Raw genomic sequence first — 144179 nt, 5'->3', positions numbered from 1 at the left:
AACATTACAAAAAAGGTCAATGTTAGGTTCAACGTTATTACTTTATCTTACCTTATACAATGCCCTCCAGAATTTCTGGCACCCTTCATGAAAATGAGCAAAAATTACTATTATTTAAAAACATTTTCGGACTCAAACTTACAGGAACGTTGAATAGTATTTAAGTATTAGCTATTTTTTCAACCCCAAAATGTTTTTTTAAGGAGTGAAAACCTCCATCTGACTCATGAAAGTTTGTTTTCCCCCCATGCTAATGGAAATAAAATAATAAATCTAATTATTTTTTGCTTTGTACATCTGTGTCAATATTTTGGCACATACAGTATATTTATTTGAGAAAATACTATTATTAAAAGTGGTTATATTGATGATTTTCCTGTTTTCTGTCAAAAATATATATTTTATCATACTGAATGGAAATTGTGAATTAATGTATGCAAAGTTTATTTTATCATTATACTCATTGTTTATGAAGGGTGCCAATAATTCTGAAGGCCACTATAACATGCATCCAATGAAGTCTAACAATACTGGCTTTACTCCAATCAATTTGTATGATTTCTTAATAAGAAAAGGTCCATTAATTTATGAAGAGGAAGAAGGACTAGAAAGAACAAAGAACAAAGTATATTATCTAAGCACCCAAGTGCATTATAATTATTCGTAACCCCCTCAGCACTCTCCATTCTGTACACAGGATCTGATGCACTGTATATCCAAGAAAGGGTTGAGTCAAATGCCCCAGCTCGCCTTACTGCTTTTAGAAATACATTATTGACAGGAATTCTATTTTGGTAGTGAGATGAAAATAGCTTGTTAAAAATAACATCCTGAGTAATTAACCTGCCCATGCCTCCCAGCTACTACTACATCCGAGTGCTATATTTAGTAATTTAATAAAGATTTATTTGTGGAGGCAGCTGTATATCACTGTTATTTTAAATCCAAGCCACATTCTTTTCCTTCTTTTTTATTATTATTATTATTATTATTATTATTATTATTATTAATTAATTAATTAATTATTATTATTTTTTTTCCAGATGCTTCATTCAATATTATTTTAAGATATGAATAGAGAAACAATCAAAATGCTATATCTGAATGTGATATAAATGCAGACTTCCATTTGACACTAAGGATTTTTTTAGGCCTCCTAGAATTTGTTTTTGGCATTTATTCAGGTATTTTTCAATTCTCTTTGTACCTCTTTCTTCCATTAAAATTTTTTTTACTAAATATACTTTTAACCTTTGGTAATGGTATATTTTAGTACCCTCCTCTAGCTTAAAAAAAAAAAAATATATATTTTTTTGTCTTTTGATGGTTGCTTTACAGACCTTAAAACCCTTTGACGTCTCACAGTAAATTACATGAGAGTAGGCGTGTTCGACCTTAACTTCATAACTTAAATAAGACTTTAGGCATTAGATACCCCAACAAATCTCATGCAGATAACATAACTATAGAAAGTCAAAGGGTGTACAAACTTTTGAGCTTGCTAATAAAATAACTGCTGTCTCAAACTAAATTGCTGTAATATTAAGGAATCCTATATTGTAGATAAACGTTAAAATAGAGGGAGAGCTTTTCATTTTTTCACTCATAAACCAAGGGGGTGCAAACATTTGCACTCAACTGTAGACAATTTTATGATTTGTATATTTTTTCATCTTCACACTACAGTATATCCTGTTGATAGTAGTCTTCATTCCCGAAAGAAAAAACACATTTTAACCCAAACCATGCATCATTTAACATGGGGAAACTGTAATAACATTTTATTTGTAATATCTCTAAACACGTACATCATTATATAATCCCACAGTGAATCTAATAAACACTTTCCCACAGTTGTCAAGGCATTCCCTGCCATGGTAACATCTTTTAAAATGTTCTGTTTGGGGATGAAACTGTACAAAAGTAGAATAGGCCAGCAGAGAGAGTGTGTGTGTGTGTGCGCATGCTGATGCCTCACTCCTACCCAAGCCTCCAGACACACACAGACACAACTCCACTGGCAAGAAACCGCAGCTCAACAGTCTTTCTCCTCAGTTCTTCCTCCTCTTGCCATACCAACAACTTTCAATGCTAAGAGTGAACTCATTAACACCAAGTCCATTGCTGCAAAATCATATCTTTGATACATCAGTAATTCTATACTGCGTACAATTTAGAAATCTTTAGTCCTTGATCTTTTCCTCTTTGCAAGAAGAGAACAACTGCCCAGTTTTGATGCATCCGGAGCAATGCATAACAAATACTGATACTTTAAGGCCTGTGACATACACACATTGAATACTTTATCGTACTACCCTACCCTTCTAATACTGGGTAGGACCTCACTTTGCTTTCAAAACAGCCTCAATTATTCATGGCATAGATTCCACAAGATTATGGAAACATAACTTTGAGATTCTGGTTCATGTTGATGTGATCACATCATGCAATTCCTGCATCTACTGGATTCAGATCCAGTGACTGGGAAGGCCACTGAAGAACGTTGAACTCATTGTCATATTCATGAAACCAGTTTGAGATGACCTTTGCTTTGTGACATGGTGCATTATCATACTGGAAGTAGCCATTAGATGACGGGTAAATTGTGGCCATGAAGGGATGTACATGTTCAGCAACAATACTCAAATAGGCTGTGGCATTCAATTGATGATTGATTGGTATTAACAGGCCCAACATGTGCCAAGAAAACATTCCCCTCACCATTACAACACCTCCACCAGTCTGGACTGTTCACACAACACAGGTTAGGTTCATGGATTCATGCGGTTGGTGCCAAATTCTGGCCCTACCATCTGTGAGTCTCAGCAGAAATCAAGATTCATTGGACCAAGCTATATTTTTTCCAGTCCTCAACTGTCCAGTTTAGGTGCGCACGTGCCCACTACAGCCTCAGTTTTCTGTTCTTGGCTGAGAGAAGTGGAACCCGACGTGGTCTTCTGCTGTTGTAGCTGATCCGCATCAACATGTTGTGCATTCTGAGATGCTTTTCTGTTCACCACAGTTGTACAGAGTGGTTATCTGAGTTACTGTAGCCTTTCTGTCGGCTCAAACCAGTCTTGACCTCTCTCATCAACAAGCTATATAAGATTATATATACACTATTCTGAGCAAACTCTAGAGAATCCCAGGAGATTAGCAGTTATAGAAATACCCAAACCAGCCTGTCTTGCACTGACAAATCATGCCACAGTACAAATCACTGAGATCCCATTTTTCCCCCCCATTATGATGGTCGTCATGAACTGAAGCTGCTGTCTCGTATCTCGTAAGTTCAGGCTCTGCGTTTTCTGAGATGCTCTCAATAAGGGCTTCTTTCTTGCAACACTTTCAAACAGCTTGCAATCGTGAAAGTTTCATTTACCAGATAAGTTTTAAACTTGACAACTACTAGTATAAACTACACTACAGCTCCACACTAATAGGCTTTCCAAGCATTTCTGCAAGGGCTCAGCAAATGGACTTAGCCAGGGTGTTAGGAAAAACTAAAGTAGGCTGTACTGAACCTGTTGCATGCACACAAGTACACACACACACACACACACACACATACACACACACACAGACAGAGCAGCTGTAAACATTCCCACACTGCAAAAGCCGCTTTACTTGGTATAAGCGCAGTTTTTCATGGGTGCATGGAGATGGAAAGAACACCCAGTATCTTCCATTTTCATTTAAGTGACAATCAGCATTTTAACCACTATAACAGAACGAGCAAAACAGCCAACCTCCACATATAATGTCTACAATAATAGATTTATTTTCATTTTTAGAATTTAAAAAATATAATTTTATTTACAAAATATTTAACACTGAAAAGGAGAATTAAAAATATAATAACTTTAAAAAAACATGAACACTACAATTTTATAGATTAAGTACGTTAGCATCAAATCGGCTGCTTTAGATTGTAATTAAAAGGTATGCAAAAAAGAAAGAAAGAAAGAAATAATATTTTAAATATGAAAAGATATCACGATATTTCAGAAGTGTATGTTTTCAGCATGATATAATTTATTTTGATAAGCATAATTTATCACAATATTAATATTATAGTCACACTGTCCAGCCTAGGTGCTGTTAAAGTGATGAAAACGCACTTACAAGAGGTTTCAGTATAAAACATGAGGTTTATATTTCTATTGGGATTTATTGAGGGTAAATAATTTAAAAACAATAGGCTACTGTAATCTAGCTGTAATTTTAATAAAACTAGACACTGTTAAAGTGATTTATTAACAAACAAACACCACAACTACTACCACTACTACCACTACTAATTATTATTATTATCATTATCATCATCATCATAATAATAAAAATAAAAACTGGAAAGGATCCCAGTCAAATATTCCAGTATACTTTACACCAAACCTTTTGTTAGGTTGTGCCTTTTTAGATTTTAATCCTACAACTATTTCCACTGGTTTCTCCTCATTTGATGGAAACTTTGAGAACTTCAGTGTCTCACTTGTGAGTAGTTTGAACTAAAATGACCTTGTATAAAGGAAATTGAGCACTTACCCTCAAGCGAAGTCCGAGTTAGGAGTTAGGACACGAGTTATAAACTTTGTTTTTCCAAGAAAGTGTAGAGGATTATGAAAAGGTGTCGGTGGTTGTATGAACAACCGGCTATAAAGATAAAAACGGGCCAGACAACAGCTTTCACACGCGTTCACATTTAAATCCGCGTCTAGAGAAACCCTCACCATCTGACAACTTCTGACATCACCGCGTGGCCATCTGCCACACACACACACACACACACACACACACACACACACACACACACACACACACACACACACACACACACACACAGGCCAAGTTCCACAGAGATTTCCAAGCTCAAGTCCAGTCATGCCATGTAGCTCATGTTTGTTCTTTTTTGGATTTAACGGGATTTGGCAACCCCATACCTAAACCCCAAACTGCGTTGCCAGATTTCCCGAACTCTTAAGACACAGTTTTAATTAAATTGTATTAGAAAAGTTTCCTTTCCCTGATAATTTGGGATATTATTGGTACTTACTAATGGATTTAATAAATTTGGAAAAGTTACATTTTCCCGTACTTTATAGTGAATCCATTTTTCAACCGCGATTGTGTATTAATGGCGTTAATTAATGTAAACCTGGCAACCCTGTATGACAGTTATTTGCATGAAGGCGTCTAATTTCCATATGAATTAAGCATCACATGGTAACAACGGTCTTGTTTATTTTTGAATATAGACAGACAGACATACAGACAGACAGACACTCATCTTTCCTTTACTTTCCTGCTAAATCCTCTCTTCATTTTGCCTAATTCCAGACTGCTATAGCAACAGATGTTTATGTTGAATAATATGGACTGTGTGTGTGTGTGTGTGTGTGAGAGAGAGAGAGAGAGAGAGAGAATGCTGTGCTACAGATAGATAAACATGAATAGATAACCCTCCTGAAAAAATAAGCACATTCGAAAAGGTGATTTGCAAACATTCACAAAATATAAAGTGCGATACATAAATATTCTGGATATGAAGCTGGATCACGAACAGTTGGTACTGAATCATGCTTGAGAATAAATTTTTCAGCAAATTGTACTGACCCTCGTTCACAAAGCAGTCTGGTGTAAAATGATTTGCACAAACATATACGAATTTAGCTATATTTTGGGGTACATTTTGTTCAAAAATAAAACTACTCCACTGCGTCTTCAGTGGCTCTGATACCTGGAGTACATGAGACTCTTATGTTCATTCTTCCAGCCAACAACGGGACACTTATAAAGCTTACGAAGTTGAGACATTCTTCTTATCACTATAGTTGCTCCAGCGGGGAGAACATGGCCGACCGTGTGCAGCTCACTCAGGGGAGGATCTATGCTAATAGGGCAGAGTCCGACCAGTCATGGGCGGGGCCTGCTCCAATGTGACATCACAATAGAGAGAAAATGCCAACGACTCATTTTGAGACACTGTTTATGATTTATAGGGAATATAAAAAAAGGACTGGGTGGATTTTTACCATTATAGGGTGGTTGTGTACGCACACTGCCGACACACATTTATGTTCGGACAGCATGTAAAAGTGAATTTTGCATAATAGGTCCCCTTTCAATCAAAATACATATCATGGTTGTGTGGGGTTTTTATTGTAGTGCCACAGATAACCAGCAGGTGTCCTTCCACTGTTACACAAACTGACTGTAAGAACTGCAAGATTTAAATATCTTGTTATGTATCTTGTATTCTTATTAACCATAGCGTTCATCATCATATTTTGGACAACACATGCATTTATTTCAAATTGCACCTTAGAAATATATGTTTGTCCAAAACCTTTTGCTGCCTTCTTCAACTTTTATTTCTAGAACACATAGTTTAGTGTGGTGTGGCCATGAATGAATATATTAAGGCTATGAGTTAATGCTCTTACGACCAAGTTAAATTTCTTGAATCTATTTTCTGGCCAATACCAAACTTGTGATAATGAATTGTATTTTAAAATGTTTGAGAAACAGAGAAATCAGCTGAATTACACTGTGGCCACAGGAACCTAATTATGGACCTGATTGATAATATTACACATTACTTCAGTCTTTACCATTGGGCTACTCATCGGAGGGTTGTTCAACACCCAGCACAGCCAAGCCATGGTTAGGTCCTTTAGCAAAATTCTTAACCCTCAAATGCTCAGTTGTATGCTATCTCAGTTGTAAGTCAGTTTACATAAAAGCTTCAGGCAAATAAGCAAACACAAAAGTAAGCAATTAGACATTTTTTTTCCACCACCTGCTCTAAGCAAACAATCCACATATTAAGCAAGGGTGGAAAATGTACAGTATGTACAGTACAAAGAAACTGTACTTAAGGTAAAGCACAGATAAAGTGCCAAAATCTTTTGCTCAATTCAAATTAGAAATATGAACCCAAAATCCAGCAATCCAGACATGAATGATGTGTTTTCTTGTTTGTTCATTCATTATACTAACTTAGACAAACCTGCTAATGTTTAATACATGTTTAATAATGTTTAAAGTTTAAAAACAAAAAGTGAAAACCCAACTGACTTGCACAGCAGCTGGGCACGAGAAATATCGAAGAAAAATCTCATCTCATTTCTGATATTAAACAAGTATTTTGAATGTAAGGAGAAAAAAGTTTGTTTTCTCTTGTAAATGTAGTTGAGTAAAGTATGAATATTTCAAAATAATACTTAAATACAGTAATGAAGAGTTACTCATATTTTCCACCCCTGATATTAAGTTTGATGTTCCCACAACATGTCATACTGTTACACAATTCCTAGGCCCAACTTTGGTATCTTGTGCCCGCAACATAAAATTAGTGACCACAAGACTAATTTGTGGCCTTTGAATAATAACTAGTGGCCTCAATTGATTAACTCATGGCCTCAATATATTCATTCATGGCCTTGCCTTATTAAATAAGTCACCATGAAAGCTCAGAGGCTCTATAGATGACTTGCCTACAAGGGTACATTAACAATTAAGCAATATCACACAAGCAAGAGTGTGGTTATACTGAATATCTGCATGGCTGTGGTTTGGTGTAGGCATGAAGCTGCAGGCTGAGTTCTGTAGGTAATCACAGCCATGCCGATATTCAGTATCATCACACAATTGCGAGTGTAATATTACTTTTATATAACAGTTCTAGAAACATGAGGAACTGATATTTTGGACACAATATGGACAAATGCTTTGTTTGCTTTTGTTCTGCTAGTGGAAATAGATCCCGAAGAAGCTACACTCACGTTATAGCCGGTCGGCTACTGGCTAGCTAGAGCACATTGATTTGTATTTTCCCATTAAAGGTGCTTCTGGTGAAATTGACTTCCATTCTTCCTTTTTACTTTCATCTGAAGAGCTTTTATAGTTTAAGTCGGAAGTTATTTTCATGAAAAATATCGTTTGCCATGTTAGCTGATTATGCCACTAAGTGTAGTAACCGTTTGGAACTAGGAAGTGCAGTTATACTAAATATCAGCACTCTTGGAACACTGCTGATCCAATTAGCTGTTGAGGGTATTTATCTATAAATGTATCTATAAACATTTAGATAATAGATTACACTAGCTTACATTCTGCCTTTATGTCAAAATGGTATTATCAAAGCCGAAAACCTGTAGTATTGATATTCATCATAGAGATACTTTTTATTTGTGTAATTTGCAGTTATTATGCATAGATTACTGAGCTAATGGTTTGACCCACAAACATCCAATGTGTAATATGATTGTTGTGTTTGTCACAATGAGAGAGTCTGCATGAACTGAAACTAATGAGCTTCCTGATTACAGGATGCAATTACATAACTCCTTAGCACAGTGAACAACTTTGCATGGTTTATTTTTGAGCAATAATATAAGAGTTAGAAGGAGACAGAAAGAGAGATTTTAATATGATTTTTTTTCTACATCCATTCATTCATCAGAGAAACGAGGCACTGATGAGAATTAGTCCACAAAGGAATCTTGTAGAATAGCACAAAATTTAAATCTCACTGGCACATTTACATCATTTAGCATTAATTCATCATTTCTCAAGTTTATTTCTCATTCATACAAAGAGGAAGAAAGAACAAACCGATTCGAGGCACAGTGACCTCAATGCTTTTAATCCAAAGGCAGAACACTAATATCATATAAGCAAGGCAAAGTGGAGTGGGTTTTGAAAAGACTGCGACTGATGCTCAGGAAGACTCTGAAGCTTTGTTAGGAGTGGAACACACGAAAGGACAGCCAGTGTAAACCAAGCTGTCTAGAGCCGACCAAAGAGATCGAATTAGTCTTCATTTTAGGCTAAAGGTTGCATAAGCATAATGGAGGATGCGAGGGCATGGATACAACCGTATCAAAGCAAAACCATTAAGATCTATTCAGTCTGTCGCTCCCTCTTGGGCATTCTTAGTAAAAAGATATGAGGGTTAATGCCAGTGCCCTAGAGGCTGTTTTGTGTTCTAAGGAAGCTCTTTCTGTGATCTGTAATGTAGAACACATGAAATACAATAAAACATTATCATTCACCTTATTATAATAGATGCTTTTAAATATTCTTGATGGATAGAAAATTATTCAATGAAGTTAACTGGGGCTTGCAGCCTTCTCGGTGTCCAATGACTGTGATCATGTTTTTAAAGATTCTCCTACTACTATTACCATCAAACCAACCACTATTACAGCTACGGCTAAATCATCAACATAGACCTGATTAAGGGATATTGGTTAAATAAAATCATCTTCAGTATCCACCTATTGATCAGGGTTCTGGTGGATTCAGAACTTTAAGTAAATATGTTGGTAGGGATGGTAGCAGGGATGGTTACAATATCTGAAAGCAAAACTTACCTGTAATGTGCATGCGTGAATTTACTCTCTGCTTTCTGCTGCCATAGCCTGTGGTTCTATCCATTTCCATTTTCCATAATGTTGACCCTCGCAGGGGGCCTGGAGTCTACCCCAGGGGACGGGACACCCTGGACGGTGTGCCAGCCCATCGCAGGGGACAATCACACACACGTTCACACACCCATTCATACACTATGGACAATTTGGAAATGCCAATCAACCAACGCATGTCTTTGGACTGAGGGAGTAAACTCGAGTACCTAGAGGATAGCCCTTAAGCATGGGGAGAACATGCAAACGCCTGTGGTTCAACTACATCCCCAAACACAAGGCTTGGCTTACACGTGCTTTCTATGAGACATGTGAAGCCAGCCAACTGCATATTACTGAACTGCTTATTCTGCATCATAGGGCAGCATAACACCCTCAGATGAAAATCTATCTGCCTTATGCTGTATACGTGAACTCACAGACATTCACGATTGTCTAGTGTCACTATGATTGACAGAGAAGAGCATATGCCATCTCTCCCACCCAGACAGCATGGCTAATGTTGCTATCTTGGCTCCGAGCCAGGATTTGAACTTGTAATTTCCTGAGTATAGGGTGAACACTTTTCTGTTTACCTGAAATTTCCTTAGAACGTTTGTCCAAGACTCCATTCTGCCATATTGCTGGGGTATAGATGAACACAGATTTAGTTTGCTTCAGCTGTCATAGATTAAAATCCTTATTATTTGGATATGCTTCTGAGCACAGAAGTGACAGTGAGGCAGTAGTGGTCTGATGATGTTTGTGTTGCTGGCATACATGTATCTTTTGGAGTAGGAGTAACATTGCTGGGATTTTTAAACACCTCAGCATCATTGATGAATTCTGGACAACCTGCGAAACAAACATATCCAGGCACAGCAGTGTTGCTATGGATTTTAAACACTTTAAATGTCTCTGCTCGGCTGAGAATAATCCAACACACTAATAACATATGGTAACCGGTGGTCTTATATTGATTACTTTCCCTTGCATAGTTGCATAGTTGATTTAATCAATTTAATATTGAGTGCAATCATAGTCAGTGCATTATTATTATTATTATTATTATTATTATGAAAGTAGGTAACTTAGTGGACCAATGCCCTATTGCTCAATCCTCTCTAACAAAGGTTAGGCTATCTAAGTTTATTATTTCCCCCTGGAGCAGCAGAAATTGATCAGATTCCACAGTGAATCCATGACGACCCCACTGTGGAATTTGATTAGGCACCACACACACAGATGGTAAACACATGACTGACTCTGTATTTCACTATGCCTCCGTATTCATTAATCATAGTTTAAGTCATGCCTCCGGTCTTCCATTTGAAGCAAGCTCTCTCAATAGACTGGTTCCAGTGTATGATATATTTTTGGCCCACTTACATTTCACATGTGAAATTTTCAGACAAGAGCTTTTCCCCCATCTGTGTGAGAGGTGCAAAAGTGTCAGAAGAGCTTTATAGCCAAATATGTGAAAATCTTGATTTGATATGATTTCTCTTTTTTTTTCAATGACTTATGGGACACGATTCAGGCTGAAAGGATAAGACAGAAAAGAGAGGAGTCTGGCATAAAATAAAGAAACAATAAAGCAGTATTATTATGCCTCGTTTGTTTGGAAGGCATTAAGACTACATATATAGAAACCCTTCTTAAACCCTGAGTCTTCATTCTCTCGTCTTGTATGTTAGGCAGGTTGTCTGGAGTTAGAAGATAACTCAAACATTACAGAGATCAGTGAGAGAGAGCAGATTGCCTGTGACAGGTGATGGATTTCTTATCAAGGCCATGGTCTGTCAGTGAATTTCTTTAATGTGGAAAATGCTGTCCAAAATATCGTCCAAATTGATGTTCAAACTGACCTGTCATGTGGCATTAAGTCTAAACTACTGATCTCTCGCTCTCTCTCTCTCTTTCTCTCTCTCTCTCTCACTGTCTTTTTCTTGTAAATCCATTGTCAACTTTTAGACACAAAACTTTAAAGTCCAGAAATTACTGATGTAAAACTTCACCAACTCTGCTCCTCAGTAGGTAAACAGTCTTGTGTTGCAGCGCTTGTATTGGCATATGGGTGCTAGCTAAAATCCTATAGGTCTACCTAACTACAGGATATGCTGCTTTTAAATTGGGTGGTGTTTACTGTTTATGAGAAGATCCATACGACCCACTCATTTGCTATTCTTGGCTTTAGAAGTTAAAATTTCTTGACAGTATAGCCCTCATGATTTGACATTTCCAAAGATGGCAGCATGCACTAATGTTTGGTGTGTGTTTGATGCTAAGTAAATTACAGTGTAATTATAATCCTATGAAGTCTTTCTTTGTTAATTTACCAACACGTCTGAGGAAATCGTTAATAACAATGATGGTTCTGACTTGTTTCCACTGTCACTACGCATTTGCGTTTTCCATAAGATAGACTTAATTGCTATGTGCTAGCTAGCTAAATAGGGCGACCAGATCAATTTGCAGCACATTTTGTTTAACCTGCTATAAATCAGTGGCAACATACATGAAATGGTAATTACAGTATTGTGTTTATGAGAGAAGGTAATAGGTTATATAAGGTTATATACAAGCTGTAAACGAGATCCTGAAATCCCATGAAATCCAATGCCATTAGAGGACTCTTGACTGTCACTGATACCACAATTGTTGGGTTAGGAATGTGTGCATCCCCAAAGTCATGCAAATAGCCCCATTAAAATGACCGCATACAAAAGGTGTAATCCGGGACTCAAGCCAGACCTGGCAGGTGTACAAGTGTAAAGGGATGAATTGGTTATTAAGAGTCTGGATTCAGACAGTGAAACCAGATGCCTCTTTCCTGTACCTGTGCTGGGAGATGGCTACGTAGACCTGCTGAACAACCCACAGGACCATGGCTGGTGTGCTGGTTACACATGCCAGAAGAGACTGTGTTTCTCAACAGCATTGTAATCAACTATTAAAAAACAACTGGCCAGAGTTTAGGAACTCTAGTTTTTTAACCATAAACCATCACAGCTTCTGTTACAGGGGTAGATTCTGTTACACTCCTCTGTTGTGGCCAATCACATGAATTTATGTAAATGATTTACCTGAAGGCATCAAGAAAGGAAAGGCTTTCATAGATTTTTTATTTACCATCTCTGGTCTGATTAGGGGCTAAGCACATTTGCCTCACACCTCCAGAGTTGGGGGTTCGAATCCTGCCTACAATCTTTGTGCATGTGCAGAGTTCATGTTCTCTCCGTGCTTTGGGGGTTTCCTCCCCCAGTCCAAAGACATGTGTTGTAGGATGACTGGCATTTCCAAATTGTCTGTGGTGTGTGAATGTGTGTGCGATTTGCCCTGCTATGGGTTGGCTAGGGTGTCCCCTGCCTTGTGCCCTGATTTCCCTGGGATAGGCACCAGGCTCCCCATGACCTGGTGTAGGATAAGTGGTATGGAAAATGGATGGATGGTCTGATTAGTTAAATGAGACACAGCTATATCAAAAAACAAATGGAAATAAGACAACTGGACAGAGATGTATGTGTTTATTCTTCAGTTCAAAACAGATATCTCATCTGTTGTGATGCCACTACAAAACAAAACACTACTCCTTCAAATAGCTATGAGCTATAAATTATAAGCTATAAGTTATAGGTTTCTTATCCAGTTTTAAGCAAGGAATTTTATGTGGATGGACTTTCGTGAAGTTTAGCTGAATACCCCTGGTCTAGAGAATTACATAGTGAATATGAATCCGCTTGTAATTCTCCTTTTGTATGACAACAGAGTAACTCTAATCATACTGTCTGAAAAAGGTATTAGTAACTCCTACACTTGTTACATATGACCTTATTGTCACTGTCAAGTTGATTTGAGGTCACACATGCCTCTGGCCTGCCTTGCAGCAGAGGCAATCCTGTCATGCAGCCTGTGGCCTTCAGGGACTTGGATGGTAACAGGATGACTTCTCTGGTGTTATTTGTGTGTGACATATATCTCATCTGGCAGGTCAGGGATGAGTGGTCTCACCAGCAACAAAGAGAGAAGTGAAAATTGTACACTGTAAATAATGAAGCTGTGAAAATCGATCTAATAGCAGATCCCAAAGCTGCTGGCTAAGAGGAAATGTTTCACCCCCTATAACCTGCAATGACACAATGTTCATATTTCATTTGGCCCAATTTTCCTCATATCAGCATAAAAAGCTGTCAGTGATCTGATAGAGTATCAGGGTTAGCCTCTGATTGCTGATCTGAGACCAGTTTTTTTGTTTTCATCTCTGAAAGTGGTATTGGATCAGCACTATATCAGAGAAACTACTGTAGCTTATGTGAAATGTATACATCCTATAATTTATGTAAACCTAATGGTTCTTTGGTTATGTTTTTGGGAGAATACAGATTTATAGAACTGAGGGTTTCCCTCTCAGACAGGGCTCCAAATAGAACCATTTTACAAAGCTAAGCCTCCTTGACTTTCAAATGAATCACTGAAGAAAGCCTTTTTTCTAATAGTGTACAAGGTTATGAAATCGGAGGGTGTAATAATTCTTTTATCAAGTCCTTGAGCTGATTAGAATTTATTCCAAATCAAGAACAAATATGCAATCTCTTCAGTTGAAATACGATTTAATAATGACTGAATAAAAATATTCTTCCACCATTCAAGACTGTATAAAGGAAATAATATGCCTTTCCAATAACAAATGATTAGATTTTGCCTACAAAAACATATGCTGCCTGCTCTCTGATGCAAAGTAGATGACTTTCTTCAACATACCTATACGTAGTGAAGTAGTGTGCTTCTGAAAATACAGCAAGAATTGATTTGTAGTATAGCACGGATGACTAAAACAGACACTCACAGAAAGAAGGAAACCGCAAGACAAATACCCAAGATGTCAGACCTAATAGCAGAGCACTACTGACTGCACCATGCTGCATGCTAATGAGGCTCTGAAAACAATCTTGCTCTGAACAGTGCCAAATGTCTGGTTTAAGCCCCATATATCAACTTAGCCACTGTGGCATAATATGGAATCTATCCTGCTGCAAAAGAAGGATAATGCTATATGAATGATACCACTAATCATTGGAAAAATACTATTGTCTGAAACGTCCTTTTATAATGGATCGTTTTTTTTTATTTTTATTTTTTTATTTTTATTTCAGTTCAAACAAACAATCTCGAGTTTAATTTCTACCGAACATTTCTACTGAACATTTCTGCTGAACATTTCTTCTGAACATTTCTACTGAACATTTCTACTGAACATTTCTAGTGAACATTTCTAGTGAACATTTCTGTTGAACATTTCTGTTGAACATTTCTACTGAACATTTCTACTGAACATTTCTGTTGAACATTTCTACTGAACATTTCTGCTGAACATTTCTGTTGAACATTTCTACTGAACATTTCTAGTGAACATTTCTGTTGAACATTTCTACTGAACATTTCTAGTGAACATTTCTAGTGAACATTTCTGTTGAACATTTCTACTGAACATTTCTACTGAACATTTCTGTTGAACATTTCTACTGAACATGTCTGCTGAACATTTCTACTGAACATTTCTAGTGAACATTTCTGTTGAACATTTCTGCTGAACATTTCTCTTTTTTTCTACCCCAAATATTTTATTGAGAAGAAAAACAAACCGACTAACACACAGCAACAATCATTTACAGTTTTTTTCTTTTCATACTAACAAAGGAAAACAAAATTAAAAAGTACAAACACAGAAAACATCACGCCCTTTAGCCACTGGGAGATAGATGAATATTTAGCAGACTTCCAATGCAACAGTAGGGAACGTCTTGCTATAAGGGATGTGAAAGCGATAACATCCTTTTGTATCGAGCTCAATGGAACTGAGGCATCAGGAATCCCAAATACAGCAATCAGTGGGCAAGGTTTTAAATCTACCCTGAGAATGGTGGACATGATGGTAATAAAAACAGACCAAAAACCATGGAGATCAGGGCAGAAGAAAAACATATGGCCAAGATGACAGGGAGAGCCATGGCATTTATCACACTTGTCCTCTACGTCCGGATATATTACAGAAAGGTAACTTTTAACTTGAAACGTACTTTTAACACATTTAGTACTTGCCTGTATAATTTAAGGAAGTAACCGAATACAAATATCTTATTCGGATTGAACAGATAATATATACTAAACAAATACAAATACAGATATGAATAGTAGGTGGACTATTCAACAAAGCTGTGCGGGAGGGTTTTACTTTCATCTAATGTGGGCTCAAGCATGTTTGAGCAAGATGCTTTCAAAGATAATGTTTATTAGAATAAACACTGTATGGCCAAAAGTATGTGGACACCTGAACATCACACCCATAATTGGGCCTTCCCCAAACTGTTGTCACAAAGGTGAAAGCACACTATAATCTAGATTGTCTTTGTATACTGTAGCTTTAAGATTTCCCTTCACTGGAACTAAAGGGCCTAAAACTTTACAGTGTATACTGTAGCTCAAAGGCAGAGTTTCCAGATTTCAGCAAAATTCCCAACCCCAACTACAACTCAAAAACTTTACAAAAAGATTTGAAACTAGCCCATAAAAGTTTGGCATTGGACAAGGTAGATGCATTTTCTTCTTTTGCTCAGTATTTGCATGAGAAACAAAGTAACAGTGGCATGCATGTACTTCTGATTTCTTCATATAGCCCATGCAGACTATATGCTGTGCACAGGCATATCTCTACAAAAAAAATTAATCATTTAATTAATTAAAAAAATTATTAACTTGTATGTTCATTGCATGTATTTTTTTTTGTCTTTCTCAACTAATCACTCTCCATGGTTATAGAACTAAAATCTTACTGAAAAAAATCATACAGGCATTATGAAATGCAGCGAATCCATTTTGACTAACAGCAGCACTGTCTTTTTTTTGTTTTGTTTTGTTAGCATGCCAGTTTGTTTGGAGATTATTTTTAGGTGTTTCTCTGGCATAGTGGTAGTGGTAGAGTCTGTATAGACATTGAGCAGTCTCTGGACTCTCACCCAGAAGATGATGGGTTCTCTTGTCTGGTTCCTCTCAAGGTTTCTTCCTCGTGTTATTTCAGGGAGTTTTACTTTCCCACTGTTTCATCTGTCTTGCTCATTAGGGATCTATAGTTGCCTATGGATTTCTGTCAAGCTGCATTGTAACAATATCTATTGTTAAAAATGTCATTGCTAACTACTAATACCTGTAATACATGAGTGTAACAATCTAATTATTTGCATGTGGTGGAAAAAAAGAGCATATTTATCACAACTAACAGTGGTTTATGTTCACCACTTCAAAGACTGTTCAATGATTTCTCAAGGTTTTTAGTCAGTCCTCATTACATGCACTCTGAAATTGCCCTGGTCATTGCTTTAAATAATTCTTCAAGAGCAAGTATTTGAAATTCATGTGTTCCAACCAACTCTATTTATATAGATATCTAATTCCCCTGGCCAATCTGTGCACAGATTTCTGTGGGCCATGCTTTTATCATGTGATTCACACACTCCATCTTCAGGCTCTCTGTCCTCTGAAATGCTCCACACTCATCAGCATGGCTGCTCTAATGCGCTCAATCAAAGTGCTAATAGGCAGAGTCAATGATAGGGAGCTGATTTTTAAAAAAGCAAAATATTACTTTTCACTCATAGTAGGTTCCAACTCTTTTCCTATCCTGATATGTAAAGATATAAGGTTTAAAATCTGCAATTAGGTACATTTATTAATATTTTTGAGTATGAACTAGTATGAATATTTTCAGAAATGAACACAGGACTCGCTAACCTTCAGTTTTCAAATTAATAAAACAGCAACTAGAGAATGTGAAAGAATGTGACACCCCCCCACGCCCTCTCTTTCTCAGTACAAACATTAACTGTGGTTTCTTTTATTTTGCAATTTTAACATAAAACACAACGCAATCAAGCAAAAAAAAAAAAAAAGTACTGCATGAAACCCATTAAATCATTCATAGCAGGCTGTACATGCAGTGTGAGCCTTAGGGCCTGAAGTTAGTGGAACATTTTAATATTACCATTGTACTTTATTGAATTCAACAGGAAGTAATAAAAATAAAATGATTCTTCAGGATGCTTTTTGGCTTCCTTATTTTCCATAATGGTGAAACTTTCTTGAAAACCATTTAAAAAGAACAAATCTCTGAGGAACCTATAATAGTCTATAGTTTCTATACAGAACACTCTATGCAGCATAGTCTGGGTCCTTCAATGAAATGCTTCCATCATTCTACCACTAATGCTACAACTGCTACTTTTACTACAACTTGCAGGAAGACAAAATGAGTATTTAGCTGGCATGGTTCATAAATAAAATTGAAAAAGTGATTATATTGAGATAGTCATTCAGTAGTTAGTGATGTTGGTGCTTATGTGTTTGTTGGTGCTGTATTTAAGTTAAATCTATGAGAATTTAATGGCTGTGTGCCATTAAAAGAATGGAAGACATCTAGCTACAGCTAGCACAGTTACAATGGCATTTAATAGGAGAGAAAATACAACCCCAAATATAACTGATAACAGGTTTTGCTGTTAGCTTCTAAAACAAAAGAACAAGAGCTTTTTTTAGCGATTGATCGAAATTGATTTTTTATAACCGATACCGATTATTTGTATGTTTACGTGCCCGATAACTGACATACAGATCCAATATTTATTTACTGTTTTATTTCTGTTTTTGACACAATGATAACAACACCACTGAACCTAACAAACTGTTTTATTTATAACAATTTTGTCAATTTCACTTCCTCCTTGCACACAAAACAAAACAACTCTTATTTATACACCAATTAATAAATGGGTCTGAAAGAGTGCAAAAAATGAAAAGATAAAGTGCACTGTTACTAAAGTGTCTTTAAAAAAAGCTTTGATGAGGTAAACAGATTACGTGACTCCGTGAGTTTGTCTCTGTTTCTCAGTGCCAAGCTGCTTAAACTAGCCTACATATAAAGCTTTTATGTAACACATCTAATTTGTGCATTAATGGCTGTTATGTTAAATAAAGTTTATTAATTAAAGCAAGGCAAGTATACTTTACCTGTTCACACTGTTGTTGACTCGTCTCTCCTCAGATTCAGTGCTGCAATTGCGGGGTCCTGCGCGCAATTCTCAAAACGCCCACAAGGTGGCTCCAGATATGTCTGGAAAAATATCGATAAAACCAATTATCGTTCGATCTCTAGCTTTTTTTTCCCCCTCACATCTCACATTGATCAAAATTCTATGTCATATTAATGAGAAATCCAACATAGAAATAGTGGAGACAGCAAACATTGTCCCAGACTAAAAGTTCCAGAATGCAATGCAGCTACTGACAAGATGATAAGCACAACGACATTAATGATGGTCTTAGAATGAAAGTTGATGCTTTGGAAGCTGATCTGTCTGAGAAGAGTGTACAGATGAGGTGGTAAGAAAGCTGCTGCTTTATTGGTCTCTTAAGACCACTATCAGTGGTCGAACACCATTGTCTTAAGAACCCTACTGGATATTTGAGGCATATTTATTTTCAACATGGTGTCACACTTGCAAACTCATAAGAATTTGCACAACTCAATTAGTATAAAAAGTTAGGGATGTGGTGGGGATCCATTTCTTGTTCTTTACTTTTCATAGTATAGACAGTATTAGAAAACGACAGTGAAATGTTAATTAAGAGCCCTCGGACACAGAGGTTGGTGAGTAATCCCACTAGTTTCCCCTACAGGAAATGAATAGGCTTTAATTAATTCCAAGAATGATTGATATATTCTAAACATTCTGTATATGATTACACAAGGTAGCATTTAACCACAGACAACATGCTAATCATTTTATTAGCAAATATTTTCTTTTGGCAAAATAATCAGAAATGCCTTAGTACCTGCAAACCCAGGTACAGAGATCCAGTGCTTCCGATTCTGACTGATATAATGTGAGCCCTGTAACACACGGGTTTTGCAGGTCAAGTAAGATTCTGTGAAGTAAAATTCTGCCTGAGAAAAATATTGTGCATCATAATCACAATTATCTATATAATCTAGGCATTACAAGCAGCTGCAATCTGTGGGAAATTAAAGACAATTTTGAAGTCTAGACATCCATGTTCTAGAAAGGGGTTCTTAGAAAAGTTCCTGAAAAAAAATATCAGAATACAATTACAAGCAGTTAGTTGTTATGGAAGGCTCTGATAGTAAAGGACCAGACTAATCAGCTTTAATAGCTGCTGATGGCATGACTTACAGCATGTGGAGAGACTCATACATATACATATGGAATATGAGTGGAGGATCACAGATTTACAGAGAAAATTTTTATTTTGCTATACATTGTGAATAAATCCATGCTGCAGTATATCCTCATAAATGTTAAATATTAATGCATAATCTTTCGCCTGCAAGCATTTGAAATTATTAATGTCAAGTAGGTAAAACTGTAAAAAGCTCTGGATTCTGTGTTGTCATTGTGTGATAATATATATTGAGGAAGGCTGAATACTTTTGCAGAAGGCAGAGAAGATCAATGCTTCTCCAGCAAGAGTAAGAGAAGAGCAATCAATTCCACTGTGCATGAAAATCAATTAGGCTGCCCAAGTGCAAAGCTGAAGCAAATGACACACTTTGTGGGAGTCTTCAACTAGCAGTTAAACAGACTGTGTAACTAACGACAGTGAAAATCACCATGAGGAATTTTCTATAATATAATCACTGTCACTTTCCCTTTTGACCTGAAATTAAATCCTTAATGCTTATAGTGTGGTCTAAATACCACAAATGGATTTCAATTAAATGAAATGTTTTAGTTTTGTGTGTATACCCCCCTCGGTCCCCCTGGGACCAATTTATTAACTCGAATGTTGTAGCTGAGGCTGAGAAATGGTTAAAAGCAAAATTCACAGATTATGCTGACAGTATTGGCATTAAGGGGGGCACAGTAGCTTACTGGTTAGCACATTTCGCTCGCACCTCCGGGGTTTAGGGTTTGAATCCTGCCTCTGCCCTGTGTGTGTGGAGTTTGTATGTGTTCCCCGTGCTTCAGGGGGCTCCTCCTTGTACTCTAGTTTCATCCCTTTGTCCAAAGACATGCATTGTAGGCTGTTTGACATTTCCAAATTGTCCATAGTGTGTGAATGTGTGTGAGATTGTTCCCTGTGATGATTTGGCACCCCATCCAGGGTCCCACCACCAGTTCCTTGGGATAGGCTCCAGACAGTGTATTCCAGTGTTTCCATATTTACTTAAAAACACAACCACCAAAACAAACAAAACAACAAGAAAACAAAATAACCTACTGATTTAGGTCGCACCCATTTCAGGTTTAAATATGAATACAAAAATGGAAATTTGGAGATCTAAACAGTTAGAGATAGTGTCATTATGTTCATTCACGCATAATGTGTAATAGAAAACCACCTGGAATCCACAGTGATATGAAAGTAATTTTGACTTAACCGCCCGCCCCCAAACTTAGTCACCAAAAGTTGATTTTTAATGAAAAATAATGATTCAAGGCTATCTTTTTAAAGTTGCAGTCATATTTCATTTCTCAATACAATTAAAAAAGCCACACACAAAAATCCCATTTTTCTCCAGTTGATCTATTTTTACATTGTTGATACTGTTTACTTGCTAAAGGTTCACGTCTTTGCCAGCAGAGGCTGACTGATCCGGAAATAAAATGAAGGACATTCCTGTAAGACACATAGCGGTTACTTCACTGACCGAACACCTAGTTGATTTCTTTCTTTTGTCCACTGAAGGCTCACTCTGTGTTTACATTGTGGGTGGAAATGGCAAAAAACAGTCGAAAATGCACTTTTTTTTATTGCAGCATCTCAATCATAGGAACAAAGCCATCATGGCTTGCTGTGAGAAATGAGAATTCTGTATTCAATATCAGCAAACTCACTGTACTTCATCATATTGAACACCTCGGAAAATTATACAGCTCTTGCCAGTAATTGCAATACACTGTTGTGATAGCGATAGGATTTTCTTTTCAGATGTTTCTTTAATGTATTGTGTGCTTGCTTCTATTGTCTAATTTGCTGTGCTTTGACTTCGATCAGCTCCAGTCAAAATGCTGAACTATAACTGGGAATATTTTGACTGCTTCTTTAATTGCTGCCATCAGTTGCTAAGCCTCAAGAAGGCCTATTGTTTTAAAGCTGTTTCAACATAATGTGGTACAATAGCTGAATTAATTATTACTGCTGACATGGTGCGAGCACATGGCAATTTTCTGGCTGGCCAGAATCTGGGAATATCTTCTTTATCAAAGCAGACATGCAGTTCATGGATCTGTAACTACAGTCATCTATAATTGTGCATGTCAAAAAAAACAAAAAAAAACTCCCTCAGCTGCAGATACAGCGTACCCCATTTCTCACAAAATAGTCTGTAATTTTCCTGATAAAATTCCTTTATAACTGCAGTGCTTTTTGCTATGCAGAGTGAGCGTAAGATTCCCTAGTGCACACATTTAGATTGGTGTTTCAAAAACTAAGTAATGCCCCCAGCTGCATCAGTATTTAGTAATATAGTGCTCCATAATTGGTTTTGAATAGAGATGTGTGGGGAACTGTTTTTTAATCCAATTTACACAGTAATTATTTTGTTCTACCTGCCAAGAATATATATATTTTTTAAATTCCCAAAGCATAAACAAACTAGAAAGATAATTTAACCCACCATGACCCTGACCAGGCAGATACTAAGGATGAATGAATGAACTCTGTACATTAATGAACATGGTCTTTTTGTCCCATGATTTTCATATCTGAGACCTCACTTGCCTGAATAGTAGCAAAACCCTTCCTCTCATGCAACTTTTTGTTGCAGCTCATTGTTGCATCCCATCCTGATGCACATGTCTAGGCTCAACTATTTGCTCCGAGGGTTTTTATGGCAAGCTTTCTAAATATATATATATATATATATATATATATATATATATATATATATATACAGTATCTCACAAAAGTGAGTACACCCCTCACATTTTTGTAAATATTTGATCATATCTTTTCATGTGACAACACTGAAGAAATGACACTTTGCTACAACATAAAGTAGTGAGTGTACAGCTTGTATAACAGTGTAAATTTGCTGTCCCCTCAAAATAACTCAACACACAGCCATTAATGCCTAAACTGCTGGCAACAAAAGTGAGTACACCCCTAAGAGAAAATGTCCAAATTGGGCCCAATTAGCCATTTTCCCTCCCTGGTGTCATGTGACTTGTTAGTGTTACAAGGTCTCAGGTGTGAATGCGGAGCAGGTGTGTTAAATTTGGTGTCAGTACTCTCACACTCCCTCATTCTGGTCACTGGAAGTTCAACATGGCACCTCATGGCAAAGAACTCTCTGAGGATCTGAAAAAAAGAATTGTTGCTCTACATAAAGATGGCCTAGGCTATAAGAAGATTGCCAAGAACTTGACACTGAGCTGCAGCATGGTGGCCAAGACCATACAGCAGTTTAACAGGACAGATTCCACTCAGAACAGGCCTCACCATGGTCGACCAAAGAAGTTGAGTGCACATGCTCAGCGTCATATCCAGAGGTTGTCTTTGGGAAATAGACGTATGAGTGCTGCCAGCATTGCTGCAGAGGTTGAAGGGGTGGGGGGTCAGCCTGTCAGTGCTCAGACCATACGCCGCACACTGCATCAAACTGGTCTGCATGGCTGTCGTCCCAGAAGGATGATGATGCACAAGAAAGCCAGCAAACAGTTTGCTGAAGACAAGCAGACTAAGGACATGGATTACTGGAACCATGTCCTGTGGTCTGATGAGACCAAGATAAACTTACTTGGTTCAGATGGTGTCAAGCGTGTGTGGCGGCAACCAGGTGAGGAGTACAAAGACAAGTGTGTCTTGCCTACAGTCAAGCATGGTGGTGGAAGTGTCATGGTCTGGGGCTGCATACGTGCTGCAGGCATTGGGGAGCTACAGTTCATTGAGGGAACCATGAATGCCACCATGTACTGTGACATACTAAAGCAGAGCATGATCCCAGCATGTATTCCAGCATGACCCCAAACACACCTCCAAGATGACCACTACCTTGCTAAAGAAGCTGAGGGTGAAGGTGATGGACTGGCCAAGCATGACTCCAGACCTAAATCCTATTGAACATCTGTGGGGCATCCTCAAACTGAAGGTGGAGGAGCACAAGGTCTCTAACATCCACCAGCTCCGTGATGTCGTCATGGAGGTGTGGAAGAGGACTCCAGTGGCAACCTGTGAAGCGCTGGTGTACTCCATGCCCAAGTGGGTTAAGGGGTGTACTCACTTTTGTTGCCAGCAGTTTAGACATTAATGGCTGTGTGTAGAGTCATTTTGAGGGGACAGCAAATTTACACTCTTATACAAGCTGTACACTCACTACTTTACATTGTAGCAAAGTGTCATTTCTTCAGTTGTGCCACATGAAAAGATATGATCAAATATTTACAAAAATGTGAGGGGTGCACTCACTTTTGTGAGATACTGTATATATATATATATATATGTATGTATATATTGTTGTCATTCTGTGCTTATTGACTTTGTTGTTCAATTACAAGCTAATGCCAACTGCATCAAACTGTCCAGCTGAAAAAAATAAAAAACAGATTTTTTTCTGTGATGTGCAAAGGTCAAAACATCTATCACTAGTGCATGAATTGAGCAAAAAATAAGCTGTCTGCATCTGTGTAACTATGGAAGTTACAATGGTAGCACAGTGATGATCAGAAGGTTGTGAGTTTAAATCCCAGCACTGCCAAGCTGCCATTGCTGGGCCTTAACCCTCAATTGCTCAGTTGTATAAAAAATTAGATAATTGTAAGTCGCTCTGGATAAGGGCGTCTGCCAAATGCCATAAATGCAGTAAATGTAAAAGTAACGAGAAAAACAAAATCCAGGAAATTTTTATATAGTACCCTGCACAAGTAGTCAGCCTCACTGAACTTTATCCATGTTAAGCCCATTACAATTCCAGATTGTAATACTACAAAACGTGGAAAAGTTCAAAGGGGTGAATACTTGCAAGGCAATGCAAGGCACTGTACATCCCAGCCAGGCCAATATTTTAGGCCTTAAAATGACAGCATGTCTGAGAAATAAGAGGGCACCTCGTCACCTGACTAACACATCAAGTAACTGCTCTGTTTATTTGATATAGATCTCCACTGGTTTTGGAAGTGAGCTACGTGATGTTGATATTATCAGCTTATCAGGGTTTTAAGAAAATTTTGCTCTGATAGGAAAGTTTTTGATTAAGGAGAAGAAACGATTCGGGGAGTGAAGATATCATTGCAATCCCCCTGCTCTGATGGTTAGATCCTTACCCTGGACTGTTTTTGATTTTGTTTGTAAGCAAGGAACAGGATTTGAAATCTAATGCAGGCAGCTATGAGAAGCCAGTGGAGTGATGCTGAACTCATTTTGTAGATTAGGTTGTCGGAAAGAGTCAGGCCCATCTGACAGAAGTCTTCTTCCTAATGATATCTGGTGGTCCAAGGTTACGCAAAAAAATTCTTATAGTTAAATCCAGGGTGATCAGATAGTTCTAGAAGAAGACAGCATTATCAAAATGTGGGCTTGCATTTACAGGAAAATATAGCATTTCAATCTTATTAGGATTCAGCTCCAGGTAATGTGCTGCCATATATGATAAGATGTTTGCTTGATATTCCTACTGTAGATACGAGTCACAACTATCTGATGGTGGGAGAGGAAGTATCTGCAATGCACATATCCTGTTCTGTTTGTACTGTATAGTAGATATATGGTGCATTGTAGCAAATGTAAATTGCACACTGAGAAATTGTACAACAAAATGGCTGCAATCCACAATATAGTGTACTATGTTGTGAGCAGGGAATGAATTCAGACATAGTTGAAAGAGCACTCATTCATGTGCTAACTGTTAAATTTAGGAAGACTTCTGTGTTGTCAGAAGGGCCTGACTCCTTCCGACAATCTAATCTATAAAATGAATTCAGCATCACTCCACTGGCTTCTCATAGCTGCCTGCATTAGATTTCAAATCCTGTTCCTTGCTTACAAAATCAAAAGCAGTCTGGGGTAAGAATCTGTTCTTCAGACACATAATAAATCACTTCTGTAAGTCGCTTAACTTAAAGGAGTGTTTGCCAAAATGCATGTATCAATGTTTTGTTAGTATATTGGTGAAGGTCAAGGAAGCCCAGGAAACATTCAAATGTGCCTAGAACCACTGGCATCATTAAATCAGCTTCATTTTAGGTACTCGATTAGTTGAGTTTTCATAGCCTCTTTGAAGAAAGTTGAAAATGTTTGAAAACAGCTGTACACTGAAAACAACTGGGAGAAACACTGGCTGAGCACAGTAGGCCTTAAATGGTCAGGACTGGCAGCTTTCTTCTTTTTTCCCTTTTAGAAGACACATTTAATCTCTTCTTCTGAGATGAGGACAGAGGGTGACAGAGGGGAAGTCGGAAGCCATGGGGCTAATGATGAATTTAAATTATTAAAGCTTTCATAGAGCTCGTTAAGTTTAGTACTTATCAGCAGGATAAAACCCCTGAAACAGAGCACAGTATTTCTTCTAACATTTATGTTTTCTTTTCTCCTAATTGGCAGGTACCAATCTTTTTATTTCCAGCTGTTTTTCGAATCCGATTCATTTCCTTCCTCTCTATGGCTGTTCTCAATGAAACCATGTGAAAAGCCTTAGTTTAGAACACAGTATACACAGTAACTCTTCTCAGGCTCATCAGCCCTAATTCAAGAGCACGCACATAGATTTTAATATTAATAATTAACCTCTCAACAAGCTCCGTTCTCAATTTTCCTGTTTTTTTTTTTTGTAGTCAAGTTTCTTTGTATCACTGACTAATTCTACTTTATATCCTCCTCAGAAAAGAGGAGGACTTGTTCAGCTTGTTTATTAGCATCACAATGGTAGGATAATGGGGGAGCTAAAAGAGGCTGTTGCTACGAGACGGCTGACGGGGACTGTCACCGGGGCGGAGGTTTATTTCGCGTTCAACGGCCAAGGCGCGGGTGGAGAAGGACTTTCTGGCCTTTTCCAATTGGACATGAGGGAGGCACTTGGGCTATTAGTCACTGAGGACCACTACTACTCTCCTGAACCTATTTACACACAGCAGGGTGCTGAAAAGAGATACTCGAGCACATACTGAAGCCTTTCTTTCATATATGACAGTATAATAAATATACTCTTATACACTATTGAGTCCTGTACCTCCATGAACTGCATCTACAAGAACAAAGGAATGACACATATATGCAAAACTGCTACAGCACTGCTACATAGACATATATATAAAATGAGAGTCACATAATGATTATTCAGTCAAATTAAAATGGAATATAAGTTGTTATGTATGTCAATAACATCTAATGAAACAATATGTCTAAGTAGAAAAAATAGAAAGCAGTCAAGTCGTTCTTTATGTCACATCCTTAATGTGAATCTGATCTCATACAAAATGCACGGGTGAATGAAGACAAAATTATGACCACGGGCCCTGACCCTAACCTTATTCTTATTCATATTCAGTATCTAGTATATGAATTATTTATTAGCTATAGTGAAAATAATTGGAATGATAAGTAGTTACAAGAGTGAATAAAGAAAGAGTATGAAAGGGGTTAATGTTGAGGTTGAGCACATGTAGTAGACAAGTTTACTTTACAGAAGTGTGCTTTAGGGTTTTGCCAAGTATCCAGTCTTTTGCTTCAGGCATGTCTGGACCAGGTCTCTCCGTGGTGCCTGATGCTGGACAGATGTAATCTGCATTCCTATTTTTCCCCAGGTATGTTTGAGACAGACAGACAGGCAGACATTTTTACCATTTTATTACCTGTTCATTGTACCATAAATGACTCGTGCATTGTGTGTATGTGCATTAATAGTTTCAGAGGAACTGTTATTCTAGCAATATTTTTCCTAAGTTCTCTACAATATGAACACCACAATCAGAGATGACAGCATATGTCTTGTGCTGACTTTTACACTGAATGATCAGTTTTGCCATTGCTCATTAGAAGTTCACTTGTTTTATGTCCATCAGCTAACAACATAAACACAATCCAGAGATCACAGAGATTTAGTCTGATAAATAAGGAATAAAACACATGCGCATGCTGGTATAGGAAAATAATCAACAACAGTGATGGTGGTGTGATGCAGCCAGATGTGAAGCACAATTTTTACTATCCCAATATTAATTTTTTTATTCACTAACACTTGCCTATATCCTGAAGTGTTTTATTCCTCTTATACCACAGCATTTACATTTACATTTATTCATTTAGCAGACGCTTTTATCCAAAGCACCTTACAAATGAGAAAATACAAGCAAAGCGATATATCAGCAATTTGCCAATGATGACAATTTTTAATTTATTGATGGACCACACATTGTAGCACCGTTCTATCACCAGTCTCTCTTTATTCTCTATTTTAAAATGAATGCCATGTTACCAAGAACCCAGAAAGTACTCTGTCCTCAAGACTTTCTAGTGGTAGAAAATTTTGTAACTGACTGTTACACAGCACTGACACTAGAGACTCCTTCCATAAATGCTATCATAAATATCTTGTTACTATAGAATTGTTTAGAACAAGTGCATTAATATAAACCTGTGATTTGAATTACAACAGGCACTACTGTCCAAGCTGCTGTTTGCTGTTGGTATTTTTTTAACCAACACTTTCTGAGGAATCAGATTCAAGAATTGAACAGTGCTGTTGTATAAGAAAATATAGTGAAACAGCAAGGAATAGATAGAACATAGAAGGCTTGAAACATCTTATAGACCTGATAGAAAATGATGTTTGGTCCTTATCAACAGGTTATTCTTGTACTTAACAGAACATTAACAGTAGAGAATCTTCAAAAATCAATATGCCTTTACAGGCAAGTTTGCGCTGTACATCATAAGTGTATAGAGACCCATACTAATCAATACAGACCACAGTGTAAATAAGGAAAAAAAAGGACATTTAACATAAATGTGTCATAAATGCATTGACCTTAATATAAGTTCAGTAAGTATCTGGCTGTGAATGTATGCCTACTTTTATGCTCATGGTCTCAGGTGTGTCATCTGAGTCATCTGTTTATCTGCATTATGGGAACTGATAGCATGAAGTGTGTTAACACAAAGAGATAGTTGATAGGATAGATATAGAGATTGCAGCAATTGCAGCAATAGACATGCGGACACACACTGAGCTCCACACTGATTCCTGGTAACACATCACATTTGCTATTTTAATACATTTTGTCAATCCTGCTTTTTTTTCCCGCTTGAAGATAGGAGAAGCGAAGAACTGGAGCAGCCACGAGCACTGTAGTGTACGCCTAAACCATGGAGCAGTTTTTTAAGCCCACTCATATGGAATACATGGAAGTAGAGCAGTTGGTGATCTTTCAGAAAGACAGAAATGAGAACAAAACAATACTGGGCCAATGGTCTATAACAATACATGATATTGATGTTGGATCTTGATTGACAAGGAGTTTGGAAAGTGTATAGACCTAATATGGTCAATATGTAAGGAATAAAACAATGTGGGGTGTGTTGTAATAGAGAAATAAGCAACAGCAGGATTGTTGGATAGAGCCCAACACAAAGCGAAGTTACTGTTACCACCCTCAGATGGATTATTTTCTTACAACATCACATCCCAATGTGCTTTATTCCTCTTATATCATTTGCTAACAATTGCAATTTGTAATTTTGTAATGAATGAAATGTCATACTTCTGCCATTTATAGTTACGTTTAATGTTGTGGAGCATGGTAAATGCTCTGCACTTATATAGCGGTTTTTTAAACTTAGCATTAAAAAATAGTTGAGACCTGAACCTTAACTGGTTCTCATTCACCCATTCACACACGCACACTCCCACACCAATGGTAGCAGAGCTGCCATGCAAGGCGCTAGCTTGCCATCAGGAGCAACATGGGGTTCAGTGTCTTGCCCAAGGACACTTCATCATGTGGAGTCATGTGGGCCGGGAATCGAACCACCAACCCTTAGCATCTCCAAGACAAGTTAGTTCCTGTTATTGCTCACATTATAGCAGCATTTGCTCCCTCACCCGTGACCCCCCCCCCCCCCCCCCGCCACCCTTGAAGTTAATAAGACATAAAATAAATAAATCACCTTCTCATATTACTCAGAAACCAAAAATCAGAAATTTAAATAGTTTTGAAGAATTTCCTGCTGAGGAAAACTCACTAACTGTTACAAAGCGATAACACTGGAGACTCTATAAACTTCCAATACTTTTATAAATTTGTTTATTTTTAACCTTAGATTATGTGGAGCATCTGCTATACAAATCCTTCTGAATGAGCTGTTACTATAGAAATGATGACATATTAAAACTCGCATTAATGTAAAGTAATCATATGATTTATAGCTGGTACTATTTTCTGAGCAATGCTGTTACAGAATATTACTCAATTCCTTCTAAACAATCAGATTTGAGGATTCAACAGTGCTGCGGTATAAAAACAACAATAGTAATACAGTCATAACATAATACGGTAATAAGTTGTGTTCTCCTATGCCAATGACTATTGTGCACAGATAGACTAGTGATGTTCTTGTGCCTCAAAAGAAAGGCACTAAAATAGGACACAAGATAAATATTTAATCAAAAGCACACAGACACAGTACATGTATGTGACAACTTCCAACTGGATTGAAGTGTCTGTTGTACTGAAGCCTATATCATGTGTAGATCATAACAGCACAGTATTATAGCTACACATAGTACTCGGAAACCTAAATGTAAATTCAATGAAACTTTAATTTATAGCATCAGATCATTTTTTAGGTATGTGCTGACATATGTACACTCATGACGACAAATCCACAGGTGTTTTGTTATTTGTGACTATCTGCTTGTTCTTTTTAATATTTGTACATGTCTTTCTTTTAAAGGAATGTCACCAAAAGAAAACCCATCCATCCATCCATTCATTCATCTTCTATATCACTTATCCTACACAGGGTCACATGAAGACTGGAGCCTATCCCAGGGGACGTGGTGCCAACCCATCGCAGGGCACAATTGCATACACTCATTCACACACTACAGACATTTTGGAAATGACAATCAGCCTACAGCGCATGTATTTGGCCTGGTGGAGTACCCAGAGAAAACCCCCGAAGCACAGGGAGACCATGCGAACAACGTGCTCGTAGGCTGAACGTACTAACCACTAAGCCACCGTGCCCCTAAAAAGAAAACCATTTTAGCATTTATTTTATATACCAAAACTATATGATCTTATATCATATAGTTTATATGATATCTTATATCTTATATCTTATATTTATATGACATTATTGAATGTATGAATAGCATAATATTATGGAAAATATAGAAATGCTGTTAATTGTGTCTATACATTTTGCTATATTTCAGCCTACATACTTAAATATGCTACAGACTGAAACTTTTTCTTCCAAATAAATAAACAATAAATTGGAACGGATACTTAATTATAAGCATTCCTTTAACCTAAGTATTCAAGTAGCTGCAAAAGTTCACTGTATTCCTTCCTTCCTTCCAAATTATTGGGTTGTAGCTACTTTCCTGTCACTCATTAGCAACTACTTGTGAAACATTTCCAGAATTGAGGTAAGCAATATTGGTATTTCTGCTGGCTCTCTTGTATTGGCATCAACCATGCTTGGCAAAGAAAAGAAGACCTGATATGAAAGTCTGCCAACAAACACGTAGGAAAACGAACAGGGGTCACTTATGCTTCAGAGCATTTCCTGTCAACATGTTCTAACTTGTCTGAGACTATGAAAGAATTTGCAACATACTTTGCTTATAGAGAATAATTTGCATTGATTGTGATGAAAGTGATCAATAATTCCATTTGAGGTGCTCCATTTGTATTGCTTTGTTAGCTGGTTAAACTTCATATTTAACTACCTTTAGAAATATAATAAATCAAAGCCAAAATGACACACTGCCATAGTACCAAAACACATATCAGTGTACTGATGAACCAACATTTACAGTGCATTTAGTAGACTATTTTGTTAAGTAACCTATGTAGATTGAGTGCCTGCTTGAGTGTTATTGAAGTGGTGAGTCTTCAGTCTTTGTTTGAAGACAGCCTGTAACTCAGTTGTTTAGACAGCCTGGGGAAGTTAATTTCATCACCTGGATGCCAGCACAGAGAAGAGTCTTAATGAATGTCTCTCTTGGGTCTTGAGGGATGGTGGGTTGATTCGAGCTGTGCTTGTGACTCTAAGGAAATGTGGTACGAAGTGGGGATTGATGAGCGATTGCAGGTAGGTGGGAGCTGGATGACATGAGACTGCACAAACACTTAAGTAGCTTTTGGGGAGAGGAATGGTCAGATCCTCTAGAGTTTATAAAGGAGAAATCTGCATGGCCAAGTCATGGTATCAACGTGAGTGGAGAATTATACCTGGCTGTCATTTGTGGTATTTATCAGACGTCCTCCTCCAGAGCAAAAAACAGAAGCGTTTTATAGTAGCTTTCAAAAACACATTATTTATACCCTGAGAGATGGTGGATCCAGTCGAGCACTGATAAAGGTTTGGAGGGCATGTCATGCATAGTGGGGTGTGATAAATGCTTTATGGTAGGTGGCACTGGTCCATGGCTTTACATCTAGTTGTTTAAGTCAAGTTGCGCAGCAGCATTCTGGATTAGTTAAAGAGCTTGGATGACGCCCAGAGGCAGACCTGCCAAGAGTGAGTGCAGTAGTCCACTGTCGAAAGGACAAGGGACTGAACAGAACCTGAGTGGGCTCTGTGGATAGAAATGCCAGAATGGTGTTGTAATGAAGATACACGATTCTGTCATGAAGTTGTGTGAAAAGATATCACAATTAATTTTAGAGGGCATGTTAGACTTTGTACCATCTTACAACTTCATTTGTATAAAATCAAGCAAAATTGAATCCAACTGTCATCTATCATTCAAACTGGTCTAAATATCTATAGCATTTCAGCACTGAAAAGAACTGCAGAGATTCAGCCTTGGCCATTGAGAGTTAAATTCTGGGTAGTCTGGCTAATCAATGCCAACCTAGCCGCTATGATCATCAACCCTAATCATGACAAGCATTCCCACCATGCAGTTTGTGGTTTTGTTCCCAGCCTAGTAAAAGAAAAACAGATCAGCTGTTTCAGCCCAGCTGAAGGACTCTCCATCAACAAACAGCCACAGTGAGGTTCCTCTTCACTAAACCCTTAGCATTGGCACTGTCCCTGTTCTTCATATGCGAACACTACTGGACACACTGTGAAAAAACAAGCCAATGCATATTAATGAGAGATGGTTTGGCACACTTGTACAGCACTTCAAAAACTCTCTCCACACTCTGCACAACAGCATGATGTAAAGGGCTGTTAGTCTGAGTCTGACACACAGTGCTGCTCTCCCATACCTTAATTAGCATGCTGCCTTCTTTATATCTGTGAATTTAGCAGGGATACAGGAGTTTAACGATAATTATCTTAGGTTAGAGCAAGGTTTATGTGAAGTTATCTTTCTTAGATTGAACTTCAATGAAGAACTCAAGTGTTTTGAAAATATAAGTAAAAATCTAGTCTGAAAAATCAGTTCAGTTAAGTGCATGTAGCAATAATAGCATTAGTAATACAATGTAAGGAGATTTGACAGGTGTAATTGACAGTTATTGCTTGTTACATTTTTAAAAACCCACATTATTCTTTACATTTTCACTGATGATTTCTTAGAACTCATTACGAATCTCAACTTTACTTGAACAAAAATTTATAAACCATAAATGCCTTGTCTCGTGAAAAAAAAAAAAAGTTGAATAAGGCCACAAAAAAAAAAAAAAAACAGAGAAAAACCTAACCTTATCCCCACCACTAACCTTATGCTTTGTAATTTTAAAGACCATGCGCGGGGGGGTGGGGGGAGGGGGGAGGGGGTGAAATAAAATCATTCCTGATTTCTAGTTTCAGTTGTGGGGATCTATTCCCATGCAGAATCAAGCACAATTTGCTGAATAACCTTGTCGTGTATCTGTCTGAATAGGAAACAAATAATTTTTTTGTGATGTTATGTTTGCGGTCATAAATAATTGTGCTGCATTCAATTAGTTGGAGTGGTGCAACAGGGTGTGTGACATTCAAAATCTGCCCACACAGTTGGATTTTCAAACATATTTTGGTCCAAATATGAGCATGCACTAGGCTACCACTTCCCAAGAATCCCCCTCCACAGATGTCGTGATAAACCAGAATTTTCCTAACCTCAAGTTCTATAAAATGTTTGTCCCATTTCTTACAATTAACTATTCATTATTTATGCCACCCATCTCTAATGTAAATAGGCAACTCAAATAGTAGCTAAATGCAGCAGACTTAATTCACACGGTGCTATAATTAAATAACATCACTCTCTTAAATCAACCAATTTATGATCACTGAAATATCCAGTAACTCTATATACTCCTAGGCATATATAGATATATAGAGAAAACTGCTGAAGCTGAACAAACAAACAAACTCAAATGAAGAGAAAGATTGTATTTTGCAGAGAAACTGATCTTTACATGTGCGGTTGTGTCTGTCTGGCTCTATGTGTTTCTGGTATTTTATCATATAGGAAGTTACTGTACATATGTCCAAATAACTTAAATTAAACCATTTTACTGCAGCAGTTGATCAACTTTTTTTTTTCTTTCTGTGAGGCACATGCAGGAAAAGACTATATAAAGCAAGCACGCACACACAAATGGGGAAAAAAATATGGACTGAGCAGCATGAAATGAATCACTGAAATAAGGAAAGTGAAAAAAGAGATCTCGGTTAACTTTATTCTTTTTTTATTATGTTGATTTTGCCGGGCAGCCATTTTTAATTCATGTGGTCAATAAACTGTATGCCCATATGTGCTGGGACTCTGGCCAACTCAAGTGAAAAATGCACAGTGATTACGGAGGTGAGGCCCCAGAATCGATGCGCCCTGCTCTTATCAATCTCTCATGCCATAGATGGATGGACACAGCCCTCAGAGGAGATTAGGCCTGAGGTTTGACATTTAGCTGCTCTGGTGGATCACAGAGATGTGAGAGGGGGCAGAAATATACAAAGACTTTCTTGAGTGGAGTGTATAGTAGTCATGGCAAAAAGGTGAATGTTAAATGCCATGCTGATTCTTATCGTTTTTGCCTACCCTTTAGGTCATGGTAGTCATTCAGGTGGACACGGTAGTAATGTGTGTTGCTGATGCTGTAGTCAACACTGATTGGCAGCAGCAGTTTGATGGGTTTACAGAGGGAGAGAAAGGGATCACATGGGATTTAATCCATACAAGAAACATCTGTGTCCCACGTATTCCCCAAGTGTCTCTCTCTCTCTCTCTCTCTCTCTCTCTCACACACACACACATCAGAGAGATTCTGTTTGTTTGCTACTGCCATGCAACGTTCAGATATTTGAATGTCCTCTTTGGGTTGGTCAGTTTTATTAAACCGACACTTAAGATTCAGAGACTTAACATAGAATTGAAATGATATTTAACTGAGTTTCAAGCACTGTGAGTGCTAGAACGAGGTCAGGATTTTATAGGTTTTATTAGTTTAATAAATCAATTAAAGCTGAACAAGTGTGGCGGCCAGTCCCTACCACCGAATGACGCATAAAGTCACAAGTGTGAACAGAAAACATAAAAGTGAGTGTGTTGGGGGGGGGGGGGGTCGGGGGATGACGTGGTCTGCTACTTTAGGAAAATAATCAATGCCAAGTTGGCTTGAACCTAGTTACTGGTTACTCAAACCGTCCTGAAGTTCATTATTATCCTACAACAGCACATCCTGAAGTATTTTATTCTTCTTATACCACAACAGTTTGCCAAGGATTACAATTTCTAATTTATTAATGAAAAACTCATCACAGATTTAAGTGTTTATAGTTACCTTTAATGTTGTGCAATATCTTTGAGACAAGTTAGTTCCTGTTATCACGTACATTAAACAGTTATAAAAGTCATTTCCTCCCCAGCCTTCCTTTTTTCTCACTCTTAAAGTTAATAAGACAAAACAAACAAACAAAAAAAAAAAACAAAAAAAAAACAGCTTGTCATGCTACTGAGAAACCAGAAAGCACAAAATCCTCTGTCCTGAAGACTCCTGTGGTGGAAAAATAACTGTTTTCTATTGTTTTTTTTGTTTGTTTTTTTTTTTTCTGTAAAAGCTCTGACACTCATTCTGAGACTCATTCTATAAACGTTAAATGAATACCTCCTTACAGAAATCATGACCATATAATTGATTATATGTTTTTCTTTGCTAATTAACAGCTTAATCCATAACATATCAGAACAAGTACATTAATAGAAACCTATAGCCATCATAATTGTCAGAGCCATTGTTCTAGAAAAATAGTCATCACCTTCTGACCAATCAGATTTGAGAATTCAACAGTGCTGGACCGAAATACGAATATAAGGAAGCGTCAACAGAGTAGACGATGCAAACAGTATATGTTGTTACAGACGGATGCTACGCAAGGTCCTTGTTTGCATGTTTGCTTAAGCACCAGTAAATGTCATTTTCCAATCTGGCTTGTGTTTGCACAGGTTTCTGTCTAGGCAAGAGGCCAGACCTCTCCATGGCCAAAAATACGGTTACAAAGGTTCCAGTATCACTATAGCCTAATCAGCCTGAAAACTGTGCTTCTCTATTAAAGACAAACTTAGATTACAACAGAGGCAAAAGCAATGATATATGAAGCATATAGCATTTTAAGTACTTCATCCTTTCCACCTCAATTCATATTTGTCAGCTGCGGTCCTGTGGGATCATAATTTCCCTACTCTAACATCTGGTTTAACTAATAAAGGCTTCATAATTAGTTGCTGAGCTGAATCAGATGTCTAGAGGAAAGAAACATAACACATGGTGTATGATAGCTTAGACAGGACTGCATGAATTATTACATCTACATCAAAAATGTTTAATGGATTTTTATTACTTGAATTAGCTCAATTTAATTAATTCAAATTAATTTTGCAAATGGTTTTTTAGGGGGTTAGTTGGTAAATATGCAATGGTGGAAAGTATCATATAGTCAAAAATAACACAAAATGTATGAGATAACATTTCCAATTACTGCATTTTCCAGACTATAAGTTGCAGAGTTTTTTGACACTAGTAAGCATGTAAAAGTTATCTTCTAGAAAGGAATTACAGTTATAAAAAGCATGTGGATTTACTCAAACAAAATGCAAACATGTTCCAAACGTGTATTGAGTGAAGTATCTTTTCAATTCACTCTCTTGAATTCTTAATTCTTAATTCTTTATTTTGAAACATAAAAATGAGAAGATAATGTGCAATTGCAAAATGTCTGAAATGACAACAGTTTTTCTTACTTTGAATGTGGAAACAATTAGAAGCCTAGTGTCTTCTTTGCTATGTAGGCCGTTTCTATTCATAAATGCACATGCCACAGTTTCATTATCACATGTTGTTGCCATATGGCAACACTGATATTTTACGATTTAATAGAATACTCAAAATATATAAATTAATTAATTACAAAAAATAAATGCTAACTTATCTCAGATAGCGTTTCAGTTTCTTCCTTTAAGTACTTTTGCAGAAATATTGAAACATTAAACAAAATTTTAAAGCCCTATGAGGATGATTTTCACCATGCCATGCAATTGCAGAAAAGGAAGTGCAAATAGCACTTCCTGATCATCTGACATGTCATTTTTTTGTTATGTCAAAGTTAACATTGAAGTTACACAGTTATCTTTAGTAACTACATAATCCTGGTCAGTGTCGAGGTAGATCCAAATCTTATCCTGGGAACACTGTGCTTGAAGTTGGAATACACCTGCGATGGGACACCAGTTCATTTTCTAGTGTCCTGGAAACAAATTACAACCATAAACCTTCATCAAAATATTACATTTTAAATTTTAAACCAAAATATTAAAATACATCTTATAGTATATATAAAATCAACAAATAATCTACAGTCTCCTCTGTAAGTATTGGAACAGCAAGGCCATTGTTTTCGCTATACATCGAAGACATTTGGGTTTGAGATCAAAAGATAAATATGATTGATAGATGATAGATCAGAACTTCAGATTTAATTTCCTGATATTTATACTAGATGTGTTAAACAAATTGAAACATGGCACCTTTGGTGGCAGATCACCCAATTTTTCAAGTGATCAAAAATATTGGAACATAATGGTGTTGCTTGCTGCCTAGATGTGCCCTGTTAGATTTATTGTTTGTGAAGTGAAGACTGTGAAGACTGCATTTCTTGTTAAAAAGGATAAACCAACATGCAAATCAGAGAGCTGTCTATGGGGAAAAAGCAAGCCATTTTGAAGCTCAGAAAAGAGAAAAGAGCTGCTTTTGATCTCAAACCCAAATGTCTTTAATGTATAGCAAAAACAATAAAATTGGCCTTGCTGTTTCAATACTTCCGGAGGGGACTGTGCACATTTGAGTGGTAGTTTATGAGTAATCGCTTCAGATTCCAAACAATAAATGTATGCTTTTCCACTATACTTTCTACAAACTTGCAACTAGTGGGGTAATATGGATTTTTAAGAGCACTTAAGCCTATGCATAATAGCTGTGTAGAATACACACAGATCTGTACTCAAAAACAACATGCAGCCAAAAGAGCTCTTGAGGCTTTTTAGCATCTTCATAGGAAATGCAAACACTTTGAATTGTCAGTAGAGAGAACCTGAAGGAGTACTTGGGGACTGGGGACGCATACAAGGTGTTTGTTTCACAGGAAATTACTTCAAGCTGTGTTTACATTTCTCCACCTTCTCCTCTCTCTCATTCGATCTGTCCCATTCTGACCGTCTTGTTTTCTCTTCTCCTAGCTGGCAGACTTACAAATTCTGCATCTGCCTCTCTGCACTTATTATATTCAAAACATATATCTGATGAGGAGCATGATCATCAATATTCATCCAGCGGCTATTGAGGCATTAATATTCATGGTGGTCGTGCTTCTTCGCAGATTCACCCAGCAACTAGAATTACTGTAGGAGGGAGAGCGGGTCATGCACGGGCATTCAGACCACTCTTCATTGGAGGTCCTGCGCAGGCGTGTATAAGCGAGCGAAATCTCCTGCAGTGGCAACCAGTATTTACTCTGTACTACTATTCTGACAGATGTACATAGAGAAACAAACAAAAGGAGAAACAGCAAGTGGTTAGGGTTGTTGAAAAAGGGATAACACTTCAAGCAAACACTAATTGTGTGGTTATATAAAGGTTATATAAAGATGGATATGATAAGGAGCTTATGAAGTGCGTGCAAGCATTTCTATATAGATCTTCACTCCTTATTCACTGCTATGGGCACTGCTGGCATTATGATTTCTGTTGTGGGAAATTAAATCCTTTTTTCATTTCAGTTTTTACTCACACAAGATCTGCTACATAATACACACTTATAAATAAGAGCTGTATATTTTTAACTACATATTAATTAGAGCTAATCGCAACAAAGCCCTAACATTTTCTGCTCAAGGGCAACTGTGTGGGTGAGGTAATGATGGCTGGTCATGATGGCTGGTCAACTGCTTGACAATTGAGCAATGCATTGTATGAAGGGGTTTCATTGATGGCATAAAAAGAATGATGTGAGGCAAACAATTACATGCACACACAAGGTAGATAGGCAGTTGCATTCATTATTTCTTTTTTATTTTCTTCAAGTCTGTAATGCCATACTGGTTTCCTCTGCATACCAATATGGAATGCAGAACTTGTAATGCTTTCATTTAAACCAAAACTCTAGACTACGAGTTCTGTCATCTGTCCTTTTGCATAAGTTGCTTTGATTGGACAAAGTCTTTCTGATTTTAGTTTCTCCTCCAAATGCATTGTGGGCATGAATGGATGATAGGGTAAATAATAATTTGGGTTCAAGTTCTCTGACTGTATTTCACATCCTCCTTTTCAATAACTGCTCATAATGTGTTACAGATGTTTCAACACAACAGGCTGAAAAATAGCCCTAATTGAGATGAAATGTAAGTGGTGCTTCACTCTCTGTAATCACCTGACATGACTGTCACTGATAGACTACATTAATCTACAATCTGAGCTAGAAAGAAATCAGCCTTCTTTATTATTATTAGTATTATTGGGCTGTTGTTGTTGTTGTTGTTTTTTTTTGCTGTTGCACTTGCTTCCATAAAAATCCAAAATAATCCATATTTATCCATAATAATTTGTTAACAACAAACAAAATGTTTGTTAACAGCGAACAGGGGGTTAGCTGTACTAGCACATTTATGTACAGGTGCATCTAAAAAAATGATTATCATGTAAATGTTCCTTGGTTCCATAATTTAATTAAAAAAGTGGAACATTTTAAATTATTTATTCTAATATTTTGAGATACTGGATTTTTGATTTCCATGAGCTGTAAGCCATACTCATCAAGATTAAAACAAACAAACAAACAAAAAGGCTTGAAATATTTCACTTTATTTGTAATGAATCAAGAATATATGAATTTTTTTTAGATGCACATGTATATAAGAAATCCCTGGTGTAATGTTCCCAGCAGTGTAAAAAAAAAAAGATAAAAAAGAAAGATATATGAGCTGGGCTGAGTGGTACGTATACCGGTCAGCAGCAAATGAGGTAGGATTGTTAGTTTGACCACCTACACTGATTACAATAGAACTGTATTGCAAGCTGGGCCGCAATAGAGCACAAGTGGCACATTTTATGTGACTGGCATGAAATCAGATTTACTCTGCTCCCATTTAACAGCCTATTATTTTACTGATGGGTCCACTGTGGCTATAGGCAAATTAACCAGAACTAGCACTTTTACAGTATTAGGGGTAGATGACAGTGGTTGTTACACAAGATTATTATCTTGTTGCAGTCCAGTTTCTCTGCTGATTCCTATTCATTTTCTGACTTAAAAAAAAAATCATCTTAGGAACAACAGTACTTGCTATGACAAGGTGTAAACTCCTACACTAAAAACCAAATGTTAATAAGTGCTGCTAGATAGAGTTTCAATCACAGCCACTGAAACACAAAGAGCTGAGTGAGCAGAAAAAGGTGGCTGACGATGTCATTTGTCTAATTATAAAGGTGTTTTCACACTTGGCCCAATTGTTCGTGTTCATATAAAATCTTTGTGGGAGGGTGTCATTATTGCATGCTCAGATAAAACCTTCAAACTGAATCTGCTTGCTTATAGAATGTCTTCCCACACTGGACCTTACAAGCAATAATTTGATTCGCTGCCCAGTCTTGCAGGTGGATTTTTTTCACACACACCTGAGTTCATCACCATGTTCAGGTAGAGCAGAGAGCTGCTCCTGATAGCAAGCACAGCTTTCAGAATTGGTGTCAAATGTAAATGTGTGAAAACATCTTAATTTGATTTAAAAAAAAAAAAAAAAAAAAAAAAAAAAAAGCAGAAACTATGGCTTACAGTGTAGTGCAAAAGTGAATCAAAACAAGTTGACATGGACATCAAATATCCATTTTTCACTAATCTGTAGTGAGCAAAAATATAGACACAGTCAGTGCTATGAGCAGGACTGTCATTACAACCCCAATTCCAAAAAAGTTGGGACACTGGGTAAAATGTAAATAAAAATAGAATGCAATGATTTGCAAATCTCATAAACCCTTATGTTATTCACAGAACAGAACATAGAAAATACATCAAATGTTTAAATTGAGGAAATGTACCATTTTAAGAAAAAAAAAAAAAGGTAATTTTGAATTTGATGGCCGCAACACATTTCAGAAAAATCAGCGCTCAGTTCAAAAGCCTGCGTCTCTGATGGTATGGGGGTGCCTTAGTGCCTATGGAATGGGCAGCTTGCACATCTGGAAAGGCACCATCAATGCTGAAAGTTATATACAGGTTTTAGAGCAACATATGCTTCCATCCAGATTCCATCCCATCTTTAATTCTGAGAGACACTGCCTCACAAAGATACAATTTTTATATCCAATCATTGTACTGACCTGTTACCAGTTAACCTAAATAGTTTTAGAATGTTTCTCCAGCTGTTTCTCTTTAGTAACACTTACTTTTCCAGCCTTTTGTTGCGCCGTTCCAACTTTCTTGAGACATGTTGCTGGCATCAGATTCAGAATTACCTTATTATTTTCTTAAAATGATACATTTCCTCAGTTTAAACATGTGATATGTTTTCTATGTTCTATTGTGAATAACACATGGGTTTGTGACATTTGCAAATCATTGCATTCTGTTTTCATTTACATTTTGCATAGCGTCCCAACTTTTTTGGAATCGGGGTTATATTTTGCAGAAAAAAAACAAAACAATTTGTTAGAGTGATTGTGGGCTTGAATAAAATCAATAATCTTCATCAAACTGTCCTATATAATATTGCTCTTATCTGACCACTTTACCCTACAATTATGATTGAGTACACAGAGATGGGCAACACAAGCTTGTCATAGATTATATGCAATTTCTGTCTCATATATCAGCTGTATATAGCTCTTTACTATGTGTGATAAGCTGTCAGCTATGACCGCCAGGAGGTATACTTCTGTACAGTGTATTACCTCCTGTGTTCTCTGATAACAACCTGGAATGTCAATAAAGTATCTGCACAGCATCCTTTTCAAGTGACTCACACATTGAAACACACAAAATAGCATATACGTAATACATTCATAAAAAAATGGACACATGAATTAGAGTCTCTATATTATATGTAATATTCGTGTTTCATGTTATGGCGTCTTTGGCTTTTCACAGATCGTTTACTTCAGTAGGAGTATCATACGACTCTAATGAGGAAATTCATCACCCTTTAAATAGACCTTTAAAAAGCCTCAGTGCTGGCAAATGTAGTAGGTCCCTTTTCAAAATGTACTTTAATCTTTCATTTGTAAATGTAGTAAAGTGGCAAATCTACATTTTTAGCCTCAGTAGAACTGACAAAATAAATGAATATTACAACAAAGCACATGCATGCTGAAATCTTCCAACAACAGTATTTGCAATAAATAGCATCATCATACAACCATCTTTCTTTAGAACTTCTTGCCAAGCCAGTGCAGATTCCAAAGAACGTTGTTGGCATACATTATCTAAGTGTTTTAAACTGCCCTGGTAGTTTTCTAGGGTTCATAGCACCAGTTACATATACAGCATTCTGTTTTTGCCCTATGTAAAGGGCTAGTGTGGAACACAAGGATAATGTAAGACAATAATAGCATTAGGAACAGCACTCACCATAGGACTACCTTGAAAGGTTCTCAGAGATGGCTGCTTCTCTTACACTATTGGGAGAGGCAATGTTAACCTTGTAGAATCTGGAGATAGTGCAAAATGATGCTAGCAATTAGTTGCTAAATAATGTCTAGACATAGCTAATACATCAAGGTCAAGGTAATGATGTCCACTAGTCAGTAGGACAGTCTCTGATCCTACTGGGTACTCCTTTTGTCTGTCCTCCAAAGCTCATGAATAATTGTTCTCGGGATTGGTTGGTGGCTGTGTCTAAAATTTATTTATTTTTTCAAAGTGGGGTCCGAGGAGACATAGTATCCTCTTGCTCTTCTAATAAACTCGTTGAAATATGGCTGGCCATTGAACAGAGGGCTGTGGAAAAATACAAGCCTCTAGGGCCTATAGTCTTAGCTCCTAAATCACTGGTATCAGCTGAGCCATGTCTGCCACAAAGTCATTGATTCATCTACAGGGTATCTCAGACTGTTTTCTGGGCTTCTCATGCTTATTGATTGTTGCCAGGCCTGGGCATTTGAAACGAGCAGACTGGGTTGAGAAGCTTGGGCCAGATTCATCTCTATGCCAGGGTCTAAATCTATCAGCCAAGGATGCCATGCTGACATCGTCTACACAGTCAGTGTGGTGGATGTCCAAGTCAGAAACAATATCTTTGAGATGGACAATATACAGAGGCAGTAAGCACACCTGACTCCCAACATATCTTTGGGTTCCAACAGATTCAGTGACCAGAGTTTCAGAGATTCATTGACCACATGTCTTGTAGAATGGTTATTTCTGACTATCCACTGTTCCACTCAGTACCCACTTGAAAATGATTAGAATATAGTAGAAAAGAAGTAATTAGCAAACTGACGCTATGTATGTTTTATAGTTCTTAATGAATAATAATCAGTTTGAATGGAGGCCTAATTCACACACCAACTCTAGACCTAAAAGTATTATCATTTAAGCTATTCAAATTTGTTACAGAGCAAAACAAACAAACAAACAAACAAACAAACAAACAAGAACTGAAAGCCTTCTCCAATGAATACAGCAAGTACATGTAAAGGACAGAAAGAGCAAAAAACTTTTTGCATAAAGGAACTTGAATACCCATGTTAAAGAGCAGTTTCTATAAGAAATTTAAATAATGTACGACTAAAAATGACCAATAACCCTCTTATAATAAAATATGTTTTAAAAGAATCTGAGTGTGCAGCAGAGTTTTATGTTCAGTAAAAAGACCTACTCTGAAGAATTCATGAATGCAAAATGCTCAGTGCAAAGTTATTTCCACAAAAAAACAAGCCTGAATTGCATAATTATTTGCATAATCATTTGTGGCCAATCGTCATACAGTAGGGGCTTTTCAGTTATGTGGATAATAGAATATATAACTGTGGACGTTTCTGAGTTGTAGCCTTTGCACAATTTTGTATCCTTTTGTAAAAGCAAGTGACATTGCAGATAATATTAAAGACTATGGTTCCTGTTTATAGGATTCCTGAAGAAAAAAAAAAAACAACTTAATCCAACTCTTTTATTTTAGTTGTATTCATTTATATTCTTTTGTCAGCATCTTGCATTTGTCCTGGTCAGTTGATCAGTCATTTGGATCAGACATTTAAGTTCATTTAAGCCATTAAAGTACCAGGGTGTTATTTAGATATTCTTCTTAAACCATTTTATTCTGTAATTACAGTGAAACTAATAGGAAAGATATTTTATGTAGTTATTAAAGGAAAGAACGTAAGTCTGGACCAGCTAATGAATCGTAATATCCTGCCCATAAATATCCTGCCAAATAAATACTGCTACTGTTTCTGATTTGTCTTTGTTTTTGTTTTTTCACTGATTAAAGCTATCCACACAAAATTGTCAAAAAGCTTTTATTCAATTTATACTTTCCATCAAATGAAAAGACACCAATAAAATAAACAAGACTAGAACATGACATTTCACAATTCATGTAAGATTTTAGGCTGTAACATAAACAACCTACTGTAGGCTGTAACAAAAATCAATGTCCATTAATTTTTAGCAGAAAGTGTATAAGTGTATAATGGACACATTTTTTCATCATTATTCCCATTTCATTAATCCTTGTACTTCTCTTTGTGCAAAAAATGTTCCGTCCTAATAGACTGTAAGTAAGATCGTTTAGAGTCTTTCTATCAAAAGCAGATAGATGTTTGAGTACAACCCCAATTCCAAAAAAGTTGGGACGCTGTGTAAAATGTAAATAAACACACAATGCAATGATTTGCAAATCTCATAAACCCATATGTCATTCACAATAAAACATAGAAAACATATCAAATGTTTAAACTGAGAAAATGTACCATTTTAGGAAAAAATAATAAGGTGATTTTGTATTTGATGGCCGCAACACGTCTCAGAAAAGTTGGGATGGGGGCAACAAAAGGCTGGAAAAGTAAGTGTTACTAAAAAGTAACAGTTGGAAGAACATTTTGCAACTAATTAGGCTGATTGGCAACAGGTCAGTAACATGACTCGGTATAAAAAGAGTATCTTTTTGATGGGATTGATGGTGCCTTTCCAGATGTGAAAGCTGCCCATTCCATAGGCACTAATGCACACCCATACTATCAGAGATGCAGGCTTTTGAACTGAGCACTGATAATAAAAAAAAAAAAGGATCCTCTTTAGTCCTGTTTAGTTTAGAGGACATGGCATCCATTGTTTCCAAAAAGAATTGTGAATAACATATGAGTTTATGAGATTTGCAAATCTTTGCATTCTGTTTTTATTTACATTTTACACAATGTCCCGACTTTTTTGGAATTGGGGTTGTACAACCACTTGGTTACCTGGCTTATAGGACTCATTAGGCCTTTTAGTCCATGCAAAGACATTTTGGTGCCTCTATTTCAGAGATAAACAATCAATTTTCTTGCTGCACGCAACATTTCTTTTGTCATGTCACTAATATGTGCATCCTAAAATCCATGCATCCGTAGGGCATATTATTTATAATTATGAATAGTAATTGAAAATTCAGTTCAAAATGGTAATTAAGGAAAATCAGAAAAATGCTGAACTAGGTAAGAATGAAGCATTCAATATCAACCACTTAGCATTGTTAAATTGCTATTGAAACGTGTCCATTTGAAATTTTGTGAAGATATAAAATACATCACATCACAAAATAATATTCATGCAACATAACTTGCCACATACTCATTTTGTTTATATTGCACAATGCAGACTGAGATATTTAATTTCACATGAATACACTTAGACATTATTAAAGAAAACAGCAAGTCCATATTGAATAGATTGTGTTCAATACACAATCTGTCCAAAGTGTCCCAAGTACCGAATGTACAAAATTGATGATCCAAAAGTTTTTTTTAATTAAAATAAAACTGCAAATAGGATTTTGGATGTCTTCTGCTAATAGCTTTCCTGTTCTCGTTAGCTCTGTTTACAACAATTACATTCTGAATGCCATGTTACATTTGTGAAATTAGGCAAGGATTTGCTATTAGATGAAAATATTGCATCAGATCACCTAATGGTCTGGGAATTTTAATGCAACCGCAAAGTAAAAGTGCCATTGATTAATATTATTATGAGCTTTGTCTTCTTTGTCAATATGATTGTGAATCTGAAAAAAGTTTTTGCTATTGGTCAGATAAACTAATCTGACAATATAATTCTCTGACTGGCACTGATACTAGACGTTTCACAGACAGTTTGTTAGCTCCTAAGCAATTCATAATGACAAAAAGTTCATAGTCATAAATAAAAACACATTTTCAATATAAATACTACATTATTTACACCCAGTTTGCAATTGTTACACAACTGATGAGAATCTGAACAATACCAAATAATGGGAAAGTATTATTTTGTGATTTCCACAGAACCTACATATAATATATACAGACAGCACAGAGAAACTGCACTTAAGTAAAAGTATGGGTATTGTCTTAAAATCGGGGAAAAAAAAACATTTAGCAATGAATGCCAGGGCATATTAGCAATAAAAAACTTAGCTATCTAGCTCATTTAAGGCCAATTTACAAAACCTAACTACCTAGCTAATTTAACAACCTAAATTACAAAACATTGCTAGCTAGCTAATTTAACTAGCTAAATTACAAATATTAACTCTCTAAATTAACTACATTAAAGTTATTTTAACATACTTATTTGGCTTTAATGGTGAATTTTAAAGGCTGATGTTTTTAAATGAGACACCTTATTCTGTACGAGTAAATTATTCCAGCAAAAGAAAACACCTTACCAAGAAAAAAAGGAAAATACAGTTACTCAAGTATTTTGTACTGCTGTCAGGTACAACATTATAAATGCTTCGTCATGGTTATGTGGTTATTTTCTATTTTCTTACAGCTAATTTTCATGTTGGCTTTTTTTTTCTTAAGGTCACAAGCATGAATTACTTCATTTCAAGCTGTGCAGTCTCTTTTCACCAGTTTGAGAGCATCAGCTTATGATGATCCCATGCTGATTTTTCCTCTGTGCACTCAGGTGGAAGCTAATTTAATACAGCCAGAACAAACAGTGCAGATCAGCATAGCTCAGAACAGCAGGTGGCTTTTTTGTTGTTGGTGTTTGTTTGTTTGTTTGTTTGTTGAGCGCAGGGTTAGGACGTTCGCCCCACACCTCCAGGGATGGGGGTTCGACTCCTGCCTGTGTTTGCGGAATTTGTGTGCGGAATTTGTGTGCTGTGGGGGTTTCCTCCGAGTGCTCCGGTTTCCTCCCCCGGTCCAAAGACATGCATGGTAGGCTGATTGGCATCTCCAAAGTGTCCGTAATCTATGAATGGGTGTATGAATGGGTGTGAATATGTATGAGATTGTGCCCTCCGATGTATTGGGACCCCATCCAGGGTGTATCCTGCCTTGCGCCCCATGCTCCCTGGGATAGGCTCCAGGTTCCCTGTGACTCAGTAGGATAAGCGGCATAGAAAATGGATGGAGGCTTGTTTGTTTGTTTTAAATGTGTACTCAGCAATTTGTAAGAAAAGGCTTAATATCGTAGAACCATTTTACATTGTTCATTTTACTTAAATGGGAATTTCAGCTTGAAAATTGCATTCAGTGTATGATCTGTCAAATTGCATAGAAATCTCTAGCTTTTTGCAGATTTCATATCTTTATTTTGTTTATGTTAGGCAATGTTCTGTCACTGCAATACCCAGCATTCATTTTGCAAACACACTGTACCATTATTGAAAATCCTCAGTGCAGGCAACAAATCCTATATCAGTTAGCATTAATGCTATCACTTTATAGTTCTGACCTTAAACTGAAGAAGTATAGAAATATTGTTAGTGGCCAACTGAAAGCATGCATATGTATGCAGTAAGTGTATATAGGTATTCATAGATGAGTTGTTGTTGGATGCTAAAGACTAAGGGGCAATTGAAGTTCCATATTTCATCCACACTAACAGATGCCACCTAAAGAAGTTTAACTGAGGTAAATTTGCTAGTAAATGTGGTATCTAGTGTCTAATTTGCTAGATTTAGCTTCTGCTTTTTGTCACATTGGTAGACTTTTTTCCCAAGTAGGTTTATTTGTGTAACATATTAATTTTCCTTCATGGCTAGTTATCATTTTCCTTTTTAAATGAAAGGCCAATTGGACATTGTTCATAGTGGAATAAGCAAATGGACTGAAAAAATGAGACAGCTTTCTTAAACATATAAATACTGTATGGATGCCTTCAGCAACTCCCATGCATGCACGTGTCACGCATGCATCTTAGTTTAATCAGACAGTCAGACAGCAAAAGAGCTCTTCCTAGCTGGCAAACAGCCTACTTAACAATGTCTACCTTTAAAATACTTGTCAACTTAAAATGTTTTCTGGCACCTTCAAGAAGCTTGCATACAGCCAATTTTTAACTGTGACCTTTAATGTTTTGTTCCAATTTCCAAATAAATATTTGGACTAGTGAGATGCTGAAATATCAAACATTTCATTAAATCCCCATAATGAATGCCATAACAACCTCAACTGCTGATTTGCAGAAAAACTAAATGTCTTTTCTCAGCTTTATTCAAGCAATGCTAAACATCCCCGGAGTAGTCGCTCTTCCAGTCTGGGTGGGAAAGTTCACCCTCTTGGCAGAGACACTATATGTGCTAACATCCTCCTGCTCTGTCTCGTATTCAGGACTTGAGGAGTCTTTGATGACACTGTAGTAGACTGGGGCATTGAGCTTAGATGCCTTCTCCTTACTGGTGGGGCCCTTGCAGTGGCAGAGCTTCTTAAAAGCTGTGCGGAATTTTTGCGACATGGCGTTGTATATGATGGGGTTGATGGCACTGTTGGTGTAGATGCTCATGCGGCAGAAGAGCAGAAACCAAGTGTTGAGATATGGAGGATCCATGAGTGAGTTCACCACCACCAGAGTGCGATAAGGCATCCAGAGCAGCGCAAACAATACCACGACCACCGCCAGCATCTTAGTTACCTACAATAAGAAAGGACAGGAACGTAACACCACCATAATATATGTGTAATACATGAAGAACTCCTGTATCGATGGCTAGCAATTATAATTGTACTTGAGACTAGAAATAAAACAGTTCTTTGTTTTGTATCTTATCTTAACCACTAAATGAGTCATTCAGGATAAGTTTTCAAAGAACAAAATCTTTCACACTTTTCTCATTTTTCATTTATTCATCTTCACTAACAGCTTTACCCTGGTCAGTTTAGTGGTGGATCTAGAGCCTATCCTAGGAATACTTGCTGTGAGACAGGAATATACCCTGGATGTGATGCCAGTGCAGTGTGTGATGAGACGAGGCACCATGCGCACACACATTCACACCTAAGGGAAATTTAAAGTTGCTTGTCTACCTACTGGCATGCTTTTGGGAGATGAAAGCAAACTATCAAACCCAGAGGAAACACACAGCCAGTAAACTGAGCTCAGGATCAAACCAGGAGCTGTGAAGTGGCAATGTTACCTGCTGTGCCACCATGCTGCACAAGGTTCAATTCCATCCATCCATTCATTTTCTGTATTGTTTATCTTACACAGAGTCGCAGGGAGCCTGGAGCCCATCACAGGGACTGAGGGCAAAAGGCAGGGGATACCCTGTGGGGGGTGGGGGGGGGTTGCAACTCATCACAGGCACATTCGAACGCACACTCACACACCCATTCACACACTATACACAATTTAGAGATGCCTTACCAGCCTACAACGCATGTCTTTGGACTCAGGGAGGTCACCGGAGTACCCAGAGGAAACCCAAGGTTCAATTAGTCCAATAAAAAGGGAAATGCCTCAGTATGTTTCATAGTACTTTAAATAAAGATATAGTTTATCTTTCAGTTTTCTATTTAATGGGATCTGATGGATGTTCACCGCACATCAATTTTTTTTGGCATTTGAAGAATATAATTTTGTAGTGCTTAAGCTAATAAAAAGTCATTATCTCCTTATGAATTTCATACCATGATGCATTTCTTTCACTCTGCCAAGCAAATCATCTGTTATTTCAGGGCAATCAATGAAGTTCATAGGTGGGTGAATCCTACAATGCATTGTAGCCTGCATAATGCCTCAGGGTGTACTGATTGAATTACTGAAAAATATCCACAATTATAAAGCCTTTGGCAGGAATATTTTGGTAGTCTATCATTAAGCAAAGTAGAAGTGTGCTGTTTGATGCAGTATAATTTTAGAGAGTGTCAGACAGTAAGCCTTTAAATCTCTTGCTAGAATGAGTGTTTCATGGTCACTTTGCAAGTGTATTATGGGTACTCCTTTAATTGGCAACAAAATGAGATCATACTTGAGATCATACTTGTCTCACACTTGCAGCTCTTGACAGAATATTGTATAATTTTTGTCCTTGCTTCTCAGCCTGCCCTGATTTCCTTCTCAGAAAATTCTGCTTTGGCTGCATTCATTAGATACAGTATTATTACAAAGAAGCAGTGGCTTTATTGTAATTCTGTATACAGCACTTGTCTTGAAATCAATATTTTTGACAGTGTATGCATTAGGCAAATATGAGATGGCACTAAAATTTCAATTGGATAATATGTGACAGGTGGATAATAATGTAAATTTAAAATTTTTCTTCACAGAAAGAAACAAAATTATTTGTGCATGTTTGTCTACTTAAGGAAATCTCAACACCTTAAAGCTATTCACGTGACAGCTGCCCATTAAGAGAGTTTGTCAATCATACCAGCTTTGTGACATTTAATGCTATAGGCTATTAGGTTCTCACTACTCATATAAAATAACAGCGCACCTGTTTTCTGGAGGACACTGCACCCTTATTTCGCTTGCAGGAGACCTTCACCGTGCTGTTCGTCCGTCCCTGGTGGACTGAGTCATTTCCTCTTTCTGACAAGTTTGCAGGCAAAGGGTTCATGAACAATATTCTAGCAATTAACCCGTAAAGCACTGTAGCTACGACCAGCGGAATTACATAAAACAGCGTGAAGTCCAAAAAGTAAATTGGCATGTAGAGGTTCCTTGACACCCGATAACCACATCTCACAACAACACCATTGGCGTAAACCATCTCGTGTATATCGACGAGGAAAAACCACATGATGCAGTAGAGTGAGGTAAAAATCCAAACACAGGCGATGATCTTTTTGGCTCTGGATACAGTACATATGAACTGTGCCTTGATGGAGTGGCATATCGCGATGTAGCGCTCAACAGTGAAAGCTGTGATGGAGCAAGAGGAAACATTGATGCCCAGATACTGCAGGTAAGTGATACACAAGCAGCCAGCATAGCCATAGATCCAAGAAGAAACCACCTCAGAAATGTTGGGCAGTCCAGCCGCTAAGAGGACGATGAGGTCTGCAATGGCCAAGCTGACCAGATAACAGTTAGTTGGAGTCATCATGTGTTTGGTCCGGAGAACCACCAGCACGACCATGATGTTGCCAGCTATTCCCACCCCACAAATGAGCAGGGACAGGAATATGGTGATGACCTGGACTTCCACTGAGTTCTCTGGCATGTTGCTCAGAGGTTCAGTATTGGTGAAGTTAGTCATAGCACTAGGAGTCACATTCTCCATTGTAATGTGACTATGTCTCCTACACGTTTGGGTTCTCTGGATAGATCGGAATAATCGCTTGGATTTATTTTTTTTTCAGTATCAGTTGACACAATAGATATCCTGTAAATCATACACAACCAGAGGGAAGAAAATCATCTTATTCAAAAGTCTTGTAGTAATTTTTATAAACTTCCAAATATTCTCATGTGTCTAGATAGTTATATGAAGACAATAAAAAAATCTGTAATTTCCTACATGCATTTTCTATCAAAGTGGTAAGGAAGGACAAAAAAGAGATAACTTACCATGATTACATTTTGATTCATATAACTGGATTTCCTCTGGTCTTGTAAAACAGAGTAGTGTGTGTATGTATATGTGTGCATGCAGATATTTATTTCAAAACAGTGTTCCTCAGCATATAAAAAGGTGGCAGCCCGCTGCAGAGTGCCAGCACTCTCGATCAGCTTCCCTTTTTCCTTCCTCCCTCCTTCTCGCGCTATCTCTCGCACAGTCCATTGGCCAGCCCCCCTATTTTACCCCATCTCTCTTGTTCATCACCCTCACACTCCCACTCTTTTTCCTCCTGTCACCACCCTTTTTCCTTCCTCTGACTCCCTTTTTAATAGCTGCACTCATTTTTTTTTTTTTTGCCTTATTAGAACCTCAGTATCACAAGCATATTAACTGCTCTCTGCCTATAGACACATATACCTACAGTATATTTCTAACATTATTATCGTATTCTGCTCTATTTTTGTTCCTAAATAGAAGGTGTTTGGACTGAAAGGAGTGACAAATTAAGATAATTCAGGTAATGCATTTGACTTTGGCTCCAGCTTTAGTCTCCATTGAGCCAAGTCTGTGACGATATGCTCATCAGTCCCCAGAAAAGAACAGAAAATGCTCCCCTTGGACTGATTTGTGAGGCAAAGACCTTCAGTTCATTACTTTTTAGATAGCAAAGATGTATTACATATATTCTGTTGGTAGTAAATCCATTCCTTTGTACTCACTCTTTGTAATCACAGTTATTACTCATAATAAGCAGGTATGAATGATCCAAAATCTAGTTGCACATTTGAAACCTCGTAAATGAGAATCTGTTTATTTTGGCAAATGATGAACCAATTAGTCTGTCAGTAGTTACAGCTCCATCATCTCCACTTCTTCTTCTTCTTCCTCTCTCTCTCTCTCTCTCTCTCTCTCTCTCTCTCTCTCACACACACACACATCATCATCATCATCATCCTCATCATCCTCTTTCTCTTACTCTTCACTGTCTCTGTCTGTCTTTCTATTTTACTGTAATTTCTGGGTTCCCGTGCCACCAGCCACCACTTTTGCTTGCATTTTGTGTAAGCTGATAGTGATAAGACATGACAAAAGCCCTTCAATTGTTCTGCTGGAGGAATTTGAAAAGGTCTCCCTAGCCGATTCCATTTACCGTGTGTTATCTTTTCCCTTGTCAATTACTCTGAAACGCCACACAAATCTACTTATCTCAGATGAGAATAAGAGGGGCAGAAAATGTCAGTCCATTGTTTACAAACAATTCAAATATAAAGTCAGAGAAAAAAGCCTCTTTGTGCAATTGACTGCTGGTTTATTGCACTCAGTGCTCAGAAATCTACAATCTGCAACCGAGAGTGCTCTGTAAATTACAGCAACGAATCAGATCTGAGTGAAACAGACACCTAGAAATTAGAGGGAAACCAAGAGAGATCCGGGCAGACACACAATATGAAAGACTTTGAGAGAAAGGCAATTTGTGTCAGAGAGAGAAAAACAAGGTGATAGAGAGGAATGTTAGGTGGAATAGTTTTTCCTCTGCCAAACATCGAATGTGAACAAGCACTTTTTTTTTTTTTTTTTTTTACCAGTCTCTTTTTTCAACATTATGGAAAATTTGGTGATAGAGTTTCTCTTAGGAAGATCACACTTTATCCATTATAAAGTTATCCAATATAGTAGATACCTTAAATCTAGTACTTATATATTGACAACTTATGTAAGGTAGATTCGATGACAGTATGCCTTAAGTCTAGTTTTGTCCCATATTGATCTGCAAAACATATGCCATGTTAGGGGGCCAAATCTAACACCATAGAAATAATTTTAATGACTGAAAGAGTTTAACAACAGCAGGGCTTGGGGTGGGTTGGTGGAGCACAACTTTCTCAAAAAACTGGGAAGTGGACCATATACGAAAAATGTTTTAATACTTCTGCCAAGGATAAAAAGTTGACAAAGAAAAGGGGTAATGTTAGGTAAAGCTAGCACGAAAATAGTGACCATATTAAACCATGCTATCATCATCACTTTATGAGTAACTTAGTATCAGAGAAAATTTGAGATGGTTGTTTATACTGAATTAATGTAATTGCTTCATGTGCCTCTGAAGAAGCATATGTTTGTTCTCACAATCTCAGCTGTCATGTAACGGGGAGATTTAGCTAGCGGGTACATCCAAAAAAAAAAAATCTTGCCACTGAGAAATAGAATATATTTTGGAGCAAGATTAGAGAACTTTGTAATACTACTAGTACTGTAACCCTAAGTAAAAGTTATTCTTAGGAAGTAACTACATAAATCTATGTCTGAGAGAGGGAAATGAAACCTGGAAATAGTACCTGACAGTAACTTCTGAATTTAAGTGTTATGAGTTTTTAAATCCAATTAAATGTTGTGTGATAATGTGTACTGCTTATAAAAGAGTTTACCTAGATTTATACAAGAAATTATTGTAAATAATACAACAGTAAATCAGTTAGTCTATTGTGGCATTTAACATTTAATCAATGACAGGAGGCATACAGTCATTTGAGACTTAAGCTATGACTAATAGAGTTTGAACATGATATAATATGAGTATTTGAATAATATTACTACATATCTAATACTTGTTATAAAGAAAAGTGCATTTTATTTTTAAAATTCAGTGTACTTTGTGTTGTTGTCCTATCAACACATGTTGTTAGTAATTAAAAAGGTTTGCAAATTTGTTAATCCTGTATATGTTACGAAATGAGTCTATAAACAGAAGCAAGCACAGATCAAAGTCTTTATTCTCAAACAGAAGTCAATAAACATGAAACGCGGTCTAGACTGGAAGAGATAATCGAGGTTTAAACATGAAACTAGATTCAAGGCATGGAACAAGAACAGGACACGAAAAGACGACCTCTTGGCATACTTAAACATATTCACCTATACATTAATTCAATACTGCACAAAGTGCACAGCAACACGAGGGCTTTAAATAACAAACATAATCACGCTTGAATACAGACAGCTGGGACCAATAATGACACACCCTCGAACATCAACCAATACCTGAACAGGAAGAGAACCAAAACCAAATCAAAGGCACGTGTCCATAGGAAAGTCGTCCTTACATAATCTCATGCATGTGCACGCTCTCCAGCTGTCTGTGCACGTCACAACCTCAGCACCATCTGCCGGCGAGAGCGTGACAGAATATTTGAAACAAGATGTTTAGGGTGTATGGCTTGCTAGAAGAACATGGTTCATCTTATAAATTCTTTTATATATATTTTATATTACATTTTTATATTAAGTTAAGGTACAGTAATCAGGTTTCTGAGGGGAAAAAATCCCAAATTAGTTGCGTGGACAAATAAACATCTCTATGAAGCAAAATTCACACGGCTAATCTTAGAGACTTGCCCTTGATACTCATATTTATCAAGCAGGCATTATTATTCACGTTCTGAAACCAAATCATTTGACTGCATTTTATAAAAAAAGGATTTCAAAGGATGGCAAGAGTGTGGACTAAACTAGCAAACCCCTGAAAGATGAATGCACATATATTATGTATTTTTGGACAATAAAATGCTTTGATCTCAAAAGGGTTTTTGAGCTCTATCCAGAAGATACCGCAGTGCTTCAGTGCCATCAGAAAAACGTGAGATAAGAAAAACACACTAGAGGCTTTTAGTAGATCTTTACAAAAGCGGAAGTGTATAGAGCTGAGAGATGTTTTGATCAATTTGAAAGAAGGGGCAATGCCCATGATATACAAGTACTGATGAAGGTTAAACAAGGAATAAAAAAATATTTTAAAAAATGAATAACTTTTTAGTCAGTTTCAAAATTTTAAAACATATATCTTGTATGTTGAATCCAACCATTCAACTAAACAAATCTGAACAAAATGTAACATATAAATAATACTTTGTTATTCCAAATTAAACCATTACTTACCAGGAAAAAGAAATATCTAGCATGTGACTGCTGTATAGAAAGGGCTCATAATTGAAACCATTTTCCCAGTTACCTGAATAATCAGTTAAAAGGCATGGCTATCTTTTCATTAATATCCTGTTTTCTCATATCCTTTTATTCTGCAGCATGTGAACAGGTAAAGTACTTTGCATAAGGCCTGAATCTCTTTCACTATTTCACAATGACAGTAATCAGCAGTCTGAGACTTAATTTGTAAAACATGACTAACAATAAGGTACAGGTCTGTGTTAAATAACACAGAGATGGTGTATTACTGAGAAATTGAAAAGTATGTTTGTGCAACGCATTTAATCAAAGCAGCATTGCTGATATCTGGTCAATCAGCCACACACCAATATCTATATGGTTAAATACTGAAAAAGTAGATTTTCATTATTGTTCAATAACAACAAGCATTTTATCTCTTGTTGATCTTAATAGACTTCTATGCAGGCTAACACTTCAGACCTCTGCAGGTCTTCCACACACATGCACAAATGTATGCATATTTAAATGTATGTAGTATATACACATGCATACATACAAACACACACACAAATCTGTCACTTTAAGTCCTAGACACCATTATTCATGCACAGCCAAGCGGATTTAAATCTGTTAGGCTACTGACATCAAGTGGACATTTAGAGACATATCATCCTTTCCTTGTTCTACAGAGATGTGGGAATCATAGAGTATACAGTATTATGTGTTACAATTCTTAATAAAAACAATATTTGTAATAAATATTATTTAATAGTAATAAAACAACAATAAAATGTAAGGAATATAAATATGAATATTTATAATATTATGATTGGATCAAATTACAAGGTTTTAATGTAATAAAATTGATTCGTGCTAAGCATAAATGTGTTCTTTTCTTTTCTTTTAGTTTCTTTTCTTTTCTTTTCAAAAGCTACACTGGGCATGAGGAAGTAATACACTCTGGATACGACACCAATCCATTGCAAGGCACCATGCACACATACTTTCACATATTAATTCACACCTAAGGGCAATCTAGAGTAACCAATACACCTACCAGCACCTTTTAGGGAGGTGGGAGGAAACTGGAGAACCTGGAGCAACCCACACAGACACAGAGAGAACATTGCACAGAAAGTAACCCGAGTTGAAGAATGTGGAGCTGTGAACCAGCAATGTTACCCTCTGCATCACTGTACTGCCTGTTCCATAATTAAGTCTACATAAAATATTTTGCAGTATTAATTAATATTAATGGAGCCATCTTGTCAGTTTCAACCAGTACAGTCAGGGATCTGGCTCCTGGTTATCATCAGTATGCTTGACCGCATTGTCTTTTCTTGCAGGAAAACATGCATATAATCTAGCAAGAGGTAAAAACTTTAATAGTCTCTTATCATTTCCCTGCATCCTGCTCTCAGTACTTTTAAGTTCTGCTTGTTTGGCTTGCTTTCTCTTCTTCTTGGTCACAATTTGATCGATAAGAAATGTGATTCTTTTCTCCTCCTGCAGCTGGTAGAAAGAAGAGGCCACTTTCCTGCGAAGGCGTCGAGCGTAGACCTCTAGGAAAGTGAGACAATAACTGAGGAAGTAGAGCAGGAGCAGTGCGAGTATCACACCTGCATTCAGCTTGCTTGGCCTGGTCTTGCATTGAGTCACATCAGAACTAATGGTGGCATTGTACTTTCTGACGAAGTTCACCAATTCTGAGGGTTTGCAGCCAAATATCTCACAGGCGTTATGCTTATAATAAACCTATTAGGATTGGATGGATAGCAAGCAAAAAAAGAATGTTAAGATGGGAAAGATAAAAGATATGGAAAATGACAGTTTTTACAATAACTTCAAGGGTTAATGGTAGTTCTTGCTCAGTAAAACAAAAAAAAAAAGGTTCATAACGTCATGGTTCATGTGAAAATGTTACTTAATTTTATGTCATGACAAGACTTGTAGCCATTAATGTAACTAGAATCAAGTCAGAAATAGGCACATCATAAGAAATGTTGCAACACTTACCTTAAAATGGATGTCCATGGAAATGTCAGTAGGGGGAATGTCCAAAAGCCAAGGCCCGCCTGTTACCACAGCATAATGCACTATATGGTCAAGTACTAGAAGCATGATCGTCATCAGCAGATACAATGTGATCATGAGAATGGGAAGTAAACACTTAAGGAGTTCTTGTTTTGACATTCTGAAGCTGGTGACGTTCACTCCATTTTTCACATCTTTTGCCTCCACTTGGATTCCTCTATTGTCTGCATTTTTTTTTAGCAGCCCTGTGATGTAGACATTATCAAATATCACAGATGTCAGGTATGACTTCAGGTAAATGGATGAATCCATAAAAAGGTAGATCACCAAACCAGCAGCAAGTATTCTGCTTGAAAGGAGCTTCAGTTCCTCTAGTTGATGTATCGCCTTGGAAAAATCCTGCCCGACAAGTTTGCTTAAATTTTTCAGATTTTCTCTTAGACCAGTCACGTCAATGTCTGTGCGGTGGTTAAAACTACTTAACTGCTCCACAAACGTCCCAATACCTGAATCCTGAATATTTTTAACTTTAGAAACCAGATCACTCTTTATGATGTTGCCTAATGCTGATGAATTTAGGACACTGTGAGCGACGTTCTCTGATGTGCACTTCATGAGGTGTGTAAGTGCAGCTATGTTAGTGGCAATGTTTGGCAGAACATAAATCAGCACAATCAGCACGCACAAATAGAGAACGATTTTGCGTCCCTGTTGGGTGCCCAGCGTTGGAAACATCAGTGTGAATGCACAACGAAAAGGATGTATAAGAAATGAGAAGATTAAGATGGCTACTGTGTAGATGCCTGTGGCAATGCCCGCAGTCTGTGGGTGATACCTTAAGAGCCCACTTAGCCAGTGGAAGAGTAGCGCACCAGTGCTTGTGGAGATAAACAAACAGAGGAGAAGGAGGGTGAATATTTGTTTGACACTCTGTGGAGTTGGAGTAGAGTAGGAGGACCAGATGAACCCCAGGGCATTCCTCAATGACATTCTGGAAGGCAAAATTTTGAGGTTAGGAGATGCAAGGAGTGGGATTGTAAACCAGTGTTACTCTTGACTGTAGAGCTGCCCCCTTCACAAAAAATCTAACAAACTGTTAGGGCAAATACCAGTAAAAACCAATAAAGCTAATTACACTTCAGTTTCCTGAATTGCTGCCTACACACTACACCAGGAAACATGTCAGGGTTATGCCAGAGTTTCCCAATTGTGGCAGTCCAGTACATACAGTTATATTGAGATTGATGCTGTGCTTCCCATTTTTAATGAGACCATGAGACAAGTTAGGTATATTAGGAGCAGCATAAATATTAAAATGTGCGTTGCATGGAGACTGCGAAACACTGACCTACTAGATGATGCTGATTGAGTTGCAATTCCCAATTAGACCACCAGTAGAGAATGTGAAGTTACATCAGGATGTATAGTATGTTGGGGCAACATACCCATTTTGTATGGAATACTGTATTTGTTGTTATTGTGAGCTTAGTATTATAAGGTTCTATTCAGGTGACATTTTGAGATAGGGGGCATCAATAATTTGATATTTGATCTATCAAAACTTGAATGTACTCTAATCTACATGCAAAACTCAAGTTTACAACAAGCTTCCGAGACACTTTGAAAGTGGATTTTTGAACAGGCACCAAATACAGATAGAACCATATTATTCAGTAAAATGGAATATTGTTTGTACAAGGTTCCGTCTGCCTGTTAGTTATTAAATAATCATTTATCTTACTGAATAACTAATAATTGACAGAAATTCGGTAGAGGTTGACCATTTTAAGCCAAGATTGAATTACAATAATAAACATTTCTCCAAGTATAATTATTCTAAGATCTGAACTTTTCTGTAAACAAAACTTTTCACCTGATTATTAAAATGTATTATTATTTTAAAACATTTAACAATATAGGCAGGTTAAAATACAATCAAGTGTGTATAATTCTGTCAAACCTCACACAAATTCTATTAGCTGAGCTTCAGTCCCAGTTACACTGGAACATTCCATTTTGTATGCCTATTGCATGTAGCTAGCTAACATCTGTAATATTTAACATTAATGTTATTTGATATTAATTACATATTAGCTTCCACTGCATTGAATGTGCAAGAATGTTTACACACTATAAGATCAACAAGTACTGTACAGTAGACCAAAGATTTATAAACTTTATATATTTGCATGCATTATATTAAACTCATCACACAAACAAAACATTGAGAACTAAAAAATGTCTTTCTCTTCCAGCTCACAATACTGAAGCTTCAAGTCTCTTCTATCAGCGTGTAAGTAAACTATAGATATTAATTGGCTATCTCTGCTTATATTGGGTGTTCAGCCTGGATGATGATTGCCTATCAGATAGAATTTTATAATACCAAGATTTTCTGTGAAATTGAAAGTAGAATTAGGCTTAACTTTTTTTATTTTTATTTTATTTATTTATTTATTTATTTATTTATTTATTTTTAAATAAATATACTACCAAAATGCCATAGGAAAGTAATCAGTGAAGTTTATGTGGTTAAGTCAATTTTGACCAAAGTAAAAAACATAATCCTGTGGTCAGTGGCATAGGGGAGGGGCATGCAAGGCTCACACCAAGTCTACTACAAACAACATGAGTCAAAAACATTTTTATGCACTCCCCCAACACCCCACCCCCAAGAATTTTGCATTACACCCCTGACTGAGGTCAAGTTATATTAATTAAAAAAAGGAAGGTTCATACCAATTTTTAGCTATCTCTATAGGCTCCAATTGATTTTTAAAATTTACACCTATACATAATATGGGATCATTTACTATGAATAGTTATGTGTGGGGATATAGCACAGCATAACTTAAATTTAGCAATCATTTTAACCCCTGCATAAACCACACCATGAAACATTTTGTGGTAGAATACAATTTAATTGAAATAATTGAAGTTAACTAAATTAAGATCAGTTTGTAACTTTAATATTGTGGTAATGGAGGACAGTGGAGTCATCACCACTCACCACTCCCATCAAGTTGAAAAACAAAAATGGCATGAGGAAACAAGTTACCAACTGTGTATAAATAAATGTACTGTAGTGGAGGAACAGAGGTAAACTTCTGTTTTTAAAGAAGACTTTTTTTGTCATATGACTTATTATTTTAAATATCATTTAACTTTCATAACTATCTAAAGTAGACACAAAATATGTTCAAATGTCATGAATGGTTGTAGTCAGGGTGACATTTACTGAAATACATGGACTTTTACTGTTTAAAAATTGTAAAACTTTGTAAGATTTTGACAAGCCACATACTGTATAGCCTTTTGAGACTGATCATTTCTGTACTTAAAATATTTACAAACTTACATACATTAACCAGCATGATACATGTATCCTTACTGTCCTTACCAGAATGTTCTATTAGAAAAGTTCTAATAACATCATAAAGTCAAAAATGCTTCAAAGGTAGTATCTTATTCTATATTATTTTTACTAGTAACATTATATTTGACCTACATTGATAAAAACAATACTAATTTTTTAAAAAAGTTAAATGACAAACCTGAATGCGTGGCAGTTACTCTTTAGGAAGATTTTGCTGTGTGTAGTAAATACACAGCTAGATAGTGAAGTAAATAGAAAGATGGACTGAAGGACAAGGATCAAGATGGTAAAATAAGAACAGTACAGTTTGTCAACATCATATGGAAGTGGAAACTGTCCACACAAACACACACACAGTGTGTTTAAATGCACAAAGCATTGAGTCATCATGTTGCTCAAATTCACATGATAAGCATTCAACATAAGCAGACATTGTGGCTAGTGTAATGAAACAGAATATATCATTCTCACTCCATGGACTTGTCATGAAAATAATAAAAGATATAGTTGCTGTAATGATGCTCGTTAGTATGAGAGGTTTATATGAACAATAATGAATGAATACAGAAAACAAACTAAAAGACACTAAATAAAAAGACAAATAAACTAAATGAGAATAAAATGTTTTTTGATTACAGAACCACACACCCCTTGTATGTATGTATGTATGTATGTATGTATATATACACACACACACACACACACACACACACTTTTATACTTTTATTAAAAATTATTTATTTTTTATTATTTATTTATTTATTTATTTCATATAGCCTTTAAGAACGCCTTTGACAAAAGAAAAATGTATTGAAATCATTCTCATGGCTGGATCGGGATGCTGTCAAAAGGTTGCAAAGGACTTGAACAGGAAACATGGCAAGCACATCACACTGCTGCCAAACTTATTAACAAATTCAAAAAGAGTGGAAGGGTTGCAGACCAACTGAGAAGTGGACATCCACCAACATCCACTGACGAAAGCACAACCAACATGGTGCTGGTATACGTTGTCCCCTTATGTATGGAGACTTTTGGGACACCCTGTATATTATAATAATATAATATAATATGATATGATATGATATGATATGATATGATATGATATGGGTGTGTGAATGTGTATGTGAGTGTGCCCTGTGATGGATTGGCACCGTGTCCAGCGTGTACCCCGCCTTGTGCCCGATGTTTCCTGGGATAGGCTCCAGGTTCCCCGTGACCCTAAAAAGGTTAAGCGGTATAGAAAATGGATGGATGAATGGATAATATAATATAGGGCACACTGTGTCTTAGTGGTTAGCACATTCACCTCACTTCCTGCCACGGCCCTGTGTGCGCAGAGTTTGCATGTTCTCCCCGTGCTGCAGGGGTTTCCTCCGGGTACTCCGGTTTCCTCCCTCAGTCCAAAGACATGCATGGTAGGCTGACTGGCATGTCCAAAGTGTCTGTGGTGTGTGAATATGTATGTGAGTGTGCCCTGTGATGGATTGGCACCCCATGCAGGGTGTACCCTACCTTGTGCCCTATGCACCCTGGGATAGGCTCCAGGTTCCCTGTGACTCTGCAGGATAAGCAGTATAGAAAATGGAGGGATGGATAATATAATAATGTGTTATTATTATTACTATTATTATTATTATTATTTAAAATAGCTCACACAAGACCCAGATATTCTTGCATTATCTCACCCCTTTACAACTTTCTATATATTGTTAATTTATCATGAATGAGTCAACAACAGCAAGTGAGTTACACAACAGTTTAGCATATCAGAAAAGGGAACTATGACACATAAATGCTGCTTAAAATATTTTCCTTCTCAAATCAAAACTGGAGAGTGTTGTGCTACATAATTCTGTGACGCAGTATTATTATGGTAATATAAGGTTAGCGAATAATAGTGGTAATGATAAATAAGAGGCATGTGTACACTTCTGTTTATACAGGTGATCAATGTCTCATGTTTTTTTTGTTGTTTTTTTTTTAGGAAAGTTTATGTACAATTTTACGAATGAGTAATTTGTTGTGTTTTGAGAGACAAAAAAAACGCAACCAAACAAAGGCCCCATGATACATTTTATTCAATTCACAGTATAGATTGGTCTTTCTATAAATCTGATCGGCACATTCCATTTTCCAGTGATTAACCAGACGTGTAAACATTCACTCCATCTTTAAAAAGTAATAACGGGGTCTTTTGCATGGTATGTCAGAGGAAATAGTGTTTATTCTGGCACTAAATAATTGCCTGTTCTCAGCTCATACTACCATTATACTACCATTTTCTGAATGCTTCATTTTAAGAAAATGTATAATATAGTGTGTTATAAGTATACTATATGTAACCACTGGTCCTCTATTACCATATGTATACCTTCCTCCATCAGTTTTAACAATACAGCTGAATTCTGACAGTTAAAACTGAATCCAGTGCCAACAATACACAATTTGACCATTATGTTATTGCACAAATCATGATTTACAGGTTGCAATTGCAGTTAACCCAGGGTACCTACAAAACACAAGGATAATCATATACATTCCATTACATTTACAATCAAACAATACCTAAAAAAAAAAAAAAAGAAAGAAAGAAAATCTTATGTGATCATGTTAAGCCTATAGTACAAATTGTCAATTCCCCATAAACTAAAATATATTTCATTTTTAAAAAGTTCCTGGACATAGATGTGTTATATATTTCTATATATACAGCTCTATACAGGTTTTACATACAGTTTGCATTCCTTGTGTGTAAAAAAGAATGTTGCACTTGTTAAAGAAGCACATCTTAAAAATTCTTCAGATTCCATTAACATATATAGGTATATAAATCAAAATAAATTATAATTATTGCTTAAGGATTGTGTTGTACATAGAGTTTAAAGAGCCTCTGTATGTGTGTGTGTGTGTGTGTGTGTGTGAGAGAGAGAGAAAGAGAGAGAGAGAGAGAGAGAGAGAGAGATTGAATTCAGTAATCAGTGGTCAGTGGCTCACTGACAGGTAGATTTTGGTATACACAGTGCTTTTACTGTTGAATAGAGGATGCTATACACTATACTACTAACAATTATGCATCCATTCCCACACAGTCCAATGACTTTACTCATGTATTACTCAAAACAGTAAATTCCTGAATCAGCTGCTGTCACCCCCTCATTTATGCCGACTCTACAAAATATTGTTGAGGAGTCTGCATGTTGAGAAAGAGATTGCATGTAAAGGAAGTAAAACATGGAACCATATACAAGATGACCAATTTGTAAAAAAAAAAAGGAACATGGAATCGTTTCGGTTTTAAAGTCCGATCGGCTAATTCACGTTCAAAGATGTGGTAAAAGTCTTGATATACAAACACCTATAATTAATTCTGTATTAATGTTCCAGATTTTAAACCAATAAACCAGTTACACTTAAATCATTGTTCTGTCCATGGAATACTCTAATATTTGGCTGTTATATTTCTTGGCACCAAAGCTTTCTGTTAACGGACTACATTGTGTGGTGGAAGAATTGTTTATTATTATTAATAATAAATTGCATTATTTACTGAACACTGAATTTTAGTATTCTGTTTTTGCTGCCGTTAGGAATAACATAACATAACATAAGTAAGGAATAACACAGGACAAACCATGCTCTTATATGGAAATAATGTACATTGGACTGCCACTACCCCCCTTTTTTCTAGACACTAACATTTTAAAAATCATAGAATCTCTCATTTTTTATAGCTTAACATGGGATTTACATTTATATAATTTATAACAATTTGTATGAATGATTGTTCTTCTGGTTCATTTTGGGTTTATTCACTAGGGGGCACCATTCTTTTTAAAGTTTGGGATTCAAGGCTCCCCAATCATGTAGTGTGACCGGAGAATATAAAGCTAAACACTTGTTTAACTCATAATCATACTATATTACAAATATAAGACAACGGGCTGTGCAATATATCATTTGTAAATTATTACAATAGTTGACATTGGAAATACTGATCACAAAGAAGGTGGCTATATGCAAATTAGCACTCTAATACATTCATAAATATCTTCTTGTGTGCTTTGTGCAAACTGACTACCCTTGGATGTTCCAGATGTACATTTTTGTGTGGGGTTTGATAATTCATAGCATTCGCATAATCCAAGCAATGAATATTAACTACTGTAAAACCAAACTTTTTCTGTAACATCAAGAGTTTATCTCTGTTTTATATTGCAATATATTCAAACAGTGATGAACTCTTGATATAACAGAGATAAATAACACAATTTTAATATGATGGGAATAATCAAGTTTTATCCATACTGTACTGTTCCTACATTTATGGAAGTTGACATACATTCTGTTTCAAGTCTGTCAAGGTTTCTGGGTTTTCAGAATTTTTAATTTTACTATTATTATTATTATTTTTAAATTTTATATTAGAAAGTGTTCAGACAATGTCCCTGCAGCATTTTAGTAAATACGGATGTATCTATATTGTTATTTTTGTCTAACAAGGAACATTATTGCCATAAATGTTTTGATAACATTGCAGAAATCTTCCCGGAAGCTTACTGAAAGTTCTAATAATGTTCTGTGTTAGCTGGGAGAATACTGATCCAGTGAAATTGCTGATAAAAATCTAAAAGTCATTTGCAGTTATGCCTTCATTTTGACCTTCTTCGTTAATAGTGATAGTTGTTGCTATGGCAGTAACATAGATAGGAAACAACAAGAAAGAGCTCTTCTACACTCTGGACATGAAAACAATGAACACTTTTCCAACATCTCATCTCACCTCAGATATTTAAATATTGTGTGTATATATATATATATATATATATATATATATATATATATATATATATATATATGGTATATTACAGAACCCATTTTGGCAGCTATAAATTTGTCCCACTTTGTGGGTATATGAGTGTTTGTTGTGTGTTTATGAGTGTTTGGTGTGTGTATGTGTCTATCCAGTAATGTTAAGTGCTGATACTGTAAGTTCTGTTGAGTTTAGTGGTTTGGCCCAGTCCGGGTAGGTGTCTAAGTTGAACATTTGCAGTCCCCACGTGTTCATAGCCAGGGATACACACATAATCCCCAGAATGTTCATCATAACTCCTGTTTTTGCCTGTAAAAAGAGCAATATAAAAAGATTGATTTCTAAAGCAGCAATGACTTTCCAAAGAATAGGAAAACAGGCAGAGAAACTCTGGCAAATATGATTTCTGGATTTCTCCAAAGCTGCTTTAAAAACATTTTTATTTATTTCACCTACAATGCATGACAAAAGCTCTAGTGTTAGGTTTGCAATTTTTTTATGAGAATCCTATGAAAATGGTTGTTTTTGTTATAATTATGAAGCTTACAATATGCATGCAAGTTCATTGAAATGTAATTTCACAGTATTAAAACCAATTCTTGAGATGTTTTTTTTTACTGTGCTTTGTCAAGTTTTGAACTTCAATGCTGTTTTGAAGTTTTAGTGCTTTAGAGTGCTTTGTTAAGCTGTTCCAAGACCAATTTGGATATGTGTCATTTAATGACTTGGATAAGAAGTTGTGTAGGAGAACTTGTTCTTACATTTGACTAATTTTACCCAGAAGAAAAACTCAACAGAACTCCAGAGGGGTTTGTTGCTATAATGGAAGCTTGAGAACTTTAGAAATCATTAAGGTCTTGCAGTTTGGAGTTCGTTTAGATACACTATAAGAGTATGATATTTCTGCATGACCAATTGAAACATGATGCCAAAATGCCACTGGTTATTTGTGAATCTAATTTTCTCAATGAGTCTTTTGTTGCATTGCTCACCATGTCTTTGACCATGAGGTGTCCAGAGGCAAATGCGATGGAATTGGGTGGAGTAGAAACAGGAAGCATGAAGGCATAAGAGCAACCTACAGTTGCTGGAATCATAAAGTACAGAGGGTTCACCTTCACATGGATGGCCTGTGAACAACAAATATCAGGTGAAAGACCGCTGCTTCTATTACAAGTGCCACAAAAAGGGCTGGATATCAAGCTGGATATAAATGAATTTATTTGGAAATCATTCATAAGAGCATTCACACAAGAAATATAGGGTATGAAAGGTATTAACTTCACACACAAATTAACTTCAGATCATGTAATAAGCATGTGTTTTTGCAGTTCTAATGTACGGATTACATTCACAAGTTTAAAATGGCTTATTTATTTCAATTACACATGCATTTTGTGAAAATGTTGTTAAAATAAATATGTAATTTCATATGAGTTACTTAGCAATCCGTAAAAGAAGACAAATAAGACTAGACTAGCTATTCAATGGCTGAGCTGCATTACTGGAAAAAATTATGGCACTCCACACTGATAGGAGGCTCTCTTAAAACGTTCAGTCATCATTTTGGCAATTATAGCTGTCTGTAAGATTTGCTTATGTCACAGGTGATTGGCATTTTTAATGTAGGTACAAGGAAAAATAAGTTTCATTGAAAATGTTGTAAATCTGGTGGGAATTTTTTGTTTGGTGTTGGCTATGAAAATGTTTACAGGTAATTTTACTAAAAAGGTTATTGTTGGAATTGTATCATTCAAACACAATTGTCACTTCCAGCTCTGAAGTACGCTGAAGTGAACTTGTTAATTGCTGTAGGTTTTAGGCAATGATGCAGTCACTCACCAGTTCAGCAATGACCGGAAGGAAGATGATGATGGTGGCGGTGTTACTGGCAAACTCCGTGAAGCAAGCAATGAAGGCTGTGATGAGCATCACAGCTACCGGAGGAGGAACCTTAACTAACGGCTGCAAATGTCCTCCGATCCACACGGCCAGACCAGATTCCTGTCAAAGAACAAACGGAAACAAACAGAACTGAGCTTGCATCAGTGAACTGGAAATGAAAAATAGATAGACTACCAGTCAAAAAAAACTTGACTGAAATGTTTCTAATGATCATAAAAACCTTTTTGATCTGAAGGGTTATGATTAAATGTTTGAAATCAGTGTTGTAGACAAAAATATAATTGTGCCAACATTTTAATTTCTTTCATTATAATACTAACATTTTAGTTACAAAAAAATATATATATTTTATTAAATGGATGACTTGGAGCAAACTATTCCGAAAAGCAGCCAATAAGAGTCCAGCGTAGGTGGGAACTCCTTTAATATTGTTTAAAACGCATCTCAGGGAAATTCCTCAAGAAATCGGCTGAAAAAATGCCAAGAATACATTTCTGGAAATTCTAGGCAAAAAGGGTGTCTAAATTATTTTGATTCATTTTGGATTTTTTATCACAACATAATTCCTATAGTTCCATTTGTGGTTTTCCAGAGTTTTGATGACTTTATTATTATTTTAAAATGTGGAAAAAATAATGATAAAAATAAAGAATGAGTGTGTCTAAACTTTTGACGGTAGTGTACATGACCTGACATGAATGCACTCATTGAATGCACTCACCTGCATGTTCTTATAGGTCTAAATAATTTTCTGTTCATTACTAAGTAAGCAATGTCCTGTGTTGTTTTGATTTTATAAAATTAAAAAAAAAAAAATGTTTTATTTTTTCATTTTTTTTTTAAGCCAAGTTGTTTGAAAAATCTTTTATGGACTAAACATTTTAAATTGGCCATTTGTAGCTGAAACAAAAAGTGCTTGAGAACAGAAAACATGTCACTACTTAGTAAGTCAGTGTGACAGAATGAGAGCAGGAAAGACAGGTAAATATACCTCACAGCCTTTAGCCATTGCAAAGCCTCCACCCAGCAGAAGGATAATGTTCCATGGTACACATTCTTGAACTCTTTTCCAAGACAACAGAGGCACATAAGGAGTGTTCGAGGCTGTAAACAAAAGTGGTGGGGGAAAGGATTCAGATAAAAAATCAAAATGCTGGAATAGTTTAGCTATTTTTTTATGGCACTTTTCTAAATGCCATCATTTTTATGGGCACTTTTCCAAACAATTTGGTTTGGCAGTGAAGCACACTACATCCGCTGATTATTTCATACTAAACATACTCACATTCTTCAAAAGAAATGGACTTTGCATTTTGCTTTGTCACAATAGTTACAATTTAAACCATACATGTTAATCTCAAAACTTTCAATGAGTAAAGAAAATAACAACAGTCACATGTTTAGTTCAGTGGTAGCTCAGTGGTTAATATGTTGGACTCATGAGTTCAAATCCCAGCCCTGCCAAGCTGCCACTGCTGGGCCCTTGAGCAAGGCCCTTAACCCTCAACTGCTCAGTTGTATAAATTAGATAAATGGATCTCGCTCTGTATAAGGGTGTCTGCCAAATGCCATGAATGTAAATGTAATTCTCAAACTGCTGCACAAAAGGTACATTTACTTTAATGTTTTAAAATTCAAAGCTAACTCAGCATAAAGGTGGAAAATGGTCGAGTTTAAAGTATACCAAACTGGAAGAGTATTATGAAATGTATAAAGAAGTGGGCCACCTTTGTGTGAGATTACTGTAATCTGTTAGGAACAGTGGCATTACAGTGTGAGACCTTGGCAGGACATGATAAGCTAACTCATTAACATTCCACATCTTATTTACTGTGGCTCCCAATGCTGCTCTCAAACTAGACCTCTGGAAGAACATCGAAAAACCTCGAAACTTAAATCTACTGTGCTAGATTGTCAGTTAGCATTCCACTGAGGCAAGAACAAAGCTGTGAAAGTATTGTAGCAAACCCAAATTTATTCATTCAGAAATCTGCATTAGTATAGCACTGTGATTTGTACTAAAACGCACACTCCTGTCAGAATTGTGCAGTTATAGAACAAAAATCACCTTCTGGCCAGTTAGATGAGAAAATTCACTTAACTATTTATATACCACAGTACTGTTCAATTTGTGAATCTATGGGAGGACCATCAGTGTCAGAGACTGTTTATAACAGTGAGTGATAGCAAGAATTACCTTGTCTTGAGGACATTCCCTAAAAGGTGAAAGGGTTAAGATGATCTTAACTTTACAATGCTTTTAGGAAACAAGCCTGTTTTACTCAAGCTATGGCTAAGGTTACTTGGAGCTTGTCTGGCTCATGTTCTGACCTCTAGTGTTCAGCCACCAACGCAGCGATGGACACTTGGAAGGGAAAAAGAAAAGGATGGAGATGATGATGACTCCGGTAACAGCATCCGACACATAGCTTTAACCATAAGAGAAAGAGAGAGAGAGAGAGAGAGAGAGAGAGAGAGAGAGAAAGAGAAGGGTAAAAAACAATTTACATAATGTTATTTTCGAGATATATATATATATATATATATATATATATATATATATATATATATATATATATATTTATTTATTTATCTCTTCAGCACACAGGCTGTTTCATAAGCACCGCACATTAATGGAAACCTGACCTGTTTGGGTCCATCTTGATTATTAAATCACCTGAAACACTTTTGGTGCCATTTCTTCTACCCTTTTCCCTCTATCTTCCTGAAGAATAGATGATGAGGCTGGTCTTTGTTTAAGGTTACAGATTTAGTAACTCACATTAGGTGCTGAAATGGTCAAAATACCCAAGATTAGCTGAAAGGATCGTAATCATCAGAGTGTGCTTTTGTCCTGAATCTTTTTCTTCTAGCTAACCTCAGTATACATGCTGCGCTCCAGTGTTAATGCAGCTGATGTTCCTGTGGAGACACTTTTGTTCCCTTCCCTCACTATCATCATTCATGTCTGTGATTTTCCACATTTTTGGCTATTTATTTACAATTAAAATGCACTGGTTTCATTCATGCTGGGTTTAAATAACAACATGCCCATTTTCATAAAAATATGTCTTTATACCTATGTTCTCAGACAAAAAAAGACGATACTCTACATTGTTGCTTATCACCTTAGTCTACTTGAGTCGTGCTTCTTTTATACTTCTCATTTGGATCTTTACTTGTTAATGTGTTTTTCAGAACTAATTAGAATACAAATTGTTAGAAGTGCTGTAGTACACATTTTATATTATTCAAATCAAATATATAGACTTGATCTTTTGTCATAGTAGCATATATCAGTGCATATCAAAGTTAACCATTTACACTACTATTTTGTTTCCTTTTTAAGTAATAAAGCACAAGGCATGCTGTTACAGGAAAATATTCAATGATGAGGTGTTGCAAAGGTGATTATTTTCCTATAACAATATGCCCCATTGTGTTTAATTCCTCTTATACTACAGCAATTTGCCAACAATTAAAATTTTTGAAGGGCAGCAAATCATATTTGTAATCCATTCTTGTGGAATGTCCACAGATCAAGTTCCTATTATCACTCACACTATAAACAAAAATTCCTTCTTGTTCTCTTGAAGTAAATAAGACAGAACATTTGTACTTCTTTTGCATTTTTAGTATGTATCATGACTTGGAATAGTGAATGTAATAAATCTTTAAAACTAATTAAGGTACATTTATGGTCACTGGGTCACAGTATATACTGTATATACAGTATACACACTCACCAATGGCAGCAGAGCTACCATGTAAGGCGCTAACTTGCCATCGGGAGCAACTTCAGTGTCTTGCCAAAGGACCCTTCGGCATGTGGAGACATGTGGGCCAGGAATCAACCCTATGGTTAGTGGACAATCCGCTCTAACAACTGAGCCACAACCACATTCTTTGTGACAAATACAAGAGCAAATATAAAAGGCCTGTAAAAACATGAACGTCTAGCAATGAGGAAGTCTAGAGATGGTGTTTGCGAACATGAAAATAAATTCAAAGCCTTTGCATTATAAACTGTAACTAATATAATAGCTTTTATGTTGTGTTATATATGTAATGGATCTACACAATAAACCCATGATATTGCAGTCCGGAAATCAATATAGTTTACAAAATTATTTACAAATAAAAAAAGTACAATTTGTGATTGCATATTGTATTCACCCCCACTGCTATGAAACCCCTAAATTTGTTATGGTGCAATCATATGCCACATAATTAGTAGAATGGAGTGAGCCTGTGTGCAATTACAGTGTCATGTGATCTCAATATAAATACACCTGTACCTGGAAGACCCCCAAGTTTGTTAGCACCACAAAACCCAAGGAGCAATGAAAACAAGTTCAGGATTCTAATTTAAGGGTTTCATACCAAGGGTGTTTAATACTTATGCAAATACAACTTTTACTTTTCTTATTTGTGAATAATTTTATAGATTGATCTGTAAAATTAATATTATGGCCTATTTTGTATAGATTTTTGGCTAATATTCCCAACTAGTCCATTTCAGTTCTAGGTTTTTACACTACAAAATATTTATTCAAGGCAATGTATATAGTGAAGAGCCTGAAACTTTCTCATTTTTGTTTTCTTCTCTTTGTCTCTGCCCTGAGTCTTCTCTTATGGTAAATCAGGCAAAGTGAGTGTGGACCGACACCCTGCTGTCAGAGAAAGGCCAGTTTATTGGAAACTATATGAGAGCTGGACCCCTGCACCTCCCTGTCTCTGTTCATTAGTGTGTTGGGGAGAAGAGAAAGTAAGGCGATGAGGTGATAGGTGATTGACACACTCTGTGAACTATTCTCAGATCCTTTCTCCATGATATCGAAATGTGGTCAATTTCCAGTCATCTTGCTACATGAAGTTTCAGCTGATTTTCCCAGGTTTAGTCATAGCAAGTTCCCAAAACAGAAGAACCATGAACTGCCTCTAATCTATCATAGGTGATGTTTTTTCTTATTACAGCATGTTCACTCATTATCTCTTTTATATAAAATGTACCATAATAATTATAATAATTATAATTCTAAAAATCTTTCAATCTTTCTAATATGTTAATCAAAACAGCTCTGGGTAACATTAAATGTGAACTTGCGACTGGAAATACAATGATTTTAAAAAGTGGAAGCGCACCATAATATGCCATAATAAAAAAAGTCATTTTGCCACTTAAAAGACATAACACATCTAAAAGATGGATAAGTTAAAAGAAGGAAATGATTTAAATACAAAATAATTTATGGAAAATAAAATATTGCTGAGTTTTTCATGTGTTGCTTGTGACCTTTATCAATGACTATGGATATTGAAATTCACTGTGTGAGATTTGAACTTTCATATCAAATAGCTAATTATATAGTTAATATGTTTGCAAAATAGACTTCTATTTTCAGCCCTAGCATTTAGATTCTGTCTTACTCTTTACTGAAGAATACGGACCAGCCTCTGACAAATTTCGGGTCTCTGGTGAACAGGAGGATAGCAAATAGGATGAAGAAGAAGGAGATGGATTTCTCTGCAAAACTGGGGAGGAAAGAAAGATATATCAAATCCAAAAAATGATGGGCTTGTTCTACAGCAACATCACTAAGCAACATGTAATACAATGAATGATATGATGGTATGACATTTGCACAACCACAAATAGAAATACAGGGGTCTATTCCAGAAAGAGGGCTTGAAAAAAATCTAACCTCATCTTGAGCTAATTTACCCAAATTACAGCCTACAGAGTTTATGGTTTCAAATAAGAAATTATAATTAGCTAACTTAATCCAGTATAGTTTGCATCAGGTTCATACATGTTCATGGACAATTTTGAAAACAGCCAATAACATTGAAAATGTGAAAATCTATAGATTGAAAGTGGCAAAAGAAAATATGATGAGAAGACAAAACAAGTCAATATGTAAAATTTCACATTTGCGTAGTCTAGTTAGCATTTAATTTGAGTCAAAGTGAGGTCATATAAACTCATGGGTGCGATGATGAATACATATTGTATTTTTGATTAAATTGGCAAAATATTCAAGTGAATTACAATACAAAAAAACACATCATAGAGGTACAGTAACTATTTATTTGCATATTAGAGATTAAAAAGGATTTCTCAGTTTTACTTTGCAGCAACTGTAAGTAGCAATGCGTTCCCACCACCATCTTTCAGCCTGAAGAGCTGGCTGTGATCCAGACATAGGCTGTTTATTTAAAACAAACTGACATGCTATTGATGTGTGAAGCTCTACATTATTAGAAAAAAAAGGTCATACCTACCTTTGTTTACCCTCAGTGGCAGTGGTGTAATGCCTCTCTCTGAATCTGAATCTTTAGTGCTCCAAATATCCGTATCTGTATTCAGATATAAACCCATGGGCATGGCCTAAAGCAGAAGGTTTTTGTTTTGTTTTTATAATATGAACCCTAACACTATGTCCCTGGAAATAATTAAAAACACTTTTTTACAAAAAGTAGAAATGCCAGCACTGGTGGCATGGTCTGTGAATTCTGACTTTGAGGTTGTTCCTCAACCTCACTTTCATCACTAATACATATTTGTATACTAGTACATAATTGGTCTCAACTAAAGATGTATGAGGGACTGTTATATATACATACATATATAAATGGTAAATGGTGCACTTATATAGCGCTTTTATCCAAAGCGCTTTACACTGTGTCTCATTCACACACACACTCACACACCAATGGTAGCAGAGCTGCCAAATATATATACATACATATGTGTGTGTGTATATATATATATAAATCTTGCTTGCAATGTTGTTATTTTGTTTGTGATATAACAAAGTTAGTTAGCTTTAATTCCCAAAATATAATCTCCCGATCCTGACCGTGCAGTTACTAAGGGTCTTGTAACTGCATTGCACATTCATGTAAAAAAACACAGTCTTTTTTTGTCCTGTGAGCTTTTTTTTTTTTTTACTTTTGCATGAAACTAAAGACCTCCCACTCTTGTGAATTTTATGCTGTGTTGCAAACCTTTGAACCTTTCTGGCAAGCTTTATAAATAAATAAATAAACAACAACAAAAAAAGGAGCCTACTATTGATATCTGTAATTGTATCCATTTACAACACATTATCTGTTCATTCCAAATAATGTATTTGTATTCAGTTATATGGGGAACCTGCAACAATGTTTCTCTATCACTTTCAGGACACTAACAATGGTTAATTATACAAATAGTATAAGTACCTTTACAAATGCTTATATTAATGACATCTTTTTATGTCCCAGAGGAACAAAGAAAAATAAAGCTGCCACTAACAAAAAAAACACAACATAAGATGTTCAATGAAAGGAACCATGATCGGATCTTTTTCGCCTTTTAAATTGCAGACATGGCTGGGTTCAACTCAATCTAACCTGCCATTTCTCAGGCTAGTTTCAACTGTCTAGGTAAATGAACTGGACTTCATCTAATCCTTGCATCTGCAACAGAAAAATCTGCATTGTCAAGAATTTCCAGCTACTTGATTTGGTTAACTCACAAATCCTGTTTTCAGAAACAGACCACAGAAGATTACAATACAGATAAAGCTGGTGGTATGTTCAAAAAGAATGCACTGTCCCAAAGACACCACAGTCCACCTTGTTTTCTATTGACTCAAAGGTCAAAGTTCACATAGATAAAGTCAGCACAAAGGAACCACTACCAGAAGCAAATGCATTTCATGTCCTTTCTGTTTCAGTGAAATGGCATTTGTGCTGAAGGTATTTTTTATGTATTTGGTGTAACCACTACTTTGTTTGAAAAAGCAGAAAAAGCCTAGTTTTCAGGTGACTGCCATATCGTTGTAACAAGGGGTCAAAAAAAATTAATTACACAACTAAACCAAAAATATTGGCACCTCTAAATATTTAGGTCAATTGCAGGGGATGGTCTCAGAACAAGAGATGCTGTGTTTGGGAGTTCTATTTGGAAGCTTGTTCACAATGTGGTGTATGAACTTACTCAAAAGATGTCTTTTTGAGTCTAAACCTTTTTTTTTTTTAATTGTTTGAAGTATACTGCCAGCTTGAGGTACCAGTTGCTTGATATTAAAGCACTTTATAGTGTAATACAGAGTAATAACTACACTAGAGGCCAAACACTGGAAAGCAACTCCAAAAATATAATTTCAGCAAGTAATGGACTTAATTTTAATGTTGGCAGCAACATCATACAACGGATTCTTTGTTTTTTCCTTTTATATTCAGCTCAGAAGGTGTAATTAACTGATCAGGGTGTGTATGAATGAATAGCTAAATAGGCAAATATTTTACAATTACTGTTAGCTTCCATATTTTTGGCCTATAGTGTATCCCTAAGCCAAAAAAAAAAAAAAAAAAATCAACAGTGTCTGAATCTATTTAGAATATCCCAGCATGCATTCTTACGTCATAGGTCCCAGCTTTTTGTAGTCTTCATCAATGACCGCATTGGCCTTGGCTTCAGCAGCTGCACGGTCATTGCGTTTGTTTATACACAATCTAAATACATAAACATGCGCATGCATGCATGCACACACACACACATACACACACACATACACACACACACACACACACACACAGAGTGACACAATAAATATATAATAAATAATAAATGGAATACATTATTGCATTCAGCTCAGACAAACACAGAATGAGCATTCATGAATTTGTGTGTGGTCATTTGGGGTTGATTGTACCTTGTGGTAATTCCTCCATACAAGAAGGCAATCCAGATCCATGAGACGAGAAGGAAGATGAACATTAGTGGGAAAGCGAAGATGAACCATGAGCCAAAGTTGATCAAGTCACACTCTGGGAAATAACTGCAAAATGGTTCGGTTTCATTTATTGACAAATAATTCACATTAAATCGCTTACTGACTCAATTTTAAGCTGGAAAGTATTAGAATTTATGATTCTTAAAATTTAGGAATACTATCTTAAACATCAGATGTATAATGTAGAATATTAATCTAAACTGTGTACTGTGATTTAAATGAAGGTTTCATTCTATCTTTCAGCTTTGTTTAGCTTATTTTCACTAAAACAGAATATACGCTTAATCATTTTGCTTCGACGTTTATGTGGTTACTTGATAACCCTAGATTAAGTGAATACGTAAAATATAATAAAATTAATCTAAATTTAAATGCAATAAAATTAAATATAATAAATAGAGAAACTGTTATAAGCAAAGACAATTTCATTTGTGTTTTTTACGTCTCTTCCTCATCCTTTTCCATTGCTGTACAATACTGAACTGTTCCCACGCAGTTCCATTGTAAATTATGGAAGTGCAAATTCGCTAGTTTGCAATTTTGCCTTTGCAATTTTGCCTTGATTGTGCAAGCAGTTGAGAAAAACGAAAACTGTCTGCATGTACATGTGATAACTTTGTACTATGTTCCAAACATGTTTTTCTTAAAAGAAAATATATAAATAATTGGCTAGCAGATTCTAAATGGGGTGCAACATGCTGCCATAATCCGAAGGGTCTGGGCCACCATCTGCATTATCATTTTTCAGGGAAAAAAAAAAAAAATCATAAAACATTTATCGATTTATGTTTTCTACCTCACCCACAGTATAATTTATTTTCAATATTTATACTTTTTCTTTTTAGAATAACTGCCAATTTAATTTTCTCATGCATAATAAAAAAAATGCATAAAAACATGGGTTTGGGAATGACACCTTTGAAATGGGCAGCTAACATTTCATTCTAAAACGCCAACATGAACTGGTTTAATTTCTGCACAGATAGGGAAAACAGTAAGCCAAGTTATTTATTGTTGGATATAAAAAAGCATGTTGATCATGTCAGCGCGTCCATGATTACTCACCAAAGAGGTGCTAAGGTTAATAATCTCTAGGGATAGCTTAAGAAGTTATTCAGTCTTCTTGAGCTTTTTCCAACATTGTTACTCAAGAACAAGGTAAAAGTTCTCTCTGGACTTTGTCATTTCGATAGGTGGCACTGTGAGTCAATTACAATTTCGTAAAAAGCCAGCTAAATAACAGTATGAATGCTGAAATAGAACTACTCACCATTTGCTTAATGAACAATTAGAGATGTCTTTCTTCCTCACAGTATTTAACATCATTTTAAACCATATATTTGTAAACCTAATATCACTAACATTAGCTAACATAGCTAGCAGACTAGATGATTGTACTTGCCAAAGGTCAGCTTGAGTGGGATTTCTGTATCTGAACCTTGATTTGCATTGTCCTGTTCTCACTGGTTTGTTTATTACAAACGGACACCATAGCAATTAAAGTGTTATTGTTCATCATGAAAATAAGCTGAATTAGCTACCTAGCCTAGCACACAGGTAAGAAATTAGGTTTTGCGTCATCCTCTAATCTTGTGACTGGTTCAAAACCATATGTGGAGAATATTTCATAACCTGTCTAACTTTGCATATTATGTAATGCTTCCTGCTTAAGTATTACTGGAAAAGTATGCCTTTCCCCTTGACCTTGCTGAGCTTCTGATTTGTAAATAAATTTGACCCAAACACATCTATATATTCAGAATCATCTGATCAAGATGAATCAACTGTCTCAAACTGAGTTCATAAAAAAGGTCATTCAGTAGATTGACTCAGAATTGCCTAATAAAGGGTTGATAACTGAATGAGGTGTTGTTAAATTAAAGTGTTCAGTGTTAGGGACTCACATGAAGGCTTTTCCATTATAGTATTTTATATTGCAATGACTGATTCTGATTATATGATTGGTGTTCTGTTCAATTTTGGAAAAATCCTCTTTGTTGGACAGTAAATGTGGACAGTAAATGTTGTTGGGCAATAAGTGTGTTTTGTTGTATTGGTTGTTGTGTTGATGCTGCAGTCCAGTATAAGTCTTCTCACACTAACCTCTTCAGCTGTCCGATGAAAATGAGGTTGGGTGCGGTTCCAGTGAGAGTGGCCGTTCCCCCGATGCTGGCTGCATAGGGGATACAGATGAGAAATCCTTTCCACACTTTCAACTGGTATTCTGCCTCTTTCCTGGCCTCCTCCTGACTCTTCTGCTCTATCTTCTCTATTCCGTCAGCCCTATGATGTTAGCATAGAGTTAGCACAGACAGATTCGTCCCCGTCCCCGTCCCACCACCCATTTTTCTCTCAAGGTTGGTCACCTGCCAGTTCCCACCCACTCACCAAATCTCCCCTATCATACAACAACTACCAACCGGTAAGAGCGTTATCCACACTCTTCCGCAAACATGACCTCTCAGACGTCCGCTATTGTATATTGTCTCTGTAATTGATAGAGGACTGACAGTATATCATCCCTTCACCCAGAGACATGAACAATTTTGCTCCTTTGGCTCCTGGCCACAGATGGTTGTAGGACAGACTGATTCTTGATGTCTCATGATCAGATTTGTGTCAGAAGTGAATGAGATTTTCTAAGGCAAGGATCAAATCACTCACTAGTGACTTTTGCAACCAAGTTACACTTTAGCCACAATTACTGATTACATTTCATGACTTAACATTTAGTGATGATTTGCCATCTTCATGCAAATACATCTTGACATCTTAGTCATCAATTTTTATATTATTATCTAGTCATCCTGACTTGTCTAGACTTCATGGTATTAGACTGATGAAGCTCAACTCTCAATGAGTAAACCCATCTGTTAGATTAAAGCAGGTAAACTGTTTAATATCTGTCGCAGGTTTGCAGCACTATTCTTTAGTCCTTCACCTGTCAACTGCAGTCAGAGTGTGTTTTTCAGGTAGCAGTACATGCAGCTTCACCTCAGACTGGGCTGCAGAGGAAGAAAACAGTTGTTACTATCAGAGTCATATCTGAAACACTTCAACAGCATTCAGAAAATAACTTCTGTATCCTTGTACATTCTCAAATGTGGTTTAGTTTTTTCTCAATGTTGTGTGCTTAAAGAGTGACGTTATGCTGCTTGACGTAAGTCAGTGATCTTTTTGGGCAGAGACGAGACACAATTTAAAAATTATATGACCATTTAGCTTAGGACTGCAGTGTGTTGAGTGTTAAGAGTGTCATTATGTGTATTTGTGTAAGAATGTGTATGATTAACTTTTTTTTAATATGAAACAGTGCACCTGGAAACATTATTTTAACAGTCATTACATGTTACAGTTACAATGAGATAATTATAGCTTAGCGTGGGAAGAATATTGAACGGGAGAGCCTAAGTGTTTATATACTTTATAACGTTTATATACTGTATAACATACAGCAAAAAACAAGTCTATTAAATCTGCTGTCGTCATCATCTTTATGTCAAAGTGAGTACATCCTTTGAAAAGACTTGGTTGGATTTTCAGGGTAATTACATAATGGACTGACACATCAAACTAGAATCTTTTAGCAAGGAATAAAACAGCTGTTAGGCAAAAATAATCCTCAACAATGGTGTGGTGTGATATGACCGAATGTAAAGCCAATAATAGCATGTCCTGATGTGTATTATTCTCTTATACTACAGCAATATGTCAACGATTACAATGGTTTATCAAATAAGAAATATCATCCAATGACATTTTATCCATTTATAGTTACTTTTAATGTTCTGGAACAATGAGTTAGCTCTTGCTATCACTTACAGCAGTTCCCTTGACAGCCTCTCTCTTTTATTCTCTCTCTTAAAGTTCTAGGTTTGGTGAGGTGGTTGTGTTTACTTTCTCTCATATTAAAACTAAGACTAAGCTAATACTGAAGAACTTCAAACCTTCAGATATTTTAATACGTCAATATTTTTGTCCTAACTTGTTAGTTAAGTTATTATAGGTGATTTGTGGCAACTGATATTTGTACAAATAATTAATGATAATTAATTATTTACTCTCTTGCATACCCTCAGGGTCATCTGTGATCTTGCACCTCTCCTTAAGTGATTCCAGGTCTCCAAACAGGCTTTCCAGAATGGCATTAGCAATGGGCAGCATCATGGCTGTTGTAGCAGAGTTACTTAACCACATGGACAGGGAAGAGGACGTGATCATCATCCCCAAAATCAACCTGAAGAAAAAGACACACCTGTTTACTGGTGATTTGGCAGGGGAGGCCAACACAGCTGCACAATCTAATAGAGTTACACTGCTGACTCACTGATCAAAGATAAATCAAAGAACAAAGTTGCTGGATGCCACCTCCATAGTGACATGGACTGTTAGTAAGGTGGGATAAAAAAAAAAAAGTCTTTCTACAAAACAACCCACAAAATGTAATTTTTTGGGTATGAGCACCATCAGCATGTTTGGTGACAAAACTGGCTACATAGAAGAGAAATCACTTGATATCATGGTGGTGGCTAGTAGTTGTGGGGCTCTTATAAAGATGGAATTATGAACGCTGGAATATTGCATGACAAAACCTAGTTGCCTAGGGTTAACAGGAGGTTCAGACTTGGTCATAGATAGGACTTTCAACAAGATGCTGAGATAAACACACTCTTAAATCGACACAAAAATGTTTTACAATGATGCTCTTTGAATATGAACCCTACTTAAAAACCTGTAGTCTAAACTGAAGAAGGAAGTCTATATGTTAAACCTCAGGATATAAAGCTACTTCTGCTTGATCATATGAGGCTAAAATCAAATTTTTGGGGCAGGCATACCATTAAAATTGGTGACAAATGACAACTATATGCAAGGACCCCCCCCAAAAAAAAAAAAAAAAAAGAAAGAAAAATCTTGTGGTGGATCATTGATATGTTAGAGGTGTTTTGTACCAGGGTATTAGAGTACCAGGGTATTAGACATGACAAGTTCATCTTTAGCAATTAGTACCTGAACCTTTCCTTTGGGAAATGGATGACCTTCAAAAATGCTATACAAATATACAAATCACTACAATGCTATTCAAAATGATTTTACTGCAAACGTCACCATGCACAATTATCACAATTAATACAGAGACCATCAAGGACAGCCAGGAAGTCTCAGTAAAAAGAAGTTCAGTGTAAAAAGAATGTTCAATGTAATGCTAATGCTACTGTTTATTTTTGTGCTGTGGGGCCCAGATTAGTAACAGAGAACATGGTCAATATACAAATTGCACATTAAATTCTTGGGGGTTTTTTTTGTTTGTATTTTTTGAAGACTTTGCTGTTATACTCCTCATAATTGACTAAATAGTTCCAGATAAACAAAAGTTTTCTGTGATAACCATAAGCCATCTCACTGTATTTTACAGAAATCTGACTGAAAAGTGACACTCCTGGTTCACACTGAATGGATTCACTGTCTGTGCATGTACACAGAAATATAACGTCTAACTGTGTGCAGTGGTAATAACATGTGAGTTGGAGGTTTTTTGTAAATGTTACATTACACAACCAGGCCACATGACTGCAAACTAGATGCAGTTCCTCTATGTTGGACTTGCATCCTGTGGGACTTTTCACATGTTGTGCTGACATTACAGCCACAATGGAACTTCCACTATAACAGCACCTCAAGCCATTAGCATAACTTGTTCACTCCACCTTGGCAGTGTTTAGACACTGAATGCTGGAGGGACTTCATCTCGCACTGGAGTATTAGCTGTCGTTTAATATCAGCAAGAAAACAAAAACAATGGAAGACTTCCAATGTGAGACACAGGGCCAGAAATCACAGAGAATGTGTAGTTCCACAGGTACATGTTCTGTAGATTCATATAAACAGTACAAGAAAGACCACTGCCAGCTCTTTTGCATAGGCTCGAGTCATTCTACAGATGGGTAACAAATTAAAAGAAAAACCAATATAAAGTGTTTTAGTAAGGCACTGGGCCTCCACATGCTGCCAGCTTCAATGCACCTTGGCATTGAAGTGATGCAAGCTTTGAAATCTCCCATAGGTGGTGGGCTGAGATCTGGTGACTATGAAGGTCATATCATTTGATTTACATAATTTTCATCCTCATCAGACCATTCAGTGAGCCTTTATATCCTGTGGATTGGGGTGAGGTCATCCTGGAATGAGCCCACTCCCATCAGGATAGAAAAGTCTCATCATAGGATAAGGGTGATATGTCAGAAGTGCTTTGTACTTATTCTCAAGTAGAACATTCAAACCATTCCAGAAAATCCTGCCATAGCATAACAGAGCCACAGTTTTTGCCTTTAATTTGACATACAAATGAGCTTAACATGGATGATTGCAGACTTGCCTACTGGTTATCATCCACCCACATCTAACAAGAAGTCTGATGAATAAAACACATGTCCTAGTCATGTAAGATCCCATAAACATCCAGAAACATCATGACCAAATATTACAGTCTTTGCAAGATGTTGGAAAGAAATGAGTCACAGTATGTGTTCACTTGATAATTTACCACATGATGCTACATGATCTGTCTGCTTCAGGTGGGCATTTCAATACCCCTTTCAGTGGATTAACATGGATTTGTTTATGGCGAATTCAAGTCTTGTTCTTTGTGAGGCACTCGTCTGACTGGCAAAATGCACTCATTTGCATAAAGCTGACCTTCGCTGAACACGTAGCTCCAGTCACCAGATCGCTAGATCTCCATTTCCCCTAACTGGTCAAGGAATTTGAAAGTTGCTACATTGTTCATGAACTGTTTACAATCAGAATGTGCCACCTTTGATAAATATTCTGTGCTGCAGATAAGTTTGTTCCCTAAAATCGACCAAAATCACAATGGGCCTGTAGGCTTCTGTTTAAACGTGTAACACTGATATATGGGGACATCACAAGTCTACAGATTCTTCTTGAAATATTGCCATTTCAAATGCATCAAATATATCACGGCTTTGAATAACGCCACCACCGGCACATGTCGAAGGTCAATATATCTTTACATCCTAAGGTGTCCTAAGACTGATATAGAAGCTCGAGTGGCCACCAAATGCCAGAACAGAAATTGTTCAATAGTTGTGAACAGAAATCAAACATCTAAAAATTCCAAATAATAAATGGTCAGTGGTTATAATGTTTAAATATATTCACAGATAATAACTGAATTGGCAAACATTCCACATACTGTAAGGAGATCCTTCTTGTACTAGCAATATAAAGGGGGAAAAAAATTCTCACTTTGTCAGTGGATCTAAAAATAAATGTTTCCTGATATTTTAAGAGTTAATGAACTATGAACTACATCATTTAGGATGGTTTTATTATGTTGGAATTTCTTCAGTGTATGCTGACCACGGTTCATTATGACCTGTTCTGCTCTCCTGCTACAGTAATGCCAAATAATCTCTGGTCATAGTGTTTCTTATATAACCATGTTAAGCGCCAGCAAATTGACCCCTTGCTTGCTTTTCACTTGACATATTCTTGTACTGTTCCTGTCCTGTGTGACTTACTGAAGCTATATACATAGCCTGAATGTAGAATTACACTATACAGAAAATTGTATATGACTAAAGTGAGAGAATATAAAATGCTTATATATACCACTTATTAGTAAATGACTATTATGTGTGATTATATTTTATTATTAGACTGTAATTCTTACCAGGCTGGTTTCACTCCAACAATCTTGAGCACTCTGAGGGCGATACGTCTGTGCAAGCCACACTCCTCGATTGCAGTTGCCATTACTAGGCCGCTCAGGAAGAGGAAGTTTGTCTCTAGGAAGTATTGAGGACAGACCTTCTTGGAGGGTAGAATACCCATGGTGGGGAAGAGGCAGATTGGTAGCAGGGCAGTAACAGCAAGTGGGAGAGCTTCTGTACACCAGTATACTGCCATCAAGAGCACCACATATAGACATTTACCCTCCTGCAGGGAAGAGAAAAGAGGGTCAGACAATAAGAATTTGGTCGATAAATAGTTAAATATGGATGGGTGGATGGATGGATAGAGTCAATTGATATGCTGGGTGGATGCATGAATGGGTAGATGATAGATGGATATTTGCTGTGTAGATAAGATAAAACTTTTAAAAAAAATTTAGGTTGCATAACTAAATTATTTTGATAACTTGTAATGTATGATTGTAAATTGAAACAATAGTTTTTGTTAAACCTCTCTCTCTCTCATTCTCTCTCTTTCCCTCTCTCTATCTAACTCTAAGTTAATAAAGCTTGTTATGTTACAGAGAAACTACAAAGCCCTCCAGCATGAAGATTTAACATGTCAGAAAACTTAAAGTTACATCTTTCACTATGTTACAAAGCACTAACAGTAGACATTCCTTCCAGATCTGAAAAATACACATCCCCATGGAAAACTTCACCATATGAACAACTACACAGTTTTTGTCTTTCTATAATGATGTCTACCTTACAAGTCCCTCTGTAATTCATTACTATTGAAAGGATTAAATATCAGAACAAGCACATGAATATAAACCTTGCAGCTGGAACTACTGTCCAATAGAAGCTGTTATGTAAGGCAGTGGTTTTCAAAGTGGGGGCCGCGGCCCCCTTGGGGGCCGCCAGGGGGCGCCCGGGGGGCCTCAACAATTTGGTGTGAAAAATAGATAAATACATGATTTTCTCTTTCTCACTCTCAGACAACCACACACACACACACACACACACACACACACACACAATCAATTCCTAATGTAATGTAATGTAAAGATGTAAGATGCAATTATTAATAATAAAAAAAGGGGGATATATTCAGAAGTCTGTATTTTTAATGTGTTTTAAAGACATCTTGCAAAAGGGGGGCCTCGGTTAAATGTTAATGCCATTTGGGGGGCCTTGCCCTGGAAAAGTTTGTGAATCCCTGATGTAAGGAATAATACACAACAGTGTATGCTGTTATAAGAAATTAATCAATGCTGCGGTGGTGTGATTCATTTCTAATAAAATCACATCTCAACGTGTTTTATTTCACATAGCACTGTTAGTGACACATCCATATTTTAACTTTTTCTTGTTAGAGTTTATTTCATGTCATGGGACATCCATAAAACAAGCTGGTTTCTTCAGGACCTTTCAAGGTACAATATATGCTTTCTCAGACACACCAAGAAAAATGATAAAATTTTAAGTTCACTCACTCGACATTTAACAGTGTTAGATGACATGAAATACAGCTAAGATGAACAATTCTATTTGTTCAAACCTTGTGCATTCCACTTGGGCTCATGTAGGGTCAAACTCACACTGAGTTCAATAATTCACCTCTAAACCTCCTGGACTCACATTACAGTTTTTTTTTTCGATTGCTTAAGCACGATTTTGAAAACAGCGCCTATTTTGTCAAAAAACTACACACAATTCATACAAACACACACACAAGTAGCAGAACACCTCAGATTTTCAAAACACTTAATTCAAAACTATATAATAATTTATAAAACCCCGATTTTGACAACGTATGGCGCACACATGGTTCATACGATCTGATTCTGTTTGAACCATTTACACACTGCTGTGCTCACTCTAAAACCCTTTCAACATTTCTCCTTTTCTAATGATATAGGTTAGATTTTTTCAGAGATATTGTTGGCCAAACACAACACACAAGATCACTGATGAAAATATTTATGCATTTCCAAAGGTTGCATTTAGCACTGAAAATCAGAATAGAACATGTTCTAAATAGAATACAGTGCATAAACACAGCACAAACATTTGTGGAGACAAAAAAACCTAAGCATCATCTCTTCGTCTAGCTGGATCTGGCCATAGCACTTTGTCCACATCATAGGCTTTGTCCTCTCTCGCAAGACAGTGAGGGAAGAATCTTCTTGAATGGTGAATCCATCCTTGAACAGACCCTGCATCAATTAGTCGCAGGCTTCCTCCATCGCTTGAACGAGGGGTATCCTGACATAGGGCTGGAGATCGTAAACCTTGGAGTGAAGATTGTGGATGCTGATGAATCCAGTTTTGGACCAGAGTAATTCGGTGGAACGGTGAAATGATACACAAAGTCTCAGATAGAGATACACAATTGTCCAAGATAACAATGTATCTGATCTGCTCTGCATCCCATTGGTCTTCTGCTGTGACGATGTTGTGTAGTCTGTCTAAAAATGTGAGTATGTGGGCCGTGTTGTAAAACCCTAATTTGGCATGGCAGTGGAGGACCCCATTCTGCATGATCAGTTCTCTCTAAGTGATTTGCATCCATGGTCCAAGTGTAACCTCTCAACAGAACCCCATATCCATTGTGCTTGGGCCCGAGCATGCATAGTATGGTCTCATATCTTACTTTAATAAATGGATGGTGTATTCCACAGTGGGCTTCCACAATTATATAAGTCTCGTCCCTCTTCCTTTTGCTGTAGAGTAATTTCACAGACATCAATTTAGTATCGATTTAGTCTCCTTTAGACCTATGGATGACTGCAGACACCCAGCTGTGATGGACACCATCAAGTCCATCACAGGGCACTATGCACACGCATTGACATGTTCATTCACACACACTTATTTACACCTAGGGGTAATTTAGTGTAACCAGTACACCTGCTGGCATGTTTTTGGGAGATGGGAGGAGGCCAGGGAGACCGGAGCAAACCCACATGGACACAAGAACATACAAAACTCCACACAAATAGTGACCTTAGCTCAGGGTCAAACTATAAAGCTCAATAAGAAGTCAGAAACTGTGAGTCACCATACATGAAGAATGATGATGGATACATATATGAATGTACAGTGTATTCAGTGCATCTCCATTTGGCATATAAAAATCATTTGAGCATCATTTGAGATACAGTATATTTGACTGACAGAATACAAGAGATTTCTTCACAGCGTGAGTCAGTATGAATGTGTTCACATATTTGACTTCTCTCATTTGATTGACTTCACATTTATACCTCATATATGCATGTTGACGATTATTCTCTTTCACACAGGCAAAACATCTTACCATTATCATATGGTGTGTGTGTGTGTGTGTGTGTGTGCGTGTGAGTGTGTGTGAGTTAAAGGTGCAATAGTATGTACTTTTCTCACTTGTCACTCATATGTCACATATTACTGATCACATATTACATATTACTAGTCACATGCTGACCTGCAACAAATCCTAGTGACATATTATCATATGGAAAAAGAGTCTAAAAATAAAAAACGCAGCCAGACTGTGACATGAGTGTAAAATTCCAGAAAAAGGAATTTTGAAGAACACTCCCACCCTTACACTGTCATTACCATCAGACATAACGGCATATGATTCAAAAGATAAAATCTATACTCAAACATGAGTTATGAAGCATCACATTTACTGCTTTGCACATGTACCAAACATCAAACATCCCAAGATCTGTTAACTTTTTATTACAAGAATATTACAAGATAACTCTTTAGTCTATTTTTGATCCAATCAAAAAGAAGGATTCAGAAGGCCATATCGGTTATTTTACTGTTATGATAATGTGGCTGCAATAGATATTAACTGAGTGACTTCACTATACCCTGCATGAAACATCGCGAGTGTAACATGGTGTAACTTTCCTGGATACAAACATCACAAATTATCAACAACAACAAAAAAAAACCTTTGCGATGTTGAATGATTTTCATAGGAGATCTGTAAGTACTCTCAGGTGATATACATCATGCCTGAATGTGTTTTCTGAACACATTACGATTAAAAAATATATATATATTTTATCTATAATTGTAAGTTATGGTAATTCTCCTCTGTTATTTAAATACCATAAACTGTGCTTGACTGATTGACAGAAATATTGTTGTTACTAAGGGAAAGCTTGTTTTTATTAAAACAGTTTTAAAGTAATCTATGTAGACACCAACGGCTACATTCGCAACGTATTTTAAAAGACCTAGCACTCAAAAAGGGCTGTGACAATGAACAACCACTCCCATAGATAACTATTAAGTAGACTTTATTAGCTAAGGTAAGGAATGTCACAATTTCTGATACTAATTAATGTTCGCCTCACATCTCCACGCTTGAGGGTTCGATTCCCAAGATGGCCTTGTGTGTGCGGAGCTTGTATGTTCTCTCCGTGCTTCAGGGGTTTCCTCCGGGTATTCCGGTTTCCTCCCCCACTCCAAAGACATACATTGTAGGCTGATTGGCATGTCCAAAGTGTCCGTAGTGGATGAATGTGTGTGATTGTACCCTGTGATGGATTGGCACCCCATCCAGTGTGTCCCCAGCTTTGTGCCCATGCTCCCTGGGACAGGCTCCAGGTTCCCTGTGACCCAGTAAGGATAAGTGGTGCAGAAAACATACTAATCACTAAGCCATCAAAAAAAAGGAAAATGTGCAACATCTTGACTATTCAGTATTCCAGATTTTGCACATTTTCTAGGTCAGTATATAAGTGTACGCAAATATGTGATATTGACCATGTTAACCGGTTTGAACAAAATGTCAGATTTTCGGTAAGGCTTATACCTTCTAATGAAGCTCATTCTGATTCAACAGTTTTTACAGAAACTTGTGGCGTCTGTGCCAGCTGGAGCGCACACTGTCATTAAGGCAAAAAATAAATAAATAAATAAATAAATAAATAAAACGAGGACTTACCAAATACTAAGGAATTCTGAAATGTATGTCAATATTTCTAAGATTCTATTTTTCACTCAAGTTATTGCTGATAATCTCATTTGTAATGAAAACCTTTGTGTTAAATTGAAAGGAAAAAAAAAAGAGAAAAAAAACGGAAGCATTTTCCCTAGTGCTGTCAGACTTTTGGAGAGGACTTTTTTGTAATGTTGTTCCCATCATTTGTCATATTGGGCCGTCGACTGTGCGACTCCCCAAGGAAGCTGCAAGGCCACACCGGCAAGCACGGACTCGTGATCTCTAAAAAAAAAACCGGTCTAAAAACCGGAGCAGTGACATCTACTGCAAGTCTGCTGTGATGGTTGAAAGTGAGAGTCCTACCTTTTCTGGCACAAGGAAGAGCAGCGGAAGCAGTAAGCCTGGTGTGATGAGGAGAACCAGCTGCTTACGGACGTACCAGAGTTTCTTGGCAAACTTCAACAAGTCCATAGCGCGAGAAAGCAGTGTTTTTTTCCCCCTCCTTTTCTTCAACCGACCTCTCAGTCCGTAGTCTTCACGCCACCGATGATCCTTCTCCACTTTTTATCACGCTTTCTTTGTTGATTTTTTTTTTAGCACCGTGGGAGAAGATTAACTCTTGGATTACTCGTTAACTCCTCGCGCGTAATAAATGGTGAAGCATGCTGTCGGGATACACGCATATAAAGGTTACAGGTTCGACCCGGGGCACTTGAGTGGGATCAGCGTGGGAAACATTGATTATCGCGGTGAAACTAACTGTTCGTTTACACAAATAAGCTTTCTGTATGGAGCTCTATTGTTTACCTAGAGGTTGGGTCGTAGAGGAGTATTGCGGAATAGCGCTTGTAGAGATAAGAGGAACAGGGTTAAAAGGATTCGCGTCGAAACTGAAATATCAGTCTGCACCGATCCTTTGGAGATCTGATCTCTACGCACTGATACACTCTAGATAGCTCATCGCCTATGATATATAGGAATATATAGTTTAGGAACAGGTTCCTCCCTTTCCACGTTGCCACACACACGCGCGCGCGCCTCCAGGCATGACTGGAATTCAGAATACCAGCACAGAATTCTTAGAATGTTTATAAGCATTCGGTTATAATAAGTTCCACACATCAAAGACATTTTGTTCCAGTTTTTAATTAAAAAAAAAAAAGATACAAGGTCATATTTAATTGATGAACAACATCTCCATACACCCTAGTAAAAGATCAGAGTTTATTAAAAGAAGACACAGTGAATGTGTATGTTTGGTAATTTGGGTGGTTGTACTTTTTCTTGTTGTTCTTTATAATGGTCATTAGGTTGTTCAACCAAAAGTGGATGGAGTTCTATCAATGATTCGTAATCAGCCTTGAGGCCTTGGTCAAAAAAAAAAAAGAGAATAAAAAAAAAAACCAGAACAACAGAACACAGCTGTACTCATGTAATAACAAGTTTGAGCAATGTTTTTGCAGGTGCAGGTTAAGGATGGTCCTCTTCAAACTAAAAGAACCCCCTGGCTGAATCCTTAAAACCAGTTATGAACATTTTTCTTTCCATAAATCCTGGTCTTTTCAAAATCATAGCCAATGAAAAGAAGGCAGCCAAATTTTTGTTTATAGTAAGTAAGTAAGTAAGTAACTAAGTAAGTAAATAAATAAATAAATAAAACTCTCTATTCCCATGTCAAATAATGAAGCTTTTCTTCAAGGTCAGCTTACATTCTTCCTCAGTGTGTTGTCCCTTAATTTTTTTAATCCATCTTTTTATTGCTCAGCCTTTCTATCTCACATTACCTCTATGAAGTATAGCCTGTCAACCCCACTGCTCTGCTTTTACATAGGAAAATATAGATAAATAATAATAATAATAATAATAATAATAATAATAATAATAATAATAAATAGAAAATAGTACAAGCATTGAACATGCCCATTTCCATTTCCACAAGAAGTTCCAGTCAACTGGAAATGTTATGAATCAACCTGGAATCGGACGTGTGTCTATATTGTCTCAACGCACTGTGAAGGGGATGGCTCTAGTGGCCAAAAAATCTCAGAGGATCACAGCTGGAGAATTGCAGAAGTTGGTTGTGTCTTGGGGTCAGAAATTCTCCAAAACTACAATCTGAAGTCACCTACATCACCACAAGCTGTTTGGAAGGGTTCAAGAAAAAAGCCTCTACTCTCATCCAAAAACAAATTCAAGAAATGTTAGAATGCCACAAAGGTTCAAATGGGTCGTGGTTGGATCTTCAAGCAGGACAATGAACCAAAACATACATCAAAATCAACACACAAATGGTTTACTGAACACAAAATCAAGGTCCTGCCATGTCCATCCCAGTCCCCTGACTTGAAACCCATAGAAGACCTGTGGGGTGAACTGAAGAGGAGAGTCCACCAGCGTGGATCTCAAAATTTGAAGGATCTGGAGAGATTCTGTATGGAGGAATGGTCTCAGATCCCTTGCCATGTGTTCTGCTATCTCATCATGCACTAGAAGACTCAGAACTGTTATCTTGGCAAAGGGAGGTATCACAAAGGGTGCCAATAATTGTTGCACACCTATATTTAACAAAAATATATATTTTTTGATAAACCTGTGTTTTGTTTGCAATTGTTTGATATAAACAAGAGCAGAGTAGTTTTGTGAATTTTTTTAACAAAAGACCAATAGGTTAAACAATAAAGACAAATTTTCACAGGCTTCTTTGCTCATATTTACGAAGGGTGCCAATATTAGTGGCAATGTACATTTTTGTGCTGACTGAAGGATCACCAATGTGACATAAAGCACATTCATTCTTATTATATTACAATGTGTTTATGAGAAATCCATTAGGGAAAACCTACTACTTATAATTGTAAATATATGGATTTATATTTTGATCTATATATTAATACATCTACATTTCGTAAGGGGTAGAAATAAGGCAATTTAAAGCACAGCACATAAAATCTATAAAAGAAAGTACAGTATGTACTTATATTGTACTCACTACAATATATATATATATATATATATATATATATATATATATATATATATATAAACAAGCCCATATTGGGCCTGGAACTCTGTCAAGACCATGGCATTTACTTTAAATACCACAGTCACCGGGTAAATGTTGGATACCTACACAAGCTGTCATCTTGCATGTGCTATGTGGAGGAGAATAAATAAGTTGAAGGGAGCATAGACCTCTTTTCATTTAAATGTCAAGTACATGGCTAAAAGTTTACATCTTAACTACACTACACAGGTAGGAATGAATGTTTGTGAACTAGCATTAATAGAAATACAATTAGGACATGCTGTAAAATTTTAACATGCTCAAACAGCACCACCTTTTGATAAATGTTTACAATTTTTCAGTTTCCTGTTAGTTGCATGATCTAGATAAACATTTTGCAAAGCAGTTCTACGAAATGTATAACTGGAATTGATTTTTAACCAGGACTTTGACTAAACCTATTTGATAGCTTTCACTAATATACAATAGGGTCTCTGAAAACAATAATAATTTTAAAAAATATATAAATAAATTAATGATAAGAATAAGAATAAGAATAAGAATAAGAATAATTCCTGCCTATCCTGGGATTGGTGGCCAAACACTAAGCATTTCTGACCAGACTGGCTTTATTAACCAATAAAGAAACTTTTCTGCAATAAGGCAGTTCTGTATATAATTTGGTATGTGCACAGCCTGAGAAAATTAAGTATGCTGCAGAAAATAAAGCATCCAGGAAGGAACAGAACTGTGCTAGAGCCAACGCAAGCATGAACAGCTGTGTGTCTTTTCAGGGCTGAAGAAACTTGCATTATTTGGCATAATTTGCTTCTTGAATCAAGTGTGCATCTGTTTGTGTGTAACAAAAGTATGTAACCAAGGATTGTAATGCTACATTATGATACCACTGGGGGATATACTCCTTTATTGAGTGGCAGAAGGTAGTGGGAACTTTTAATATCACTTACAGCAACTCCTATAGAAATGTCTAATGTTTAACTTTAATTCACACCCAATATTTAACCCAACTCTATCACCTTGAGCTTATTGGGGTAGTGAACAGAGCAGAGGGCTGCCAAGCGAAATTGCTGCTGTACATATCACACACCACACACTGTATATTGATCATAAACCGTAATGATCATTTAGAGAATTGCCATAAATTGAAAGAATATCACAAATACACACTAACGCAAAATTTTGATTGCTTGAAAAGAATATTTTCTCAATCCTGTCCTCTAGGGCCCAGAGCAGTTCATACTGTTGTTCAATTCAGTCTTTGAACATAACTCATCCTGATAATCAAGGGTTGCAGAATTGCAAAAATGTGAACTGCCTGAGGCTCACCAAGGATGGCCTTGAATTTGACTTTAAATGGATTTTATGAAGGAGAATAAAAAACATTTCATTAAAAAAAAAAAATCAATCAATAACTTTAACACATTACTTTCATAACTTTCACAAAAAAATTGCCTTTCATTTTAAAAGCCATTTTAAAAATTACCTACATATAGCATATATATTAGCATATAGCATATACCTACATATAGTATATACCTTAAAAGGAGTTAGATTTACACAATTTTAATAAGTTACTTAATAAGTTCTAACCATAACGTTATGCACTTGTCATACATTAAATAACAACATTTTGATTAACCAAATACTTTATAATATTACATAAAGATGGGTGTGTTATTACATTACAAAAAACATTTTGAGTGAAATCTATTTCTTGTGTTGTAAATTCTTATAATCACGAATACTATTATAAGAAGAAGTAATCCTATTAGGATTTGGTTTCCAGCATTAACCTCTATAAGTACAAATGTCTACTGTCACAGGTGCTCAGTTGTTTTGCCTTAATAATACATTCATATGTTAATAGCAAGACATCAGTGTGTGTGAGAGAGAGAAAATGAGTGTGTGTGTGTAGCCGAGTAGACTCCAGGAGTGAAAAACAACCATTTTACTTGCATTTATATTAAATTCAACATCCTTTGGATCCTGTTTCTTTAGTTGCTTGGTGATGCCAGATAGAGTTTGGATTCTCTGTCTCTATCTTGAAATGTCAAATACTTTAGATTTAGTCACATTAGATTCCTCATGAGGAATTTATATGGAAATGGCACATTTTCAAAGAAAAAAAAATTGCTGTACTGGAAGGGTAAGGTGATCAACTGTGTGTTTACTCTATAGAAACGAGCGTTCCTGAGAAGCCTATATATATATATATATATATATATATATATATATATATATATATATATATATATAACATTCAACATGTTTGAATATTTGTATTAACATAAACACATTCAACAACCGAGACATAAACTGAACGTTTCATAGTTACAAAGTTTCACAGACATTTGACAAAGAGAAATGGAATACTGGGTTCCTGAACAAAGGGAGGTCAATATTAAAAGTAACAGTCAGTATCTGGTGGCCACCAGCTGCTTTAAGTACTACAGTGCATCTCATCCTCATGGTCTGCACCCGATTGGTCACATCTTGCTGTGAGATGTTACTCCACCCTTCCATCAAGGCATTTGCAAGTTCTCGATCACGTCTAGGGGGACACATGGTTACATGTAATTTTCCACTGCAAGAATGATCAGCTGTCCTTCCTGTCTCCCTGTAGCACTGTGTTAGGTGTCTTACATTACAGACATTGCAGTTTATTGTTATGGCCACATCTGCAGTCCTCATGCCTCCCTGCAGCAGGCCTATGGCATGTTCACGCAGGTGAGCAGGAACCCTAGGCATCTTTCTTCTGGTGTTTTTCAGAATCAGTAGAAAGGTCTCTTTAGTGTCATAAGTTACTGTAACTGTGACCATAATTACCTACTGCCTGTAAACTGTTAGTGTCTTAAGGACTGTTCCACAGGGGCATGTGCAATAATTGTTTATGGTTCATTGAACAAGCATGAAAAACATCGTTTAAACCCTTTCCAATAAAGATCTGTAAAGCTTATTTGGATTTTATGAAATTATCTTTAAAATACCGTCTCCTGCAAAAGGGATGTTTCTTTTTTTGCTGATAATAGATTACCTTTAAGGATGCCTTTTTCACCAAAGAGGAACGTATTGAAATCATTCTCATGGCTGGATTGGAAAGCTGTTGCAAGGTTGTGATGGACTTTTACAGGAAACATGGCAAGCACATCACACACAACACTGTTGTCAAACTTATTAACAAATTCAAAAAGACTGGAAATGGACATCCACAAACATCCACTGACAAAGGCACAACCGACATGGTGCTGGTAACATAGTCCCCTATATATGGAGACTTTTGGGACACCCTGTAGAAAAGATTATATTACTGAAGCACTTCAACTCTATCTTTTGGTTCAGTTTGTGCCCTGCCAAATAATGCGGCCTGCTACCCATTATACAACTGTGTATGTGTGGTTTGTATCAGGGTCCAATTGTATTCTTACTGCAATCAAATTTCACTTTGAAGATTTGCAGATTGCAATCAGGGTTCACTTTGAAGCGTACTAACTCTCTCAGATGGTTATTTGTGACTGTTTATTTTTGTCCACATCCAAGTGCAATTGCTATGTCCTCACCTTAATCTCACCAAAAGGTAAACAGCACCCTGATGATTCTGTCCTGACCAATGTTAGGCCCTCTGCCTGTCACCTGAGTCGAAGTCACTCCAGTGCCATGACAGTAATAATCCATCCATCCATCCATCTTCTATACCGCTTATCATTCAGGGTCACAGGGAACCTGGAGCCTATCCCAGGAGGCATAGGGCTCAAGGCAGAGTACACCCTGGACCGGGTGCCAATCCATCATAGGGCACAATCACATACACATTCACACACTACGGACAATTTGGACATGTCAATCCACCTACCATGCATGTCTTTGGACGGGGGGGGGGCGGCGACCGGAGTACCTGGAGGAAACCCCTACAGCACGGGGAGACCATGCTAACTCTGCACACACAGGGTAGAACCCCCAATCCTGGAGGTGTGAGGCGAACATGCTAACCACTAAGCCACCATGTGCCCATAATAATAATAATAATAATAATAATAATAATAATAATAATAATAGCCTATCTTGACCATTTCTGTTAACAAGAAAATGTCTTAAATATGACCTGACATGAAGGCAGACCTGCCAAACATTTTATGTATAAAAAGAAACTCATCAGTGCCTGAACAAGCAAATACATAATCATATCTATTCATCATGCTAATCTTTACTATCCAAGAGGTGTAATATCATATTAATGTCCTGATCTGGAGTCTCCTGACACTTCCTGGTTCTGGCAATTGCTTGGACTCCTATTAAAGTCATGGCCACACCCAAACACCTACAGCTACACCTAGAGGTTATTTATTCTAAGTAAACAATTGGTCATTTGAATTTTGTGTCGACTTTTTTTATGGTGCTTCCCTTGAGTCAGGGTTGTAACATAATGGGGGCTCATCTGGAATATGAACCCAACATTTCTCTTGGCTGACTCACCAGCCTTTTAAAATAAATATTTATGCTAGTGATGTTGGTGCTGGTGTTGTTCTTCTCCTGGATGACTGCTTGGAGGTAGAGCATCCTGTTTGTTACTTTTCTAAAATGCTTGAAAAACATTAGAAACACAACTTGACTATAGAAAAGAAGGATTTGGTTCTTATGCTAGATATCAAAGTTAATCCTGGCAACAGTGGGTGCAAAGCAGGAGAAGTCACTCCATACGGGAAGTCCATCCATCTAAGGGTACCATGTACACACACATTCACCTATGGGAAATTTATCATAGCCAATCCGCCTACCTGCATGTTTGTTTGTTTTTTTACTGATTGGAAAATATGCCACAAATGTGAATGTATGGATGTTGTGATATAGTGGCTTGCTTTTTTATTTATTTATTTTTTTACAAAGTTGTCTTTGATGCAAATTGTCTTGACATATTATAGTAACTTTTGCCCCGTGCACAGATTGAGTCATTTTAAATACCACAGCTCTCCCGATACTACACATTCTTGTTCTGACAAAATAATGAGTAAATTATGTAACTCCATTTCCCATGGGTGGGTGAGTTGGGTGGGTCATCAAACCTGATAGGTTAGGAGACTTTTACAGTATGTATGTATCTATATATGTGTATGCTTGTATGTATCTCTTGTATGTTAGGAGACTTTTACAGTATGTATGCATGTATGTAAGTATGTATGTGTATGCTTGAATGTATGTACATGTGTAGGTGAAATGTACTTCAGATTAAAGCACTTAAATCAGACTGAATTTTGGTTTTTTTGGAAATTTGGGTGTTGGCACAGCAGTAATGGTGTAATTAATTTGCAGCAGAGTTGGTTAAGGTTTCAACTGTGTGTGTGTACAGTGCATCCGGAAAGTATTCACAGCACTTCACTTTTTCCACATTTTGTTATGTTATAGCCTTATTACAAAATGGATTAAATTCATTATTTTCCTCAAAATTTTACAAACAATACCCCATAATGACAACATGAAAGAAGTTTGTTTGAAATCTTTGCAAATTTTTAAAAAATAAAAAACAAAAAAAGCACATGTACATAAGTATTCATAGTCTTTGCTCAAGCACCTGTTGAAGCACCTTTGGCACCAATTACAGCCTCAAGTCTTTTTGAATATGATGCTACAAGCTTGGCACACCTATTTTTGGGTGGTTTCTCCCATTCTTCTTTGCAGGACCTCTCAAATTCCATCAGGTTGGATGGGGAGCGTCGGTGCACAGCCATTTTCAGATCTCTCCAGAGATGTTCAATCGGGTTCAAGTCTGGGCTCTGGCTGGGCCACTCAAGGACATTCACAGAGTTGTCCTGTAGTCACTCCACTCCTTTGTTATCATGGATGTGTGCTTATGGTCGTTGTCCTGTTGGAAGATGAACCTTCGCCCCAGTCTGAGGTCCAGAGCGCTCTGGAGCAGGTTTTCATCAAGGATGTCTCTGTACATTGCTGCATTCATCTTTTCCTCGATCCTCACTAGTCTCCCAGTTCCTGCCACTGAAAAACATCCCCACAGCATGATGCTGCCACCAGCATGCTTCACTGTAGGGATGGTATTTGCCAGGTGATGACTGGTGCCTGGTTTCCTCCAGACATGACGCTTGCCATTCAGGCCAAAGAGTTCAATCTTTGGTCAATCTTTGGTCTGAGAGTCCTTCAGGTGCCTTTTGGCAAACTCCAGGCGGGCTGTCATGTGCCTTTTACTGAGGAGTGGCTTCCGTCTGACCACTCTACCATACGGGCCTGATTGATGGAGTTCTGCAGAGATGGTTGTTCTTCTGGAAGGTTCTCCTCTCTCCACAGAGTCACGCTGGAGCTCTGTCAGAGTGACCATCGGGTTTTTGGTCACGTCCCTGACTAAGGCCCTTCTCCCCCGATTGCTTAGTTTGGCCGGGCGGCCAGCTCTAGGAAGAGTCCTGCTGGTTCCAGACTTCTTCCATTTACGGATGATGGAGGCCACTGTGCTCGTTGGGACCTTCAATGCTGCAGAAATGTTTCTGTACCCTTCCCCAGATCTGTGCCTCGATACAATCCTGTCTCGGAGGTCTACAGACAATTCCTTGGACTTCATGGCTTGGTTTGTGCTCTGACATGCATTGTTAACTGTGGGAACTTATATAGACAGGTTGTTTGCCTTTCTAAATCATGTCCTATCAACTGAATTTACCAAAGGTGGACTCCAATCAAGTTGTAGAAACATCTCAAGGATGATCAGTGGAAACAGGATGCACCTGAGCTCAATTTTGAGTGTCATGGCAAAGGCTGTGAATACTTATGTACATGTGCTTTTTTTGTTTTTTATTTTTAATGAATTTGCAAAGATTTCAAACAAACTTCTTTCAAGTTGTCATTATGATGTATTGGTTGTAGAATTTTGAGGAAAATAATGAATTTAATCCATTTTGGAATAAGGGTGTAACATAACAAAATGTGGAAAAAGTGAAGTGCTGTGAATACTTTCCGGATGCACTGTATGTGTGTGTGTGTGAGAGAGAGAGAGAGTGTGAGAGTCTATGCCCTTAACTCATAATGTCTACCGTGGCTAAAGTGTCCTTACCTAATCCTGTGAGCTCTATTAAATAAGCATTAAAGATGTCTGTGTTAATCAAAATATCTCTTACTTTATCATTTTCTCTGAACCACTCACACACACACAGAACCAAGGACAGACACTTTGCTTTTCTTTGGAAAGTGTATACAACGATTTGAGCACACACATGCACAGACATGTCCATGCACACGTAGACAGAGAGAGAGAACATCAAGTGGAGGCAGTGCAAGTAGCAGAATCAGGCAGTGAGTCAGTTTGCTCTGAGCATCACTGAGAGAGCTCATATCAGACAACAGCACGAGAGGACTCTTAACTAACCTCTGCATCATTATCTGACTCATTCATTCACATTTACTTCATGCATTTTGTTCTTTTCTTTATTATTCTATTGTGTCATCTGAGTTCAATCTCCCTCTTAATCTTCTTGTGTTCTTCTCTGTTTCACTCCACATCTCTCCTTAATAATTTTAACCTCACTTTCTCTACCCCAGTCTCTTTCATTTTCTCCATTTTCCCATCCATTTTTCAGTGGATACTCATGAACGGATCTTACCATCACATGCTCCTGCGGGACAGCTCTCTGACCAACCTCACAGAAGAAACAGAATACAAGAATGGGAGCACTTCGCTGTGGCTGTCTAATGGCAGTGTTGCTGCTCCTCCATCAGGGGCGCTATGCCAGCAGGTTCAGATCCAGGCTGAAGTTTTCCTTGCACTTGGGATCGTCAGTCTGCTGGAGAACATCCTGGTCATTTCTGCAGTGGCGAAAAACAAGAACCTTCATTCGCCCATGTACTTCTTCCTCTGCAGCCTGGCAGCGGCGGACATGCTTGTGAGTGTCTCCAACTCCCTGGAGACGATTGTGATTGCCATTCTTAGAAACAATGTGCTCAAACTCAGTGATTTTTTTGTGCGTTTGATGGATAATATTTTTGATTCCATGATCTGTATTTCTCTGGTAGCATCCATTTGTAACCTCCTGGCCATCGCCATTGACCGCTATGTCACCATATTCTACGCACTACGCTACCACAGCATTGTAACAGCACGGCGTGCATTAAGTGCCATTGGCATCATTTGGCTCACCTGCATCATTTGCGGCATTGTCTTCATCATATACTCCGAGAGCAAGATGGTCATCATTTGTCTAATTACAATGTTCTTTGCAATGCTGGCACTGATGGCAACACTCTATGTTCACATGTTTTTGCTTGCCCGACTCCATGTCCAGCGCATCGCTGCGTTACCAGCCGCAGCTGTTGCCGCGGGTGATCCGGCGCCACGGCAACGCAGTTGCTTGAAGGGAGCAGTGACTATCAGCATTCTCTTGGGGGTCTTTGTGTGCTGCTGGGCACCTTTCTTCCTCCACCTCATCCTCCTTGTGGCATGCCCACGCCACCCACTCTGCCTGTGTTACATGTCACACTTCACCACCTACCTGGTGCTCATCATGTGCAACTCGGTCATCGACCCCATCATCTACGCCTTCCGCAGCCTGGAGATGAGAAATACTTTTAGAGAGATCCTCTGCTGCTTTGGCACAGGCTGTCCATCTCCGGCTTGCGAGCGAGAACGAGAGATGGACCCGGAGAGAGTGAGGGAGAGACGACAGGAACGGGAGAAGGAGAGTGAGACAGAGTGAGATGGAAAGGTAGACAGCCAGGGGAAAAAAGAGAGAGAGTATTTGGGTGGGGGGGTGGGGGGGTGGGGGGTGGTTGATGTTGTTGGAAAGATGAAGAAAAAAGAGGGGAATTAGTGCTTGGATTATCAAGGATGAAGATAATTAAAACTAATTATGTTGTGTGTGTGTGTGTGTGTGTGTGTGTATGTGTGTGCTCACGTGCGAGTGTGTGTGTGTGTGTGTGTGTGTGTGTTACAGGTTATAGTAGTTTGTACTTATGTATATGTGGGTGTTTTGGGAATTCAGGATACTTATAATTATATAAAATTATTATATGATTATTATAAAATTTGACATTTTAAAAAACTATGATTTATAAAAGCTATTATCTTTTTTTCTACTCATAGATTATACAGTACTTATTAACTTGCAGGCTTCAAAAATGGCCATCCTGCTGTCTGTACAATCTGATCTGTTCAGGAAAAAAACTGGTATTATCCAGTTCACAATTCACTGTGAGTCTCACTACAATATATATATATATATATATATATATATATATATATATATATATATATATATATATATATATATATATCTCCCTACTAATCTAACTAATCCCTTCAATCACCTGTTTTTGAATTATATTGTGTTCAGAATGTCTCTTAGCTGTATAGTGTGCACTTTGATTGTTAACATTTTAACTAATTCTTTGAGTGAAGGAATGAAATCTGGGGTCTTGTATTTAGCTTTGTCAGATAATTTTCCCATATTTCATTATTCTTTGATTAAGGTTAATCTAGTTAAACATACCAAAAAAGTAGAGATTTAAGAGAGATTAAGTAAATTATCTTTGAATATAATTCTAATTCATATAATATCTCCATCCATCCATCCATCTTCTACCGCTTACTCCTTCTTCAGGGTCGTGGGGGAACCTGGAGCCTATCCCAGGGAGCATCGGGCACAAGGCGGGGTACACCCTGGACAGGGTGCCAGTCCATCACAGGGCACACTCACACACCCATTCATACACTACGGACACTTTAGACACGCCAATCAGCCTACCATGCATGTCTTTGGACTGGGGGAGGAAACCGGAGTACCCGGAGGAAACCCCCACAGTACGGGGAGAACATGCAAACTCCGCACACACAGGGCCCCGGTGGGAATCAAACCCCGGACCCTGGAGGTGTGAGGCGAACGTGCTAACCACTAAGCCACCGTGCGTCCTCATATAATATAACAAAAATCATATTCTAAGGATTTATCAAAAATTATTGAGTCTGTTGAGATACCTCAAGTGTCAACTACAAGATTCTTGGGAATTTTTGTTGATGAGAGTTTGAGAGGGAGAGAACAAATTGACTGGTTTAGCAGAAAAATAAATAAATCTATTGGTATAACAAGGAGGGTTAGTCATCTTGTGTACCAGAAATTTTCTTCTTACTCTTTATTATAGTTTAATTTATCCCTATCTTTCATATTGTAATATAGTCTGGGCGAGTACTTTTCCTAATACTCTCCATAAAATTTGAGTTCTTCAGAAACGTTTTGTTATGATGGTAACCCGATCAGAGTCATATATTTCATCTGCTCCTTTTTTAGAAATTTCAGAAATTTGTCCTATTTATGATATTAATATTTTTCAAATATGTTTTTATTTATAAGATACATACGATACAAGTGAAGGGAATATTCCTGAGCAATTTAAGTCTTACTTTAAAGAAAATTCAAAGGTCCATACATATTCAACTCGTCAATCTTTGGATTTTCATTTTCCTAAATTTCTCACTTGTAGAGATCAATTTTCGATAAGATTTACAGGTATCAAATTATGGAATGGCTTTTCCCACTTGTTAGAAGAATGTTTGTCTATAATATGTTATAAAAGATGTTTAAACGATCATTTAATTGCTGCCTTCTAACTGGTTTTCCTTATTTATTGTTGTCCATGTATTATGTTTTGTTTTATTTCATTTATAGTGACATTTATTATTATTATTCTGGTGTATAAACCAATATCCCTCTTATATTACTTTTATATGCTACATACATATATACTTAAGTATTTATTTTAAATAGATGTTCGCATACATTTAAGTACATTCACATAAGCATGCACATACATATTTATGCATACATTTGCACTTATACACTTTAACGTAACACACATACATGTATTCACCTATTTTTAGTTTCCAATTTTTACATATTTTTTGTTGTTGTTATTTTGTTGTATATTGTTTTTTTTAGTTTTCTTCTGATGCAGTTGTATTATTGTTTTTTGCATGTTAACTTCGTGTTCTTTATGATATTGTGAAAACTTAACATTGATTAGGTGGACGCTTTAAATAAGCCCTCACGGGTTTTCTGCCTCCCCTGCACTGTTTTTTGTAGTTTTGCTATGTCTTTGTGTATATTTTAAATAGTGCAAAACATTAAAAGAACAAAAATAAAGAAAGAAATAAAAGAACACTTCGAGCACAAGTTCATATACGTCATCATTATACTTCACAATGACATAGATCGTGTGAATACCTTCTATTGTTATTGAAGGTCAATTCAATACTTATGGATGTGACATTAGCACTCACATTGGCTAATAAAATCTCACAGCAAAGAAAGGCTTAATGAGCCAATTTGCATATGTTGTCATTTAACCTTTTGTAGACAATGCAGACAAACCTTTAAAATAAAACCTTATGTATTCATTTGCATGTTTCAAATACATAGGAATTTATCGGCATTATGAATGTGACGTAAAATGGGCAAACCTTTGTGTGAGTCTATACACATTTTAGCGAAATGTATATGTTTATTTGATTTTTCATGAATTCTTTATTTATGTGGTGTGATTATTTGTGCTGTAATGTTTAAAATGCTGAATATGGAAATAAAGTTTGCACACTTGAATGACAGATACTCTGTGCTCAGGTGTTTCAGTGCCCAACATATTAGTTTACTGCATTCTTTTCACAGTACCCCACAGTATGTCACACTGAATGCCATACACCATTTTGTTCTCTGTAAGCACACAAATGGAATATAGCTGTTAACATGGGCATGGCGCTGATGTTGTTTAGCCCATTTCAACCCATCTGACCCAAACTCTCCATGTTTGCTCCAAATTGCTCTTAAACACCATTCATTAAAAATAATTTTAATTCCGCACTGACTCAGTGAATGTTGTTTTGAAGTGACTTTCTGCAGCCGACCTATGTCACTGGATTTTTTTCTCCACGTAATTAACAATCAGACCAACTCTCTGTGCTCTGTTAGTGACTTATGACGCAGGGCACCAATTCAGCTGATTCTGGCCTAATGAATTGTGTGGATGTTCCGTTTTTCATTTCTTTGCAACTTGTTTTCAAGAAACCTTTGCTTGCGAGTATGAGGAAGAGCCAGAATGTGCTTTCCTCAGTAATGACATTAGAGATCAGATTTTTTTTTAAACAAGGGAGACGAATGAGAAATATCCATGTTTTTAACCTTAAGGAATAAAACATCATGGTGTGTGCTGTTTTAGGAAAATAATCAGCACTGCTTATTAATGCCATTACCATCCATTGATTATTTTCCTATAACAGTACATCTTGAAGTGTCCTTTTATACCACAGCAATATTCCAACATTTACATTTTTTTTATTAATTACTTAATTATACATCATGCTTTTTAACCATCTATAGTTGCATGTTGTGGAGTGTCCAGGAATCAAGTTAGTCCCTGTTATCAGTTATATTTTAGCAGCTATGTACAGTCTCTCTCTCACCAGCCTCTCATTTTCTCTACTTTTAGGTTAAAAAGACATAAAACTTACAGAAAATGTATTGATCATTAGAAAGTGCTGAAACTGGAGAGTCCTTACATAGATAAACATCTCCTTACAATAAACAGCTCCTTAGAGAAAGCTTTACCAAATCAACGATTGCAGGTCTTTGTTAAAAAAAAAAAATATATATATATATATATATATATATATATATATATATATATATATATATATATATATATATATATATATATTATTTATATATAGACAACATCTTTTGTCTGTTGTTAGTCTGAGAGTATGTGGAGTATCTGCCTTATTATGATCGAGCTGTTATTATAGAAACAATAACATTAGAATAAGGACATTAATCTAAACCATTAACATAAGTCATTTGACAGCACAACTGTCAGAACTGCTCTTACATTGTTTATTAGTCAAGATTTGTAATATGTTTATTAGTCAAGATTTGTGAAATTGATGTTTAAATTAACATATATTGTGCAATTATGAAATAAATTACATTTAATTGTACATAGGTTATGTAGATTATAAAAGCATAAACATCACGTATTTCCATGCTATTTTATTTATTTATTTATTTTAAAAAGTGTTAAAATATGGTCCACAAAACAATACAGTTCTTTTCATGCCTTAAAGGGGAAGAAAATTATTTAGTCCACATCGGTTTGTTTCCATTGGGCTTGCTGAGTGCATGGTTCCTGGCAGAGACCCTGGTTACAGGAAGAAAAAAAAAAATCTATGAATCTGAAATGGCAGAAGTTTTCATGAGAATTATTTTGACTTGTATTTTCGAGAACAGACTAAAAGGTTGACAATCTGAACAGCATGGAAATAACAGACTCATATGCCAGCATTTATTAAGGAGGCGCTTCCTGCAGAGATGCAATATTACTTGGTGACTCACCCAAAGCACTACAGTCGCGACTGAAATAAAACCACAGGTTGAAATTACCGTTGAACCATTCATGCCTTTGTATTTATTTATTTTTATTTTTTGGATATTTTTATGTGATCATTGCTGTCATTAAGCACACCTTAGCCCCAAGCAGTTCTGTAACTATGTAAAGTAGCTACATTAATATAATATATTGGGAGTTACTTAACCTGGAGGGAGGCTGGAATATAAAGAGGGTTGCTAGTATATACAGCTAGTACACATTTTTATTTTAGTTAAATAAAATATTCACATCCAGTGTACTTCTTTTATCATTACAAAACCAGACGGTTCAATAACCTTTCTTATGGAGAGACAAAGTACTTTGTTAGATAAATAAGTAACTGCACATCTAGATGTAGTAGCTATGAGCTCTCTATTTCAATCTCTAATTTTCAGAAAGAATTCCAGATCATGAAAATGTAACAAAGATCAGAATTTTTAGATTTCCAGTATAGATATAGTATGTTGTGGGTAATGAGGAATAAGACGGTCTCTCATAAGGAAGTAAGCTAAGAACCTCGTAACAGTTTAAGGTTAAAATATTCAAATAGGGACTGATTAAAAAAAAAAAACAAAAAAAAAAAAACAACCTCATCAGATGAAATTCATAATATAGTGACAACAGACAGACATGAAAAACATTACAAATGATATATATATATATATATATAGTAATGTATTTTGTTATATATAGTTTTATAGTTATATATATGTAAATATATAGTTTTTGACATCATAATTTTCAAATGATTTCTCATGTTTCCATGCTCCAATCAAGGAGAACCTCTACAGTACATCATTTCACACATTGGTTCAGAAGTTATACTTAAGTGATAGTTTAAATAAAGTGACCAAATCTTGTTCAGTTAAAACTGGAAGTATCCAGCCAAAATACATCTATGAAGTAAATATTGGAGCAAAAATACTGAGCACCTGTGACGGTGAAATTTGTACTTAATTTTTTTCCCTCTCCCACAAACACAACACAACAGTTACACCTTCTCAAATTATTCTCTCAAATCCTATTCTACAAATCACAAATTAAGAAACTCATACGCTCACATTTTTGCTACAGCTGCTGCAGTGAATACTGTGCAAAACGCAATCACACACCCGTATCAAAAATGTGAAGTCATGGACAAATTTTATGCATCCGCAACTCAGTATGTGAATTCGTGCAATGAGAGTTGCACTCCTGTAGAATATTTTCTCACAAATACATTTTTCTCTTGGAAATTTTTCTAGCACAACCACAATTCAATAACTACAACTGCTTGAATCTGCCACTATGAGTCTGAAATGCTGATTTTTCACTCACAAATGACAAGTTCTTTGTGTCAAATTCATGTAAATATTTTAAATATGTTTCAAAGATTCTACTTTTCACTCAACTGAAATAACTGACATAATTTATAATGAAAATTGTTGTATTAAATTAGAAAAGAATGCAAAAATTATTTTCTAAAACAAGCATATATAGTGGTGGCTCAGTTGGTAGAGCGGGTTGTCCACTAATCGTAGGGTTAGTGGTTTGATTCCCGGACCGCATGACTCCTTGGGCAAGACACTGAACCCAAGTTGCTCCTGATGGCAAGTTAGCACCTTGCATGGCAGCTCTGCTACCATTGGTGTGTGAATGGGTGAATGAGACACAGTGTAAAGCCATTGGATTAAAGTGTGCCATTTATATATATATATATGCACACACACGTTAACCTGCAAATGTACAAATTTTCACAATTATTAAGTTATGTTACACAGGCATATTGAGGAGAGTATAGTTTAGGCTACATAGGTTATAATATCCTTAAGTGTTACTGTAATAAATGTAAATATAAGTAAATGAAATTACTGACTAATTTAAATATCTGTATTTTGTACAGGATGACAAAAACACATAATTAAACTGGATTTATGATAGTCACTTCGTACTTTATCAGTGAACAAACAAGTTATAGATGATTGTAAACATCTATTATTTATTCAGAATGACCTGACTTAAATTAATAAAAAGTCTTTGATCAAAATGTAGATGTTTTATTATCCTCAGATCAGGATTTCTTTTCTCTCACTTGGCCCATAATTTTCTTCTTTGGTGTTCCTTAAAGCTTGCCATCCCCTATTAAAAGAAAGATCAGTAGTGTATCGTTAATGTCAGTCTATGTATCTAAGTTTAAATTAGTCTGAATCTTGTCATGGAAATAATTTAAGAAAACTCTTCTTGAATCGCTTAAAATGAAAACATATCATTCCATGTATACTGGAACAATTCTTTCTATTGTGGGTGTGTAAGGGTTAAAGTTACCATTAATCAGATTTTAGTCATCACAGCTACTCTGCTACTCTACTGCCTAGTCTGCTATGATTATGAAAAAACTTGTGAAGACATTTCTGCACAGGTGTTTTTTCCCCCGCACACTTATGTCACACAGGATGGAAAATATAAGCACAGAAAGGTCAACTGAGTGTAGCACTACATAAATTGAAGTTGTTGAGACTGCTGTGAAATGAAACTTTGAGCTATGTGCTTCCACAGCAGAGAATGTAAATTAAGCAACAATGTTAAAACCAAAAGTGCTTATATGCAATGTACATTATTAAAATGCATCATACTGATGTATATACAGTTTATTTAAAAAAATATATATTTTAACATTTTACATTTGAGGTTTTTCGCTTCTCTCCCCATTAGAAACCATCACAGTAATTCTAATGTTGTCCAATAGAAATACCATTACAAATCTTCAGCTAACCATAAAAACCCTTACCATTACCATTATTGGTCCTTAATGGTACCCATTAGACATAACATGCCAGCAATAGAAGGCAACAAATTTCCATTACAGTTTCTATTAAAACAAATACAATTTTCATTATAACCATTAAACCATTACAAATTCTATGTTTTCTATTGGGGTTTTTCAGCAGGGCTGTGTGCCATAACCATAATTTAGCTTGGAAAATTCTGCACTTATTTCACCAAATTATACTAAAGAGTGGATTTTGATTAGATGCACCATCTCTGCCATGTACTCATTCATGATCATGATTGATTGGCTGGGATACTGAATACAAATTTAGTACACATTCAATTCAATTAAACCATTGTCTGGTGCCTCATGTTGTCCCATGTTAATTCTAGCACCATGAATGACAATGAAAGCCTACTTGATGATGAAAGCTATGAGATGTTATGAAATAAAATTGCCAGCATTATAAAAAACATATTAATACAAAACACTTACCCCCACACACGCAAAACAGAGTAGAGCTTTGCTCAGACTTAGACTTAAGAATCCAATCAAGACAGACAAGGGGCTCACGTCCACTGGCAGAACCAGACCGACCATAGAAAAGTTCAACTCAGTGGAATGATGAACAAACTTGCTGGTGACATCCATGGTTGGTGTTGTCTCAGTAACACTCTCTATATTGATTTAAAAAGGACAAAATGAACGAAATGTTTAAAATTCTGATAAATTAGAGGTTTTAAGGTCTTGCTGAGGGTTGGGAATGGAAAAAAAACCTGCAGAAATCCAAATGATCTGATTGAAGTTCTACTTCCTTATGTTTCGGATTGCAGGGTGGTTTCCTAACTAAATTCCAGAAGGCCATAGGCAACTTGCTATGAATGATTTGTTGTATGCACAAAAGAACAACAGTAAGAACAACAACAACATTTATTTATATACCACATTTAAAAACAAAACATTTTGACCAAACTGCTTACATGCCATACAAAACAAATGTGAAACAAATAATATAGTTAAACACACCAAATACGGTCAAAAGCAATAGAAAAGAGGTAAGTCTTCAAATAAGATTTAAAACTATCAAAAAAGTGAAAAATGTAAGCTACTGTGTTGGGATTGTGGCAGAAAAAGAAATAGCCAGAAGCTTCAGCTACTTAGACCTTGTAATGGGAAGAGTAAGTGCCTATACAATGTTGGAATGAAGAGATGCAGTGAGAGTGATTAGATCTGATCAACAAATCTGATCAATCATAAAACATGCATGTCCACATTTCAATTGCTGTAGAATAAAAGCATATTTTCCACTTCCACATCAACAGAGTGATGTACCCTTCTCTTCCGGTTAAATTTGGTATCCAGGGTGTTAGAGCCCCTTTCAGAACCTGCAATGCCATGGTTTGTGCATACTCATTTGGAGCATAGGCTGCTGGGTGAAAAGTACCAATAACTCATTATTTCTGTATCCAACTTTTCCAGCCAGGTAACACTTGTACATCCCTGCTTGTTAAAAGTTAACCCTCTGCAAGACTAGAGAACCTTCTTCTGTATGGGACACATCTGTACGATTCTCATAGTTCTTATATAGCTGTGGTTAAAAACAACACATGTTGACCAAAGTGCTTTACATGCCAAGGACATAGCAATATGAAACAAATAATATGGTTAAACACACTAAATACAGTCAAAAGCAAGAGAAAAGAGGTAAGTCTTCAAATAAGATTTAAAAGCCTCAAGGGTAGTGCAGGTTCTAATATGAAAAGGCAAACCATTCCAGAGACATGGAGCCACAACAGAGAAAGCCCTTTCTCCTTTTGATATTAAACGAGACTTAGGAATAATTAAATGTAAACTCTGCAATGAACTTAAAGGTCTAGAACATATACTGCTAAAGGAGTTCTGCAATGTAGGGAGGTGCCAAGCCATTTCAACCTTAAAAACAAATAATAAAACCTTATATTCTGAACTTAACTGGGTGCCAGTGGAGAGACGCCAACACAGGTGATATACTAGCCTGTTTTCTAGTCCCAGTCAAAACCCTAGCTGCAGCATTTTGGACTGACGTGATAATGAGGCATGAGAAATACTATAATACAATGAATTACAATAATCCAATCTGGAAGAAATAAAAGCATGTATAACAACCTCTAGAACCTTGAAAGACAAAATACGTTTCAATTTTGCAACAGCCCTTAGTTGAAAAAAGTAACTTTTTACCACAGAATTTATATGCCTATCAAACTTTAAATTGGAATCAAAAATCACACCAAGATTCCTTAACTGATTGTGTAATATAGATGCAAGAGGGCCTAGTTGATAAATTATGGATTTGGTAGAACTGGGGGGGAACTCTAACACGTCAGTTTTTGATTCGTTAGGTGAAGAAAATTTGTTGCCTCCATTTTTTTTTTATCTCATAAAAACAGTAAAAGAGTGAATGTAAAACAGAATTGCCCCTGGCTTTAAAGGAAGATAAAGCTGAGTATCATAAGCATAACAACGGTAAGATATATTGTGTTTTTGACAAATATGTGCCAAAGGAAGCATATACAAAGATAATAAAACTGGGCCCAGTATAGAGCCTTGTGGAAATCCACTGGTAATGGATGCAGAGAAGGAAGAAACATTACCCAATTCTAACGTTCTCCCTTTAAGATAAGAGGAAAACCATTCAAGTGCAGTCCTTTGAATTCCTGCCCACTGTTTCAAATGCGCTAGCAAAATTTAATGTCAAAGGCGGCATTAAGATCAAGAAGGACTATGGTTGCCCAATTTCCTGATTCAACAGCTAGCAACAGGTCGTTAGACACTGAAGGAGAGCAGACGCTGTGCTATGTTGTGACATAAATCCAAACTGCAATTTATCCAAAATACCATTTCTATTTAAAAAGAGAGAGAGAGAGAGAGAGAGAGAGAGAGAGAGAGAGAGAGAGAGAGAGATGATGATAAACAACCTTCTCCAGGATTTTCGATAAAAAGGACAGTTTAGAAATTGGTCGATAATTATTTAGTACTGCCGGATCCAGACTGGGCTTTTTTAAAAGAGGTTGCACCACAGCATGTTTAAACAGGATGGCACAGTACCACTTAACAAACTGCAGTTCACTATCGACAGTAGACTTAAGCCAACAACATCCATAACTTGGATAAGGAGGCGAGGAGCTATAATATCTATAGAACATTGTGCAGGCTTCATTTGCTGGACTAAATCCACTAAGCAAGAGAATGATACAGGTTCAAACTCACATAATAAGCTAAATCATTTTAATTGAAATATAATATAGGCAAATCTACAAAATTGTGCAATACTGAAGAAATAAGTCAGAATTTCCCAACCAATAACCTTCACATAAAATAATTTAGTCCACTGTCTATGAATTGCGATTTAGTTTGATGAGCCTAGCTGAGTTGCCAGTTCACAAGAAAATATAAAATCATAAAACATAAATCAGGATTTCAAAAATGGCATGCAAAAAGGAGAGAGAGGCAAGAAGTAGTGAAAGGGCCAAGAGGATAACGAGCATCTTCAGTAACCACTTTATCCTGGTCTGGGTTGTATTTAGAGCACAAGGTAGGAGAATTTATACTGGATGGGACGCCAGTTTATCACAGGGCACCATTCACACACAGATTCACATACACATTCACACCTAGGGGTAATTTATCTTAGCCAATCTGCCTACCTGCATATCTTTGGACACTGGGAGGAAACCAGAGTATCTGGAGAAAACCCTTGTGAACACAGGGAGAGCATGTGAAACTCCACACAGATAGTTACCTGAGGTCAGGACTGAATGCAGAACCCTGGAACTGTGAGGCAGACTAATATTTTTTAAAATAAATTCATAAATTCATAACTCGGCTGTGAACTTTCCCAACCTCATGTATTCTAGGTCAGGATGGTGATCTGTTTGTTTGCCAAGCCTCCAGTGGAGTAGGCTGATGGACAATAATCAATGCCCCAATTGTCTGAGACCAAAGCATCTTTAACAAGCACTTGCAGAGCCTTTCCCTTACAGCAGCATAATAGCAATGAACAAACCTCGCACGCTACGTAAACACTGCCAACTATTTATCATCCTTCCTCTAACACTGCTGGTCAGAGCAGGAAGTGAAAAATGTAAGCTAATGTGTTGGATTTTGTAGCAGAAAAGAAATAGCCAGAAGCTTCAGCTACTTACACATTTGTAATGGGAAGAGTAAGTGCCTATACAATGTTGGACTGAAGAGTGGTAGTGAGAGTGATTAGATCTGATCAACAAATCTGATCAATCTAAAACATGCATGTCCATATTTAATTTGCTGTAGATTAAAGGCATATTTTCCACTTCCACATCAACAGAGTGATGTACTCTTCTCTTTTGTTTAAATTTGGCACCCAGGGTGTTAGAGCCCCTTTCAGTACCTGCAATGCCATGGTTTGTGCATACTCATTTGGAGCATAGGCTGCTGCGTGAAAAGTACCAACAGCAGATGATAAGCCAGAAAAAAACATCCTCCGTCCCAGATAAGGATGTATTAGGATAAACAGTCAATCATGAAAAGAGCCACTTGACACTGGAACTTTGAATTGAAAAAAAAACTTGTTAAGGTAACAAACGAACAGGAATACTCCACTAATTCTGAAGAAAACCACCCTGTTTTCCAATTCCTCACAGACAGACAGTTATATACATTTTCAAAAGCCATTCACATTCATAAGTTACCTGTTACATTCAGTATGACAAATGACTCATTATTTCTGTGTCCAACTTTTCCAGCCAGGTAACACTTGTACGTCCCTGCTTGTGAAAAGTTAACCTTCTGCAGGACTAGAGAACCTTCCTCTGTAAGCGACACATCTGTACGATTCTCATAGTTCTTATATAGCTGTGGTTTGCTTTCTTTGGTTGAATTTCTAATAATGCCCTCTTTGTTTGGGGAAACCTAAAGAGAAAGAAAGAAAAAAATATTTTTATTTGGTGAAAATCCATCTATTTTCTGTACTGCATATCCTACGCAGGGATCCTGGAGCCTATCCCAGGGAATCAGGGCATAAGGCGGGGGGCAACCTAGAACAGGGTGCTAATCCATCACAGGGCACAATCACACACACACACTCATTCATGCACTACAGACAATTTGGAAATGCCAATCAGACTACAACTTATTTGTTTGGACTGGAGGAGGAAACCCAGAGAAAATAAAATCCCCAACGCAAGGGGAGAACATGCAGTGCGCACACAGGATGCAGGCACTTATTGAACCCCCAACTCCGGAGGTGCAAGGCAAACGTTCTAACCCCTAAGCCCCCCATATGGTAAAATGTCTAACAATTCCATCTGTATAAGAAAGGATTTATTTGAAACACGCAAGCATTTCTTCTTTGATGCCTGAAACAGAAAAACATCAGGGTACATGTGTATCACTCACACAGACAACTTAAGTTATAAATTATAAGTTATTTTAATGTATACAATTATACATATATTTATTAGATTACTATATTATATTTGTATATATGTAGTATATGTTTATATATGTATAATATGTAATTTCACTTACATATACTTACTCTATGTTAAAATAACCTGATAAAATGGGAAATGGGGTTAATAGGTCAAATCAAAACAGGTGATAATATTGCATTGTACCTTGTACCAGGTGAGAGAAATGTAATGTTTACTGTAAGACAGTGCAGGACAGGGCAAGAAGGCGTTAGTTTCGTATTCTGATTGGACTGTGACAGCTTCTTCATTGGTGGAACACAGAGCTGTATATATGGCCAGACACAAGGCTGGAAAAACAGTCACAAAACTCCTTTACTATTCACTTCCATTTAGTTATCTGCAGCTAAAATAAAACTTCAATACATAAAAGCCACAAGCAAAATTAAATAAATAAATAAATAATTAAATACCTCACATAATAGACACACTTTATATTTCACAAGCATAAATATTTATCAGTTTTTTCATAACAGTGCAAGTAGGAAATTGTTGTCCACAACCCCGATTCACTGGTACTTACGCCTAGCCTGTGTCGTTTGATGTGTTCTCTTTTATTTAAACGGTGATCCCTTTCTGAGCTTATAAATAATGAAACCAGTCCAAATAGACACAGTTCCCTACAGAGCTATTACAGCATCTCAGTCATGCTTTCTATTGCATGGATTCTTGTTAAAGAATTGTGATTTGTGCCATTCCATTATGAGAGCCATGAGTACACCTCAGTAACTACCTGAATCACAGACTTAGTCTGTGCAAATATTGGATTCATCTTAACATTAACAAAAAACATGGATTTTTTTTTTTTAAACAGTCTTTAAATGTCCTTAAATAAACACAGAATAAAAATGTCAAACATAACAAAGAGAATCACTTTCATTGTCTTGTCCATCTCTCACGTAAACATATGAAGCTATGATTAGACATGATCATCAAACTTTTGTATGTCCTTAAGCTATAAATATTTTTAAAAAATTCATTGTAGCCTTCAGACTTGATATAAAAGGTTAAAAAAAATAGTAGAATGAGAATATTTGCTTACCCAGTATTCTAGAAAGTGTGCAACTCTTCATATTTCACCAACGGTTAATCCTACTTTGTCAAGTTCAGATCAGACACCAAGTGAGGAAGTGAGGGGCATGTAAGGAGGGGAAAGTATGGTATGCTGCTGTGTTGGCAATATGTATTTTGCACTGTGCAGTTCTTGTAAGAGTTGAGTAGATTTATTTTTAACATTTGAAAAACAACATAAAGGAAAAAAAAACATGACAAAATGTCAGTTCATGTAACAAAAACACATAAACAGCTTGTTCTGGTTTTCCATCATCAAGTTTTCTGCACCTCATTTCAAACTTTAAAGCTGTCACACTGAAATAACAATTGTTAGGACGAGACCAATGTTCAGATTAGGATGATTATTATGATTGTTGTTGTTGTTGTTATTATTATTATTATTATTATTATTATTATTATTATTATTATTGATACTACTACTACTACTACTACTACTAATAATAATAATAATAATAATAATGGTACCCTAAAGTCAGTGTGCCCTTACATATCATGACAATGTGTAAATCCTTCAATTCAATTCAATTCAATTTTATTTATATAGCACTTTTAACAATGGACATTGTCACAAAGCAGCTTTACAGAAACATATAAACATTGGATACAAATCTTTGAATATGAACTCACAGAAATTAACGTAAGAAAATAAAATTTTCTCTGACACTTTTAAATGAAAGAATTCCAGAAGACAGGTACAGTATAAACACAATGTTGTTGTTGTTTTTTTTTTTTTTTATAGAACTATATACAGTAAACAGTATAAACCATGAAGTACACTTGATTAATAAAATAATTTGCTATTTACAATAATAATACATATATAATAACAACATATCATATTCTAGAATTCTATAGACTGTAAGGTTGAGCAGATATATAATAATAAAAAGAAAATGGAAAGTTTCTTTAAACTCATTATCACATGTTTACATATATTCCATATCCTGCTTTGCCTTTTTATTCTGCATTATCTTTTTACAGCTGAGGTAAACAATCCCCATATTACCAGCAGCAAGCAAAATTGAGATTGCAAGAATTACAGGAACATTAAACAAAGTGAGCTTGGTCTTCTCACTTGGAATGGTCTTAATTTGCTGATGAGGTCTTGAGCAACCAGAGTCTAAAATACAAAAACACACAAACATATTAAACATTGCATCTGCATATACTGTATTAAGTTCAAAATAGCTACCACTTTAGGTTTTGTAATGTGTTTGTGTTATGATCTTAGTCCTAAAATTAGATATATGCAAAATAAGCTTCTTCTTCACAAATCCATGTTATAATAGGATGTCCTTCTTAATTTAGGAATAATGTATTATATCTTACAGTATCTTATCTCAAGTTAGGAAATCGTTAACTAGTACATACAGTAATCTGGCATTACCTAGATATTTGTTACCTAGTAACAAGTTGCTATTCGTATTCAGTTGTTCGTATTCAGAGCTACAACTTAAGTCCATTTTTTAGGTGCGGCATTCAGATTATTCAGACTATTCGTGTATAGTTCATGCCTCCACAGTTGCTGGATTTTTCTAATATCTACATTGCCACCCTTATACATAAGCCTGGAGAAAAGATGGATGTAATTTATACTATGATGTAAAATAAAAGCAAGAGGTTTTTTTTAAAAATAAACAGACAATGATAATCACATTCATCACTGTGAGTTTGGTTTAATTTATCAACATGGCTTTTCACCCTCATTATTCAGAAATTTATAGATTAGCACTTGATCCAGCATATCCTATTATTTTGCTTAAGAATTATTTTATGTTGGGCACAGAAAGTTACACGTGAACACACACACTTAGGGGGACACACTTAGGGGGACGCACTTAAGGGAACAACTTGGCTTAGTGGTTAGCAAATTTTCCTCCACCTTGTGTTCATGGAGTTTGCATGTTGCTTCAGGGGTTTCCTCCAGGCACTCTGGCTGTCTCCCCCAAAGACATGCACAGTAGGCTGACTGGCATTTTCACCAAATTGTCTGTGATGTGTGAATGTGGGGATTGTGGGATTGTGGCCTGTAATGGGTTGGCACCCTGTCCATGTTATAGGCTTCATACTCTCCCATAACTCTGTGTAGGATAAGCGTTCGGGAAAATGGATGGATGGATATTGGCCTCAAGTTGCATTTTTAAAAATGTATTTATAACCCAAAACATTAATTTCTGCATGGCACATTATGCTTATATCAAACTGTCTGACAGTGGCCCTGGACTTAATATTGCTTCTTGCTCAAACCGATACTGTTCAAGAAAAAGATTGGTTCAAGGTCATAATTGTGTGTAACTGCATACTTTTTAAATAGTGCTCAAATTCGTAGTTATGACAGTGGTATTAATATTTCAGTATTAAATCCTCAATAACTCAGCTCTGAATCCCTGTGTGTCTATTTTTACAGCTTACAATGTAAATAAATGTAACACCATTATGCTAGTTGATGCTAGCAGGCAAGCTACTCTTGTGTTAAACAGTTGTCTAACAAGTAAAGAAAACATTCTGTCTTCAAAACATTAAGCCATGTTTAGGGTAATCCTAATGTTAGAACATGTTCAGGGGATTATGGCAAGTTTGTATGCTTCTGTAATCCTAAGTAGGAACTGTTATGCTCTAACAGCTATCCTCCTAAATGAGAACTGTAGTTGTCATGGTTACTAAAGAGATACGATTTTACAGCTATTTCTGTAATATGGCCCCAGTTTTGCAGGATGTTAATTGGAGGTCATAAGGTTCCCTAACTTGTTTGCTATGTTACCCTTGTATTTTCCCTTGTACCCTCATTATTTTCAACTTCTACACATGCATCATATGTCATTTTTTATGCTTCAGTCTGCAGTCCCGGTGGTGGCTGTGTGGTTTAAGTTTCCTATTTGTGCATGGTTAGAGACATCAGTTTTTTTTTTTTTTTTCAGAATGAAACCTAGTTCCAGGAATGAGCAGCCAAAAAATACTTTAACATCTGAATAGAATAAGATGCCGAAGATAAAGTCCAACACCTTTAACAAGGTATCAAAATGTAAAAGAAACCACTAAATAGCTAGTTAAATGGCACTTGTGATATTTATATATTACTGTTATTTGATTTCAAATAGATCTACTGATTTGTTATAAGTGTAAATACTGTAAATATTATAATAAAGCCTCCTATTTTTTTGTCCACTACTTAGATTTCTGTCACTAACCTGTTGCACAGAAACCATCGAAAGGAAGCAGCAGATTTAACAGAAAGCATACTTAATTTTATTTGAAATATTTGATCAGAAGTCCTGATACTTACTGATAATGTTCCCTGACTGTAAAAAGAAAGCTGTATAATTATGTCACCTTCAGCATCAAATCATATATCACCTAGACCTAAAATTGAACTATGCTTATCTTTAGTTCAGGAGCACATGTTTGGAACGGATGTGTTCAGTTGTACAAATGATCATTCAAAGGATAATAATGATAACAGTTTGGTGAAATGTGGAACTGAGGATAAGTAAAAATTACCTAATGGATAGTACTCGTAGTCACCATCCTGGATGTAATGGCCCACCGGAGGCCACAGAGTGCAGCGGTAACGGCCACAGTCCGTCTGCACAGCCTTCGGGAGTAGCAAAGAGTAATCATCTTCCACTTCATAGGACCGGTTAGCAAATTTATAGAGGACAGTTTCCTGCGTAAGCAGGTCTTTCATTACAAGACCAGTTAACACTTCAGACCCCACTTCTACCTGTAAAAAAATTCAATAAAATATAAAAATTAAAAAAAGAAAAAGGCTTAAGTCCTGTTCACACCAGGATGATTTTCGCAGCATGAAAATGGTACGTTTAACGCCCCAGTGGGTGTCATTGAGTGTTCACACCCAGGCGTGAAACGCATGGCATAAAAGCATACGTACAGTTTTAACGTACAGGGCTTAGGTTTTATTTTGACACGCCGCGTCAAAAACTGGCCTACCAATGAGATTCTCGCTTTTGTTCACATGCCCGGAGCCGCTGAAGTTACATAAAAGTATGACTTGACAGCGCTCAAGTACAAAACTGTCTTACTGACGATGAAGCCGAAAAAGAAGAAGATGCAAGCACCCACCATTTTAGTAAGAGTGCATAAGTGACATACGCGAAATTAAATGCTCGCTGCTAATAAATCCTTCTGCATACACACATAAACAAGGTGTCCACTGAAAGCACTGATTCAAAATTACACACTAGATATTATATAAGTGTATTTATTATGTTGTGGCTATTTTCTTGACGACACTGAAATGCAAGCATATATTCTAAATCATACATTTAATTCTTTCAGTGTTGCTTTCTACACTAAGTAGCATTGCACCTGTCATACATATGCATATAAGTATTCTTGAACTCTTATTCAAATAGCTAAGTGCCCCATTATTGAGTCATTGTATTATCATACTGACCACAAAAAAGACTATTCATAGTCAAAACTTCATCAATTTGCAGGAACATTAACATTTCACAACTCCCCAAATAAATTTGATTTTAAAAATAACATAATCTGGGTCTTCCCATAAGTATGTGAATGACTTTGATATAATTCACATCATTGATTATTTAAAAATTGTATACTGTTTAAAATTAGAAATTTAAGGACTTAGCTTTAAAGAAGTATTTGTTGCAATGGCCAAATCACCAAATACCTCACATTTCCATACATAACATCCATTTTCAGTTAGCCAGTTCGCAAAAAGTGTGTAAACAGCTTTTTGCCAAAAAAAAAAAAAGTGAATACTGGCTCTCTTCTTCCTCTCAGTAATAAGCAGGTGTCAGAAACGGCGTTTCAATAAGCGTTTCAATAAGTTACTGTCAAGGAGTGAATTTGGACTTTCATTCAGCATGTCTCCCTCGTTTAATGCCTGGGTGTGAATACAAAAAAATGCGACAGTTTAATGAGCTGCAAAAAAAGTCCTGGTGTAAACAGGCCCTTACAGACAGTGGTGGCTCATCCATAGGGGCAGGCGGGGCACAGGCTTTTAACAAATGTTACTCTTCAGAAAGTCTCCATTCACAACTCCATAAATTTCAGATTCAGTTTAAATATTAATTACCTCTTTTAAGCAACTGATAATCTTTCCAAAAAAATGTTGCTAATTGAAAGAATATTTAATTTGATTGCCTTTCTAGATGCTTGCGCAATGTGGCGCCAAACAGTTGTTGTTATACCTAGTGATCAAATAAGGGGAGCTACTGTACGACAAGCACTAACAGAGGCCCATTGTGGAAAATATCAGGCTGCCCCATGCTCAATTTTAAGTGAAGAAGAGGGTTGCCAAAGGTCTTTGTTTTATGCCAAACTGGACTAATTTTACAAAAAGTATTTTTAATAGAAAATAATCAGAAATAAAAACTAATAAAAAAGACAGAAAGGTTGATTATGAAATTGAAAATTGTTTCCTACTCAAAGTCTGAAAAATAGGAAAATGTGTCTCTTTCCAATAGCTGTTGATTTTGTTTTTTGTTTTTGTTTTTTGGCCTAGTTTCAGGTTTAGTGTGGCCTTTGAGAGAAAAACCACCAACCCTGGTTAATGATAAATCCATGCTATCAGCAGTTCTGTGTGCACCTCGCACGCTTGCAGCAGGAAGCACAGCTGCTGTATCAAACATAATTGAATAAAAGTGCAGCTAAAACCATTCAAAATGAGCTGCGAGTTGCTGGATTGGAATTATTGGGGAGAATCAAATAATCATACATGCTCTAGAGTTCAGTTAACTCAACTCCATTTTCTGGGTCTATGCAGAACAAAGAGTGCCATGGTGAGGATTTTTGTAAAGCTGCTTTAAAACAAAGTCTAAAATGCTATATAAACAAAATTGAATTGAATGTTGTTGTTGTTGTTGTTGTTGTTGCTGCTGTTGTTGTTTTTTGGTTGGTCTCTGAAGCTGCTGTGAGACTTCAGTGTTTTTTCTATATTGAAAGGTGCCAGATTGCAATTGCTTAGTCAAGCTGAATCAAGTGAATGAGCTGTTCAGACTCAACAACAGGTCATGGCAGGCATTATTATGTGCAGATCATTAGAGGGAATCATTTTTATATCTAAACATTATTATCATACAGTGTAAAATATAAGAACATATTTTACAGAGTTAAAAAAATTTAAAGTATTTGCCCAAAAGTAGTATCTGTTGACTACAATAAACAGCATTGTGCAGGTAAGCCCAATTAAATTGTAGAGTTATCCAGTGGCAAATTTCAGTTCCATTCCTAATTTAATCCAATAAACTGCTCTATAAAGTTTTTAGAGTATTTATATAATGTTGGATTATTTGTAATGTCAAATACCTATTAACAAATAAAGTTTTGTAACCTATGGCTATGTGCATGGAGCTAAAATGTTGTGTACTACACCAATTCAGTATTTATATGCTTTTCTTGCCACAAAGTGCATGTAATTATATGTCACTATGCATCTCACTTTTGTGGGCATGTTAAAAGAATATAAATTACATAAACACATTTACAATCATTTTGGCATAAGTGCATGCATTACATACAGTTGTGTATAATTACGTATATACTAAATCATATTTATGACACATGCTGAACTTTTATCAAATCTGTTCACTGTTTTATGTGCGTAATTAGTCACGTCACATTTAAAATGATACATTAATCCGAACTGGCAAGTATAACCTGAATCAAACTTTAATTTAAAATATTACAAACAAAACGTCATGACTTTTTTTTTTTTTTTTTTTTGGCTCGGTCTGGAGTCAAGCTCTCTTCGTCAGAGGTTAAGTCCGCCTGCACCGCCCTGTGGCATATCAGTTGTGCTGCGCTGTTCTTCAGTGGTTCTACCCAGTGGTTCTCATGCATATCAGCTGTTCAGTGGTTCTACTCAGTGGTTCTCACGCATATCAGCTCTTTAGTGGTTCTGCTCAGTGGTTCTTGCTCACATCAGCTCTTCAGTGGTTCTACCCAGTAGTTCTTGCTCATATCAGCTCTTCAGTGGTTCTACCCAGTGGTTCTCGTGCATATCAGCTGTTCAGTGGTTCTACTCAGTGGTTCTTGCGCATATCAGCTCTTCAGTGGTTCTACTCAGTGGTTCTCGCTCATATCAGCTCTTCAGTGGTTCTACTCAGTGGTTCTACCCAGTGGTTCTTGCTCATATCAGCTCTTGAGTGGTTCTACTCAGTGGTTCTTGCGCATATCAGCGCTTCAGTGGTTCTACCCAGTGGCTCGCGCTGGTATTTGGTCTGCTCCACTCGGTTCTTCCGGATAGATCAATTTTGACCAGCTTTTGAATTGTTTGGCTTCCCATAGCCGAGCAAACTCAGACTTGACGTGCACTTGCGCGCATAAAGTGTATACAGGCTTCTGTTGCAGCCTACATGAGTGTATTTAATGCAAGCATTTACATTATATCTTGTTTATAAAACTACATGCTCTCACTGATTCTTTGTAACGCAGATGATTTTTAAACAGTTTGTAAGTATGCTACAGGCTATGTGTACTTCCTGGTATTCCGGGTGACGTATGTTTTTGTTATGATTTGATAGGAAACCTGCCAGTTAAGCTGTTGTTGTGTCTCTTTGCTACTAACATGTTTATTACCTTATACCAGGTAATTCTCCTGTACTGAACTTCTGATTCACGTTTTGCTTGGCATGGGATTGTAATGAAGCTCTGCTCATCCCCTACCGATATGGACAGCTCAAGCAGATTAACAACTGAGAATAAAGAAAGAAATACTGTCAATTCATTCAAGCGACACACTTTATTCAATGCTTTAAGTTCATTATAGCACCGATTATACGTTTCTTTGCAGTCTGAAAACTGAGTCTACATTTGGTTATTGGTTGGTTTGTGTTTATTTTATTTATTTGCTCTTTTACTTTCGCTTTCATTGTTTACATTCTGTCCATAATGGAAATCCCCATTTTTTCCTTAACCCATCTCTTTAACTGGAAATGCACTTACACATAGCAACATTTACACACAGCAAAACTTACACATAGCAACACTTACACATAGCAATGCTCAGTCGCATCATTTTTTCCGTTTGGTGATTTTTCGTTGTTGCCGTTCAGGGTTTGTTTTTCAGCAGCTCCAGTACTTCTGCACCACTAGTTCCTGCACGCATTTAAATAGGCGTCTGCTGCTGAAACAGCCTACACTATATAGAAAGCCTGACAAATTAAAGGTACCAATAAAAACTATCCATCCATCCATCTTCAACCACTTACTCCTTTTCAGGGTCGCAGGGAACCTGGAGCCTATCCCAGGAAGCATCGGGCACAGGGCGGGGTACACCCTGGACAGGGTGCCAGTCCATCGCAGGGCACAATCACATACACACTCACATACACACTCACACACCCATTCATACACTACGGACACTTTAGACAAGCCAATCAGCCTACCATGCATGTCTTTGGACCGGGGGAGGAAACCGGAGTACCCGGAGGAAACCCCCGCAGCACGGGGAGAACATGCAAACTCCACACACACATGGCCCCGGGGGGAGTTGAGCCCCGACCCTGGAGGTGTGAGGCGAACGTGCTAACCACTAAGCCACCTTGCGCCCCCAATAAAAACTATATACAAATATATATAATATAGATATAAAATATTTAATACAATAGAAAATAAATATAAATAATAGGCCTATATAAAAAAAAACATATTTCACAGCTTTGGCCAGCTTTCCACATCTGTTATGCAGCTGTAGCAGATCATATGAGGTTTCCATTCACATTCCATTGATGACAATAATGTGCAGATAAGAACTAAGAAAACATTAATGTAAAGCCAGCAATTCGAAAAATGTGGGGGAATGGTAAATGAAGTGTTGCAAAAAGTTGTTGTTGTTGTTGTTGGTGGTGGTGGTGGTGGTGGTGTTTTCAGATATACTGGGACATCATGTTAAACTTAGCAGTATTTCTTCTCTTTTTTTGCCTAATAAGTGACAGGCAAAACTTTTGGAAAAATGTAAAAATGCCATATGCTTTATCTATTTGTTTTTCACAGGGTTATAAAACATTACATATTTTATATAATAAAATATATAATATTATATTACTATATATGCAGTATGTACTGCCATAACAAAATAATTATAAAGTTAGTTCAAATCGTGTACAAATGTTTATAATAACCCTTATTATATTTAATTAAATATATTTAATATTTAATTCAATTAAAAAAAAGTTACACCTGGGCCCATAGATGACAAAAATGTCCATGTCCAAAAACTGTCATAGAAATATTATATATTCATTTTTTTCCACTTTCACTGACTTTGAAATTTTTTACCAGCATCAGATCTGATCATAATTACCAAAAATTCATTCATTCTCAGAATTTTAACCCTTTAAATGACGGTTTCTGTACATAATGCAAAAAATCTTCAAAGCTCAGTAACCTTCTTTGACTCATATACATGGGGTGGAATTTGTGATTTCCAGTACAATATCATTTCTTTCTTTCAAACTGTTCAGACACATAAAATTTTCAGTACACACATACAAACCACAACTCTGGTATCCATACAAACACACCCACACAATTATAGCTGCATCATTTATTCAGGTGGTCTTCAGTGCTCTATAATACAGCAGAATCAAAAAAAAAAAAAAAAAAAAAAAAAGGGGGAAAGCATGTATTTTCCCCAGAAATTAAACCTGAGAAAAGAGTACACATTTCAGAATTAAAAAAATTAATAAATCAATGTTTTGAAACCTTGTCAACAAAATAAAAGATTTTATGCATGATTTTATGCTTAAAAGTCACAGGAATTAAAGTTTGAATGGGTTTCAATGGGTACATTTTTGTCCTTAAGGTCATGAGTGCAACTATTTTGTGTACCTAGTTTAAAATAGATTTATGAAAGCAAATGAGAGTGAAATATTAAAATTTGAATAAAAATACATACCTTTTGCAAAATTATACCTTTTGCATTAACACAGACAAAATGATTTTAAACAAAAGTGAAAAAGATCAACGTGTCCATACGGATGCACAAGGGTTAATCATTTCAAGGTTGAAATTATTCATCATGATTCAGGTTCATTGGGACTTAAAAGTACAATAATGAAAGGATATAATGGATGCAGCCTACTCCACGGTATGCAAAGATTTTTACTTACTAGAATTTTCTAAGTGTATTGTGTTCATATCATTTTTACCAGAGACAGAGACTGATGTTGAGACTGATTTATTTTTTTTGTTTGTTTTAAATCCTGGGTTATGCTGCTATAGTGCAAGAAATGTTACTTACCTTTTGTGGCTTTCTTCTAGATTATCTGTTCATACTGATTTTTTTTTATGGAATGTGATTTACTGATGTCATGAATAAATGTATTACACTAACTGTTCTGGACAATGCTACAAGTAGTAAGTATAATGTTTTGAAAGCTGCTACTAACTCAACTTTCAGAGCTCCACGGCTGTGTTAAAGTTAAATATAAGTGCTGCTATTCCAGCTAAACACAAAAGACACACACAAATGTATTTTTGCACACAGGGTGCTAGTGCTGTGACCTGAAACCTTACAACATTTAAACCACAGAGTAAAATAAAGAAGAAATTCACACATCCTCATTGACATTTGAGCAGAACACTGAACTACATTAGGTGACTGTAAAACAAATACACACACACATGCATGCACACACACAAACTAAGTCTTGTGCAATGTAATGTGATAATTCTGCCTCAGGTATGTATTATTTTACACAAAGCTATCCAGGTAGTATTTAGTTGTCAAGTATGCTGTGACATTACATGGTATTTGGCTGTTTGAGACTTATTAAACGGTCTAATCAGGTTTCCTCCTGGCCGCCTTCTGGCATATTGCAAACAGACTGCTCAGATCAATTGTTCACACATTATTTGGATAGTCCACTTTAGACACTTTAAAGTCAACTAGCCACCTTTATACTGTCAGCAACCAAATTTTCAGAAATACATAGATATCAATGAAAACTGACAAACCGAATTTTCCTCTAAATATTTTATTAATGAGAATGGATAACTGGCTACTCCGAGTACTAAAAATGAACACAACATTAGGAATAAATAACTGATTTGGAAATGAATGTTAGCTCACTTACTAGCAAAGCACGGCTCATTTTAGAAGTTACACACAGCGGCTAGCATAACGTTAACTCGCTTCAGCTCATTTTAGTATTTAAACACAGCAGTTAGCGTAATGTTAGCTCGCTTACTAGCAAACAGGAAATCTTTAAAGATTAAAGTAAAGAATTTAGGTTAAATGAAGTGTCACTAACTTTTCTGTATTCTGCAAAAACAGTGAGATGTGTCGTTTTAGCGAAAATAGTATTAACTGCTGCACACACAACATTACGGTACTACCATATTGATGATACGAAGTGTTTAAAAACTACAGTGGCATCGGTGGAATTTTGAAGCTTTAGTATCGCGATACTACCGTAGTACCGGTATACTATGCAACCCTATGGTTTGAAAATATGTGGTTGGCTAGCGCTTCACATGTCTCAGGGGAAGCATGTGTTAACCTTCACCTTCTCAGGTTAGTAGTTGTCTCACTGCTTTGAGACAATGTCCATTGTTAAAAGTGCTATACAAATAAAATGTAATCGGAAATTGACGTTGTGGTATTATGGGGAGAGTTAGTTGGTGGGTGGGAATTGACAAAGGAAAATTAGAAAGAAAACAGGTGGAAAAAAAGAAGAAGCACAACCTGCCTGTCACCAGCAAGTAACAAAAGTTTTTTTTAAAAAAATAAATAAATAAAAAAAAACCGAGCAGGAAGCTGCACTTTAGCAAACTCAGAGGTGTCTTTTGTCCCTGTGTTTGCAAGAATCGTTTCTCAGTTTTCCGCTTCTGCGTCTCGCTTCACTTCCTCTCTGCCTCTTGCAAACCTGAGCATAAAAACATCTGATCAGCATGCAAAATAAAAATTTGTGTAAAGGGTATGAATGTAAGTGGTTGCAAGCGTTTTTTTCTTAAAATCATATTTCAGCTTGGTGTATATATAAGTATATATGATTCTTACATTTAATTAGACCATTTATTCATATTATGACTACACATGCTGAAATAGATATGACTACAGTATGTATGGAATGATTACATGTCCTACTTAGAAATAGATCAACAAACATTTCCTACTATGAAAAGCATTTCATTTATAATTATTAAGAATAATTATTACTTTACTGTGATAATAAACGAGAAATGTCTTATTGTGAAAAGAGATTAGATGTTCTCAGTACTCACTGTGACAATTATGGTGCAGAAGATGATTTTACACAGGCTGAAAAGACTAAAACCAACCAGAGACCACAGAATAGAAACTTCCATTACATTCTGAATGCACAAACCTCCAGATGTAGTCCAGGTTGGACTGACAGTCACGCACTCTGGAAATGAGGGAATGCTTTAGCTGAGATGTGTATTAGAAACACGGGAACTACTTACACAGTGACCTGCAGTTTTCAACTGCATATTTTTATGCACAATATTTTTGAGTAAAGCTTATCACATGCTATAGTCAGTGGCATGTAAATAACATTTATAACACTAACTCATTTTTGTGACAAATGTCAAATAGTACCTGAAGAAGTAATAATGAAAACCAGAACCAAAGAGCTAAGCTCTATTGTACTGTTGAATTCTGGGATCTGATTAGTCAAACAGTAAAAGCAGCTCCGACAGTAGTGCAGCTGTAATTTGGTGACGTTTTCTGTGGAGGCATTTATTTAGCATGTATGGAACTGTGGCAGTGCTTTGTAACACTCATAAGTAAAGCAAGGTAGGTAACTTTTCAGAACAGAGGGCTTTATGAGATTTAGGTTTTTTGGTTACATGACAAGCTGCATTTTGTTTGTCACAGGGGTGTCCCCTGTGCCCCAAGATTCCCTGGGATAGGCTCCAGGCTCCCCTGTGACCCCTGTAGGATAAGCGGTACAGAAAGTGGATGGATGGATGGATTTTAATCACGGGAAAATCACTGTAGTATAATAGGAAGAACACATTGAGATACAACCCCAATTCGAAAAAAAGTTGAGATGCTGTGTAAAATGTAAATAAAAACAGAATGCAATGATTTGCAAATCTCATAAACCCATATGTTATTCACAATAGAACCTAGAAAATATGTCAAACGGTTAAACTGAGTAAATGTATCATCCATCCATCCATCCATCTTCTACCGCTTACTCCTTTTCAGGGTCACGGGGAACCTGGAGCCTATCCCAGGAAGCATCAGGCACAAGGCGGGGTACACCCTGGACAGAGTGTAAATGTACCATTTTAAGAAAAAAATGAGCCAATTTTTAATCTCATGGCCGCAACACATCTCAAAAAAGTTGGGACAGGGGCAACAGAAGGCTGGAAAATAAGTGTTCCTAAAAAGAAACAGCTGGATAAAACATTTTGCAACTAATTAGGTTAACTGGCAACAGGTCAGTAACATGACTCAGGCAGAGTCTCTCAGAAGTAAAGATGGGATGGAATCTGGATAGAAGCATATGTTGCTCTAAAACCTGTATATACCTTTCAGCATTGAGATGAGTTGTGGCCACGAAATAAAAAATTGCCTTATTTTTTTCTTAAAATGCTACATTTCTTCAATTTAAACGTTTAATATGTTTTCTATGTTCTATTGTGAATAGCATATGCATTTGCTATTTATAGCATAATGCATTTGCAAATCATTGCATTCTGTTTTTATTTACATTTCACACAGCGTCCCAACTTTTTTGGAATTGGGGTTGTACTGTATGACAGCTGGCCCTGTTGCATTTCATCCCTTACATAATTAATGAGTCATGAATAGAATTATATTCAGAGTGAACGTATACACACCTGAAACTGTGAGTAAGACAAACGACTCCCTGTCTTTTTGGCCAACGTCTGCAGCTAAGAAGCACTGGTAAATTCCAGAGTCAAAGGGCTGCACGTTTTGTAACACCAGTGTATCTTGAACTCCCAGAGATGCAGGAGAGGACTTGTTATAAAATGTCACATCATTGTACTTCCTTTTTATGATGGCGGTCTCATTTTTGTACCAAACCACATAACGATAAACGCTACCTTGATTGCTGACGCTACATGGCAATCTAATGTCGTCACCGCAGTTTGCTGAGATGAATGGCATACCCTGGGTCAGACCACTCCAACAGTGCAGAACAAGCACCATAATCCAGGCTGCAATAACAACAAAACTCTTATAACACAGGAAGGATGATTAAGACTGTCTTTTACTTATCAGGTCATATTTATCAGATGTGACATGTATGAACAATATGAAGCCTAACTGATGAATAACTGATTAGATTCCACCACTCCGAATATGATTAACATGTTTAAGACTGTCCCATAATTGATCAGATATGACTAAGTAAACAATGACTAAAAGAACACTATTAAATCTAACTAATGCATGACTGATGCATATGAATGTGAATATATTCTACATGATGGCGGTGGAATCTAATTGGTGTATACTTGGTATAGAGTTGTATATATTAAAGTCGAAAACAAAATATCTGACCTTCATGCACATTTGTACCCCATTTATTACAAAATCATTGTCTTTTTAAAAAAAAAATTGTCTGGTTTAAAATGACCCTGTCATGGTCTTTTTCATATGCTTTGCATTTTCACAGGGACCATGTCAATTCTTTTGCAGCAAAAAGTTGGCAAATATGTTATGAGAGAAGTGAGATAAGGGGGAACTGCTGAGGTAAATTTTTGCTTTGATTTATACCATGGTTACCATGGTTTAGGAAAGAATGTTTTTGCAAAAGCAATGCATTCAGGAGCATGGTCTCCTAAACATCAGGTCTTCTAAAATGTAAACATTATAAAAGCCTTGTACCCTAAAAACATTTTAATAGTTATGAAAGTGCCTCATAAGAGAGTGGACATCTTTTAGATTAGATATAAAATAGCAGTTTTGAACTCAACCAGTTGAACAACCAGTCCTCATTCTGCTCCAGAATGAAAATAAAGACTTAAATACCTACTTCTGGAAAATACAAGACAGAATCTAAGCACTGGAATTAGACATAAAAATGAAGTAAAATGCAAAAACATTTCCTAAGAATGCTGTACCACAGAATGAAAGTAGAAAAAGATTCAAGGTTCCTGAGGCCTCAGTGACCACAATCTGTTTCACATTTATTAAAGCTTTCAAGTATAGCCACTCGAATTTGTTATTGTGCATATTATGTAGGCAATGTGCTCTTTCTGGAGACCACAGCATGCTTCACCTCTGTAGCAAAACAGAAAGTAACATGGCAAGTTGCACCAATGTTATACTCCTGTAATTCTCCTGGCCCTAAGCGCAAATCTCTTTTATGTATAACACATTTACCTGTGATTCAGATGAAGAACCTGTGAAACGTCAGACCACCATTTTCTAGTCTAACAGAGAAAATGTCCTAAATGAGTGTTTTAACTTCACTGTAATCAAATTGACATTTATAGTAACTGCATATGTGTATAGTCATATACTATCACATTGTAGAGATTACTAGTTGCAAATAAAATTACTGCTTAATTTTAGAGTCAAAATTGAATACAACCCACTGTGCTCCATAATAAAGACCCACTGCATCTGTTCAGTCCTCGTGTAACATGAAGTCTGTCCTTCAATCTTCTGGGTTGTTTTTGTTTTTAAATATCAGGTCATTGTTTACAATAAAAACAACAATAACCACTAAATGCCACCAGATTCACTTTTTTCCTTTCCCTGGATGATACTAGCTTTAGTCAACAAGAAATTCTTGCAAATGCATCTCAAGTTGAACCAAAATGATTCTGAGGTAAACTGGCCCAACTGTTAATCATCATTACAAATGATCCATAAAAGACTATTTAAAATTTTCAAATAAAAAAGTTTAAAAGGGCTACTGAATTAATTAATTAATCAAATTGCTAATGCTTAGAAACAAACAATTGCCATTACTAAAATAATCCTTTTAAATGATTTATTACATTTTAGTATTTAATTATTTACCTTATTAAGCAGTTACTGAAGATAATGAAGATGAAGAAGGTCAGAAATAAAGTGTATTATGTGGCCATTTAGGGTTATGATAAAGCTATTCATTTTATTTACATCTTCCTCTGTTTTAAGCATATTCATTTTACCGTCATTTTATTTGTGCATGATTTTTTGATGGTAAAGGGTAGGTATATCAAGGCAGCTTTGTGTCATAGTGAGAAAGTTGTGAGGAATGTGTCAGTTCAAAAAAATCAGAAAAATCCAAAACAAATACTGGGACTGGAATAGTTCAAACAGTTTAGACAACATTCCTAAAATGATTTTGGCCCTTGAATATTTTTTGTTGAGAAAGCATTATTTCTGTAAGGTGAGGCAAAATTGTTATTAAAAATTTGTTTACTTGTTTGAACCTCAGCCTTCCTTATGGCTAGATAAGTTAAGTTTAAATGCATTCTTAAACACTATTGGTTCACTCATTGATTAATTGATTGTTTGTTTAAACAAATAGCAAACGCAATAATATAAAAATATGCTTAAATAATTTTATAAGCAATCAAAAAACAAATTATGAATTTAGTATTGTGCAATGTTGTATTATATTAAATATGCACTTAAAAGAAAAGTGTCTGGTTGAATAAGTTAGTGAGTCTATAAACTTACCCCAAATCCCCTCATGCATCCTGAGCTCTTCTCATCAGTTAGACGAACTGAAAAACTTCCCAGGATAATGAAAAAACTTAAAATAACTCTATTTTGTTCATCATTCTTTACATCATTCTTTACAACCTAAGATGGAAAACTAGCTATGAGACAGGATACACAGGCATTTGCCTGCATCTGAAAGCTCTGAGGCGGTCCTTTGATTGCTGATCACCTGGTTTACATTACAAACCACAATGTAAAGCCACTGTGGTCCCTAGATGTGCCTCATTTTAAAGCACACGTATGACCAAGTTTCATAAAATAAATGTAGATGTGAGACTTTCCAGTAAGGAAGTCAAAATTAGCAAACAACTGTAAGCCAAAGTAATTTTATCTTTGTTTTGGTTTGGAACATAACACATTTTTTACATAGGGTGAATTCAGGTAATTTGGGACTGAAATCAAACTGCAATATTTTATTATTTATAAAATGCACCCTTTCAAACATAGCATGATGTTCTCTATCACGAAAGCAGTTTGTTCTGGGAATGTGGCACAGTTAGTTTGGTAAATGAAGATTACTTTGGTACTTTCTAGGGAATTTAATGTTTGAACTATCAAAAAAACATGAAGGATACAAAGATAAATGCTTTTGGATCATTGCATCTTTTGATATTTAATTTCCAATTTGACTAAGAAGGCATGAGCAATAACGTATCCCTGATTAAATAACATCAACAAATATAAATGTCAGTGACTTCCATTCCCTATGAATGACAGTTAATCAACTATTTAAAAAAATATTGAATATTGAACACTGAAACAATAAAACTTTAATTATGCAAAGATGTAATACACAACACTAACAGATGCAATGTTTTATTTAGTCTATTCAATAGTTCATTTCAGTCACGTAGAAAGATCTAAATCTAAACAATATTTTCATATTTATATATTCATATTTAGGTTATGTTTCGCAAGCACTACTTGCAAAAAAAAACAAAAAAACAAACAGAAACAGATGTCATTCTCTTCAGCACAGGACTCATGATACCATTCACACACATCTAATCCATTTCTGCCTCCATTCCTGATTAGCTTTGATATCTTATTCGCTTCAATTTGCCATCATGCAGACACGGCATGTGTTGTTTTTTGTTTTTTTTAAAGTGCCCCATTATGCTTTTTCAGATATTACCTTTCATTTAGTGTTATAGAGCTGTTTGTGAATGTAAAAAGTCTGCAATGTTTAAAAAATCAAAGTGCATTACAAATGGTGTTATTGACTACCAAAAGAAAGAACCGATTCTGAACAGCTGACACGAGTTGTCAGTAATTCCAGACTTACTTCCTGTACAAACCTATGTAGGTTTGTAACAAAACTCCCCGCCTCTGGTCTTCATTGGCTGCTTTGGCAACATGTACTTTGACCCACCCTGTCACGGTTTCCCCTTTAAGCAGCGCGCTGGAGAGCATGTGGGTGCGCATGCACGAGCAAGGTGCGTGAGCACCTGCTTTTTATTTGTTGACAATCGTGACATTGTGTACATTGGACACGTGCTTTTTTGTTATGTTTCTGTTATGTCTCCTCCCTGTTCTGTCATTGGCTGTTATTTCACATGTGTCTAGATTGGTGTCAGCCGTCAGCAATTGACGTTGATCATGTTTGTATATATACCGCGTCCCTCCCAGCACACGGCGCGGAATATTAAATTAGAATAGTTGAGATACTTAGTTTGATTCCTTACGATAGTTTACCACAGTCATAGTCTTAGTTATTGTCCATGTTATATTCCATGTTTAGATTAGTGCATTTAGTCCACGCTGGTTTCACCGCTCCCAGTTCCTCGCTATAGTTTATGTTTCTCGTTTTGTTTCTCGATTTTCCTTTCTGTTTTCCGTGACCACGACATTGATTCCTGCTTTGCCCGGTTTATGCCTGTTTGCCGATCGCCTGTCCTTTTGCATGTTTTGGATTATGTTTATGGATTACAATTTGGATTTATCTACCTGTGTCTCTCTTTAAATAAACTCTTGAACTGCACTTGCATCCGTCCCTATCTTCGTTACGTCTCGAGACGTGACACACCCTCAAACACTACACTAGTTGCATCCTGAAAGAGTTAGTTTCATGTCTAGAAGACGTTGTTTTCTGCACTGGAAAAGCAAAACCAATTTGCATGGACTCCCAAAGGATGAGGATGTAAAGAGTCAGTGGTTAGAATTCATTTTAAAATGATACCACAGCATACCACACCACCTTCGTTTGTGTTCCCGACATTTCACAACTGCTTCTCGAATCTAGCTGAAGTCAGCGCAGGATTTGCGAAACGATTATTCATTAAAGATGGGGCCATACCCACTTTATTTGGACAATCTTGCACCTCTGGATCACAACCTGTAAGTATGATTAATTATTTATGTATATATTTTCTACCGAGTGTTCCAAATGCATAGTTTTATGTTGTATACATGTACAGCCAGTGCACAGCTGTAGGCCTCTGTTAACTGGCTAACTCACGTTATTGTCAAACTACATATAAACTTACCACTGAGAAACGTCCTGTACTTGTCATGCATACGATGGTGGTTCGGGTTGATTTTCTGATGTATCACAGTCGGACTCGGGCTCAAATTCATAAGGTAAAACTAACGACATTATTACTGAGCTGAAATTTAGATATGGTAATGGACGATACACGTGCTGTAAGCGGTAGACCAATCACAACAGACAGGAACACCTGACCAATCAGAGCAGAGTAGGCTCTCTGTAAGGAGTAGTTTAGAGTGAACAGATCCCTGAGTGAGACATTTGTGACACAGAATAAGAGGTGATGCTGCAATGTAAATTATGAGAAAATTAAAGTGTTTTATGACCTTGGATGCATGTAAACCTATTGTATGAGACCTCTAAAACAAAATTAAGTGCTTTTGTATACCATAATAGTGGCACTTTCCCATTATGTTTTTGTTGTTGTTGTTGTTGTTGTTGCATCTTTTTCTTTGTTTTTTGTAAACTCTAAATACATTAAATGTCACCGGCTGATTAAATGGTATGATGATAGCTAACACAGGCTCGGGCTTCCTTATGGTCATATATTTATTTCACAGTATGAACCTTTGGAACTAATAATATTCAGAATTTTTGTTTTGTTTCACAAACGCCTTAAATGTCATTTGTTCTTGTGTAGTTACAAAATTAATTCTGATATCACAGTTTCAGAGGGGGGAAATTCTTTGTGATAACATCATCGGGATGTCTGAGTTCCTTTTATGCTTTTTAAGCAGATATGCTTTTCTTCCAGCACATCCCTGTACAGTACAACACCTTTGACCTGTCTATGCAGGATTTGCGCTCAGTCCACAAGCTGCCTGTATCCATCATTGATGTTTCACTCCACAAATCATGATCCAATCCTTTGCCGTGACTCCATCTTCTTCCCAAATTTATGCCTTTGTCTGTCTTTCTGTCTATCTATCTAGCTACCTTTTTATACAGTAATATATGTGGGGGGAGGGTTTGGCATAAGAAGTAATTTTACTCTAATTTAATGGCATATTTTGGTTATTATGTTATAGTTATATTATAGATAATGCACAAAATGATGTCTCAGTTGTTGTAGGAGATTTAGATTTCAGGATTATGTAGCCTCAGCCCTACCGTTATATCTTGCTTAAGTGTAAAATACGAGCTGATGTATTATGTTATGTGATTATGATTAAACTGTGTTATGATTAAACTATGTAAAGAACCTCAACCTTGACAGCTCGGGGAAACACAAGCATGTCAGGAGAAAAAGAGGGCCAAGAAAAAGAAAGGGCTCAAGCCGTTCCCCAGGTACCCAGCAACAAAGACATACCGGAAAATCTTCTGGTTCGGGGGCCGCTAAGAAAGCTGTTCTTGATGTTCTGCTACTCCAGGAAGACCTGTGAGATTTACAACTTGACACGCTGGATGTGAAGGGAACTGAAAAGCTGATATTAAAACATGAACGTTTAGAGAAAGAATGTGATAACATATTAGGTGTTTTGAATCAAATGAGAGCTGAAGCTGAGAGATTGAAGGATCGTGCTAAATACAGGAGAGCCAAAGGCATTAGGCAACTAAATCAGAGATATGGGCAAAGGTATACAGAAGAAATAAAAAGAGCCACTTGTGATTGTAGTACAGAACCCAGGCCCTCTGCCTTTACCAAACACGTAGATGAATTAGAAAAGGCGCTAGGGCGCTTAGAAATAAAACTGAAACGGACCAAGTAAAAGCATACATCCTGTTTTCTGCACACGGCTTCAAAATTAGAGCTCTATACCACAATCTCCTGTCCATTGTGTCTCTCTGTTAAGCCCAAATAAGGGCATGCATCATGTACAGGTACCTCTACAGGTAACTTCAACGCCAGAACATGTAACCCCATTCTGTGACGTTAAAGAAAGCATGGTGGTTTTGTGTGCTAGCCTGGACCCTAGTGCACAGGACCACACTCAAAAAACGTACAAATATCGAGGAAAGGCAAGTGTTTAGTTGCCATTTCCTTGGGTGAAGACTTACTCGTTTTAATTTCTTCTAAAAAGAAAACCATTATCAGACTCTGCGTAGTCTACAGTTGTTCTTTATTTTTGCTTTATATTCTGAGTTAAGATATTTGTAATCCTTTTGTTCTTTAATAAACCGAAGTCCATAAAAAGGACGAATCGTATACCTTACTTCAAGAGTGAATTCCTTTGTTACCAACTTCTTCAGAGAAAGAGAAAGGACTTCAAGGGTTCTCGAGCCCAGCAGCAAGAAGACGCCACCTCCTGAGAAGGTAAGAGGAAGTAATTCTACAAGCTCTATCAGTTGTATGACAGAGTAGCGGGTAGAAGACTAAAAACTGTGAAACGGAATTTCCGGGAAAACTCAACACAGTTTATCTAAAATGCCCAAGTAGTGTGTTTTGACAGAAGATATGTAACTGAACCTGAATATGCTCCTAATGATCAGTCTGTTTGGCATACAAACTTGCAGGCTTCAAGCAGTACTTGGTCAGGATGCAGACATACCCACTTGCCAGAAAAGTCCCTTTTAATAAGATGTTATGAAACTATATCACATGGTTGCCTTTGTGCTGCAGAATCCATCCTAAATTACACATTCTGTGCTGTTTTTCACTTGACAAAAAAAATCCCATGTAAAAGCAATCAACATTTGAATTATTTATGAATTGCTTTAATATCCAAATATGTCTCCTTTTCCAACATACACTGGTACACATACAAAGGTAAACAACATTGGCCAAAGGCTTGGCCTATGTCAAATACACCAAGGACTGCACAATTATATTTATATATGCCGTTCTTGTGTTAAGCATTGACGCCCTCTAAACTAATGCAAATAATTTCATTATCTTACAAATACAGCAACTACAACCTTACTGGTTTTATATATCCTTAAAATATTTCAAATGGATACAAATAATGGGACTTTGGTGTGTGTTTTTCTCTGTTTGCATAGACATACAACCGCTGTTACAGATAAAATAACCAAAAGCAAGACTCCGGCTATGATGCATTGAAACTGAATGGACAGGGCTACGTTTGTACCTTGTAACTGAAAAGATAATTCTGTCATTCCAACATCATTGCTCTGGCAACCTGCAGACAAATAAATGCAGAGAAATAAAAACAAATAAACAAACAAACAAACAAACAAACAGAAAACTATCATGTAAATATAACTCCAAAGTGTGAAACTTGAAGCGGTGATATATGGATCATTACCTTGTGGTAGGCTGTAGTCACTCTGCAGAATGCGATGTCCAACAGGTGGCCACACACAGCAGCGATACATCTCACACTCATCCTGGCTGCACTCAGGCACATGCAGCAGTGACAGATCATTCCCGACTTGATATGAGTGATTGGCAAACTTGTAAAGGTGTGTTGTGTTAGTGTGGATGTCTTTCATTACAAGACCCACCAATGAGCCTGAACTGACTGACACCTGGACAAACAAAAACGATTCAACAGGGGTGATGTTTAATGTACTTACTTTCTTGCCATTTTATTACTGATTGTTGAAATTATTAGCCCTACCTTATACCAGGTTATTTTACGATACTCGACACCCTCTTCCTGGTTTACTGTACATGGGACTTGCAATGACAACACATCAGGCATTGGAAAGATGAGAAACAGCACTGTAAAAAAGGAGGAAAATACACAGGGATACAGTTTCAGCCATGTTGGGAAAAACAGGTGTTGGCCTAGGAAAACACTGTACAAGATTAAATTTGGTCATTTTCTACTATAGCCTATACAGATAAATAGAACCAAAATATCCCCTTTGCACATATAGCATCTCAACCAGAAGTGTAGTTATAGCATTTTAAAGTCTGCTTATCCCCAGTGAAAACTGAGAAAAATTGTATTTAACATTTCATTCCAATTCCACTAAAAGACAACCTAATCTGCTTGTGGAGAAACAACATAATTGGCTAAACCTAACCCTAACCCATGGTGGCTTAGTGGTTAGCATAACCCCAGCATTGGGGGTTCAAATCCCACCTCTGTCATGTGTGCGTGGAGCTTGCAAGTTCTCCCCATGCCTCGGGTGGCCCCCTCTGGGCACTACGGCCTCCTCCCCCTGTCCAAGACATGTACTGGCACTTCCAAATTGTCCATAGTGTGTGAATTGGTATGTGAGTGCAATTGTGCCCTGTGATGGGTTAACACCCTGCCCAGGGTGTCCCCTGAAACGAGGTCACTGGGATAGTCTCCAGGCTCCCTTGTGACAATGTTTAGGATAAGCAATATTGAAAATTTATGGATGGATGCAAGTTTATAATGAGATTTATCACACTTTGATTATCAGCTTCACCCACATCAATCAATGTCTCATCACCTGAGGTAAAAGTCAGTCATGGGATTTAAACAACAGCCTCATTGCCGTCTCTTCAGTCAGCTGAACGCTGTTCACGGTAGGGTTGCGTGGTATACCGGTACTACGGTAGTATTGCGATACTAAAGCTTCAAAATACTGCCGATGCCATTGTATTTTTTTAATCGGTAGTATCGTCAATACAGTAGTACCGTAAGTAATGTTGCGTGTGCAGTTAAGACTATTTCACTAAAACGACACGTTTCACTGTTTTTGCAGAATACACAAAGGTTAGTGACACTTCATTTAACCTAAATCCTTTACCTAAATCATTAAAGACTTCCTGTTTGCTACCAAGTGAGCTAATGTTATGATAACCACTGTGTGTAAATATTAAAATTAGCCATGTTTGCTAATAAGTGAGCTAATGTTATGCTAACCGCTGTGTGTAAATACTAAAACTAGGGTTCCTACAAGGTGCTTTAAAGTGTTTGAATTTGGCTTTTTGAAATTTAAGTACTGGAAACCCTTGTAAATAGCTATTTTCTATCTAGTGGTGTGCTATAAAGTGCCTGAATTATAAAAAGTAAATAAATACGAAATAGCTAAATAACCATAAAGTGTTTATTTTCGATAGAACATTAATACAATCCTTTCACTTAAACTATGGCTGTGTCCGAAATCACGTACTATGTCTATACGTACTGCGTTGCCGTTGAAACAGTGCGTACTAATCAGTATGTGTGTGTATTATGACTACAATTCCGGACATACTACATCCACCATGTTAGCGTTGTTATGTGACCTTCGACGTCATCATAAACACAAAAGTCTTAAACAAGTTAACAATTTATTCGGGTATTGTTAAACAAGTCCTGTTTAACCAACGTTTAATACATAAAAAGAGACAACGCTGTCTTCCGCACTAGTCCCGTTGCATCATGGGATTGTTTGACTCGCATCGGTTTCAAAATCTCGCCGGAAGAAGTATACCATCCGGGTATTTCTCACATACTTAGAATTCGGACATATTACCCCTCTGGCGTACTGCTTTTCGCCTACTGTGTAGTAGGTAAGTATGCGGTTTCGGACGCAGCCTATGACTCCCCACTATAGCCCCTTCCTCTCTCATTTTGACACAGACAGCTCGGGTCCACTTTACAGACCCCTTTAGCGCCTCAAAAAGCACCTAACGACAAATTTAGTGCCTTTGTAGGCAAACCTTAGATACTTTCCGTGGGAGAGTCCCCGGTACTCCCCCCCCGGAGACACCGCTCTTTAATGAAAAATAAAAATTAGCTGCTGTTACTGAGTGAGTAAGCCCCCTTTGTCTGTTTTTATGGTGTACAGCAACGGGAGCATCGCAGCCATTTTGAGAGTCGGTATCTGATTACAAGCGGGATTAATCACACTTCTGTGTACTTTAGTATGTCGATATCCAGCTTGAGCTAGCAAGGTTTTAGACATTTTTAGCAGACTGATTGCACATAGTGCTGCTTGTTGAACTGACTCTTTACATGTTAGCATGTAGGCCAAATAAAAAAAAAAATCATGTTACTTTGATTTTATATATATATATATATATATATATATATATATATATATATATATTGGTAAGTATAATATTGTCAGCAAAGCTAAATTTTGGTCGAAACAACACAATCTCAGGGAAAAGATGTCCCTGTCACTTCATATTCTGGTTAGGCCTGTTGTGTACCTTTTATAATGATTTACAATACATAAATAGTTTTTAGCTTTAAGAGGTAAGCTTTAAGGGTACGCTATATGAAAGGGTTTTTTTTTTTTTTTTTTAAAGTAAAAGACGTGGAGTAAATGACAGCTTGTGTATATCTGAGAGCTCTACCCCAGTGAAAAATATATCTTTTTTTTTTCAGAGTGCTTTATTTTCTGTTTGCACACTGTAGCTGCAACAACACGCAGAATATAGACCTACTGTTGATGGTTTTAAAAAGAGACCTAGTTACTAACTTAGCTAAATGTTAAAAGTTACTCAGTCTATGTATGTGTGTGTCTCTCTCTCTCTCTCTCTCTCTCTCTCTCTCTCTTTTAATTTGTCTGTAGGTGAAAAGATTAACTGGACACAGAGACACAGTTTGCTACCTACTTACTTATAAACACAGTGTAATGAATATTCTACTTACTTAAGTACTGACGCATTTTTGTCTTCAGGTTTTTTTTTCTTCAGTTCTTGGAGTCAACTTTTAGACAAAGCGAAACTGAAAACTGGGTTTAAAAAAGCAGAAGCGGTTGGTGATTGGTAACCACAGGAAGAGTCTGCGCCTTCAAACGGGAGAGCTAGATGTTTATATTATTGCTGTACAGCCTTATATTAAGGCTGTACAGCCTTGCTAGATTTGGTAACAGTACTTAGACCCTTTTAGTGATTTTATTAGAGAAAATGAGTCTAGCGACCTGTTGAGCAGACTTTCCCAACTGTCCAGCTGCTGGCTGTACGAGGAGAGTGAGGTTCGGTCCAAAGCTGCTGGACACACACAAGGACCAATCACTGATCACTATTTTCCCCCGTGACCAATCACTGATCACCAATCTGTTGGCGATATTAACACGTAATAAACAGGAATATATTGCTCTGATATTGGGTTTTGTTCATATAATACGTCATTTAATTAGCTTACGTACATAGTTTTAACCTTTCTCCATTTTTATAGAAAATTTTCAACTTTTTTTTTTTTTTTTTAACCAGGGAATTTGGTCATTTATTTGATTTAAACAATTATATAACCAGTAAGGACACTAATTTTATTCGATCCTGTTTAGAGCAGGTAATATATCTCTTTTACTTGCATTGATATGCACACAGACCAACCACTAGATGGCAGTGTTGTGTTGTGTTTCTATTGAATGCTCGTTATATTTATATCGACATCATTCCTGAGAGCATGTCATAAAATGCAGCTTCATCGAGCATCATTTGATTTACAGTTGGCGTGGAGACCATGCCAAGTTTGAGAAGTCAAACTTTTTGCACATGCACAAAGCATACTTGATGACAAAAGGGGACAGTATACAAGGAGAAAGCACCTGATATCCCCAACTACAGTATGGAGATGGATCCGTGATGCTTTGGGGCTGATTTGTGACTGGTGACTCAGGAGCTCTTGTGAAGATTGATAGCATCATGAATTCTGCTAAGTACCAGGATATTTCAGTACAAATCCTGTTTTTTTCTGCCAGGAGGTTCAGACTTGGCTATAGATATTCATCCATCCATTTTCCAAACTGCTTATCCTACACAGCTTATTCTAGGGAACTTGAGGCACAAGGCGGGGGAACACTCTGGATGGGGTGCCAGTCCATCGCAGGGCACAATCACACACACATTCACATACTACGGACAATTTGGAAATGCCAATCAGCCTACAACGCACCTCTATTGTGCTGGGAGGGAACTGGAGTACCCAGAGGGAAAGTATACGAGGTCTGCGCACACAGAGCGGAGGCAGGATTTGAACCTCGAACTCCAGAGGTGTGAGGCAGCAGTACTAACCACTAAGCCACCATACCAACCAACAAAAACAAAATAATACGCATATTTTACCTTTCTATAAGTCAATAAAGACACTGATGTATGCATAACATACTTGGTAAATGATATAAGGATCAACAAAATTATTAAAAATGTTTTGAATGTGATACTTGATTTGTTATTTTTAATGCTTTGAGGTTTTGGTTTTGCTGTTTTCAAATCATAGCTAGAGGTATTCATAGGTGCCATTGGTCTACAGACATATCCAAACATCTGCACTCTTCTTCCCTTCTCTATATCTCTTACTCCTGACCTTCTATCTTGTTTCTAACCCCCTTCTCTCTCTGAAGTTCTTGGTTTCCTCTGAGGCCCATTTGTAGGTCACAAATGGTTGAAGCACGCAGCCGTAAACCTGTGTTTCCTCAGCAGTAAATTACACTGCTGTTGGAGTCTCTGCTAGCGGAACTCTCTCCTCTCCTCCAGTGAAGGAGAAATTCCCTCCTGTGTGTTTAACCTACTGCAAGACATCCTCACTTCCATCCTGTTGTTGGTCGTTTAGGGGATCCCCTGCTCCCCCCAATCTCCATTTCTCCCCTGATTGCTCATGCTGGGACTGGATGTTTTGCACTTGTCAGTCTTGTCAATAGAGAATCGGGGGATAAGAGTTATTAATAGGAGGCTGAGCAAATGGAAAAAGGAAGACAGAGAGCACCAAGATCACACCATCTGGATGAAACAATGCCTGAGTTACTTCAGGATGGAGCGACACAATGGAGGAGAAGGGGATAGACGGATAGGATAGAAAGGGGGAGAGGAGATCAAGAGACAGAGACCTTTACTTCAATAAATACTCCTTAATTTTTGTTTTAGGCTATTTGCACACTTAAGGCTTTAAAGAATAAAATCAATACTCATTAATAACATACTATATAGTATTCCATTGTTCTTCTTAACACTGGTTATAAGATAAACAATATTAGTTGGTCACTATTACTGTATATATTCTAATAATAATGCATACATCAAATAGTATTTTCAATTCAGATATGCAAGAGAATCCTTGTTTTATTTCCAAATAATGGATTTGTTTACTAATCATAAAACTAAAAAAAATATCAATAAGATGCAAGATTTGTGCTTGTAGTCTATGATTTGTTGGTTGTTATTCACTAAATTGGTTAATTAAACACAGTTATTATGATAATCATAATGAGTCTTTATTGGTCACATATACAGTAGAGTACAGTGAAATTGTTTTCTTCGCATACCCCAGCCTGTCAGGAAGTTGGGGTCAGGGTGCAGGGTCAGCCATGATGCAGTGCCCTTGGAGCAGAGAGGGTTAAGGGCCTTGCTCAAGGGCCCACCAAGCCACCACTGCCTCCCCCATTGTATTAGTAGGGTTTGACATCTCAAAGCCATGTTTCCATGGTTCGATCCTGAGCTCAGGTTCCTGTCTGTACTGAGTTTCACATGTTTGGCCTGTATCTGTGTGGGGTTTCTTCCCATCTCCCAAAAACATACCTGTAAGTGGACTGGATATGCCAAATTGTCTTTAGGTGTGAATGTGTGTGCATAGTGCCCTGTGATCAACTGCTATCCCATCCAGGGTGTATTCCCATCTTGCACCCAGTGTTCCTCTTGGTATGAAAGGCTCTAGATCTACCATAGCCCAGACCAGGATAAAGTGGCTAGTGAAGATGAATGGATGAATGAATAATGTTGTCTTGTGTCATGGCACTGTTGTTTATTTTTTTAAGCTTGCAATTCTTTGATACCAACCACAATCCTAGGTGCTGCTGATAATAACTCATGGACTGTTTATGAGTAACAGATACAGGTCTCAGAATGCACAACATGTCAAATCAAAACTGGACAGCAGAAGGTTACCTCAGATGTCTGTTCTTGGCAGACAGGAATGGAAGCTGATGTGGTCTTCTGCTGCTGTCG

General features: G+C 36.7%; 7 protein-coding genes across 12 annotated transcripts in view; 1 reads left to right on the top strand and 6 right to left on the bottom strand.

Annotated features, from left to right (window-relative positions):
• The window catches only part of LOC128608034 (transmembrane protein 198-like), a 16087-nt gene extending 9738 nt beyond the window's left edge, over nucleotides 1–6349 (bottom strand). The window contains exon 1 of one of the 3 annotated variants that reach the window (XM_053625405.1): nucleotides 5802–6349. The gene's annotated coding sequence lies outside the window, so the exon portion shown is untranslated. Of the gene's footprint in view, nucleotides 338–4545; nucleotides 4915–5801 lie in introns of those variants that run through there. The other 2 variants (XM_053625403.1, XM_053625404.1) reach the window with 2 other exon arrangements.
• A 42343-nt stretch (nucleotides 6350–48692) lies between these two features.
• On the bottom strand, nucleotides 48693–51917 carry LOC128608033 (thyrotropin-releasing hormone receptor). Its single transcript, XM_053625401.1, has 2 exons — nucleotides 50971–51917; nucleotides 48693–49166 (listed from the first exon to the last, which is right to left on the bottom strand). Exons 1-2 carry the CDS (start codon nucleotides 51757–51759, stop codon nucleotides 48750–48752), a joined length of 1206 nt encoding a protein of 401 aa, XP_053481376.1. The 5' UTR covers nucleotides 51760–51917; the 3' UTR covers nucleotides 48693–48749.
• A 2874-nt stretch (nucleotides 51918–54791) lies between these two features.
• Nucleotides 54792–62035, bottom strand: ocstamp (osteoclast stimulatory transmembrane protein). 2 transcript variants are annotated; one of them, XM_053625399.1, is made up of 3 exons: nucleotides 61569–62035; nucleotides 57997–59005; nucleotides 54792–57735 (listed from the first exon to the last, which is right to left on the bottom strand). In XM_053625399.1, exons 1-3 carry the CDS (start codon nucleotides 61811–61813, stop codon nucleotides 57268–57270), a joined length of 1722 nt encoding a protein of 573 aa, XP_053481374.1. In that variant the 5' UTR covers nucleotides 61814–62035; the 3' UTR covers nucleotides 54792–57267. The 2 variants fall into 2 exon arrangements, with proteins under 2 accessions (XP_053481374.1, XP_053481375.1); XM_053625400.1 differs by lacking the exon at nucleotides 61569–62035 and having other exon boundaries at nucleotides 57997–59180.
• A 4228-nt stretch (nucleotides 62036–66263) lies between these two features.
• slc13a3 (solute carrier family 13 member 3) lies at nucleotides 66264–91331 on the bottom strand. 2 transcript variants are annotated; one of them, XM_053625397.1, is made up of 13 exons: nucleotides 89909–91327; nucleotides 84591–84856; nucleotides 80968–81131; nucleotides 79836–79899; nucleotides 78998–79177; nucleotides 76814–76939; nucleotides 76521–76613; nucleotides 73539–73643; nucleotides 70440–70537; nucleotides 69100–69212; nucleotides 68046–68207; nucleotides 67196–67333; nucleotides 66264–66512 (listed from the first exon to the last, which is right to left on the bottom strand). In XM_053625397.1, the coding sequence occupies exons 1-13, from the start codon at nucleotides 90014–90016 to the stop codon at nucleotides 66351–66353; spliced, it is 1779 nt and encodes a 592-aa protein (XP_053481372.1). In that variant the 5' UTR covers nucleotides 90017–91327; the 3' UTR covers nucleotides 66264–66350. The 2 variants fall into 2 exon arrangements, with proteins under 2 accessions (XP_053481372.1, XP_053481373.1); XM_053625398.1 differs by lacking the exon at nucleotides 66264–66512 and having other exon boundaries at nucleotides 67201–67290; nucleotides 89909–91331.
• Nucleotides 91332–99140: 7809 nt separating this feature from the next.
• mc3r (melanocortin 3 receptor) lies at nucleotides 99141–101251 on the top strand. Its single transcript, XM_053625908.1, has one exon. It carries the CDS (start codon nucleotides 99968–99970, stop codon nucleotides 101249–101251), a length of 1284 nt encoding a protein of 427 aa, XP_053481883.1. The 5' UTR covers nucleotides 99141–99967.
• A 4370-nt stretch (nucleotides 101252–105621) lies between these two features.
• On the bottom strand, nucleotides 105622–115401 carry LOC128608028 (uncharacterized). Of its 2 annotated transcripts, none has more exons than XM_053625394.1 (5): nucleotides 115243–115396; nucleotides 114348–114490; nucleotides 113421–113640; nucleotides 109210–109391; nucleotides 105622–108083 (listed from the first exon to the last, which is right to left on the bottom strand). In XM_053625394.1, exons 1-5 carry the CDS (start codon nucleotides 115271–115273, stop codon nucleotides 108033–108035), a joined length of 627 nt encoding a protein of 208 aa, XP_053481369.1. In that variant the 5' UTR covers nucleotides 115274–115396; the 3' UTR covers nucleotides 105622–108032. The 2 variants fall into 2 exon arrangements, with proteins under 2 accessions (XP_053481369.1, XP_053481368.1); XM_053625393.1 differs by having other exon boundaries at nucleotides 105632–105737; nucleotides 115243–115401.
• Nucleotides 115402–135972: 20571 nt separating this feature from the next.
• On the bottom strand, nucleotides 135973–141515 carry LOC128608029 (uncharacterized). Its single transcript, XM_053625395.1, has 5 exons — nucleotides 140887–141515; nucleotides 137941–138044; nucleotides 137626–137848; nucleotides 137449–137499; nucleotides 135973–136665 (listed from the first exon to the last, which is right to left on the bottom strand). Exons 1-5 carry the CDS (start codon nucleotides 140900–140902, stop codon nucleotides 136451–136453), a joined length of 609 nt encoding a protein of 202 aa, XP_053481370.1. The 5' UTR covers nucleotides 140903–141515; the 3' UTR covers nucleotides 135973–136450.
• Between the last annotated feature and the right edge of the window lie 2664 nt (nucleotides 141516–144179).

This window comes from Ictalurus furcatus, chromosome 5, assembly GCF_023375685.1.
Source record: "Ictalurus furcatus strain D&B chromosome 5, Billie_1.0, whole genome shotgun sequence".
Taxonomy (NCBI): domain Eukaryota; kingdom Metazoa; phylum Chordata; class Actinopteri; order Siluriformes; family Ictaluridae; genus Ictalurus; species Ictalurus furcatus.
This window is presented reverse-complemented; position numbering and strand designations above follow the sequence as displayed.

Coding starts and splice junctions, on each gene's coding strand:
- LOC128608033 (XM_053625401.1), bottom strand. CDS start 51,759: ATGGAGAATGTGACTCCTAGTGCTATGACTAACTTCACCAATACTGAA. Junction 49,167..50,970: donor CAGTGTCCTCCAGAAAACAG/GTGCGCTGTTAT, acceptor TTCTTATTGTAG/GTAACTAAGATGCTGGCGGT.
- LOC128608028 (XM_053625393.1), bottom strand. CDS start 115,273: ATGAAGAGTTGCACACTTTCTAGAATACTGG. Junction 113,641..114,347: donor TTTCTCTCACCTGGTACAAG/GTACAATGCAAT, acceptor CTTTCTCTTTAG/GTTTCCCCAAACAAAGAGGG. Junction 105,738..109,209: donor TCTGTTTTGCGTGTGTGGGG/GTAAGTGTTTTG, acceptor TCCTGTAACCAG/GGTCTCTGCCAGGAACCATG.
- slc13a3 (XM_053625397.1), bottom strand. CDS start 90,016: ATGGACTTGTTGAAGTTTGCCAAGAAACTCTGGTACGTCCGTAAGCAG. Junction 76,614..76,813: donor TATGGAGGAATTACCACAAG/GTACAATCAACC, acceptor TTATGTATTTAG/ATTGTGTATAAACAAACGCA. Junction 69,213..70,439: donor TTGGTGGCTGAACACTAGAG/GTCAGAACATGA, acceptor TTTTGTTTACAG/CCTCGAACACTCCTTATGTG.
- LOC128608029 (XM_053625395.1), bottom strand. Junction 137,500..137,625: donor TGACTACAGCCTACCACAAG/GTAATGATCCAT, acceptor ATTTGTCTGCAG/GTTGCCAGAGCAATGATGTT. Junction 136,666..137,448: donor ATTATCTTTTCAGTTACAAG/GTACAAACGTAG, acceptor TTACCTTCTCAG/GAGGTGGCGTCTTCTTGCTG.
- mc3r (XM_053625908.1), top strand. CDS start 99,968: ATGCATTTTGTTCTTTTCTTTATTATTCTATTGTGTCATCTGAGTTCA.
- ocstamp (XM_053625399.1), bottom strand. CDS start 61,813: ATGTTGAATGCTTATCATGTGAATTTGAGCAACATGATGACTCAATGC. Junction 59,006..61,568: donor AGTAACTGCCACGCATTCAG/GTTTGTCATTTA, acceptor TTTGCCTTCCAG/AATGTCATTGAGGAATGCCC. Junction 57,736..57,996: donor CCATGGACATCCATTTTAAG/GTAAGTGTTGCA, acceptor CAATCCTAATAG/GTTTATTATAAGCATAACGC.